This window comes from Amblyraja radiata, chromosome 30 (genome assembly GCF_010909765.2).
Source record: "Amblyraja radiata isolate CabotCenter1 chromosome 30, sAmbRad1.1.pri, whole genome shotgun sequence".
Classification (NCBI taxonomy): Eukaryota; Metazoa; Chordata; class Chondrichthyes; order Rajiformes; family Rajidae; genus Amblyraja; species Amblyraja radiata.
The window spans coordinates 30734753-30847212 of NC_045985.1; the positions used below are offsets into that span (position 1 = coordinate 30734753).

At 48.4% G+C, this 112460-nt stretch overlaps 1 protein-coding gene and 1 non-coding gene across 3 annotated transcripts; one reads left to right on the top strand and one right to left on the bottom strand.

The window, feature by feature from the left end:
• Positions 1–29655: 29655 nt before the first annotated feature.
• LOC116990260 lies at positions 29656–29847 on the bottom strand. The gene has a single exon (XR_004416505.1). It is a non-coding gene; the product is annotated as a U2 spliceosomal RNA (small nuclear RNA).
• Positions 29848–42315: 12468 nt separating this feature from the next.
• On the top strand, positions 42316–61195 carry LOC116990227 (zinc finger protein 239-like). 2 transcript variants are annotated; one of them, XM_033047774.1, is made up of 2 exons: positions 42316–42327; positions 59928–61195. In XM_033047774.1, exon 2 carries the CDS (start codon positions 60057–60059, stop codon positions 61029–61031), a length of 975 nt encoding a protein of 324 aa, XP_032903665.1. In that variant the 5' UTR covers positions 42316–42327; positions 59928–60056; the 3' UTR covers positions 61032–61195. The 2 variants fall into 2 exon arrangements, with proteins under 2 accessions (XP_032903665.1, XP_032903663.1); XM_033047772.1 differs by lacking the exon at positions 42316–42327 and adding an exon at positions 49272–49357.
• The last annotated feature ends 51265 nt before the right edge of the window (positions 61196–112460 follow it).

Genomic DNA, 112460 nt, shown 5'->3' on the forward strand with positions numbered 1-112460 from the left:
ATATGTGTGCATTGCATGTATATGGCTGGAAATGCATTAGTATATTATTATATTTGTATATTATTAATATTAGTATGTTGGTATAAATCGATTATTATATTAGTATATTATTATATTGGAATATTAGTATAAATCGATTTGTATAAGAGAATTATTGGTAGTGAATTTACTGGAAAACTGCTCAGTGATACTGTAAAGGAATTAGGTCCATTGCAGAGAACATTGTGTAAGAGGATGGCACATTGTGTACCTGAGTAGCAACAGTTTAACCATGGCTAATACAATAGTTGGGAATGTGCCTCAGTTAGAATCTGGTTATACTTTTGAGGAATGGAGGATTGGTTCACTTCAAATGATGTCACTTCAGAAGAGAAGAAAAGAGCATTGTTCCTTACAGGTTTAGGAAGCAAGGGTTATCACACCCTACGTGTGTTGCTGCAGCCAGTAAAGCCCGCTAGTAAAACGTACGAGGAATGTAAGGAGCCGTTAATTGTTCATTTCTCACCAAAACCAACAGAAATAGTGCAAAGATATCGGTTTTATACATGCACACAAGCAAATGAAACAATCCCTCAGTGCCTAGCAAGGCTTCGGCAGTTCAATGATGGGTGTAATTTTAAGGAATTGGAGAATATGCTAAGGGATAGATTGGTGGTAGGATGGGTTCACCAAAATTAACCTTTGAGAACTCAGTCATATGACGACAGCGATTGAGGCTGCTAAACAAGATGTAGAACAGATCAAGAAGATCGGAAGGCCTCAAGATGATGCTATCACCGTCCATCAGCTTCAAAGGAAGGAGCCTGGACTAAAGAAGACAAGGAGTCCACCAAAGGCATCCAGAGTCAAGGTTCAATTCTCCAAGAAGTGCTGGAAATGCTGCGGCAGCCATGAGCCAGCGACGTGTAAATTTAGAGATGGGAGGTGCTTCATGTGCTTGGGAATGGGTCACACCAAAAGCCAGTGTGATGCTGTTAGAGCTTACCAGCAGAGGAGGAGACAATTCCAGAAAAAGGCAAAACACTTGGAGGCACCGCTGAGCAACTTGGAAGATGAATCGATCAACAAGTTGACAAACTCTGACCCGGATACAGCCACTGTGATAGTGAACTGCAGGGAGGTACAACTAGAAGTTGACACTGGAGGTCCATGGACTATCGTACCAGAAGAAGTCTTCAGAAAACTCAGTCAGGACCCCAGACTAGATCCCTGCAGCCTCAAGCTGAAATCCTACACAGGTGAGAAGATAGACATTTACGGACAAGCAGCGGTACAGGTACAGCTCGAACCTCACAGGAAGCCAGAAACGCTTACCCTAGTGGGAGTAAAGAAAGGTGCAAGCCTAATGGGGAGAGACTGGTGAGGAAGTACCCTGGATTGCTGTCAAATATGGCCAGCCAGTACATGATGGATTCAAGCCTAAGCCCACCCAGTAGTAAACACAGTTTGCAAGTTGCCATGAGCTCAATACTTTACAAGCATGCCAAGCTGTTTGATAATGGCACCCATGGAGTACTGAAGGGATACGAAGCCAAAGTGTATCCACAAGATGAAAACAGTGGGGCAAAGTTTTACAAGGCAGCCCATGTTTCATATGCTGCTAGAAAGCAGATTGATGCCGCATTGGATGACTTGTTGCAGGATGGCATTAGCAAGCGGGTGAAGACAACAGATTTCGCATGGCCGATCATAGCTGTTATGAAACTGGATGGGAGCATGAGAGTCTGTGGCAATTACAAGCTCAAAGCAAATAAGTTGCTGAAAGTGGAACAGTATCCACTTCCAACGTTGGAGGATTTCCTGCAGGAACTAGAATGAGGAGCAAAGTTCTCTAAACTAGACCTCTCCCATGCCTATCATCAGATAGAATTAGACACTGAAGCTCAGAAGTTGACCACAATCAATACACACAAAGGTCTCTTTGAGTATACCAGGTTACACTTTGGGATATCTAGCGCACCAGCCATGTTCCAGAGACCAATGGAGAGCCTGCTAGCTGATATTCCCACATGCAAACCGTATCTAGATTGAAAATGAATCCTTTATTTGTCATTCAGACCTTTCGATCTGAACGAAATGTTGTTGCCTGCAGCCATACATGTAATAATAACAACACACAATAAACACAAATTACCATCCACCACAGTGAGTTCACCAAGCACCTCCTCACTGTGATGGAGGCAAAAGTCTTAGAGTTACTGTCTCTTCCCTCCTCTTCTCCCTCTGCGCTGACGCGATACCCCACCGGGCGATGGTAAGTCAGTCCCGCGGTTCAAGCACCGCGGCCCAGGGGTGGTCGAAGCTGCCGCCCTCCAGTCCAGCGGACGCAGCTGTTGCCACGGGAGCTCCGGAAAACAGGCACCAGCCTGTGCCCTGCGAGCTCCTGACGATGTCGTCCACTGGCCCGCGGCCGAACCCCGGATTCAGGTTGCCGCCGCCAGAACGCCGCCTCAACCAACGGAGCACCGTCTCCGCCCCGCACCGGGCCGCCCACACGAGAGCGTCTCAGCCCCGCACCGGGCTGCCCCCACGGGAGCACCTTCCAGCCGGGAGCCGGTCCGCCCACACGGGAGCACCTTCCAGCCGGGAGCCGGTCCGCCCACACCGGAGCACCTTCCAGCCGGGACCCAGGCCGCCCTCACGGGAGCGCCTTCCAGCCGGTAGCCGCGCCGCCCGCACGGGGGTGTCTCAGCCCCACGCCGTCCGCCCTCACCGGAGCGCCGAGTCGTGCCGCTGCCCGAAGACGGCCAGCCTCGCTGGCTCTACCTCCGGATCGTCGAGGTTGGTCGCAGGTTGGAGGCCGCCAGCTCCGCCATTAGGCCTCAGCTCAGGCGGGGGAAGAGAAGGGGGATACGACAAAAAAAGTTGCATTCCCCCGAAGGGAGAGACAGAAAGCCCTGTTTCTCCCCCCCCCCCACACACACACACATAACACCACCTAATAACCAAAATTTTAACTGAACTAGACAAAAGAAACAACACAAAAAAGTAAAAACAGACAGACTGCAGGCGAGCCGCAGCCGTTTCACAGCGCCGCCACTGATATCATCATCAGCGGAAGGACTGACGAAGAGCACCTCAGGACCCTGGAAGTGATCCTGTCAAGACTTGAGACCAGTGGGTTACGTCTGAAGAAAGAGAAGTGTGCACTGATGCAAGAGTCAGTCGACTATTTCAGACATTGACTGAACAAGAATGGTCTTCGTCCTCTTCAAGACAAAGTTGATGCGGTGCGGGAAGCAGAGCCACCTGTGAACCAAAGCCAACTCCAGGCATACCTCAGCTTACTTGGGTATTACAGGAAGTTTATACCCAACCTGTCACAGGAGATTGCACCGTTGACTTTAATGTTGAAGGATGAGTACAGATCAGCAGATTCAAAGAGTGGGAGGAGAAGCAGCAAGCTTGATCCCATGTTCACATGGGGAAAGGAACAAGAGCAGGCATTCCAGAGATCCAAGTGTCTTCTTCAGAGTGATAGTGTGCTGATGCATTACGATCCAGCCAAAACAATCTTGCTCCAAACTGATGCAAGCCCCTATGGCTTAGGTGCTGTGATAAGCCATGTGGATTCAGATGGACAAGAACGTCCGATAGCTTTTGCTTCACTCACTCTCTAGCCCAGCGAAGTGAACAACGCACAATATGAAAAGGAGGGTTTATCCATCACTTCGGACTGAAGAAGTTCCCCATGCAGTTACATGGGAGGTCTTTCACCGTTGTGATTGATCACAAGCCTCTGATGGGACTCTTTGGCGACCACAAGCCTGCCAGCCCAGTGGCCTCTGCTCGCGTAGCAAGATGGCGTATAACCCTGTCTGCCTACAGTTACAAGATAGTCCATCGAGAAGGCAAGAAGGCAAGAAACACCAGAATGCAGATGCGTTGTCGCGCTTGCCGGTCCACGAAGAGGAGTCTTCATGGATTCACCCTGAGCTCACGGAGCTCGATGAAGCAACAGAGGCACACATCAACTTGCCCAACGATCTGGACACATGCCCTGTTGATGCACAGGAAGTGAAGAGAGCCACCACGAAGGACAGAGTTCTTTCCAAGGTGAAGAACCACATCATGGAAGGATGGCCAAGTGTAAGGAATCTTCCAGAAGAAGTAAAGCCCTTTGCCAGCAAGAAAGAAGAGCTGTCAGTGGAGGATGACATAATCATGTGGGGACCACGAGTGGTCATTCCAGATAATCTGGAGATGAGGACTAGAATCCTTGAAGAACTGCATAGCATGCACCCTGGGATCGTGAAAATGAAGGCATTGGCAAGATCATACGTCTGGTGGCCAGGAATCAACAAAGAGTTGGAACAACAGGTGAGAAATTGTCCAAGCTTTCAGCAGAGTCAACATAGTCCTGTTGCAGCCCAGATCCATCCATGGGAGTTTCCTGTGAGACCGTGGAGTAGGATTCACTGTGACTGTGCCAGCCTCGACGAGGAGAATTTGCTGATTGTGGTCAATGCTCACAGCAAATGGATTGAAGCCATTCGGGTGAGACACACAACAGCAGCAGCATTTCAGTGTTTACCCTGAGATGGTTGTTTGCATCTCATGGGTTACAGTGGTCACAGACAATGGTACACAGTTTGTGTGTGAGGAATTTGCCAGGTTCCTCAGCAGCAACAACATCTGCCACGTTCAAACATCACCTAAACACCCGTCCAACAACAGACTAGCTGAAAGAGGTGTACAGACGGTGAAAGCAGGTGTGAAGAAAGGAAAAGGATCAGACCTGGAACTAAAGCTCCAGCAGTTGTTGTTGACGTACAAAGTCACACCTCAAGAAATGACTGGAATGACACCCAGTGAACTGATGTTCAGATGAAAGATCCGCACTAAACTAGACAGTCTGCGACCCGATCTCAGCAAATCTGTCCGAAGGAAGCAAACTTCAATGAAACAGACAGCAGATCGAGGAAGCAAAGAATGAGTCTTTGAGGTGAATGATCATGTCATGGTCAAGAACTTCACATCAGGTCCTACTTGGCTTTACTGAATGATAGCAGAAGTCATCCGTGAAGTCATGTACAACGTAAAGTTGAGGGAGGGAAGAGTTGTGCGTCGTCATGTTGACAGACAGGGCACGTATGTGAGGATGCTCTTCATTTACTATAGCTCTGCATTCAATACGGTCATCCCCACCAAGCTCACCACCAAACTCCACCAGCTAGGCCTCAGCTCGCCGATATGCGATTGGATCCTAAACTTTCTGACGGAGCGACTGCAGGCAGTGAGACTGGGCCCGCACCTGTCCTCCACTATCACCCTAAGCACCGGCACACCACAGGGCTGTATACTAAGCCCCATGCTCTACTCCCTCTTCACTCACGACTGTGTCCCTGCATTCGACACCAACACCATCGTGAAGTTTGCAGACGACACAACAGTGATTGGGCTGATCACCAAAGGTGATGAAACAAACTACAGAGCGGAGGTGCAGAACCTGGCGGACTGGTGCGCTCATAACAACTTGTCACTAAACACCTCCAAGACCAAGGAGCTGATTATTGACTTCAGGAGGACCCATAATGGAGAATACGCCCCAATCTCTATTTACGGGGAAAGTGTGGAGAGAGTGTCCAGCTTTACGTTTCTGGGCACTCACATTTCAGAGGACCTCACATGGTCCACCAACACCGCTGCGCTGGTCAAGAAGGCACAGCAACCACTGTTCTTCCTGAGGATATTAAAAAAGACTGGTCTGCCCCAACAGCTGCTGACAACGTTCTACCGCTGCACCACAGAGAGCATATTAATGTAAGGCATCACTGTGTGGTATCTCAGCTGCACGGAGGCGGAGAGGAGAGCTCTTCAGCGCTTCGTCCAAAGAGCGCAGAGGATTATTGGGACACAGCTACCAGCCTTGGAGGGCATCTACCACACACGGTGCCTCAGGAAAGCCGTCAGCATCCATAAAGACTCATCACACCCCTGTAACGGTCTGTTCGAACTACTTCCCTCCGGCAGACGTTACAAGGCCTTCTACGCCCGAACCTCCAGACTCAGAAACAGCTTTATTCCAAGATCTATAGCGGCTCTGAACCGGCCCTGCTGAGTGCCCCCACCCCCCCCTTGACTGTCTCCCTCGGATGGTCACGTCACACAGCTTATTTATTTATTTTACTTTTCTTGTACACCGGTTGGAGCTGCATACTAAATCTCGTTGCATTGATGTGCAATGACAATAAAAAATATTATCATTATTATTATTATTATTATCAAATTTGCTCATATTTGCCAAAAGGTGATGAGCACAACAACTGCCCACAAAGACAAGTGGTTCAACCAAGTGAGGAGCCAATGATAGTTCTGCCTACTCCAACTGAAGGTGTAGATTCTGAAAGAACTTCAGAGAGTGACGAACCTCTAGCCCATAGTGATAACACAACATCACAACCAGAGCCTGATATCTCAGGTCACATGCAAAGTCCAACACAGACAGAGAGACGCATGTCTAATAGAACTAAAAGAACACCTAAAATATATGAGGATTTTGTGCTTTATAAGTGAAAACACATAAAACAATGTGTCATTTATTTGGTTTGCTGCACCATGTTTATGGAAGATGGGTGGAATATTATGAAAAAGTCATAAATGCCAAGTTTACTTTATGCATGTTTATTACAGTTATGATGATCTAATTGTAAGATGACTTTCATTATACGACTTGGAGAACAGTGTATTATTCAATTATAATTGTGTAAAAGATCATACACCGTGAAGGTGAAATACCTGCCTCCAAGTTAAAGGGGGGGGAGTGTTGTGTATGAGAATATGATTCGCATGTTTGAATGACTTGCGCGATTGTACAGAGAGAGACTCAAGATGGCGATCACAATACAACACGCATGTAAAGTACCTATGTGTTCCGAGTCTTATTTAAGGCGGTTTCCAGCGCAAATACATAACATCCCCTTTCCACTCCTCCCCTCTTCTCCTCCCCTCTTCTTCTCCCCTCTCTAATCCCCTCCACTCCCCCTCCCCCCTCAAATCCAGATAATTGCAATATTGACTAGGGGAGAGATTGTCTCCTCTCCTCTCTCCTCCTCTCCCCTCTCCTCTCCACACTCCCCCTCTCCTCTACTCTCTTCTCTCAAACCCTCCTCCCCTCCTCCCCTCCCCCTCCCTTCCTCACCTCTCCTCCCTTCCCCTCCAATCCTCTCTTGTCCTTCCCTATCCTCCCCTCTCCCCGCATATACTCTACTCATCTCCTCCTCCCCTCACCTCTCCTCTCCCCTACCTCCCCTCTCCTTCCCTATCCTCTCCTCGCACAACCTCCCCTCTCCTATCCCCTCTCCCCTCTTCTCCTCCAGTCCTCACTCCTCTCCTCCACCCCCCATCCTCACTACCCTTCAATCCCCTCCTGTTCCCTCCTCTGTTGTCCTTTTCCCTATTCCCCTTTCCCCACCAGTTGTCCTCTCCTCAACTCCCCTCCCCTCTCCACCCATCTCAGCTCCTCTACTTTCCTCTCCTCTCCTCTACTATCATCTCCTTCCCTCCCCTCCCCTCCTATCGTCTCCTCTTACCCCCTCCAAACTCTTCCCTCCTCTCCTCTCATCACCCATTTCATCCCCTCCTCCCCACTTCTCTCCTCCTCTTTCCTCCCCTCCCTCTCCCTCTCTCCCCTCCCCACCAATGCAGCACCAAAGATAATTGTAATATGGTGCAGGTGAGAGATTGTCTCCCCTCCTCTCTCCTCCCATCTCCTCTGACCTCTCCTCCCCTCCCCTGTAATCCCCTAATCTCCAACCCCCACCCTCTCTGTCTCTCCTGCAGGGGCGGAAAACCCGGAGGGGGGGGGGGGCAGGGGACACACGTACCCCCCATGTTTTGAGAGTTGGTGGACATCCCCCCCCAAGTTTTTGTGAGCCCGATTTTAAAATCTCCCTTCCGCACCCATTACCACTCCTTTCCTCTGCTCCCCTTCCCTTCCTCCTCTCCCCTCCTCCCCCCTCCTCCCCCTCTTCTCCCCTCCGCTCTCCTCTCCTCTGCGCTGTCTCCACTCCTCTCCTACCCTCCCCACTCCTCTCCCCTCCTCCCATCTTCTCTCTTCACCTCTCCTCCCCTCCGCCCTCCTCCCCTCTACGTTCTCCTCTCCTCTCATCCCCTCTCTTCTCATCCCCTCCTTTTTCCTCTTCTCCCCTCGTCTCCCTTCCCCTTTCCTCTCCACACATCCTCTCCTCCTCCCCTCCCTTCCTCTCACCCCCTCCTCTCCTCTCCTCTCCACTCCTCTCCTTTCCTCTCTCCCCCTTCCCTCCTCTCGCCCTTCTCTCCTCTATCCTCCCTTCTCTTCCCGCACATCCCCTCCGCTTTTCTCGCTCCTGCTCTCCTTTACTTTACTCTCTTCTCCTCTCCTCTCCTCTGCCCTCCCCTCATCCACTCCCCTCTCCACTATCCCCCCCCTCCTACCCACATCCTCTCCCCCTCCCCTCCCTTCCCTCTTCTACTCTCCTCTCATCCCCTCCCATCTCCCCTCTCCACCCTCCCCTCCCATCTCCCCTCTTCTCTCTCCTCTCCTCCATTTACCCCTCCTCTCCTCTCCTCCCCTCCCTCTCCTCTCTCCTGCCCTAGTCTCCTCTCCTCTACCCTCTCCTCTCCTCTCCTCCCCTGCCCCTCCCTTCCTCCCTCCCATCGTCTCTCCCCTCTTCTCTCCTCACCACTCCTCCACCCCTTTTGCTTCCCTCTCTAACACTCCCATTCTAGAAAAATGTCCTCAAAAACAAATTTTATTTTTCTATATCCCTCTTTCATAATGTATATAGTGAACCCAAATGTATAGAATTACAACACACACAAAAAAAGATAATTGTAATATGGTGCAAGTGTGAGATTGTCTCCTCTCCTCTCCTCTCCAACCCCCCCCCCCTCTCTCTCTCTCTCCCCCCTGCCCTAAAATCCAGCACCAAAGATAAACGTAAAATGGTGCAGGTGAGAGATTGTATACACTCCTCATCTTGTCTCCTCCCCTTCCACACCTCACCTCCCCTCTCCTCCCCACCTCTCCTCTCCGCTCTGATCTCCTCCCCTCTCCTCTCCTTCCCTCCTGTCTCCTCCATTCCCTCTCCCACTCTCTCCCCTACCCTTGAAACAGGGTGGACCATGTGAAGTTTGCAATCACCCACCCCGATATTAAACTTAAATTAATGGTTCCTTCATATGATTTTTGTAATTAAAATAACTAAGCTGAACATAATGCCAAGACCAACTCGTATCTGTCTGCACATAATCCATATCCCTCTATTCCCTGTATATTCATTTGCCTATCTAAACATGTCTCTTAAATGCCACTATTATATTTGCATCCTCCACTAATTCTGGCAGTGTGTTCCAGATACTCTCCGAACTCTGTTTTTAAAACCTGCACTGCACATCTCCTTTAAGCTTTGCCCCTCTGGCCCTTATATCTATGTTCTCTACTATTTGATATTTCCATCCAGGGAAGTGTTGATGGTCTCCCCAACACCCATCAGGCTATTGAACACAACGACTCCAACTAAACTCCAAACTATGAACATCTTGGGTTGTTCTCAGGACTTGTTTTTTTATTGTTTATTTTATTTGAAAAACAAATTATATTTTTCGATATCCCTCTTTCATAAGAAGTATATAATAAACCCAAATGTATAGAATTACTCCTATGCTGTGAATGCACCAGGTTAATTCCCAGGATGGCAGGATTGTCATATGCTGAGAGAATGGAGCAGCTGGGCTTGTACACTCTGCAGTTTAGAAGGATGAGAGGATATCTTATTGAAACATATCAGATTATTAAGGACACACTAGAGGCAGGAAACATATTCCCGATGTTGGTGGAGTCCAGAACCAGGGGCCACAGTTTAAGAATAAGGAGTGAGCCATTTAGAACAGACACGAGGAAACACTTTTTCTCACAGAGAGATGTGAGTGTGGAATTCTCCACCTCAGAGGGCGGTGGAGGCAGGTTCTCTGGATACTTTCAAGAGAGAGCAAGATAGGGCTCTTAAAGATAGCGGAGTCGGGATATGGGGAAAAGGCAGGAACGGAGTACTGATTGGGGATGATCACCCATGATCACATTGAATGGCGGTGCAGGCTCAAAGGGCCAAATGGCCTACTCCTGCACCTATTGTCTATTGTCTCCCTCCTCCCATCTCCTCTCCCCTCCACTCCTCCCCTCCTCCTCCACCTCTCCTATCCTCTCCTCCCTTCTCCTCTTCACTGTCCTCACCTCCCTTCTCCTCTTCACTGTCCTCACCTCCCTTCTCCTCTCCTACCCTCGCCTCCCCTCCTCTCGCCTCCCCTCCTCTCCACTCTCCTCACCTCCCTTCTCCTCACCCCTCTCCTCACCTCCCTTCTCCTCTCCTCCCCTTCCTCTCCCCTCCTCCCCACTCCACACCTCTCCTCTCCCATCTGCCTCCCTCACCTTCCCTTCCCTTCTCTCCTCTCGCCCCAACCCCCACTTCCCTCGCTCCTCCTCTCCTATACTTTCCTCTCCTGTCTCCCCTTCCTTCTACTCTCCTCTCATTCTACTCTCATCTCCACCTCTCTCCTCTCCTTCCCTCCCCTCTCCACCCCTCTCCTCTCCTCCTCTCCCCTCCTTCCCTCCCCTCTCCACCCCTCTCCTCTCCTCCCCTCCCCTCTCCACTCCTTCCCTCCCCTCTCCACCCTTCTCCTCTCATCCCCTCCCCTCTCCAATCCTTCCCTCCCCTCTCCGCCCCTCTCCTCTCCTACCCTCCCCTCTCAACTCCTTCCCTCCCCTCTCCACCTCTCTCCTCTCCTCCCCTCCCCTCTCCACTCCTTCCCTCCCCTCCCCATCCTTACTTCTCCTCTCCTTTAATTTATTCTCCTCTCCCGTCCCTTCTCTTCTCACCTCCCTTCTTCTCTACTTTCCCCCCTCTCAACTACACACCTCCTTTCCCCTCTCCTCCTCCTCCACTCCCTTCTCCTCCCCTCTCCTCACACCTCCTCTCCACCACTCTCCTCTTCTCCTCCCCTCAGCTGCTCTCCTCACCGGTCCTCTACCCTCCTTTACTCTACTTCCTTCCATCTCCTACCCTCCCCTCCTGTCTCCACCCCACCTTTCTCCTCTCCTCTCCTCTACTTCCCCTTCCTTCCATGCTCCGCTCTTCTCCCCCTCATCTCTCAACCCTTCTCTCCCCTCTCCTCCCCTCATCTACTCCCCTCATCTCCTCTCCTACCCTCTCAGCTCCTGTCCTCCCCTCTCCTGCCATCTCCTCTCTCCTCTCCCCTCCTCCCCTCTCATATTCACCCCTCCTCTCCTTTATTCTCCTCGCCAATACACTCCTCCCATCTCCACTGCTCTCATCTCCCCCTCCCTCTCCCTCTCTCTCCCCACCACTCAAAGCCTGCACCAAAGATAACTGAAATATGGTGTAGGTGAGAGATTGTCTCCTCTCCCTTTTCCTCTCCTCTTCTCTCCTCTATGCTTCCACTCCATCTCCTCTCCCCCTCACCTCTCCCCCGACGTCCCTCTCTTCTCTCCTCTCTTCAACGCCCCTCTCATCACGCCCCTCCCCTCCCCTCCCCTCCTCTCCAGGGCCGTCTTAACAGCATTCTAGTTCCACGGGCAAAGCAGTGCACCGGGGCCCCGACACTTCCAGTATCTTTATGCCAAATCAAATATGCCGTCATGCACTTGCCATGTTCTTCTCTGTTTTCATGTTCTACAATAACATTCTACAATACATAGATTAGCTTGTGGCCCCAATGCTAGTGGACCCGGACAACTGCCCAGCGTACCCATGCGTTAAGATGGCCCTGTTCCTCTCCTCTCTCTCTCCTCTCCTCTATTCCCCTCTTCACAATTCCCCTCTCCTCCCCTCCCTCTCCCTCTCTTCTCCCCTCTCCTCTCCTCTATTCTCCTTTCCACACCTCACCTCCACTCTCCTCCCTCTCCCTCTCTTCTCCCCTCCCCTCAAATCCAGCACCAAAGATAATTGCAATATAGTGGAGGTGAAAGATTGTTCTCCACTACCCGCTCCTATACTCTCCACTCATCTCCTCTCACGCCCTCCCCTCCGCTCGCCTCCCCTCATTCACTCATCTACTCCCCACATATCCTCTCTTTTCTTCCCCTCTCCTCTCCCGTCCTCTTTGCTCCCTCTCCCTCTCCCATCCTCTCTCCTCCACCTCTCCCCTCCCCTCTCCACTCCTCCCCTCTCATCACCTCTCCAGCTCTTTCCTCTTCACGCTTCTCCTCCCCTCATCTCTCCTCCCCTCTCTCCTCCACCCTCAAAATCAGCACCAAAGATAATTGCAAAACGGATAGGTGAGAGATTGTCTCCTCTTCACACCCCTCCCCTCTCCTCTTCACCCTTCCCCTCTTCTCTCCTCTCCTGCCTCCTCTCTGCTCCTCTCAATCTCCCGCTCCCCTTCATTTACACAGAGAGTGGTGAATTACTGGAATTCTCTGCCACTGAAGGCAGTTGAGGCCAGTTCATTGGCTATATTTAAGAGGGAGTTAGATGTTGCCCTTGTGGCTAAAGGGATCAGGGGGTATGGAGAGAAGGCAGGTACAGGATACTGAGTTGGAAGATTAGCCATGATCATATTGAATAGAAGTGCAGGCTCGAAGGGCCGAAGGGCCTACTCCTGCACCTATTTTCTATGTTTCTATGTTTCACCTCCCCTCCTCTCCGCTCTCCCTCTCTCCACTACACCCCTCCTCTCTCCTTCCCTCTCTCTCCCCTCACAACTAGCACCAAAGATAATTGCAAAATGGACTAGGTGAGAGATTGTTTCCTCTCCTCTATCCTCCTCTCTTGGTTCTTGGTTCTTGATTACTTGGTTATCCAAAATATTCCAACTGGAATTTAAACTGGAGGTGGTGAAGGGAGGGATTAAGCCAGAAAGGGTTATTGGGAAGAAAGTGCTACTTTAAATGTAGTTGCATCTGGTTGGGTAACTATAGTTTGGTGGTGATTATTCCATGCTTTAATTGTGCGTGGGAAGAACGAATTGCTGTACACATTTGTCTTTGTAGCTGGGATCACAAATTAGATCGAATGCCTTGAATCTATTCTCATCTCCTCCCCTCACATTTCCTCAACATACCCTCCTCTCTCCCCTCCTTTCCTCTCTCCTCATTTCCTCTCCTCTCCTCTCCTCTCCTCCCTGCTTGTCTTGTAAACCCTGGCCAAAATAGAGCCAAAATAGAGCAGAGGATTCATGCATTCAAAAGGCCTTTTAGCCATTTGTGTATAAGAAGCCACAGGCTGCTAGCTGGTGCCAGGAAGTCTAGGTCCCAGATCAGTAGCTCACATGAGGAAGGTCCAAGAATCTTTGTAATTGTTAGTATGTAGGAGAATCTTGCAGAGGAACTCCAATGTATTGTAAATGCATGAATTTGATTGGACTGCTGCAAAGGGATTGTAAATAATGTAAATAATGTTGCAAGACAGTTACCCTGCTGTTTGTTGCTTGGCCAGAGTGTTAAAACCTGGCAGAATTGTTTTGTGTTCCAGGGTAAATGTCCTCACTGCCCCACTTCTCTCTCCCCCCTTCCCCTCAAATCCAGCACCAAAGATAACTAATATAGTGGAGGCGAGAGACTGTTCTCTCCTCTCCTCTCCCCCCTCCCTTCCCCTCCCCTCGTCTTTCTCCTCATCCCCTCATCTATTCACCACATCTCCTCTCTTTTCTTCCCCTCTCCCCTTCTCCTTCCCTCGTCTGCTTCCTCTCCTCTGCTCATCACCTCTCCTCTCCTCCTCATCTCTCATCTTGCTCCCCCCCTCCACTCTTCTCTCCCCTCCACTCTTCCCTCCCCAACTCTCTCCTTTCCACTCTCTACCCCTCTCCACTCTCCTCCTTCCTGCTGCTCTCCACCCAGTCGCTCTTCTGCTCGCCTCTCTTCTAAGGAAGTGGGTCTAGACATCGTGGATGCATTGGTGATAATTTTCCAATGTTCTATAGATTCAGGATCAGTTCCAGTGGATTAATATAGAAACTAGGTGCAGGAGGAGACCATTCGGCCCTTCGAGCCAGCACCGCCATTCATTGTGATCATGGCTCAATAACCTGTGCCTGCCTTCTCCCCATATCCCTTGACTACACCACACCTAGAGTTCTATCTAACTCTCTCTTAACTTGGAGGGTAGCTAATATTATCCCACTTTTTAAGAAAGGTGGGACAGAGAAAACAGGGAATCATAGACCAGTTAGCCTGACATCAGTATTGGGGAAGATGCTGGAGCCAATTATAAAAGATTAAATATCGGCACGTTTGGATAGCAGTAACAGGATCGGTCCGAGTCAGCATGGATTTACGAAGGGGAAATCATGCTTGACTAATCTTCTGGAATTTTTTGAAGATGTAACGAGGAAAATCAACAACGGAGAGCCAGTGGATGTATTGTAACTGGACTTTCAGAAAGCATTTGATAAGGTCATACATAGGAGATTAGTGGGCAAAATTAGAGCACATGGTATTGGGGGTTTAGAGTGCTGACATGGATTGAGAAGTGGTTGGCAAACAGGAAACAAAGATTAGGGATTAATGGGTCCCTTTCAGAATGGCAGGCAGTGACTAGTGGGGTACCGCAAGGCTAGGTATTCAAAGTAACATTAGCAGATTTGCAGATGACTCAAAGCTGGGTGGCAGTGTGAACTGTGAGGAGGATGGTATGAGAATGCAGGGTGACTTGGACAAGTTGTGTGAGTGGGCATATGCATGGCAGATGCAGTTTAATGCGGATAAATGTGAGGTTATCCACTTTGGTAGCAAAAACAGGAAGGCAGATTACTATCTAAATGGCGTCAAGTTGGGAAAAGGGGAAATACAATGGGATCTGGGGGTCCTTGTACATCGGTGAATGAAAGTAAGCATGCAGGTATAACAGGCAGTGAAGAAAGCGAATGGCATGTTGGTCTTTATAACAAGAGGAGCTGAGTATAGGACTAAAGAGGTCCTGCAGTTGTACAGGGCCCTAGTGAGGCAACACCTGGAGTATTGTGCACAGTTTTGGTCCCCTAATTTGACGAAGGACATTCTTGCTATTGAGGGAGCCCAGCGTAGGTTCACCAGGTTAATTCCTGGGATGGCGGGACTGTCATATGCTGAGAGAATGGAGTGGCTGGGCGTGTACACTCTGGAGATTTGAAGGATGAGAGGGTATCTTATTGAAACATACAAGATTATTAAGGGTTTGGACACGCTAGAGGCAGGAAACATGTTCCCGATGTTGGGGGAGTCCAGAATCAGGGGCCACAGTTTAAGAATGAGGGGTCGGCCATTTAGAATGGAGACGAGGAAACACTTTCTCACAGAGAGTTGTGAGAGGGCGGTGGAGGCCTGCTCTCTGGATACTTTCAAGACAGAGCTAGATAGGGCTATTAAAGATAGTGGAATCAGGGGATATGGGGAGAAGTCAGGAACGGGGTACTGATTGGGGATGATCCGCCTTGATCATATTGAATGGCGGTGATTGCTCGAAGGGCCGAATGGCCTCCTCCTGCAGCTATTGTTTCTTGTCTATTGTCTCTCCACTCTTCCCCTTCCTTTCTCTCCCCCCCCCTCTCAAAACCAGCACTAAAGATAATTGTAATATGGACTAGGTGAGAGATTGTCCTCTCCTCTCCCTTCAACTCCCCTTTCTGTTCTCCACCCCTCTCCTCTCCTCTGCCTCCCCCTCCCCTCTCTCCTCTCGCCCTACCCCCGCTTTTCTCGCCCCTCCTCTCCTCTCTTCCCTCCCCTCCACCTCTCTTCCCTCCCCTCCACCTCTCTTCCCTCCTCTCCTCCCCTCTTCACCTATCTCCTCCCCTCCCCTCTCCACCTCTCCACCTCTCTGCTCTCCTCTGCTCCCCTCTCCTCCCCTCTCCTCTGCTCTCGTTCCTCCTCACATCTCCTCTCCTCTTCTCTCCTCCCCTCCTCTCCCCTCTATCTCCCACTCTTCTCCTCCCCACTCCCCTCCCTTCTCCTCTCCTCTCCTTCCCTCCACTACTCTCATCCCCCTCTCTTCTACCCTCCCTCTCCCTCCCCTCCTCTACTCTCCTCCCCGCTCCTTTTCTCCCCTCTCCTCGCCCCTCCTCCCTTTTCCTATCCCCTGCTCCCCCTCCTCTCCCCTCCCCTCAAACCCAGCACCAAATTGGTGGAGGAGAGATTGTCTCCTCTCCTCACCTCTCCCTTCCTCCCCTCTCTTCTTGCCACTCCCCTCCCCTCTTCTCCCTCACCTCCCCACTCCTCTCCCTTCCTGTTCTCCCCTCTCCTTTCCTCCCCTCTTAACTCCTCCCTTTTCCTCCCCACCGCTAACCTCCTCCCACATCTACTCCCCACATCTCCTCTCCTCTCCCCTCATCCCCTCCCCTTTCAACCGCCTCCTCTCTCCTTCCACCCTCTCCCTCTCTTCAAATAAAATTACAATATGGTGGACGTGAGAGAATGTCTCCTCTCCCGTACCGCTCTCTCCTCTCCTTTCCTCCCCCACGTCCCCTCTCCTATCCCCTCCTCCCTTCTCCACTACCCTCCAGTATTCCTCTCCTCTGCTCTCCTCAACCCTCCTCCCATCTCCCCCCTCCACCTCTCCTCTCATTCCCCCTCTCTTCTACCCTCCCTCTCGCACCACTCCTCTACGCCCCTCTCTCATCTCAGGCTGCAGGAGGATCGGGTCTGGGACCTTAATATTCAGGGTTATACATCCTATAGAAAGGACAGGCAGGTGGGCAGAGGAGGGGGGGGGGGGGTAGCTCTGCTGGTGAGGAATGGAATTCAGTCCCTTACGAGGGAAGGCATAGGGACTGACGAGGTAGAGTCACTGTGGATTGAGTTGAGGAATTGTAAAGGCAAGAAGTCACTAATTGGTGTTATCTACAGACCCCCAAATAGCAGTCCGGATATAGGGTGTAAGTTGCAGCAGGAGTTAAAACTGGCACTGGGCTGTGGGCCGAGGAGCTTTATTCTGCAGTTTCGTGACCCAAGTCACCAAACTACATGAACTTTTCACATATGGTGTAAAAAAAAAGTATATAAATCACCCCTGAAACTCGTCATGAACAAGACTTGCACATTTTAATTAAATTAGAGAAAAACCGGAAAGATTTCGGGAATTTTTTAGTCCAATCAAAACACGTTTAACATTGATTTGTCAGCCAGTTGGCCAATCACGCGCTTTGTTTCAGGCTAGCACACAAAATGGCTGAGGGGGCTTCACAGATGCCTGTTTTACCGGCAATCTGTGGAAAACTGCCGGCGCTAAAGCAGGCGTTTCTCCAAGTTTACAAACTCGATGCAAACTCTGGGAAGTGCAGTGTTTAATGCAAACAGAGGGAGTAAATGCAACTCTCCCCGAGGTTTAGCGTCGATGCAGAAGCCGGCAATCTGTGGAAAACTGCCCGCGCATAAAACTGTGTGCAAACGCCGGCAGAGGACTGATTGGCCGCCGCGCCCCCCCCCCCCGCCCCCCGCATAATAGCGTCATCTGTTGCCATGGGAGGAAGGGGGCTACTGATTGGTCGGCAATTTCTCCTCATTTTTCTCCTATTTCCCCTCATTTCTCCTCAACTCCCATCATTCACTCCTCATCTCCCCACATTTTCCCAGATTTTCCCAATTTCTCCTCAATTCCTCCTTAATTTCATAATTTTCCCCATTAATTTCTCCTAATTCCCCCTTTTTTTATTATCGCTTCCCATTTCTCCTCATCATTCCCATATTTGCTAATTTCTCCCTCTTTTCCCTCCATTTTCTCCACGTTATTCTCTCATTTTCCCCTAATTCTCAAAACTCACCACTTTTTTCAGTTTACCACAAATTTAAGTTTTTCCCCATTATCCCGTGATGTCTCCCTCATTTTTGTTCTTCGATTGTCCTTTTAGCTTCCCCCCATAGCTTCCCCTCAGTTTCACTTTTTCCCCATAATCTCTCCTCAATTCACCAAAGTTCCCTTCATTTTCCTCTCCTTGTCCCATTCCCCCCTCATTCCCCACCTCCATTCTCCACAATTCCAGCACTTTCCCCCCATTTCTCATAATATTATCCTCATTTTCCCACCCAGAGAGTTGTGTAAATCTGTGGCCATTTGGGACTAAGATGAGGAGAAACTTTTCCACCCAGCAAGTTGTGAATCTGTGGCCATTTGGGACTGAGATGAGGAGAAACTTTTCCTCCCAGAGAGTTGTGTAAATCTGTGGCCATTTGGGACTGAGATGAGGAGAAACCTTTCCACCCAGAGAGTTGTGAATCTGTGCGATTCTCTGCCTCAGAGGGCGGTGGAGGCCGGTTCCCTGGATACTTTCAAGAGAGAGCTAGATAGGGCTCTTAAAGATAGCGGAGTCAGGGCACATGGGGAGAAGGCAAGAACGGGGTGCTGATTGGGGATGATCAGCTATGATCACATTGAATGGCGGTGCTGGCTCGAAGGGGGGAATGGCCTACTCCTGCACCTGTTGTCTATGTTACGAAGGCAGGAACGGGAAAAAATTATCTCCCTCTCTCTCTTTTCCTCTATGTCTCTCTCTCTCTGTTACTCTATGACTCTCCTCTTTCTCTCTTCCCCCTCTATGTCTCCCTCTCTCTGTTACTCTATGTCTCTCTTCCTCTGATTGAGGGGGAAAAGAAGAAATCCGGGGGGGGGGGGGATGATGGGGAAATGAGGAGGAAATTGAGGGGAAATTGAACAGATAAAATGAAACAAAACACAGATAAAATTAAATATCTCTTTCTCTCCGTCTCCCCCTCTCTCCCTCCCTCCCTCTCCCCTCCCTCTCTCTCCTTTGCTGGATCGAGAACACAGAGAGAGAGAGACGGAGAGAGAGAACATCGATGGTGGCCACAAGTGCTGGGGAAACAGCGGATGCAGCAGCAACAGCAACAACAACAACAACATCTATGGAGCAAAGGAAATCGGTGACGTTTCGGGTCGAGACCCGTCTTCAGACAAAGATGCTCAACCATCTTGGCCGTGAGGTCATTTCCGGGTTGACGCCCCTCTCTCTGTCTGCGGGGCAACGGGCAGCGGGGCCGTGAGGTCATTTCCGGGCCGTGGGCGGGATGAGCCATGAGTGAGTGAGTGAGTGACGGGATCAGGGCGGGTGGGGGCGGGGCTGGGGGCGGGGCTGGGGGCGGGGCTGGGGGCCGGTGGGGGCGGGGCTGGGGCCGGTGGGGGCGGGGCTGGGGCCGGTGGGGGCGGGGCTGGGGGCCGGTGGGGGCGGGGCTGGGGGCCGGTGGGGGCGGGGCTGGGGGTCGGTTTTAAAGGATTTCCCCCTTATCCTTAAGCTGTGACCCCTTGTCCTGGACTTCCCCAACATCGGGAACAATCTTCCTGCATCTAGCCTGTCCAACCCCTTAAGAATTTTGTAAGTTTCTATAAGATCCCCTCTCAATCTCCTGACTTCTAGAGAGTATAAACCAATTCTATCCAGTCTTTCTCCATAAGACAGTCCTGACATCCCAGGAATCAGTCTGGTGAACCTTCTCTGCACTCCCCCTATGGCAATAATGTCCTTCCTCAGATTTGGAGACCAAAAAAGAAAGGAATAGAACAAAGAACATTATGGCCCCATGGCTAACAATGTCTGTGCCGAGCATGATGCCAAGATAAACTAATCTCCTCTGCCTGCACGTGATCCATGCCCCTCCATTCCCTGCATATCCAGGTGCCAATCGAAGGATATCGAAGAATGCCATAGAACTGGCAAAAAAAACTCATAAATAACTAATTGTCGAGTTCAGCATCTTAAATTGTTTTACTCACTCCCCTAACCAGCAGCGAGCGAATCAAAGTACTGCATTTCAGTTGTTTAGTCTTGGCCTTGATGCTTCCTGCAGCACCTAGTGATAATTACAGTTCTATAACAGCGGCAGGATTCTCAATTTCACTGCCTACTAAGTTGGGCAGCAGTTTTGAGTGACGCTAAATATCTTGGCTTTGGATTAATTCCAGTGGATCCTCGAATGAAATTCACCTGTTGCAGCTCTACTTCGACACACATTGTTTGTAAAATCTTCACCCTCTCCTCTGGTAATCTCCTCTTTACACTCTCAGTCCTGGTGCAGGGTCTCGACAAGAGACATAGATTATTCCCTTGTTTCCACAGTACTTGGAAGTACCCGCTGAGTTTCTCCAGTAATGTTGCAGTATAATAATGCTATTGTCAATGATACCAGAAATTATTTAGGCAATATGGTGTAATGTCAATGATAATGAAGGGATATTGCTCATTTAGTGGAGATTACAGACTTTGTCTGAAAGTTTTTGCTTGTTTTGGTCATTTTCTTGATCACTTTTGGTAGAAAGTTTCAACAACCAGCTTTTAATATTCATAAATTTGGAGACAAATGGATTAATTTAGCAATAATTTGTGAATCTTGTTCTCTCCATAATAAAGGTTGCATAGCACTAGTGTAAGGAAATTGCCTCTAAATTACCTACTTGTTATCTCGTTGATAGCTTTGTAAAAGTTGTTTTACTCTCACTAAATGGAAAAGTATATTATGTCTATACTGTTGATCAAAAACCTTCCCTCAATGTTTTTGTCTTTTCCTGAAGTAAAATTTCACATTTTTCTGCCAGTACTTAATCATTTTTACAACTCTTCTAGTGTATGCTCAGCTGGCTCTGTTCCTACCTTTCCAACAGATCCCACCATCTCTCTCCACAACCACACCTCTGCTACAGCCACAGTCACTCAAGGCGTTCCCCAAGGCTCCGTACTCGGCCCCCTCCTCCATCATCTACATCCTCCCCCTTGGTCAGATACTCCGCCACTTCAACCTGGACTTCCACTGTTACGCCGATGACACCCAGATCTACCTCGGCACCAAATCCCCCCCCCCCCTCTCCCATATCAACTCCTGTTTGTCAGCTATAAAAACCTGGATGCAACATAACTTCCTCAAACTCAACAGCGATAAGACAGAATTCCTCCTCATAGGCTCCAAAGCCACACTCAGCAAAATCAATAACCCCACTCTCACCATCGACAGCACCACTGTCTCCCCATCTCCCCAGGCCCGCAACCTTGGCGTGATCTTTGATTCCGCCCTTTCCCTTGAGCCTCACATCCGCCATGTCACTAAAACCTCCTTCTTTCATCTCCGCAACATTGTCAAACTCAGACCCTCTCTCACAACTCCCGCTGCTGAAAGACTCATCCATGCCTTCATCTCCTCCCGACTGGGCTATTGCAACTCACTTCTCCTTGACATCAGCTCCACCTACATCAACCGACTCCAACAGGTCCAGAACGCAGCCGCCCGACTCATAACCCACACCAAATCCTGGCATCACATCACTCCAGTCCTCAAACAACTTCACTGGCTTCCCATCTCCCACCGGATCACCTACAAAATCCTGATCCTCACCTACAAAGCCCTCCACCATCTGGCCCCCCCCATATCTCACTGACCTCCTCTCCCCCTACCAACCCTTACGGTCCCTCAGATCCACATCAGCCGGTCTCCTCTCCATCCACAAGACCAACCTCCGCAGTTTTGGGGACAGAGCCCTCCCCAGGGCAGCTCCCAGGCTCTGGAACTCCCTCCCCCAACTGATCCGCAATTCCGTGTCCCTCACCATCTTCCAGTCCCGCCTCAAGACCCATCTCTTCACCTCTGACTATCCTTAGCCCCACGTCCCCCTCCCTTTTCATCTGTGCATTAATTGCCTCATATTGTGTTTTGAATTGAATTCTGTCTTTACTTTGTGTACTAGTCATGTCTCTACTATTTATTTCATTCCCCTTACATGTTTTCCTCTACCTGTAAATTTTTGTAAGGTGTCCTTGAGACTCTTGAAAGGCGCCCATAAATAAAATTTATTATTATTATTATTATGCATATTTTTTTTAAACACAACACTGCGTTTTTGAAATGTTGATTTTCTCCCTCTATATATATGTTCGGTTTGTTTTTTGCTTGGATCTTTTAATCCACCATGATTTTTCGTATATTTGTAAGTCCAAATTCATTTTTTCCCATTAGATTCTTAGATAGCTAGCCTAGAAATTTGGCACATCAGAAAAACAAGTGTTGTAAAGTTGAAAATCGTATTAATGTGACATCATGTAATTTTGCACACATTCTTTGGTGCATTACTTTAGTGAGTGATTTGTTAACCTAACATCCAGCTCAGCAAAATAATGGCAAATACCAAATGGGATCTGTTTTGGAACTGTACAAAAGGGACGGATTGCATCTTAACAGGTGGGGGGGGGGACCAACATTCTGGCAGGCAGGTTTGCCACTGCTACACGGGTGGTTTTAAACTGAATAAGGGGGGTGGGGTGTCAAATGGGTTAGTCGAGGATGGAGTCAAAGGGAAAGAGAGTAAAGGGATAGAAACATAGAAAATAGGAGCAGGAGTAGGCCATTCGGCCCTTCGAGCCTGCACCACCATTCAATATGATCATGGCTGATCATCCAACTCAGTATTCTGTACCTGCTTTCTCTCCATACCCCTGATCCCTTTAGCTTGGTTAATGACCCCCAGAATTAACGGGAAAGGAAGCTCATAAAGGGATTGGAGACTATGGCCAAGTGTAATAGGGATCGATGTGAAAGGTGAGATGCGTAAGGAATTAAAAGTATTGTATATGAATGCGCGAAGTATAAGAAGTAAAGTAGATGAGCTTGAGGCTCAGTTAGAGGTTGGTAGATATGACATTGTGGGGATTACTGAGACCTGGCTGCAGGAGGATCGGACCTGGGAACTTAATATTCAGGGTTATACATGCTATAGAAAGGACAGGCAGGTGGCCAGAGGAGGGGGGGGGGAGGGGGGGTAGCTCTGCTGGTGAGGGAGATAATTCAGTCCCTTGTGAGGGAAGACATAGGGGCTGACGAGATTGAGTCACTGTGGATTGAGTTGAGGAATTGTAAAGGCAAGAAGACACTAATTGGTGTTATTTACAGACCCCCAAATAGTAGCCCGGATGTAGGGTGTAAGTTGCAGCCGAATTAAAACTGCCATGTAACAAAAATAATGCCACCGTGGTGATGGGGGATTTCAATATGCAGGTAGACTGGGAAAATCAGGTCGGTTCAGGACCCCAAGAAAGGGAGTTTGTAGAATGCCTCCGAGATGGATTCTTAGAGCAGCTGGTAATGGAGCCGACCAGAGGAAAGGCAATTCTGGATTTAGTGTTGTCCAATGAACCAGATATGATAAGAGAACTCGAGGTAAAGGAACAGGCTGGAGGTAGTGATCATAATATGATTAGTTTTAATCTGCAATTTGAGAAGGAGAACGTTAAATCGGAAGTGGCAGTGATGCAGTTGAAGAAAGGGGAATATGAAGGCATGAGAGGGGAGCTGGCCAAAGTAGACTGGAAAGGGATCCTTGCAGGAATGACGGTGGAACAGCAATGGCAGGAATTTCTGGGCATAATCTGGAAGACGCAGGATAATTTCATTCCAAAAAGGAAGAAAGATTCTAAGGGGAGTAGGAGGCAACCGTGGCTGACAAGAGAAGTTAGGGATAGAATAAAACTAAAAGAAAAGATGTATAACACAGCAAAGAGCAGCCGGAAGCCAGAGGATTGGGAAACTTTCATAGGACAACAGAAGGAAACAAAACGGGCAATACGGGCTGAAAAGATGAAGTACGAGGGGAAGCTGGCTAGGAATATGAAGAAGGACAATAAAAGCTTCTTTAGATATGTTAAGGGAAAAAGAGTAGCAAATTCAAATGTGGGTCCCTTGAAGGCAGACACGGGTGAAATTATTATGGGCAACAAGGAAATGGCAGAAGAGTTGAACAGGTGCTTCGGATCGGTCTTCACTAAGGAAGACACAAACAATCTCCCAGATGTACTGGAGGACAGAGGATCGAAGGGGGTAGAGGAACTGAAAGACATTTTCATTAGGCGAGAAATAGTATTGGGTAGGCTAATGGGACTGAAGGATGATAAATCCCCTAGGCCTGATGGTCTGCATCCTAGGGTCCTCGGGGAGGTGGCTCTAGAAATAGTGGACGCATTGGTGATCATTTCCAATATTCAATAGATTCAGGATCAGTTCCTGTGGATTGGAGGATAGATAATGGCGAGTGGAGTGCCGCAAGGCTCAGTGTTGGGGCCGCAACTGTTTACCATAAATATTAATGATTTGGAAGAGGGAATTAGGAGCAACTCTAGCAAATTTGCGGATGACACAAAGCTGGGTGGCAGTGTGAACTGTGAAGAGGATGTTAGGAGGTTGCATGGTGACCTGGACAAATTGAGTGAGTCGGCAGATGCGTGGCAGATGCAGTACAATATAGATAAATGTGAGGTTATTCACTTTGGTGGCAAAAACAAGGGGGCAGATTATTATCTCACTGGGATTATGTTAGGTAAGGGGGAGGTACAGCGAGACCTGGGTGTCCTTGTACACCAGTCACTGAAACTTGGTGTGCAGGTACAGCAGGCAATGAAGAAAGCTAATGGAATGTTGACCTTCATAACAAGAGGATTTCAGTATAGGAGTAAATAGGTTCTTCTGCAGTTGTATAGGGCTCTGGTGAGACCACATCTGGAGTATTGTGTGCAGTTTTGGTCTCCTAATTTGAGGAAGGACATCCTTGTGATTGAGGCAGTGCACCGTAGGTTCACGAGATTGATCCCTGGCATGGCGGGACTGTCATATGAGGAAAGATTGAAAAGACTAGGCTTGTATTCACTGGAGTTTAGAAGGATAAGGGGGGATCTTATAGAAACATATAAACTTATAAAAGGACTGGTCAAGTTAGATGCAGGAAAAATGTTCCCAATGTTGGGCGAGTCCAGAACCAGGGGCCACAATCTTAGATTAAAGGGGAGGTCATTTAAGACTGAGGTGAGAAAAAACGTTTTCACCCAGAGAGTTGTGAATTTATGGAATTCCCTGCCACAGAGGGCAGTGGAGGCCAGGTCACTGGATGGGTTTAAGAGATAGTTAGATAGAGCTCTAGGGGCTAGTGGAGAAGGCAGGCATGGGTTATTGATAGGGGACGATCAGCCATGATCACAATGAATGGCGGTGCTGGCTCGAAGGGCCGAATGGCCTCCTCCTGCACCTACTTTCTATGTTTCTGATTCATCTCCAGGGAGATTTTCAATGACGTTGGTCTAAATAACGACTGCCATTGATCACGGAGAAGAACCAGCTTTTATTAATCAAGCTGAAACTGAACATCGTTAAAGTACAAATCTATGTTCTTGTAGTCTGATTGTTGCATGCTGTAAGCATGTTAATTGAACTGTACAGCACAAGAACAGACCCTTTGGGCCACAGTGTCTGTGTTAAACATGATGCCAAAACCATCTCTTGCTTACCTGTGCCTACATTCCCTGCACATTCATGTGCCTATCAAAGAGCCACTGAAATGCCACTATCGCATCTGTCTCATCCCCAACCTTGGCAGCGCATTTTAGGCACACAACACCCTCTGTGTAAAAAATAAAATAAAAATAGATCTATAAAGATTGTCCTCCACATCACATTCAAACTTTGCAGCCCACACCTTAAAGCTATGCCCTCTAGTATTTGATGTTTCCATTCTGCAGCTTAAAAAGATTCTGACTGTATCTGATCTATGCCACTCATTTTATATACTTCTATCAGGTCTCGGTGAAACCTCTGACGTTCGATAGAAAACAATCTTAATTCTGACTAACCTCACCCTGTCGCTAATACCCCTTAACCCAGACAAACTTAACAATTCCAGACATTTGCAATCACAAATATCTCATAGTGCCTCTGGATCTTACACTCCTAATCATAGTTGTCAAGAAGTTAGTCCTCAAGACAACATAGGTTAGTAATTATTTCTGAAGAGGCGGAATTGAGAAAATCATTTTTTACACAGAGAGTGGTGAATCTGTGGAATTCTCTGCCACAGAAGGTAGTTAAGGCCAGTTCATTGGCTATATTTAAGAGGGGCTTAGATGTGGCCCTTGTGGCTAAAGGGATCAGGGGGTATGGAGAGAAGGCAGGGATGGGATACTGAGTTGGATGATCAGCCATGATCATATTGAATGGCGGTGCAGACTCGAAGGGCCAAATGGCCTACTCCTGCACCTATATTCTATGTTTCTATGTTTCTAATTAAAATTTCAAAGTTACTGAGTTTTGATTCTGCTTCATATGTGGAAAGAAGTATGACTTTACATGGAAGCATTGGAGAGGATACAAACATGATCAACAGGTGTGGTACCAAAATTGGGAATTACAACTCTATTTTGAACAATGAGTTAATTTGGCAGGGAACAACAGGAACTTAACAAGATACTTGGGTTCTCCATTTCACCCACTACCAACCCTTACAGACATCCATGGCTTATTCCAGACCGAACCATATGTCACTTTAACCACTTCTTTGCTGTGGCGAGCCAGGAAAGGGCTGAGGCCCTCATTCAGGTTCCCAGTGTAGTAGTGGAGAGGGCAGCGACTCATGCTAAGTTCCTTACACAGCAGTGTCATCACTGACATATCTAAACAATAAAGTAATGATGATCTATTTTAGCATAATTCCACTCCATTATTCCATTCCTGGACACATCCTGAGCAGTAAACGATGCTGCGTAGCATCAATCCTTTTACTTAGGTCCTTTCACTTTGTTTGATTCTGTGTGGCACTTTAATGAAGGCCTTCGAAACATCTCTGGGTCTGATGTATCTTTTGCAGGTTAAGAATTGTGTAGACGAGGCGGCCTTTTCACCAAACATTTTCGCTTGTTTCGCCAAGGCCTGCATCTGTTTTCTGTGCCCCCCCCCCCCCGTTCTCTCTTTTCTCCCCCCCCCCCAGATGCACTCTAATTTCTCCCACCATCCCCCTCTTCTTTAACCCTCTCCATCCTCTCTATATAGAAACATAGAAAATATGTGCATGATTAGGCAATTCAGCCCTTGCAGCCAGAACCACCATTCAATATTATCACGGCTGATCATCCAGAATCCTAACCTTGTTCCTGCTTTCTCCCCATAATCCCTTGATTCCATTAGCCTTAAGTGCTATATCTAACTCTCTCTTGATTTGCCCTACACTGCCACCTGTGGCAGAGAATTCCACAGATTCACAACTCTCTGGGTGAAAAGGTTTTTCCTCATCTCAGTCCTAAATGGCCTACCCCTTATTCTCCCCCAACATGGGGAACATTTTCCTGCATCTAGCCTGTCCAATCCCTTAAACATGTTATGTTTCTATAAGATCCCATCTTATGCTTCGAAATTCCAGTGAATATAAGCCCAGTCTAAATTCCATTGAATATAAGCCCATTATCTCGCTCCTTCTGTATTGTATTTCACCCCTTTTCTCTCATTATCTGACAGTCTTGTCTCTTTTTTATTTCCAGTGTTTATCCGCCCATCTGCCAATAAAACCTCCTCGCCTGTATCCACGTATAACTTGCTAGGCTTTGTCTCCTCCCACATCTTTTCCAGATTTCTCACCTTCCCTATTACAACCAAATAAAATAGTAAGATTAAACGAGAACTTACCAGTTTGAAGTTTGATCTGTATTTTATGAGGAGTTACGATGAGGGATTACGTGAAGAACCCGCTCAGTGCGCAGGCGCGGCAACTTCCAAGCAGCGGTGTGGAATCACAGATAGACACAGTTATTTGAAGTAAACATAGTAAAGATAAGGAGACATCAATTTGTTAGTTTGATCCATATAATGAGGGTGGGAGCTGAGGGCACGTAATCCCTCATCGTAACTCCTCATAAAATACAGATCAAACTTCAAACTGGTAAGTTCTCGTTTAATCTTACTATTTTACTTCGGAGTCACGTGAGTGACTACGTGAAGACTTCAAAGCTCTGTGATTTCAAACCGTGTAACAGTTCATACTTCACTCGCTGCCGAAGTCATTCGAGGGAGGAAGTATGTTATCGTAATCAACCATGAATCTGTTTGTAAAAACAATAATGGTGTTATTAACAACAACAAGACCAATTGCTCCCCCGGGCTTAAATTATATATTTTTTGCAGATTCTTTTTCTGCAAACGATACAGGTTCTGTCAGTGGTTTGTTATAAAAGTTTGGAACGTATACTCCCTAGACCACCCTGCAGTAGCCAGGATGTGGTCCATAGGCTCGTCCATCCTCTTAGTTACTGACGTGGAAGCTGTTTTGGTGGAATAAGATTTTATACACGTTAGTATTTACTCCAGCAACTCCCAGTACCTGCTTGAGCCACTAGAGATAGTTTAGCTCGTCACCCGACCATGAGGTTTCCTGTGGCTGACCCATAAGGCTTTTTCCTCTCCCTCGGTATTCCTTATTGTGTCGATCTCTAAGTGGGTCATGACACATAAAACGTGGTTCAGGTGGGTATGCCCGGAATTTCATGACTGGACCTGATGTTCCTGGTCTGTTCTGTTTGGCCAACCCTTGAATGGGCATGTGACACTATCTGGTGTTATAACCATGTTGTCCCATCGCAGTAGATGGGAGAGCTGGCTCTTTGTGTTGATGTAAGGCCACCAGCATGTCCATCTTCAGGGTAGGCTGTTCCAGGGTGAGTGACCTGGCTGGTGATCATCCCCTAAGGTATGTCAGGATTTCACTGACATCCCAATTTGGGTGTACCTATTTCTGGGGAATGGATTGATATACCTCTCCTGTATCTGATCACCAGTGAGCGGTACCCAAGTTGAGTAGGCTAACAGAACATGTCCTTCATTGTGGTGAAGACCTGCCAGGAGCTCCAGTACAGTTTTTTGTTATAGTTGAATGTGTAATTCCTGTTTTGGAAACAGTGTACCATTTCTTGATGCTCCTCAGGTATGTTCCCTAGGATATGCGACGGAATGCTGTCATCAGGTTGATAGTGCTCCTGATCCAAGCACAGCAATGGTCTTCCCAATTCTGCAATTCTTTTAATGACCATGTCGAGGATCACTGGGAACCATGCTTGTGGACTTGGTCCACTGTAATTTGCGTAGTACCCGACTGATGAAGCCGTAGTACCTATTGAAGAGGTAGAAGGAAAGGAAAACATAGAGATTAGGTTCCCCCCACCCCTCAATACGCGGGAATGTCTCCATTGCCGCTGCCTTGAGATTGGTTTCATGTGACGTAAGTTAGTACGTGGTGATTTAATTGGATATAAGGAATCGATATCTGGTGTCCATATTGCTTAGTGATTTCAGCAAATATTTTTGGTTTAAATGTATGTTTACAGTATTTAGCTCACCTGATAGGTGAGTTACTGATGGTCAAACATGTTTGACGACATACGGTTTCCAATTGTTAATAAATTGTCCCCTAATATCGATGTTCTCCGCCCATGTGGTTTGGTATATGCCACCACTGATGTTGTTATCTTATAAACGAACATGCAAATTTGGTGGATTACTGAGCACATGCTTCACTAGAATTAAGTAAGTTAATATATAACATGTTTAAGTCAATTCATATTGGCATTAAGTATTACAAGCTCAGTAACACATCAGGACACATAAGATGTTACTCAAAACAGGTGGAAGTGTACAACCATAATCCTTCCTGCCGATAAATTCCACGATAACACTACAGATTAATCCATTTGCCCCCATATTACAGGTATGGAGATAGTTTTGAACACTAGTATCTCAGCTCATAGGAAAGGTACAAAGTTCAGTAGCTGGTAATGCTGCTATATCCCAATTACTTTGCCACGTAGTTGATTGGTGGTTAATGCACCATGACTGATAGTCTTAATGAATACCAGATAACAACGTTGTGGATGGTCAACGTAAATATCTGGATATATATTTTGTGCACCGTTCCCAGAGGCACTGCAATACTGGGTCGATGCGTGGAGTGGACGGAGCAAGCCCCTATTCCATCTCCCTGTTCCAAAATTCAATTTAATATATGGTCCCTAGATAAGGGACGTATCAGATTATTAAACTGATAAGAACAGAACCTACACTTGATCTTAGCCAAAAGGCCGAGAAGCGATGCAGCTAAAGCTGTATCGAAGTATAGTTTGTCGTTAATATATAGACATGCCATGACGGAATGTTTCTAAGTGTCAGGGCTAGTTGATTCTGGATAACTTTGACTTAAATGCCGCAACGCTCATCATGGTTACTCCATCCAGGTAATTTCGGTATATCCGAAACTTATATGAGAAGGTACTGAATAGTGTGCATCTTCAAGGTCGATGTCTACCATAAAGTATCCTTGGATCCATGGTAGTAGTTACAAATCCCATGAATGGGTATACCTGGTGAAATACTCAAGTGGTTTATCAACGATGGTGCGACATTCACCATCGTGGGAGGGTAGACCACTTGGGGTGCTTGCTGAATTGGTGGCAAGATATTAATTCTATTCCCCTTGTATTTATTTTTTGGTATATAACTACCAAGAGTGATAGCTTCCTAACCAGGTGTGATTCATCCACCCCTTGTTAGTACAACCCTTAACCTTTATGTGATGGTAGGAACCATACTTATCTGTCTTCATTGTTGTTTTCTTCGGTTTCTGGTTCCTTGTTCTTGTAGGGACGATGTTTGTTGGGGGGTGGCACATTTTCCCCTGGGGCCTGCTCTGGGCCGTGGCCTAAAATGCTACAGGTTTGGCATGCAGGCCCCGAGCTTTCACCAGTACCATGAGGTAGACGCCCCTGGTGGAAACGTAGAGGTACTGCTGTCTGGTTTAGTGTGGTGCTCATTCCAGACTCTGCCCTCTTGTGCCGAATAGTTTGAACACTTCGTCCAGTTTTTTAGGACTGGTTTGGTAAGTGCCAGGTAGCAGGATCTGTGCTTATGATGTCGGCAGGCACCTGCCCCGAGAGCCGCTCCAGCGGCTCAGGCGGCTCTCTCTCCCCCCGTGCGGGTGGAGAGACGTCCCGTCCCAAATCGGGAACACCTGCCGGATGCCTCTTCGGGTGGCTATACATCCAGCCCGCTAGCGGGCTGGGCTCGGCACGGTGTCGGGGAATAGAGGAACACCGGGTCGCTCCTACCGCCTGTTGCTGCCCCCCTTCCCCCCGACGGGAAACGTTCCTCCTCGAACGGGGGACAGTTTTGTTCCAGAGCCTTTTTCTCTGCCTGTAAAACACAAGCAGAAAAAGGGGCTCCCCTGTAAAAGAAACCCGACCTCAGGATACTCACCTGACGGTCCGTTTCATCTGTTGCGGGAGTGCCTAACTCCCGCTGCCGCTGTTGCACTGCTGGCGTAATGCCGCGCCTGCGCACTGAGCGGGTTCTTCACGTAGTCACTCACGTGACTCCGAAGTAAAATCACCTATTCATTCCCTTCAGTGATGTAGCCTGACCTGCTGAGTTATACCAGCACTGTATCAGGGCTTTTTTTCTCTGTTGCCAACCGGGCAACCTAGGCGGCTTTTTCAGTTGCCAAATGACAGTTTAGGTGGTCATTTAATACGGCTTGCATGGCGTGTGCGGTAATGTGCTCGGACGAAGTGCGCAGTTACCAGTCAGAATTATGCTCATTGAAGCATTCACATATTATTTCTGCTTCAAATAAAGTCACAAACTAAACATATTCACCAATCAAGACATGATATATCCCACAATAACATGCAGCAAAATTATAATACATTATCTTAACTCTTTTTACACGTTGCAATGAATGCAATTTCTATTATTTCTTTCCACTTCCAAACAAATGTGGTTGGATGATTCAGCGTATGATCAACCCGTGTCAATAAATCCTGGACCATGTTAACATATATGCTTAACCATGCACACTACAGATTGATGCAAGCATGTTTTCTGTGAAGGACTGAAAATTATCATGACATGGCCATAGCATGGGTCGTTATTGGTACATAAACGCACTTGCTTCCCACATAATTTATCCACAACAAAATATACAGGTTGCAAGGCAATTTCTAAAGGCATTTTAAGATAATAGCTGTTAAAACCGACGATACCCACCTGACAGGTTAAACATTACACTAAATGACAAGAACTGTCTGTGGAATTCTCTGTCTCAGAGGGCGGTGGAGGATGGTTCTCTGGATACTTTCAAGAGAGAGCTAGATAGGGTTTTAAAGATAGTGTAGTCAGGGGATATGGGGAGAAGGCAGGAACGGGGTACTGATTGGGGATGATCAGCGATGATCACATTGAATGGCGGTGCTGGCTCGATGGGCCGAATGGCCTACTCCTGTGCCTATTGTCTATTGTTTATAAGAGATGGCCAAATGACATAACTGCAGCAAATGTTCTTTTGGCAATATGTTTAAAGGTGTCAAAAAGCCACATTACCGGGCATTCAGATTAGATGTATGTGTTGTGAACAGCAATGAAGATACCAAGTTTGTATGCACCAGATTAAATAAAAAATTATTGATAGACGCTGTTTCCATCATCCCCACTGGCAATTGGGCAACCGTTAATTTCGAGCCTTGCTGTATGTTTTATCTTTGGTGTGCTAGTTGTAAATGTGCGCTGCATCTGCTAAATTATTTATTTTTTATGTACCCTGCTACCATATCTTTAATTTAAGTCCATAGTCTAGCATTTCCCTAATGCTGATGCCAGCCTAACTGATCTTCAGTTTCTCATTTTCTATCTCCCTCTCTCCAGAAAAAGTGAGGCGTCATTTGCTCTCTTCCAATTTGTGTGAACCATTCTGCAACCTACGGAATTTTGGAAGATGATGAACGGTGCGCCTGCCTGAAAGGCTACGGATCAAGTTCTGGAATTTGGGCAGCTATTTTCCAGCCGGCACGGACTCCATCTTCTATGTCGTAAACTCTACGATTCCTTGAAACTGGCAAGACGTCTGATTGACACAACACAGTGGAAACCTGGAGCGATCTCCCCAAAAGGCTTTCTGGATGCTGTGGGTCAGTTGGTACTTTCACTGCCATGTTCGATAAAATTTTGGTGGGAGGGTTAATGAGGGATTCAGAGCAAATGTGCATAAATTAATCTGAGCACAGGCCTTCCCTGACTAACAAATGGATTCCATTTGTACAGATGTTGATTTTTGTACGTCAGAAAATAGACAAAAATCACTCTGTTTACCATTTTGTAATGAATGGCATTAAAAAACACATAATGCTGACAAGAAGGAACAATTGTTAAATGAGACAAAACTAGTTCTAACTTTCCTAGAAATGAACGTATGTGTGTACATCGGACTTTTGAATTTAATAGTGGAGCTTTTCTGCATGTATGGGTTTCTCGTAAGTGGGGCATTTGTTACTCTGGGATGGCCTGTGTACTGCTCTGTCATTGTCTAATTGATTATGCTTTTAGCTTTGAAGAGGGATGTTGTGCAGATCATCTAATTGAGGTATAGAAAAGTATTTATGGCATGGAATATAATGTTATATTCAGGAGGGAGGGACGGAATGCTGAGGCACAACAAATTTGCCATATGCTTGTTTAGTTTCTGTAATGAAGAATGAATTGTAATCTGGCAAGCAGTCATTAATGGATTGTCTCACGATTCCCAGGCATACTTTACACATGCCTGGCTATTTCACGTAATAGATCAAAAGTATTGCCTTTGATTCTTTTTCACTAAACGGTATCTCTTGGTTGGAAACGTTTATGCCTTTGGCAAGACCCGTATATACGTGACTGATCTATAAACACTTCTTTTAACCTTCTCTAAGCACGACAATCCCACTTTCTTTGGATTTTTCATGGATGTGAAGCCTTTCATCTTGATACCATTCTTGTTGTTTAATGCAATCGAACAGACTTGTGTAGAAGCGATTTGTAAAAACGTAGCATACCTTGCTTTTATACTTTGCTTCTCTGTTCCAAAGGTTCTGTGTTCGTTTTTTAAACTGACTACGCAACCAACTTGTTCTGCAATTGTTAAAAATTGCCTTTGTACATCTGCTGCGGTCTCTGTCCCAACATCCCCCATAAAATTGTACCATTTAGTTTACATGGAATTCTAGAGGTGAGAGCTGGGTTCCTGTTCCTTCTCCGTTGCTAATGTAGCACATCGTGCAGTGTAGCATTGAATCCACTGATGAGGTGATGTGGAATGCTTGGTTTTAGGTACTGGTCATTCCAACCAATGACAGGACTCAGTCACAAGTCATAGACAACTCTAGACTGTCATTAGAACATTGGACATTAAAAACTACTGTAGAATTGCATGTAAACATGGGTGACAAACTGCATTAATATTTCCCATCATTACAAGCATCTGATAATGCCACAAAATACTCCTGCCAGAAATATTCAAAACACTTTTGCTTTAATTAAACTAATAATCCCATTAAAAAATCGCCTTACTTGCAAAGCCTAGATGTTTTTGTGTCACCGTCAGAGTGGTAAATGTGACGTATCCTTCCTGAGTAATCGATTTTAAATGCATTTACGTTCAAAAGTCATTCGAGTTTATTTAACCATTCGCCCCATTGAGTCTACTCCGCCATTTAATCATGGCTCATCTATCTTTCCTTCCCGACCCCATTCTCATACTTTCTCCCATAACCTTTGACACCCTTCCTAATCAAGAACATGTCAATCTCTGCTTTAAGTATACCAAATGACATGGCCTCCACAGCGTCGGAGTTGATGAAGTCGGTGATGGTGCTAGAGATGGTGGCCTGGTGCTCGTCAGTGGGGTCATGGTCCAGGGGTAAGTAGGAGGAGGTGTCCGAGAGTTGGCACGTGGCCTCAGCTTTGTAGAGATCGACGCGCCAGACTACCACGGCCCCTCCCTTGTTGGCAGGTTTGATAACCCAGTCTGGGTTGTTGCGGAGTGAGTCGATGGCAGTACGTTCGGGGGGGGGGGGGGGGGGGGGGGGCGGGGTGAGATTGGACTGAGACGGGAGTGGAGAAGGTGAGGCGGTTGATGTCGCGACGGCAGTTTTGGATAAAAAGTTCTAAAGCCGGAGGGCCACGATGGGGGTCCACGAGGAAGGGGTTCGTTGGAGACGGGTAAAGGGATCATCAATAGGGGGCGAGGACTCCTTCCCGTGGAAGAATGCTGTGAGGCGGAGGCGATGGTAGAAGAGCTCCAAGTCGTAGTGGGCGCGGAACTCATTGTGGTGGGGACGGAGGGTGACAAAGTTAACGCCTCTGCTGAGGACCGACCGTTCGGTGTCGGAGAGGGGGGGGGGGTCGGGGGGGATGGTGAACACACGGCAGGGATGGGGGTTGGGGCCGGAGGAAGGCTGGTGAGTGGACTGGGGACGAGGCGATGTGTGGTGGGGGGGTAGGGGGTGGTCAGGGGGTGGGGGGTATGAGGGCTGTAGTGTGGGTAGGGAAGGCCAGGGGTCAAATAGTTTGAGGGGGATGGGGAAGACCCAGTGGAACAGCCATTGTGGTTAACAGGGTTGGGCAGACTGGCACTAGGACCCAGTGCAGTTAAACCCAGAGGAGTGGGGATCAGCAGCGTGGCGGCTTCAGGCCCAGTGCAGAGTCCAGTTTGCAGGTAAGGCGACGGGTGTGGGCTACTGGAGGGAGGTGGAGTGGCGAGGGTCGGCGGACCCGATGGTAGGAGTCCGTGGGAAGTGGAGTCCGGTTCGGCGGGCGATGTGTGGGAGGTCCCGGTGGGCAGCTGGGGCGGCGCGGTTCGGCCAAGCCGGTGAGGTGACGAGGTGAGTAGGGTGGGGTGCGGTGGCCATGTTCGGGGAGCCCCGGTCCGGCGGCCATGTTCAGTTGGTCCGGTCCTGCGGCCATGTTAGGTGGGCCCGGTGCGACGGCAATGCTGGATGGGCCCGGTGCGGTTGTGTTATTCGGCGGGCCCAGTGCAGCGAGAATGTCGGATTGGTCAGGTGCGGTTGTGATATTCGGCAGGCCCACTGCAGCGGGAATGTCGGAGTGGTCGGGTGCGGTTGTGATATTCGGCGGGTCTAGTGCAGCGGGAATGTCGGATTGGTCGGGTGCGGCTGCGATATTCGGTGGGCCCAGTGCAGCGGGAATGTCGGAAGGGCCCGGTGCGGCAATGAGGTTAGGCGGCCCCGGGGGGAGGCGAGGTTCGGCGGTCGCGTTATGGTCGTGATAGTCAGAGGAATTGGCGAGGGGGAGAAAGTCCGAGTTACCATTTAAGTCGGCGAGGCTGGGTGTCATCGGTGGGCAGGTGAAGATCGGTGGCAACAACGACGTGGAGGTTGGCGAAGGCGGTGTCCTGGTGAGTACTGGAGGCCAATATGGCGTCGCTGGACTCAGGCAGGCGGCGTGGGCCGGAGCCTGCGGGTGGTGGAGTCGCGGAGTGTCGGCGACGGGAGCGGCCTGGAGGCGGGCTAATTTCAGGTCCTTGGTGGAGTTAAGGTGGGCCAGGAATCGTTGATTGAAGAGGTGGATCTTCCGGCGGATGAAGTATAGTTGGGGTCCGTTGCAGGTCTGGGTGAGTGAGGCCCGAAGTTACGGGAGAGTCAATGCGAGGTCCTGCTGGTGCCGACGCATCGCGGCCAGGGTAGATCTCAGTGCCCGGTTAGAGAATTTATGTGTATGCCGGTAGATAGCCAGTCGGTACCGATAGTCTGGCTTGGGTCCGTACTGGGAGGTAGGGAACTATCATATCTGGTAAATTGCTTATGACAAATGTGATTGAATTGTTGTTGGAGAAATTAGTTAATTCATGTTACTGTCATAATTAACCCTCCCAACAGGAACAGAAACTCAACCACGTGATCATCATTTTAATACACCTTTGGTTTTGTATATTAACTCCTGAATGTTCCTGATCCCATACCCACCTTTCTCAGCTGTGGTATTTTCACAATTGTTTATTGGTTCTTACAAATCATTTCTCCATGCTATTTGCTTTTAAGAACAAAGTCTTCCCTGGGTGCCACGCTTTACCTACATACTTGTGCACTAGAGCGTACTCTGAAAGGCATCATTGCTGTAGGGATGAGTTTTTAAGTGGAGATGGCATCTTGGCTCCCGTCATCGTCTCACAAAAGACAGAGCACCTGCCTCGTAGTACATGTGATAATGTCCTGTTGACTTCTTGTCCTGCAAGTCAGTTATAAAAGCTAGTCCTTGCACAATGGAGGTGTGGGGAAAGAATATCTAGCTTGTTTCAGTGGAATGCAAAACAGGTGGGCTGCTTTGAATAATGATCTCAACTATGGGAATGCTGTTGGAGATGCATTAATTGATGCAAATGGATAGAATGCTATCAAGCTCCTGCCTTGCATCTGTTTGTAAACTTCGGGACATGAGTAGATGGGTTACTACAATCCCTGACCAGCTCTTGTAGCCACAGTCATTGTGTTTGATCTAGTTGAGTTCTGGCCATTGACCACCCCAGAATGTTGGTGTGAATTGGCAATGCTAATGCGATTGAACATCATCTGCCTGCGGTTCGACTCTCCATTTTTGGAGCTGATCTTTGATTCTTCTGTGTATGAATGTTACCTGCCACTGTTTAGTCTACGCTAAATGTCATCCAGATTCAGCTGAATGCTGGACATGAACTAATTCATTTTCTAAAGATTATAGAGTGATACAGTGTGGAAACAGGCCCTTCTGCCCAACTTGCTCACACCAGCCAACATGTCCCAGCATTAGTCCCACCTGCCTGTGTTTGGTCCATATCCCTCCAAACCAGTCCTATCCATGTACCTGTCTAACTGTTTCTTAAATGTTGGGAAAGTCCCAGTCTCAACTACCTCTTCTGGCAGCTCGTTCCATACACCCATCACCCTTTGTGTGTTGAAGTTACCCCTGTAGTGGCACCAAACGTGGTAAATAAGGCCAGACGTCAGGCAGGTTCAAACAGTCGTTTATTCAGGTTCTACATATTAGGTTGGTGCGCTAACTATATTATCATTGCTGCTGTAGCTGAGCGAGGCTGTTTTCCCGGGCTCAGCTACCTGTTGACCGCTAAGATCTCGAGGTGAGATAACCTTAAGTAGCAGGACACTCCCTCTAGCTCATGACGTCACGCACAAGCCCTCGTACCTACTGACGAGGGTTCGACCATAAGTGACCCGTGTATTGGCTAACGCCACAGGATCCCCCCCAGAACCGGAGGAAGGAATAGAATGGTCGACATTCCAGTGAATATAAGCCCATTATCTCCCTCCTTCTGCATTGTATTTCACTCATTTTCTCTCATTATCTGACAGCTTTGCCTGTTTTTATTTCCAGTGTTTATCAGCCCATCCGCCAATAAAACCTCCTTGCCTGTATTCACATCTAACTTGCTAGGCTTTGTCTCCTCCCACTTCTTTTTCAGATGGATAACAAAACATTAGGTTAGACCATTTTTAATTAAAAAGTTACAAATTAAGACCTGCATCTTATTTTAATCTGGATAATTAGTCAAGCTGGATGATGAGTAGATTGGCATTATTTTTGTAAATGTCCAATGTTCAATAGATTCAGGATCAGTTCCTGAATTATAACGTAAGAAGCAACATTGAGGATATTAATACACATATCATGATTTAACATGGCACTGAAAATTCCTGGTAATATTCTTGTACCATATGTTATGTGCAAGATTGCAAAAAGCCAAAAACTACTTGCACCTTTTTCTTTCATGCTGTTTTCATGTCACAATAACGTAGAATGAACAGCATTTGATTTTACACTAATGCTCCATTTCTAGAATTCAAGTCGCTCATCATGGCCTATGCAATGAAACTAGAGAGAGCTAACTCTCTAAGGGGGTAGAGGAACTGAAATAAATTTTCATTAGGTGAGAAATAGTATTGGGTAGGCTAATGGGACTGAAGGATGATAAATCCCCTGGACCTGATGGTCTGCATCCCAGTGTCCCCAGGGAGGTGGCTCTAGAAATAGTGGACACATTGGTGATCATTTTCCAATGTTCAATAGATTCAGGATCAGTTCCTGTGGATAGGAAGAAAGCTAATGTTTTCCCACCGACCAAGAAAGGAGCGAGAGAGAAAACGGGGAATTAAAGACCAGTTAGCCAGACTTCGATGGTGGGAAATATGCTGGAGTCAATTATTAAAGAGGTAATAATGGGGCATTTGGATAGCAGTAAAAGGATTAGTCCAAGTCATCATGGATTTATGAAAGGGAAATCATGCTTGACTAATTTTCTGAATTTTTTGAGGATGTGACAAGTAAAATGGATGAAGGGGTGCCAGTGGATGTAGTGTATCTAGACTTTCAGAAAGCCTTTGTTAAGGTCCCGCACGGGAGACTGGTGACCAAAATTAGAGCACATGGTATTGGGGGTAGGGTGTTGACGTGGATAGAAAATTGGCTGGCAGAGTAGGAATGAACGGGTCCTTTTCAGAGTGGCAGGCAGTGGCGAGTGGAGTGTCGCAAGGCTCGGTGTTGGGGCCGCAACTGTTTACCATATATATTAATGATTTGAAAGAGGGAATTAGGAGCAACACTAGAAAGTTTGGGGATGATACAAAGCTGGGTGGCAGTGTGAACTGTGAAGAGGATGTTAGGAGGTTGCAGGGTGACCTGGACAGGTTCAGTGAGTGGGCAGATGCGTGGCACATGCAGTATAATATAGATAAATGTGAGGTTATTCACTTTGGCGGCAAAAACAAGGGGGCAGATTATTATCTCAATGGGGTTAGGTTAGGTAAAGGGGAGGTGCAGCGAAACCTGGGTGTCCTTGTACACAGGTCATTGAAAGTTGGCTCACAGGTCAGCAGGCAGTGAAGAAAGCTAATGGAATGTTGGCCTTCATAACAAGAGGATTTCAGTATAGGAGTAAAGAGGGGCTTCTGCAGTTGTATAGGGCTCTGGTAAGACCATATCTGGAATATTGTGTACAGTTTTGGTCTCCTAATTTGAGGAAGGACATCCTTGTGATTGAGGCAGTGCAGCGTAGGTTCACGAGATTGATCCCTGGGCTGGCGTGACTGTCATATGAGGATAGATTGAAAAGACTAGACTTGTATTCACTGGAGTTTAGAAGGATGAGGGGGCACATATAAAATTATAAAAAAGACTGGACAAGCTAGATGCAGGAAAAATGTTCCCAATATCCAGAACCAGGGGCCACAGCCTTAGAATAAAGGGGAGGTTATTTAAGACTGAGGTGAGAAAAAACGTTTTCACCCAGAGAGTTGTGAATTTATGGAATTCCCTGTTTCTATAAGAACCCCCTCATCCTTCTAAACTCCAGTGAATACAAGCTAAACTCCAATGAATACAGGATGCATGGTTTCACTGTCTTCGCCTATTGAAATAATTAAACATAGCAGGTATGTGCAATATGAATTAGATAGCTGCTACCTAAAGATGCCAGTAAAATACAAATCAAGTCACATTCTTTCTGAATGGGGATTATGCATTACATATTAAAACAAGTAAAGCTTACAGTTTGAAGAAAGATGCATGCAGTGATTTGTTCTTACCCAGTGACATAGTTCTCCAGCATTTTTAGTAGAAGCTTCTTTAAGAGAATATTTCGGAGCAGACAGGTTTTCTAACGTTGGTTCCTTGTCGTTTTCTTCAATTTAAAACCTTTTCTTATGTCGGACAGAAGAAATTATTTTTCACACAAAGCGTCCTGTACAGTATTGCCATATCCCTGATCCTCGATTAGCAAGTGTACGGAAATAGTCTGCAGAGCCCGTATGCAAGAGGTGCCATATTTTAGTGCCATTTTAAAAGTCCACGCTCTCGATCTTATGACACATCCCGACACATCCTAGGCTGTTGTGGGCCTCCGGCCATCTCCTTCCTTGGACGGGGCCCGTTCCTTCTCTCCAGGAATGCTGTCTGCGTGTGCTGCTTTTACTGTGGATCATGCATGGTATTGAAGATGCACTGAGCTGGCATGTCATCATTTTTGGACATACCTGAAGCTGCCCTTCTGCACTCCTCATTGAACTAGTCTTGATCCGCTGGCTTGACTGAAAAGAAGAGAAGAATGAGGAATCTGCTAAGTCATGACATTGTAGAATGTGGTGGGTTGTATTTCTGCTGATGCCCCACAGTAATTGTTGGAGAGTTAAGAGTGTTTAATTGTCGTACGTACCGGTAACAGAACGATTAAACTCTTGCAGCTAGCAGCTTAACAGGCTTGACTCACACACACAGATAAAACATGAATTTAAAAATTGAAAACATTTATAACCATAATACTAGGAAGCCATAATAATGCAAAAGCGGGAGTCCTGCGCTCGGTCTTGCTGATATATAAGAGTCCACACCTGGATGGACTTGCAGAAAATGTGAATGTGCTCATGTATGAATGGCCCCTTCACTTTCAGAGAGCACATTACAGGTACACCTAGAACAGCAGATACAGTAAATGTGGTTGGAGGTGGTGCAAGTGAACCTCTGCCTCACCTGAAAAGGTTGTTGGGGTATTTGGACGGAGTAAGTAAGGTTCTTTATTTGTCATTATAACATGTAATACATGTACAACAAAATTAAAAATGCCAACCAGTCAGTGCACCATTCACACATTATCTCAAAGCTAACAATATGTAAAAGAGAAATATCTAAAATAAACAACTAAAGTAAATAAGCTGAAAAAAAAGCATAAACACACAACTATACATTCTTCTGTCGATTGCACACTGCCTTTGGTATGTAGCGCACCTGCGCTCATTTGGTGGCTATATTAAGTGTAGTTATTGCTGTGGGATAAAAACTGTTTTTGAGTCTGTTTGTCCTTGTCCTCATTGATCTGTACCGTCTGTCTGACGGCAACAGTTCAAACAGGGAGTGTCCAGGGTGGGAAATGTCCTTTATAATGTTCTGGGATTTCTTGAGACAGTGGGAACTGTGTAGGTCCTCCAAGGTGAGGAGAGGGCAGCCGACAATCCTCTGGGTGTTGTCAATAGCCCTCTGGAGCGCTTTCCTCTTAGCCGCTGTGCAGCTGGAGTACCACACGCATACACAGTATGTTAGGATGCTCTCTATGGAGCACCGATAAAAGGACAGCAGCAGTCTCTGGGTGATGTTATTCTTCCTGAGCACCTTCAGGAAGTGCAGTCTCTGCTAGACCTTTTTCAGCAGCGCAGAGGTGTTCACGTTCCATGTCAGGTCCTCCTCAATGTGGATTCCCAGGAAGCGGAAATCCGCCACCTTCTCCACACAGTCCCCTCTGATAATTAATGGTGTAATGTCCGTTTTCTTCTTCCTGTAGTCTATTATGAGCTCCTTTGTCTTTGAGGTGTTGAGGAGCAGGTTATTCTCTCCACACCACACTGTCAGCTGCTCCACCTCATCGCTGTAGGCGTACTCATCCCCCCCAGAGATGAGCCCCACCACCGTTGTGTCATCCGCGAATTTGGCAATGGTGTTACTGTGGTGCAGTCATATGTATAGATGGTGTAAAGCAGGGGGCTCAGCACGCAGCCCTGTGGAGAGCCGGTACTGAGGCTGAGGGCCGTGGATGTGTGATGGCCCACTCAGACTCTCTGGCTGCGACCCGACAGGAAGCTATTTATTCACATGCAGGTGGAGTGTGGAAGTCCCAGGTCCCCCAGTTTGTCCACCAGTTTGTGGGGAAGAATGGTGTTAAAAGCAGAGCTGTAGTCCACAAAGAGCATTCGCACGTAGCTCCCCGGCTGCTCCAGGTGGGACAGTGCAGCATGGAGGGCTGTGGCTACAGCGTCTTCTGTGGATCTGCTCGCTCTGTACGCAAACTGGTGGGGGTCAAAGCTTCGGGGCAGGAGTGATGTGATATGACCCCGGACCAGTTTTTCAAAACACTTCATCACCACTGGTGTGAGTGCGACTGGCCGGTAGTCGTTGAGGCTGGAAAGGTGGGTTTTTTTGGGCAAGGGGTCTATGGTGGAAGACTTCAGACAGTGTGGGACAGTGGATTGTGCCAGAGACTGGTTGAAAATCCTCGTAAAGACTCCAGCCAGCTGGTCTGCGCAGTCCTTCAGCACGCGTCCAGAGACGCTGTCGGGTCCAGTAGCCTTCCTCGGATTGATGGCCCGCAGCGTGCGCTTCACCTCATGCTCCTCTATTTTGAGGGTTAAGCTGCTGTGGACCATATGGTGTGATGTGGCTGTCTCTGGTGCCTCCACTTCAAAGTGAGCAAAGAAGAGGTTCAGCTCCTCTGCCAACGAGACGTCACCTTCAGCAGCTCCAAGGTTGGTCTTGTAGTTGGTGAGATACTGGATCCTCTGCCACACCTGCCTGCTGTTATTACTGTCCAGGTGGTCCTCTATCCTCCTCCTGTAGTCTAATATGGCCTCTCTGATGCCTCTCTTCAGGTTAGCTCGGTCCGTGCTGTATAAAGCCCTATCGCCAGACCTAAAAGCGGTGTTCCTGCCTTTTAACAGCCGCTGGACCTCCCAGGTCATCCAGGGCTTCTGGTTGGGCTAGACCCGGATGCGTTTGTCCACTGTGACAGTGTCCATGCAGTTTTTAATGTAACATAGTACACTGTCTGTGAACACCTCCAGGTCCTGGTGTTCAAACACATCCCAGTTGGTCCTGTCGAAGCAGTCCTGCAGCTGCTGAGAGGCACCATCAGGCCAAGTTGTGATGGTCTTTGTGATGGTAGGAGCAGTTTTCCTGAGGGGGGCATATGCAGGAATTAAAAGCAGGGACATATGGTCAGACTGGCCCAGGTGTGGTAATAGTCTAGCCCTGTAGCCCAGCTTGATGTTGGAGTAGACATTGTCCAGTGTGTTAGCTCCTCTTGTAGCACATTTAACATGCTGGTAGAATTTGGGGAGCATTGCCTTCAAGTCCGCGTGATTAAAGTCCCCTGCTATGATGTGAACAGCGTCAGGATATGTGCTCTGCTGGCTGCTAATGCTACCATACAAATGTCCGATAGCCGATTTAGCATTAGCATCCGGTGGTATGTATACAGCAGTTATCATGACGACAGTAAACTCTCTAGGGAGATAAATGGGCCTGCATTTAACAGTCACATACTCCAGGTCCGGGGAGCAGTGACTGTCTACAATCACTGTGTTAGTACACAAGTTGTTGTTCACGTACACACAGAGCCTCCTCCTCTGCTCTTACCGGAGTCTCTTGTCCTGTCATGACGCTGTGCGGTGTAACCTGCTAGCTCGATAGCAGAGTCCGGAATGAATGAATGAAGCCAGGTCTCCGTGATCAACAGAATGCTGCTGTCCTTCACGGCGCTGTTAGCTGCAGTCTGTAGCCTCAGTTCATCCATCTTGTTAGCGAGGGATCTGGCGTTGGTGAGAAACAGGCTGGGAAGCGGTGGTTTGAGTGGCTGCCTCCGTAGCCTGGCTAGCGCACCGGCCCTGCAGCCTCGCTTTTGCTTTCTCTCTCTGCGCCGCCTTCGCCTCCTCCCCGCGGGGATGGTGATCCACGGAGAGCCGGGGCTCCTCGCTATGTCCACCGGGACCTTGTGTGAACGGACAAACTCCGCTCGTGGCCAGCTCCAATCCTAAGGAGATCATGCTGGCCGTATACGTTGTTCGCCCGACAGAAAGTACACAGGACAAAAAACAACACGTACACAAAAAGCACGAAGCACCGACCGAAAGAACATTGAGCTGCCGCAACTGTGTGCGCCGCCATCTTGTCCAGTGTGTTAGTTCCTCTTGTAGAGGAGGGAAGTATAGGTTCACCTCCTGCTCAGGTGTTGCAGGGGAAAGTACATGGAGAAGAGGAGGTTTGGGAAGGGACGAGTTGACCAGGGAGTTACAGAGGGAACAGAGGTCTCTACGGAAAGTGGTGGAATTGGGAAGATGTGGCTAGTGGTGGGATCCCGTTGGACGTGGCGAAAATGTCGGAGGATTATCTGCTGTATTGGACGACCTGGGGGACTCTGTCCCTGTCACAACCTGGGGGAAGGGGAGCAAGAGCGGAGCTGCGGGTTACCGAGGAGAGGTGTCTCTAATCAATGGGGACATCTCGGATGTCCTGGTATGGAACACCCCATCTTGGGCTCAGATGCGGCGTGGGCGGAGGAATTGGGAGTAGGGGATAGAGTCTTTACAGGAAGCAGGGTGGTAAGACATGTAGTCTAGATAGCTGTGGGAGTCATTGTCAGTTTATAGTCTATCTCCTGTGATGGAGACGGTGAGATTAAGAAAAGGTAGGGAGATGTAGGACATGGTCCAAGTGTATCTTGAGTGCAGGATGGTAGCACCAATCCAGTCGTCAATGTAGGCTGTGGGCCGAGGAGCTTTATTCTGCAGTTTCGTGACCCAAGTCACCAAACTACATGACATTTTCACATATTGTGTTAAAAAAAAGAATATAAATCACCCCTGAAACTCGTCATGAACAAGACTTGCACATTTTAATTAAATTAGAGAAATACCGGAAAAATTTCGAGAATTTTTTAGTCCAATCAAAGCACGTTTAACATTGATTTGTCTGCCAGTTGGCCAATCACGCGCTTTGTTTCAGGCTAGCACACAAAATGGCTGAGTGGGCTTCACAGATGCCTGTTTTACCGGCAATCTGTGGAAAACTGCCGGCGCTAAAGCAGGCGTTTCTCCAAATTTACAAACTCGATGCAAACTCTGGGAAGTGCAGTGTTTAATGCAAACAGAGGGAGTAAATGCAACTCTCCCCGAGGTTTAGCGTCGATGCAGAGGCCGGCAATCTGTGGAAAACTGCCCGCGCATAAAACTGAGTGCAAACGCCGGCAGAGGACTGATTGGCCGCCGCGCCCCCGCCCCCCCCATAATAGCGTCATCTGTTGCCATGGGAGGAAGGGGGCTACTGATTGGACGGCAATTTCTCCTCATTTTGCTCCTATTTCCCCCCATTTCTCCTCAACTCCCATCATTCACTCCTCATCTCCCCACATTTTCCCAATTTCTCCTCAATTCCTCCCTAATTTCATCATTTTCCCCATTAATTTCTCCTAATTCCCCCTTTTTTATTATCGCTTCCCATTTCTCCTCATCATTCCCATATTTGCTAATTTCTCCCTCTTTTCCCTCCATTTTCTCCACGTTATTCTCTCATTTCCCCCTAATTCTCAAAACTCACCACTTTTTCAGTTTACCACAAATTTAAGTTTTTCCCCATTATCCCGTGATGTCTCCCTCATTTTTGTTCTTCGATTGTCCTTTTAGCTTCCCCCCATATCTTCCCCTCAGTTTCACTTTTTCCCCATAATCTCTCCTCAATTCACCAAAGTTCCCTTCATTTTCCTCTCCTTGTCCCATTCCCCCCTCATTCCCCACCTCCATTCTCCACAATTCCAGCACTTTCCCCCATTTCTCATAATATTCCCCTCATTTTCCCACCCAGAGAGTTGTGTAAATCTGTGGCCATTTGGGACTAAGATGAGGAGAAACTTTTCCACCCAGCAAGTTGTGAATCTGTGGCCATTCGGGACTGAGATAAGGAGAAACTTTTCCACCCAGAGTTGTGTAAATCTGTGGCCATTTGGGACTGAGATGAGGAGAAACCTTTCCACCCAGAGAGTTGTGAATCTGTGCGATTCTCTGCCTCAGAGGGCGGTGGAGGCCGGTTCCCTAGATACTTTCAAGAGAGAGCTAGATAGGGCTCTTAAAGATAGCGGAGTCAGGGCATATGGGGAGAAGGCAAGAACGGGGTACTGATTGGGGATGATCAGCTATGATCACATTGAATGGCGGTGCTGGCTCGAAGGAGGGAATGGCCTACTCCTGCACCTGTTGTCTATGTTACGAAGGCAGGAACGGGAAAAAATTATCTCCCTCTCTCTCTTTTCCTCTATGTCTCTCTCTCTCTGTTACTCTATGACTCTCCTCTTTCTCTCTTCCCCCTCTATGTCTCCCTCTCTCTGTTACTCTATGTCTCTCTTCCTCTGATTGAGGGGGAAAAGAAGAAATCCGGGGGGGGGGGGGGGGGGGATGTTGGGGAAATGAGGAGGAAATTGAGGGGAAATTGAACAGATAAAATGAAACAAAACACAGATAAAATTAAATATCTCTTTCTCTCCGTCTCCCCCTCTCTCCCTCCCTCCCTCTCCCCTCCCTCTCTCTCCTTTGCTGGATCGAGAACACAGAGAGAGAGAGACAGAGAGAGAGAACATCGATGGTGGCCACAAGTGCTGGGGAAACAGCGGATGCAGCAGCAACAGCAACAACAACAACAACATCTATGGAGCAAAGGAAATCGGTGACGTTTCGGGTCGAGACCCGTCTTCAGACAAAGATGCTCAACCATCTTGGCCGTGAGGTCATTTCCGGGTTGACGCCCCTCTCTCTGTCTGCGGGGCAACGGGCAGCGGGGCCGTGAGGTCATTTCCGGGTTGACGCCCCTCTCTTTGTCTGCGGGGCAACGGGCAGCGGGGCCGTGAGGTCATTTCCGGGTTGTCGCCGCTCTCTTTGTCTGCGGAGCAACGGGCCCCGAGGTCATTTCCGGGTTGACGCCCCTCTCTCTGTCTGTGCGGGGCAACGGGCAGCGGGGCCGTGAGGTCATTTCCGGGCCGTGGGCGGGATGAGCCATGAGTGAGTGAGTGAGTGACGGGTTTCCGGTGGATCAGGGCGGGTGGGGGCGGGGCTGGGGGCGGGTGGGGGCCGGTGGGGGCGGGGCTGGGGGCCGGTGGGGGCGGGGCTGGGGGCCGGTGGGGGCGGGGCTGGGGGCCGGTGGGGGCGGGGCTGGGGGCCGGTGGGGGCGGGGCTGGGGGCCGGTGGGGGCGGGGCTGGGGGCCGGTGGGGGCGGGGCTGGGGGCCGGTGGGGGCGGGGCTGGGGGCCGGTGGGGGCGGGGCTGGGGGCCGGTGGGGGCGGGGCTGGGGGCCGGTGGGGGCGGGGCTGGGGGGGTCCAGGCCGTGGCCTCGCACCCGGGACACAGTCACTGGGCCTGAGCTGGGGTTGGCGGGGCCTGAGCCGGGACCCGCCGCCGCAACACGACCACCAATCCCGGGTGGGGATGATGGGCGGCGCCGGGCGGCCGGGGCGGTGGAGGAGACATTGTCGCCGCTGTGGGGGAGCGGGGAGTCGGGACACAATCTCTCTCCATCCCTGTCTGTGTCTATCTGTCTGTCTGTCTATCTGTCTCTCTCTCTTTCTCTATCTATCTCTCTATCTCGCTCTCTCTCTCTCTCTATCCCTGTCTCTCTCTGTCTGTCTGTCTCTCTCTGTCTATTTCTCTATCTATCTCTCTATCTCGCTCTCTCTCTCTCTATCCCTGTCTCTCTCTGTCTGTCTATCTCTCTCTATCTATCCCTGTCTCTATGTCTCTATCTATCTCTCTATCTCTATCTCTATCTCTATCTATCCCTGTCTGTCTATCTCTCTATCTATCCCTGTCTGTCTGTCTCTCTCTCTCTATCTCTCTCTCTTTCTCTATCTATCTCTCTATCTCGCTCTCTATCCCTGTCTCTCTCTGTCTGTCTATCTCTCTCTATCTATCCCTGTCTCTATTTCTCTATCTATCTCTCTCTCTCTCTTTCTCTCTCTCTCTATCTCGCTCTCTCTGAACGTAGTATGATGTTGAGCAGCCTAAGCACTATGTCCTGTATCTCTGGAGTGCTGTACTTGAACATTTCATTTTTAATGCTGTCTGGACCACAGGCTTTCTTTGAGTGAAGATATTTTATTTTTATGGTCAATTCTTCCAAAGTAATTGGGAAATCAGGTTTTTGATAATCTTTAATTACTGCTTCGAATGTTTGGAGTTTTTCTTTGATATGAGAATAATTTAAGTTTATTTTATTTATTGGGATGTCTTGTATATAGATTTTTGAGATGTGCTCTCTCTCTGTCTGTCTCTCTCTCTCCCTCTCTGTCTGTCTCTCTCTCTCCCTCTCTGTCTGTCTGTCTGTCTGTCTGTCTGTCTGTCTCTCTGTCTCTCTCTGTCTGTCTGTCTGTCTGTCTGTCTGTCTGTCTGTCTGTCTGTCTGTCTCTCTCTCTCTCTCTCTCTGTCTGTCTCTCTGTCTGCCTCTCTCACTATTTGCGGGATGTACACAGCCACATTGGACGTTGAGACGGGGCCCGTCTGTGGGACAGGGGCTCCCGCTGGCTGTTTTGCTGTTCCAGCCAGTCCCTGAGGTCAGGTTTGAAACTCCTTCTCTAAGATCCTCCATTCTGATTTTTAATTTATCACCCAAATGTTTCTTCTTCCAGATTAAGGCTTTGGCGACGGCCCCCTGCACTCGATCAGTTGGTTCACCCTCCAGGTACAACTCATCCAGATTTTCCAGGCTGTTTTGGTAATGTCCAATCAAAATTTGTCGTGTTTGCTTTGCCCAGGTTTCAGCACTAGAGGCCAATTTTTGTAATGTTTCCTGGGTGGGATTTGCCGGTTTTACAAAGTGTGTTAATATCTTTGCCTGCTTCATGATACCAGAAGGGGGTAGGCTCCGCTCTTGCAGAACCCTCAGATGGTGCAGAGTCTGGGCCATTTTATAAATCACTAACAGCGACTGCAAAGGAATCTCTTGGCCTCGGTTGATTCCTGTGCTGAACGCCATTCACATTATTATTGTTGCTAAACAATCCCTCTACCCCCACTCCCCTCTACATGTTATTATTCATTTCTGGCTTAGTTAGTAGTAAACTATAATGCAATATAGGGTAAACACCAAGGTGCTCACCAAGTCTTTGTTTTTTTCCAGCTTGCTGAGACCCCTTGCCGAACTCTTCCCGACTGGGCAACGATTTTCCAGCTTCGCTATCGCTGTAGCTTCAGCAGGGAAAGAGATCTACTTCTAGCCGGTAAGGGGTTTTAAGGTATGTCCCTCCCTTTCTGTGTTTGCCCCTCCCATGTGCTGAGTCCTAGTGTTAAGTTTCAATTTGCTTCAAATAGATGACAACATAAATGTTAGTAATACAGTAACGTCTTTATTTTGCCAGGTGGGTGTGGGGGTCAACTCTCACAGTATGTAAAACACAGACTACAGAGTCTCTCTTTCTCCACATGTTCAAACAGATATATTTATACCCTAATAATCAGAGCCATAATGTAACACAGTACCCCAGAGTCCACCAAACCAACTGAATGGCCAGCAGCTCCCGTTTCCTTCATTGTACCCATGCATGTCACTGCCAACTGTGCGGATCTTTTAAATTTCTTGGGAGATATTGGTAGCAAGGTCAGTGATATTAGTGGATTCATCAGGGATTATAGGCGCAACACTCTCGTCTTATTATAGCACAGGTGCCTCCTTGTTAATCTTTGTAGATAAAAGCAAACCGGAACTGGCTGTCTTTATGCAGGGGTGTGGAGAAAAAGGCTCAACATAGGTCAGTTACTGTAAAGTTGTTGGTTTCCGCCGGAATAAATTACAGAATAATATTGGTGTCAGGTACTAAAGGAGCAATAGGGATCACTATTTTTTAATAGCTCTCAAGTCTTAGTTAAAGACCAAGACTAAAGAATAACACCATTCATTACGTCTTCCCACTTTCGGGATTGGCAGAATAGGAGTATTACAGGACTTTGCTTTTCACTAATACTCCGTGTTGTAATAAAGATACTATGACCATAGCTATTCCTTCTTCAGCCAGTCAATATTGTTTTAAACATGGCAAGGCTGCACCCTTTTTTAAAATCACTTTATGTTCAAGGGCTGAATGCACTCATCCCACATGGTTCTTATGCTTTGCCCATAGTTCAGAGGGTACTTGGACCAGAGCCATTGGTAACCTTGGTGGATCCTCCGTAGGCGGCTGTTGCTTTTCAAAAATAATGTCCCATTCCTTTCTCACCCTTGTGATCTGTGTCATTGGCAACTTGAAAACATGAACTTGAAAAAAACACTAACCCACTGACTCACATGGCTATCTGGACTACACGTCTTCCCACCCTGCCCCCTGTAAAGACTCCATCCCCTACTCCCAATTCCTCCGCCTACGCCGCATCTGTTCCCAGGATGAGACATTTCATACCAGGGCATCGGAAATGTCCTCGTTCTTCAGGGAACGGGGATTCCCCTCCGCCACCATAGATGAGGCTCACACCAGGGTCTCATCCATACCCCGTAACACTGCTCTCTCTCCCCATCCCCGCACACGCAACAAGGGCAGAGTCCCTCTGGTCCTCACCTTTCACCCCACCAGCCGGCAAATACAACACATAATCCTCCGCCATTTCCGCCACCTCCAACGTGACCCCACCACTCGCCACATCTTCCCATCTCCCCCCATGTCTGCCTTCCGCAAAGACCGCTCCCTCCGCAACTCCCTCGTCAATTCTTCCCTTCCCTCCCGCACCACCCCCTCCCCGGGCACTTTCCGTTGCAACCGCAAGAAATGCAACACCTGTCCCTTCACCTCCCCCCTCGACTCCATTCAAGGTCCCAAGCAGTCGTTCCAGGTGCGACAAAGGTTCACCTGTATCTCCTCCAACCTCATCTACTGCATCCGGTGCTCTAGATGTCAGCTGATTTACATCGGTGAGACCAAGCGTAGGTTGGGCGACCGTTTCACCGAACACCTCCGCTCAGTCCGCAATAACCTACCTGACCTCCCGGTGGCTCAGCACTTCAACTCCCCCTCCCATTCCCAATCCGACCTCTCTGTCCTGGGTCTCCTCCATTGCCAGAGTGAGCAACAGCGGAAATTGGAGGAGCAGCACCTCATATTCCGTCTGGGGTCCTTGCGTCCTTATGGCATCAACATTGAATTCCCCCAATTTGGCTAGCCTGTGCTGTCTCCTCCCCTTCCTTCACCCTCTAGCTGTCTCCTCCCACCCTCCCATCCGCCCGCCCTCGGGCTCCTCCTCCTCCTCCCTTTTTCCTTCTTTCTTTCCCCACCCCCCATCAGTCTGAAGAAGGGTTTCGGCCCGAAACGTCGCCTATTTCCTTCGCTCCATAGATGCTGCTGCACCCGCTGAGTTTCCCCAGCAATTTTGTGTACCTTTGAAAACATGAATAGTCTGTTTATCCTTCACCATTTTATCATGTTTCCTATTTCTTTCGCTGTTGCTGGAGGTCTAGTAGCTCCAGTTAATTGTGACTCAGAGGTGTCCCCCATCTCAAATCGATCCATTTGGTTTTTAGAGAGGTGGACCATTATTCCTAATGCCGGGACCTCAAAGAACAAATAAGGGGTCACTGTTAATGGTTCAAGTTTATTCAACCAGGGGGAGACTTGTTCCTGGTATCCGGGATCAGGGAGGCACGTATATTATTCCGTGCAATGTGTTTGCGTAGGTTCATTGCAGGTTTAAACAAGATACTGTAAATACTGGCCATTTTAAAAATGTTTTGTATGGCTTCCTTTAACCTCCAGTCTTGCAGGTGAACGTCCAAGTTCATACTTCCTTTTTCCAGTTTCCAATCCTTTTGCAATAGGTTAGGTGTATCCAACGAGGATTATTTTCCACCTTCACTGCTGTAGGTGTAGTCAGTAGTACTTGCAAGGGCTCCTTCCACCGTTCTCCCAATTTCTTCCCATCCCAATTTCTTATCAGTTTGTGATCTCCTGGTTGTAAGGATTCACTGTTATGTTTAGTTGATAGTGTTTCTGTGGTTCATTGGTTTCTGTAAGACGGACAAGGTTCAATTGATTGCTGTGCATATGTAATTAATTCATCACTAAGGTCCTGTCCAATCTCAGTCAAGGCTTTATTTAAACTCTTTAACTAGTTACAAGGCAGACCCTTTAAAAAATAGGTCATTATGAAGAAAAAAAACAATTTCAAATTAACATATATTTTTCTGAGATAAAGGCGTTTCCAATTCTCATCCAACACCTCAATCTGAATCCCACATGGCCAGTGTGCAATTCAGATCTCTCCTGAATTCAATTAAAAAGGTAAGAAATAGGAAGAAATCTAACTTCAAATACCAAGGTCACAAATCCTAATGCCAGGTCACGCAGCAAAGAAAATGAACAGTCTCTTTGCTGAGCCATATCCGCTGTTTAATAAACGTTGAGAAGATAGAGAATAAACAGTTAATTTCCACATAGATCGCCAATGCTTTTCCAAAGAGCAAAGGAAAGGAAAATAACTGTGTGCGGCTCCACCCCCACACAACTGCAACTTCGGAGAGACACTACCTTTTAAACAGAGTGGTGAATCTGTGGAATTCTCTGCCACAGAAGGTAGTTGAGGCCAGTTCATTGGCTATGTTTAAGAGGGAGTTAGATGTGGCCCTTGTGGCTAAAGGGATCAGGGGGTATGGAGAGAAGGCAGCGACGGGATACTGAGTTGGATGATCAGCCATGATCATATTGAATGGTGGTGCAGGCTCGAAGGGCTGAATGGCCTACTCCTGCACCTATTTTCTATGTTTCTATGTTAAACCACATGAGACTCTACAAAGATTTATCACGTAAATGAGCAAGCTCATTCAATGACATCCTATTTGGTCTGAATTATAGGATTAAATCAACATTCACCCATTCAACATTCACCCAGTTCCACAAACAAGTAACAGTCATTAAACTCACTCACTCTACACCCTCTTTTCTGTGACATTCACTCACAAATTTCCACACCTCACGCAATATGCTGAATCTCAGATGTTCACACGCTTTAAAGCAATAAAATTCTCACAAGAGTAAAATACAGTCCCTCTCCCCCTCTCTCCTTTCCCTCCTTATCAGCATGTGTAAGGAAGTGTATATAGTGTAAAAGAACGGGCCAGAGGCCCATCAAAGGGTCAATGGCGCAGTCCCCTTGTTTCAAATGATCTTTTTCCATGGCAAAACGTTACATTAATAAACTTTACATTCCCTTGTCTGACAGAGCCATTATGCCTACTAGAATCTTTGGTTCTGTAGGGACCAATGTGCAGAATTCGTAATCTGCTGTGCGGGCAGTAATGTCAGTGAGGGCATTCCCCCGGGAGACTTTGGTGTGGCCACTTGTATGGGCATTGCACTTAATAATGGCCAGTTGGACTGGGAGGACTAAGGCGTGCAGTAGCTGGTGCAGTAGCCAGCGCTGTTTTTAAGTTGCGAAACTCTTCTTGTTGGAGTGAGTGAGAGAGAATTGCTGCGGTGTCTTGGCAGAGACACCAGCAACAGTAGTTTAATGTATCCTTCGTTCCACAGATGCTGCCTCACCCGCTGAGTTTCTCCAGGGGTAAATAATATTATAAATATCTCCTTATTTACTGAGGTAAATCTCCACATAAACTACACGTCTGGGGATAAAACTGGGGTACATAAAATTATAAACATCTCACAGAGTCTGTCCCCCCCCCCCCACCCGCAAATAATCGATACATCTCCACATAAACTACAGGTCTGTGATAAAAAACTGGGGTAAATAATGTTATAAATCTCTGTCTGAGTGGATATATGAGGTAAATATATATTACTGAAAGTCTGATCTTGGCCACTTCCTGTTCTGTATATTGATTTTAGAAAAAACGCTGCCACTTACGGCTGTGATTTTTGGCCATCTAATTCAGTCCCCCTCCGCTGCGCAGGACAAGAGGATTTTTCCCATCGATGAAAAATAAAGGAGTTATTAGTGTTTAAAAAATGTTGAGATTCTCTCTCCTGAAGGCCACGTCCCTTCCGGAGAGACTATAAAACCCAGAAGTGTTGAGAGCCTCAGTCAGTCTCCGCAAGATGGGGGGAAGCGAGGGTCATGTCTCTCAGTCTGATCTGTGAATAACACTGAACACATGTTTACTAAACTGTGAGTGGTTTTACTGACCTGTCAGTGCCCTTAATGTGGTTTCAAAATATAGTTTGGAGATGCTAAAGCTGTGTTGCCTTTGGTTTGGATATGCTAAAGCTGCGTTGCCTAATTAAAGTTGCCTTGCCTAATTAAAGTTGTCTTGCCTTCTATATAATTAAAATTCTAATCTTGACCATTTCCTGTTTGCACTTTATATTGATTTTAGAGAAAACGCTACCACGTACGGTTGTGAATTTTGGCCATCTTACTCAGAGTCCCCCACCGCTCATCAGGTGCCCAGGATTTTTCCCATCCATGAAAAATAAAATGGTTATTAGTGTTTAAAAAATATTGAGATTCTCTCTCCTGTCAATCGCGCCACGAAGGCCACGCCCCTTCTGATGGGAGGGTGGAGGGACTATAAAACCCAGAAGTGTGGGTGTGGCTCAGTCTCTGCAAGATATAGGAGGGAGAGGTCACGACTCGCTGTCTTTAGTGGCCTTGCATCCTGCTTGAAATGGTATGAAACTGCACTTGGATTTAGTGGCCTTGCACCCTGCTTGAAGGGGAATTTCAAGGAACAGCCATGAGTAAACTGCCAGCCCACTGGCCGTGAGTGAGTGAGCTGCCAGCACAACAGGCTTGAGTGACTGTGCTGCCAGCCCAAGAATCCATTTGGCCCACAATGTCCATACTAGCCCTCTGGAAACTAGTCCCAATAGCCCACAACACCCATACCAGCGCTCCAGAAAGCCCCCCCCCCACTGGCCACCAATATTGGAATTGGTGGAGAGGTGGAATATTGCGTTGGGTGACCAGCCCTCCCATGTGATGCTGGGACCCAACGGGTCCCACTTAGTCTAGTAATCAATAAACTCCTCCTCTCCCCTCTTTCCATCTCCATCTCTCCCCCAATCTTCCCCCTTGCTGTACATAATCAATAAACCCCCGTCTAAGGGGGGTAATCAATAAACTCTCTGTCCACCCTCCCTCTCTCCACCTCTCTCTCTCCCCCTTGACTTCTCCTTTCTTAAGTACCAAGGGATGTTGACCATCAGACCCTGGGGATTTATCAGCCTTCAGTCCCATCAGTCTACCCAACACCATTTCTTGCCTAATGTGAATTTCCTTCTGTTCCTCCGTCACCCTAGATCCTCTGGCTATTAGTACATCTGGGAGATTGTGAAGACAAATCCAAAGTACTTGTTCAACTCGCCTGCCATTTCCTTGGTCCCCATAATAAATTCACTTTTTTCAGCCTTCAAGGGTCCAAATTTGGGCAACTAATTTTTTCCTCTTCACATAACAAAAGAAGCTTTTACTATCTTCCTTTATATTCTTGGCCAGCTTGCCTTTGTACCTCATATTTTCTCCCCGTATTGCCGTTTTAGTTATCTTCTGTTGCTCTTTAAAAGTTACCCAATCGTCTGGCTTTCCGCTCATCTTTGCTATGTTGTACTTTTATTTTTAAGCTGTCCCTGACTGCCCTTGTCAGCCACGGTCGCCCCTTACTCCCCTTGGAATCTTTCTTCCTCTTTTTGATGAACCAATCCTGCACCTCCTGTATTATTCCCAGAAATACCTGCCATTGTTGTTCCTTTGCCTGTTAAGGTGCAAGTCATCCTTTTTGCCCAATTCGCCCTTCCCCCAAAGCAGATCCCAGTGGTCTAATAATCTAAATCCCTGCTCCCTGCACCAGCTCCTCAGCCACACATTGAGATCCTCTATCTTCCCTCACCAGCACAAGGAACTGGAAGTAAATTGGAGATAACTACCCTGGAGGTCCTGATTTTCAGCCGCCTTCTGAGTTCTCTGAAGTCATGCTGTAGAATGTCTTTCCTGTTCTTCCCATATAACCATATAACCATATAACCCACTGATCCGTCTCATTTCCTAACAGGAGGTCCAGCACCGCCCCTTCTCTAGTAGGTACTTCTATGTATTGCTGCAAAAAACTATCCTGCACACATTTTACAAACTCCAACCCATCCAGCCCATTTACAGAATGTGTTTCCCAGTCTATGTGTGGAAAATTGAAATCTCCCACAATCACTACCTTGTGCTTACTACTAATATCTGCAATCTCCTTACATATTTGCTCTTCCAATTCTCTCTCCCCATTTGGCGGTCTATAATACACCCCTATAAGTGTTGCTACCCCTTTCCCATTTCTCAGTTCCACCCAAATAGCCTCCCTAGACGAGCCCTCTAATCTATCCTGCCAAAGCACTGCTGTAATATCTTCCCTGATTAGCAATGCAACACCTCCACCTCTTGCCCCTCCAATTCTATCACACCTGAAGCAACGAAATCCTGGAATATTTAGTTTCCAATCATAGCCCTCCTGCAACCATGTTTCACTGATCGCCACAACATCATACTTCCAGGTGCCAATCCAGGCTCTAAGTTCATCCACCTTTCTTACAATGCTCCTAGCATTAAAATATACACATTTAAGAAACTCACCCTCTCTTATTCTCTGTTTATTGTCTTTTTCTTCTCTCTCCCCAACATTTTGGGTCAGAGTGCTACCATTCTCTGCCTCCTGCCTCACACACTGACTGCTAGCTTTCCCAATTTGAGTCCCTCCCCCCAACCATACTAGTTTAAAGTCTCCCCAGTAGCCTTTGCAAATCTCCCCGCCAGGATATTGGTCCCCCTCGAGTTCAAGTGCAACCCGTCCTTTCTGTACAGGTCGCACCTTCCCCAAAAGAGGTCCCAATGATCCAGAAACTTGAATCCATACCCACTGCACCAGTCCCTCATCCACTCATTTATCCTCCACCTCGCTCCATTCCTACTCTCACTGTCGCGTGGCACAGGCAGTAATCCTGAGATTGTCACCTTTGCAGTCCTTCTCCTTAACTCTCTACCTAACTCCCTAAATTCTTCTTTCAGGACCTCTTCTCTTTTTTTACCTATGTCATTGGTACCTATATGTACCACAACCTCAGGCTCCTCTCCCTCCCATTTCAGGATTTCTTGGACCCGTTCAGACACATCCTTGACCCTGGCACCAGGGAGGCAAACTACCATCCGGGTCTCCTGTCTGCGTCCACCGAATCGCCTATCCGACCCCCTGACTATAGAGTCCCCTATTACAATTGCCCTCCTCTTCTTTTCCTTACCCTTCTGAGCAACAGGACCGGTCTTTGTGCCAGAGGCCCGGCCGCTGTCGCTGCCCCCAGGTAGGCTGTCTCCCCCACCCTTACTCAAACATGAGTACTTATTTTCAAGGTGTACAGCCACCGGGGTACTCACCAGTCCCTGCCTCTGCCCGTTGCCCTTCCTAACTGTGACCCAGTTTTCTGTCTCCCGTGGTCTTGGAGTGACCACATCCCTGTAACTCCTTTCTATGACCTCCTCGCTCTCCCTGAGCAGACAGAGGTCATCGAGTTGCTGTTCCAGGTTCCTAACACGGTCCCTTAGGAGCCCCATCTCGACGCACCTGGCGCAGATGTGGACGTCTGGAGGGCACTCAGACTCCATGACCTCCCACATCTGACATCCAGAACAGTAAACTGCCCTGGCCCTCATTCTCCCCCTTATCCCAATACAATAAAGCCTTACCCGGGATACAATCAGCTGCTTCCTCTAGTCCGTTCGACCAATCAGAGGCTTCCACCAGCCCCCTTAATTTGAAGTGTGATCTGCGAATGGAACGTTACAGATTTTGGTCGCTCCTCCCTCTGTAACGGCTCCCGGGCCTCTGTTGAAACAAGCCCCGCGATGGGTTTTTAACTCACCACACGAAGGTCACTCCTCCCTCTGTAACGGCCCCCGACGTCATATGTGCCGACATGCATTACCACTTCCGGCTGCTCACCTTCACCCTTGAGGATGCTCTGCAATCGGTCCGTGACGTCCTGGATCCTGGCACCAGGGGGGCAACACACCATCCTTGACTCCCACCTGTTGCCGCAGAAACCCCTGTCTGTCCCCGACTACCACGGCTCTGCCTGACATCTGTCTCTTCGGTTATGCCTCAGCGTCGCCTTTTGACTCGAAGATCTGTCCCTTGTCTCTTCAGGTATCTTCGGTGTAACGAACTTACTGTAGGTCCTGTCCAGGATTTTCCCGGATGATCCTGAGGTCATCCAGCGGCTTCTCCAATGCCCCAACACGGTCCTTCAGGAGTTGAACCTGGACACACTTTGCTAGAGGCAGGAAACATGTTTCCGATGTTGGGGGAGTTCAGAACCAGGGGCCATAGTTTAAGAATAAGGGGCAAGCCATTTAGAACGGAGACGCGGAAACACCTTTTTACGCAATGCGGTTGCTAGTCTGTGGAATTATCTGCCTCAGGAGGAGGCCGGTTCTCTGGATACTTTCAAGAGAGAGCTAGATAGAGCTCCTAAAGATAGCGGAATCAGGGGATATGGGGAGAAGGCAGGAACGGGATACGGTTTGTGGATGATCAGCCATGATCATATTGAATGGGGGTGCTGGCTCGAAGCGCTGAATGGCCGACTCCTGCATCCATTGTCTATGTTTCTATGGAAAAGCTTTTCACTCCACACCACCGTCTATATCTCTCCTGCGACTCTCAGTCTGAGGAAGGGTCGCGACCTCGTAACGTTACACATTCCTTCTCTCCAGAGATGCTGCCCATCCCGCTGAGTTACTGCAGCATTTTTATCTCAGGTTTGCAGCCTCTGCAGCTGCTACGATTGTTTCCCCTCCCCCCCCACGTGGTGTAGGAGCCGCGGGCCACGCCATGGCAACCGTTGCTAGGGCGGGGTGGGCAGCTCCAGTTGGCAGAGGGCGCTGTCCGTCCAATGGGCGGGGACGCGGCTCTGATTGGTTGGTCGCAAGGAGGGGGTGGGACCTGGTCCTTTGTGACGTGAGACGAAGAGGCGGGAACAGCCCCGCCGCCGCTCGGCCCCACATCCTTTCCCCACCCGTTCCTCCCTCTCTGAGGCCGATCCTGCGGCTGGAGCCCGAGACGTGCGGGCGGAGGGGGATGTCAGTGAGTGAGTCTGGGCGCCCTCTGGTCCTCTGGCTGCAGCGCCAACCTGGCGGCGGGAGGCCACGGAGAAACCGATCCACGTTCCCCACAAACGCTGGCGGGGCGGTGCCGGCTGTCCCACCGTGACCTCATGGTGCCGGTCGTGCGTATGTGGGGCAGGGGTACGTCACGGCGCAGGGCGGTGATACGTCACAGGGCAGGGCGGGTATACGTCACAGGGCGGGGCGGGTATACGTCACAGGGCGGGGCGGGGATGCCTCACGGGGCAGGGCGGTGAAACGTCACAGGGCAGGGCGGAGGTGCATCACGGGGCAGGGTCCTCACCCCACTCCCTCCCTTCTCCCCCTAACCCACCCCTCTTCCAGTCCCCTTTCCCCTCACTCTCCTCTCTTCCCTTCCCCTCACTTCCACTGTCCTCATTCCCCTTCCCCACTTGACTCCTCACCACTTCTCCACTCCTTTCCCCCTCACCCCCTCCACCCCATCCCCCTGCACCCCCTCCTCTCCATCCCCCTCCTCTCCATCCCCCTTCACCCCCTCCCTGGTGGCGGCCGGCTGCGATCCACCGTCTCTAGTCCTCTGACTGCAGCACTGCCTCCTTCATCCCTGCTCCCCTCCCCCTCTCATCGCACCTCCCTGCCCTCCCCTCACACCCCCACTTCCAGCACTAGTAATGTTCGCGCATTATTAATGTCCTGTTTGCCAGCTTGTTGACCCTCTGTGTTCCCCTCCTGCAGGGTTTAGGAGCCGTTGCTGTGGACAGAGAGACCAGGGATGTGAGCGGCCATTGAGGGCGACCAGGGTGCCGGTGAGCCGCCCCCCCATCTGCTTGGTGTGCGGGCTGTGCTTCGAGGGCCTGAGCTTCGATGGAGGACCACATGACGGGGCACAACAAGGAGAAGCGTTATGAGTGCAACGTATGTGGCAAGGCCTGGCAGTACCCGAGCGAGCTGGAAACCCACCGGCGGGTACACACGGGAGAACGTCCCTTCGACTGCTTGGAGTGCGGCAAGAACTTCATGACGGCAAAGGGCCTGAATAGACACCAGCGGGTGCACACGGGCGAGAGGCCCTATGAATGCTCCACCTGCGGCAAGAGCTTTACCCAGTTGGCGAATCTGCGGGAGCACCAGCGGGTGCACAGCAGTGAGCGGCCCTTCACCTGCCCTGACTGCGGCAAAGGCTTCAAGTCGTCCAACCACCTGAAGGTGCACAGGCGCGTGCACATCAGGGAGCGGCCCTACACCTGCAGCGACTGCGGCAAGAGCTTCACCCAGTACAGCGGCCTGCTGAGGCACCAGCGCACCCACACCGGCGAGCGTCCCTACACCTGCGTCCAGTGCGGCAAGGACTTCACCAGCTCCTCCAACCTGCTGATGCACCAGCGCTCCCACACCGGTGAGCGCCCCTTCACCTGTGCCCAGTGCGGCAAGGGCTTCACCCACTCCAGCAGGCTGCTGGAGCACCAGCGCACCCACACCGGCGAGCGCCCCTACACCTGTGCCCAATGCGGCAAGTGTTTCACCCGCTCCGACTACATGCTGAAGCACCAGCGCACCCACACCGGCGAGCGTCCCTACTCCTGCGTCCAGTGCGGCAAGGTCTTCATCTGCTCCACCAGTCTGCTGTCCCACCAGCGGGTGCACGCCGGCAGCCGCCCTGTCCCCAGCCCAGTGTGTGGAGAGCACTTTGCCATGGCCTCCCACGCCCTGTCTCACCAGCATGTGCACACCAGTGGCCCGCCCTACGACTGCCCGTACTGTGGTGAGTCGTTTGACAGCTCGCGGGGGTTGCGACAGCACCGGCGGGCCCACGTCGGCAAGCAGCTGCTCCCACTGTGACAAGAGAACATGGGGGCGGCGGGAGCACCAGTGGATACACACCGGAGAGGGACCCTTTGTGTGCGCTGAGTGTGCCAAGGGTTGCACCTATCCATGTTCTCCACAGATGCTGCCTGACCCGCTGAGTTACTCAAGCACTGTGCGAAACGTCACCTATCCATGTCCTCCACAGATGCTGCCTGACCCGCTGAGTTACTCCAGCACTGTGTGAAACATTACCTATCCATGTTCTCCACAGATGCTGCCTGACCCGCTGAGTTACTCCAGCTATTTGTGTTATAGACATAGAGAGATACAGTGTGGAAACAGGACCTTCGGCCCAACTTGCCCACACCAACCAACATGTCCCGGCTACAATAGTCCCACCTGCCTGCATTTGGTCCATATCCCTCCAAACTTGGCCTAACTATGTACCTGTCTATAACAGTTTCTTAAATGTTGGGATAGTCCCAGCCTTAACTCCCTCTCCCGTCAGCTCGTTCCGTACACCCACCACCCTCTGTTAAAAAGTTACCCCTCAGACTCCTATTAAATCATTTCCCCTTCACCTTGAACCCATGTCCTGTGGTCCTCGATTCCCCCACTCTGGGCAAGAGATTCTGTGCATCTAACTAAATTGTGTTCTCTGCAAGATTCCAGTATCTGCAGTTTCTTGTGTCTCCCTCACCTATATCCACCTATCACTTCTGAGGAATGGTCTCAACCAGAAACAGACCACGGGTGAACAAACGAGGAAGGTGATTGAACTTTATTACCTTCCATCACAGTGAGGAATGTGGATTCCGCTGTGGTGGGTGTTTCTGTTACATTTTTATTTTATGTGGCTGTGTGTCTTGTTGCTTTTTACTTAGTATGGATGTATGAGAACTCAAATATCACTGTACCTTAATTGGTGCATGTGGCAATAAATTTGAACTTGTTAAGCTTTTCCTCTATATCTGTATCTATCCAGCTCCATAATTATAAAACTCTGATCTTGGATCTGTGTGTGTGTGTTAATTTATTTGTTTGTGTGTTGTCACATCTTGAAAAAACAACGCACTAATGACCCCCTCTTCCCCGCTCTCTTTCTCCCCTCTCTCTGTCTCTGCCCCTCTTTTTCTCTCTCTCTGCCCCCTCCCTCTCCCTCTCTAGACGTGCCTGCGAGTTGGGGCTCTCTTCCCCTGGCATCTCTTCTCCCCATCTCTCCCCCAGCCTACCCACCCTCCCGCCTCCTCTCTCTTCCCCCTCCACTCTCCCCCCTCCCCTCTCTCATCTCCTCCTCTGTCTCCCCTCCTCTCTCTCCCCCTTTCCCCCTCACTTCTCCCCACCCCCTTTCCCCGCTCACTTCTCCCCTCCCCCTTTCCCCCCTCACTTCTCCCCTCCCCCTTTCCCCCTCACTTCTCCCCCTTTCCCCACTCACTTTTCCCCCTCACCTCCCCTCCCCTTTCCCCCTCACTTCTCCCCTTCCCCCTATCCCCCCTCACTTCTCCCCTCCCCCTTTCTCCCTCATTTCTCCTCTCCCCTTTTCCCCCTCACTTCTCCCCTCCCCCTTTCCCCCCTCACTTCTCCCCTCCCCACCTTATTTTTGAGATAAAATATACAAACTCTGCAAACTGAAGCAGAGAGTGAGACGTTGAAGGGGGTGAGGGGAATGCGTGGGGGTAGGGGGAGGGCTAGAGAGGGGGAGTGTGTGAGGGAATGTGTGGGGGTGGGGGGAGGGATAGAGGGGGAGTGAGTGAAGGAATATGTGGGGTAGGGGGAGTGGAGAGATGAGGGCTAGAATGGGGGGAAGGAGGAAATAAGGCTATAGAGGAGGGAGGGAGTGAAGGGATGGAGGGAGCAGGGATAGAGAGGAGCAGGGGATGAGGGAACGCAGTGGGAGTGGAGGGAGTGAACAAGTGTGGGGTGGAGGGAAGGAGGGACGAGGAGAGTGAAGGAGCAGGAGGAGGGAGGGAGGAGTGAGGGGATGGCAGCCTGGGCCGGAGCGAGCATCAACCAACGCCAGCGGGAGCGACGAGGCCGGAGACCGGGTCTGGGCCCAGATGGAGCCGAGCCCGAGCCGCACTGGACGGTGAGCGGGCGGGCGGGCGGGCGGGGAGAGGAGGAGGAGGCGGCCCCGTGGAAAGTGGAACGGGGAGAGAGAGAGAGAAATCCTTCCCCTCCGTATTATTCTTCACTCTCCATCATTCATCTTTCTCTCTCCCCCAAGTTCCAATCCTGTCACCGACTCCTCGCGCCTCCCACCCTTTACGCTGTTGTCAAGGGGATCGCATCCAATCACCGACCAGCTCCCCTTAAAATCTCTCTATCTCGCTCTCAATCTCTCTCTCTATTTCTCTCTCTATCTCCCTCTCTATATATATATCTCTGTCTCTTGATCTCTATCTCTTTCTATCTCAATTTCTCTCTCTGTCCCTCTTGATATCTCCCTATTTCTCTCTCTATCTCGCTCTCTCTCTTGATCTCTCTCTGGCTCTTTCTATCTCTATTTCTCTCTCTGTCTCTTGATATCCCTCCATTGCAGCGGGGACCTGCAGGATCCCAGATGTGACTTTATCATCAGCGGCCCCCACTCTTGCTGCGGGTTGATGGTGACAACTGTATCCATTTGGCAGAGAAGATTAAAAATGACTGGTGGATTCCAGAACGGGCATCGGAGATGTCCTCATTCTTCAGGGAACGGGGGTTCCGCTCTTCTACTACAGATGAGGCCCTCACCAGGGCCTCTTCTATATCCCGTGGTTCCGCTCTCACTCCCCATCCCCCCAATCGCAACAAGGGCAGAGACCCCTTGTCCGCATCTCCCACCCTACCAGCCATCACATACAACAGATAATCCTCCGTCATTTTCGCCACCTCCAACGGGATCCCATCGCTGGCCACATCTTCCCATCTCCTCCCCTTTCGGCTTTCGGCAGAGACTGCTCCCTCCGTAACTCCCTGGTCAATTCTTCCCTTCCCACCCAAACCACCCCCTCCCCGGGCACTTTCCCTTGCAACCGCAGGAAATGCTACACTTGTAGCTTTACCACCCCCCCCCCCTTGACTCCATTCAAGGACCCAAGCAGTCTTTCCAGGTGAGGCAGAGGTTCGCCTGCACCTCCTCCAACCTCATCTATTGCATCCGCTGCTCTAGATGTCAGCTGCTCTACATCGGTGAGAACAAGTGTAGGCTTGGCGATCGTTTCCCCCAACACATCCCCTCGGTTCGCAATAACCAACCTGATCTCCCAGTGGCTCAGCACTTCAACTCCCCCTCCCATTCTCAATCCAACCTTTCTGTCCTGGGCCTCCTCCATGGCCAGAGTGAGGCCTACCGAAAATTGGAGGAGCAGCACCTCATATTCCGCTTGGGCAGTTTACACCCCAGCGGTATGAACATTGATTTCTCCAATGTCAGGTTGTCCCTGCTTTCTCCTCCCCTTCCCAACTCTCCCTCAGCCTCTGAGTCTCCGCTTCTTCCTTTCTTCTTCCCGCTCCCCTCCCAACCCACCCTCACATCAGTCGGACGAAAGGTCTCGACCCGAAACGTCACCTATTTCCTTCACTCCATAGATGCTGCCTCACCCGCTGAGTTTCTCCAGCATTTTTGTCCACCTGGTGGAAAGCAAGGATGTAAGAGTGCAAAGGGAAGTTGATCACATATTAATTATGCCAAAAATGTAAAATGTGTAGATAACTATTGTGTCGCCAGTGTTTTGAAGATTTACTAGCGATGTGAATCATTGAAACACTTTGGGTTGTGTCAGTGTATTGTCCCACATCCTGAATATAATGGCATGTTTGTGAAACTCGCCACCACTGTACGGGATATTCTTTGTGACTGCGCTGTAATTATAGAGAGAAGTGTAGATTGCTTACTTCTTACTAACTACTTGTAATGCTTGTTGGTAGAAGCTTGGCCTACTATGCGGTTTATATTATCAGAAGTCTGCTTAAGTAATTAGCAAAGATACTAGAGTGGAGCAAATAGACCACTCCTGCAAATTCCAATGTACTGACGTGTAGTACGCAACGGAGCGCAACTTCCGCCATTTCAGTGAGCCCGACTTCAGTTATGCCTCTCGCAGTGTAATCAGCGTTGCGGGGGAACAGTTTGTGTTTACTATGTTTATAGTATGTTTATAGTATCTTTGCTTGGACACTATGTAATATTACGTTTATTGGTAATTAGTGTGAGTAGCTGCTAGTTACTGTAACACCATGCAGATGAATGCTGTGAGTGAGTGGACTTTAATAAACATGTGTTGTACCTTGACATGCATACGACTCGACTCATTACAAGTGGTACAGCACAAGAATTAACCATTTGGCGCACAATATTTGTGCATGAAAACATTTGTGTATCGGCTGAAGTTACCCACTCATCCATTCCTCTCCCTACCTTGTACTCTTGCTCACTGAAATATCTCTTGTGTGCTAGAACGAAGACGACATTCTCCACCGCCTCTTGAATCGCCTCTTCCAGCCTCTGGCGATAATGATTTGACAAATGCAGCAGCTGTGAATCATCACACCTTTCCAGGAGCTCCGTCATCGGAGACATTGGAGGGGCTGTGATGAATCAAAATAATGGAATTATCAAGTGTTGTCTGTTTTCCTCCAACCATAGCTGTCCCCACCCCACTCTGCTGTAAGGCAGACCACATGACGGAGACGAGGCGCTCCGATCAGCGGGTTGCTGTCAGGCCACGAGCCGGATCTACCCGCTCCCTGCACGGAGGGAGGGAGACCCGGCTGTGATCCTCGACTTGCCCTGACAATGGTCCCCAGGCTGTTGCTGTAACTTATTCCCTGCGGCATCCAAACAATGCGCTAACTCACAACAATTGTCCCTCTCCCACTGTTCAATCCCACGGGTGCATTCTCTTCTTGATTCTGGATGGACACAATGTCAACACCTGTTGACAGAATACACCGTTGCGACATAAAACGCGACTTATTCTCACACTTTAGCTTCAGCATTCAGAGTTCAGAGGCACAGTATGCAAACAGGCCCTTCGGCCCAGCGAGTCCATGCCACTCATCAATCGATCACCCGCTCACACTAGTTTTATGTTATCTGGCGTTTTGCATATTAGTAGCACATTTACAGAGGGCAATTGATGTTATGCCAGCATGCCATAGGGATGTGGGAGGAAACACACGCTATCATAAGAAAAACATGCAAACTCCACACAAACAGTGGCCGTGGTTAGAAACGAACCAGAGGCTCGGCGCTGTGAGCCAGCGGTTCTACCAGCTGCACTACTGTGCCCACACTTATTATTGTCACATGTACTGAGAAACAGTGACAATATTTTGTTTGCATGCTGTCCAAGTAGGAAGGGAGGGGGGAGAGAGGGGGGGAAGAGACAGAGAGGGAGGGGGGGAGGGAGACAGAGCGGGGGGGGGGAGGAGGATGTGGGGGAACCAAGAGTGGGGGATTGAGGGGGGGAGAAAGAGAGGGGGGAGAGAGAGGGAGGGGAAGAGACAGAGAGGGAGAGAGAGTGGGGGGAGGGAGACAGAGGGATGCGGAGAGAGGGGGGGGGGTCGGGGAGAAAGTCGGATGCGGGAGGTTAACGGGCGTCGAAAGCTGCAGTTTATCCGCCCGGGAGCGAGTGTAATACAATTGCGGGGCCCGGGAGCGAGTGTAATACAGTTGTGGGACCCGGGAGCGAGTGTAATACAGTGTATCCGCCCGGGAGCGAGTGTAATACAATAGTGGGGCCCAGGAGCGATTGTAATACAATTGTGGGGCCGGGAGCGAGTGTAATACAATTGTGGGGCTCGGGAACGAGTGTAATACAGTTGTGGGGCTCGGGAACGAGTGTAATACAGTTGTTGGGCCGGGAGCGAGTGTAATACAGTTGTGGGGCCCGTGAGCGAGTGTAATACAATTGTGGGGCCCGGGAGCGAGTGTAATACAGTTGTGGGGCCCGGGAACGAGTGTATTACAGTTGTGGGGCCGGGAGCGAGTGTAATACAGTTTATCCGCCCGGGAGCGAGTGTAATACAGTTGTGGGGCCCGGGAGAGAGTGTAATACAGTTGTGGGGCCCGGGAACTAGTGTATTACAGTTGTGGGGCCGGGAGCGAGTGTAATACAGTTTATCCGCCCGGGAGCGAGTGTAATACAGTTTATCCGCCCGGGAGCGAGTGTAATACTGTTGTGGGGTCCGGGAGCGAGGGTAATACAGTTGTGGGGCCCGGGAGCGAGTGTAATACAGTTGTGGGGCCCGGGAGCGAGTGTAATGCAGTTGTGGAGCCCGGGAGCGAGTGTAATACAGTTTATCCGCCCGGGAGCGAGTGCAATACAGTTTATCCGCCCGGGAGCGAGTGCAATACAGTTTATCCGCCCGGAAGCGAGTGTAATGCAATTGTGGTGCCCGGGTGCGAGTGTAATACAGTTTACAAAATTGTTGGGCCGGGAGCGAGTGTAATACAGTTGTGGGGCCCGGGAGCGAGTGTAATACAATTATGGGGCCCGGGAGCGAGTGTAATACAGTTTATCCGCCCGGGAGCGAATGTAATACAGTTGTGGGGCCCGGGAGCGAGTGTAATACAGTTGTGGGGCCCGGGAGCGAGTGTAATACAGTTGCGGGGCCCGGGAGCGCGTGTAATACAGTTGTGGGGCCTGGGAGCGAGTGTAATACAGTTGTGGGGCCCGGGAGCGAGTGTAATACAATTGTGGGGCCCGGGAGCGAGTGTAATACAGTTGTGGGGCCCGGGAGCGAGTGTAATACAGTTGTAGGGCCCGGGCGCGAGTGTAATACAGTTGTGGGGCCCGGGAGCGAGTGTAATACAATTGTGGGGCCCGGGAGCGAGTGTAATACAGTTTATCCGCCCGGGAGCGAGTGTAATACAGTTGTGGGGCCCCGGAGCGAGTGTAATACAATTGTGGGGCCCGGGAGCGAGTGTAATACAGTTTATCCGCCCGGGAGCGAGTGTAATACAGTTGTGGGGCCCGGGAGCGAGTGTAATACAGTTGTGGTGCCCGGGAGCGAGTGTAATACAGTTGTGGGGCCCGGGAGCGAGTGTAATACAGTTTACAAAATTTTACAGTTTTCAGTGTACATTAATACAGTTACAAAATTTTGCGATTTAAAATTCAAGTCTGTAATTTATCCCATTCGATAAAGCATAAAACGAATTTTAATTTGACTCATAATTCACTTTCATATCTTCAGTATTAAAAAAAGTTAAGGCCATTTTCATATTCGGAAATCAGCATCTTGTTCACTATTACTTTTCCATTGACTGAACACAAAACCTGTGATCGAGGACAGTCAAAAGCCTACAACTTTATTAAAAATTAAGAGAACTGAAAGAAAGTTTCAGTTATTATAGATTGAAGCATTCTGAAACAAATATGAAACAATCTTACTAAGATGACTTGAAATTAAAGCATATAATCAGTTAGTTACCTAATTGTAGCTAATTACAAAATTCAACTACTAGAACTAAACATCTATCCATTTCTTAAGAATAGATTAACATTTTTAAATAGCCTAAGTGTCCAAATAACATTCACACAAGAATTCACAATAAAACATGTTTTTTAAATCTCATTCTCATGGATTTATAGGACAAATGGAAGGAATTTAATGTTTAATACCTGTAAATTAATGGCCATTTAAATCAACTTGCTAGTGGGTTTTACTGGAACAGGACCAATTGGAACGCTGAGGTTGCGGTGATTTATACCCCCATATCGGCATGCCGGTTGGTTTGGGGACTAAATCGCCGTTTCGCTACTTAAAATGTGCACTAAAGGCATTTTTAGGAGCACTTTTATGCATAAAAATAAACTACTTTATTTTACATGTCACCTACATTAAATCCGTCCGAACGATTCTTCAGCAAACGCTTGGACTCCGACAAAATATAATCCAGGATAAGGTAAGAGAAAATCGTGTTTTAACTCCGCCCCCCCCCCCCCCCCCCTCAAACATGCCAAAATCGCGCACACGGCCGGTGGTAGAACTGCAGCGCTGCTGAAGGTAAGTTTTGTAACATACCTAGTTTATCCGCCCGGGAGCGAGTGTATTACAGTTTATCCGCCCGGGAGCGTGTGTAATACAGTTGTGGGGCCCGGGAGCGAGTGTAATACAGTTGTGGGGCCCGGGAGCGGATGTAATACCGTTGTGGGGCCCGGCAGCGAGTGTAATACAGTTGTGGGGCCCGGGAGTGAGTGTAATACAGGTGAGCCGCCCGGAGCGAGTGTAAAGGATGGTCTCAAAGCCCTCCGGTTCTTCCTCGACCAGAAAAGCAACCTATACCCGGCCACTGACACTCTCCTCTGCTTGGCGGAGCTGGTCCTTACCCTCAATAACTTCACGTTTGACTCCTCCCATTTCCTCCAAATACAAGGCGTAGCTATGGGCACACGCATGGGCCCCAGCTATGCCTGCCTCTTTGTCGGTTACGTCGAGCAATCCTTGTTCAATACGTACCGGGGCCCCATCCCCGATCTCTACCGTTACATCGACGACTGCTTTGGGGCCACCTCCTGCACCCACACACAACTGACTGACTTCATCCGCTTCACCACCAATTTCCATCATGCACTCAAATACACCTGGACCATTTCCGACACTTCCCTACCATTCCTTGACCTCACCGTCTCCATCGCAGAGGACAGATTTCTGACCGACATACACTACAAACCCACTGACTCACATGGCTATCTGGACTACACGTCGTCCCACCCTGCCTCCTGTAAGGACTCCATCCCCTACTCCCAATTCCTCCGTCTACGCCGCATCTGCTCCCAGGATGAGACATTCCACACCAGGGCATCGGAAATGTCCTCATTCTTCAGGGAACGGGGATTCCCCTCCTCCACCATAGATGAGGCTCGCACCAGGGTCTCATCCATACCCCACAACACTGCTCTCTCTCCACATCCCCGTATTCGCAACAAGGGCAGAGTCCCCCTAGTCCTCACCTTTCACCCCACCAGCCGGCAAATACAACAAATCATCCTCCGCCATTTTCGCCACCTCCAACGCGACCCCACCACTCGCCACATTTTTCCATCTCCTCCCATGTCTGCCTTCCGCAAAGAGCGTTCCCTCCGCAACTCCCTTGTCAATTCTTCCCTTCCCTCCCGTACCACCCCCTCCCCGGGCACTTTCCGTTGCAACCGCAAGAAATGCAACACCTGTCCCTTTACCCCCCCCCCTCGACTCAAGGACCCAAGCAGTCGTTCCAGGTGCGACAAAGGTTCACCTGTATCTCCTCAAACCTCATCTACTGCATCCGCTGCTCTAGATGTCAGCTGATTTACATCGGTGAGACTAAGCGGAGGTTGGGCGATCGTTTCGCCGAACACCTCCGCCCAGTCCGCAAGAACCTACCTGAACTCCCGGTGGCTCAGCACTTCAACTCCCCCTCCCATTCCCAATCTGACCTCTCTGTCCTGGGTCCCTTCCATTGCCAGAGTGCGCAACACCGGAAATTGGAGGAACAGCACCTCATATTCCGCCTGGGTACCTGCGTCCCGCGGGCATGAACATTGAATTCTCCCAATTTTGCTAGCCCTTGCTGTCACTTCCCCTTCCTTAACCCTCGAGCTGTCTCCTCCTATCCACCCGCCCTCGGGCTCCTCCTCCTCCCTTTTTCCTTCCTTCTCCACCCCAACCCCCATCAGTCTGAAGAAGGGTTTCGGCCCGAAACGTCACCTATTTCCTTCGCTCCATAGATGCTGCTGCACCCGCTGAGTTTCTCCAGCATTTTTGTGTACCTTCAAACCAGTACTTTGTCCACCCACCAGATGGGCCTGCAGTGCAGCGGATCACAACACGGTGGGAGTGTTGACCACAAAGTGGACGGGCCTGCAGTGCTGCGAATCACCACACGGTGGGAGTGTTGACCACAAATTGTAGTGACCTGTAATATGATTTTTTTTTTGCTTCAGAAGGAACTGCAGATGCTGGAAAATCGAAGGCAGACAAAAGTGCTGGTGGAACTTAGCGGGTGCAGCAGGATCTAAGGAGCGAAGGAAATAGGCAACGTTTCGGGCCGAAACCCTTCTTCAGACTAATATATGAATTTACTGCACATTGGGAGGGCTGTCTCCAAATTATATATCATTGTGCTCTTTACTGTAAAATGGATCTTTATTGGTCTGTGACCTGTTTCCTTTCCCTGTAATGCACCCATTGTACAGATGCCAAAGTTTGTAATCGCCTTAAAACCAGGGAAGCTTTGGGATAAAAATCAAGGAACTGCAGTTCCTGGTTTACAAAAAAAAATCATGAATGTTTCGAGTAACTCAGCGGGTCAGGCAGCATCTGTGGAGAACATGGATAGGTGACGTTTCACAGAGAGCTGGAGTAATTCAGCGGGTCAGGCAGCATCTGTGGAGAACATGGATAGGTGACGTTTCACAGAGTGCTGGAGTAACTCAGCGGATCAGCAAGAGTACATGTTTGGTGGGCAACTCTGTGAGGGAGTTCACTGTTTGTGTGCAGGGGTTGATGTCCATGGTAAGAGTTACAGCATTTGGCAACTCAGTCCGGGAGTTCGCTGTTTGTGTGAAGTGTTGGCTTTGATATAGCTGGCATGTTGCTGTGCCAGTTTGATAATGAAAATAGTCAATTAATCTTCTACCCAGTAGGATTCACTACTGCACACATTTTATTTTCACTGTGCCTTAATTGGTACATGTGATGATAAAATGACCTGGAAACATTGAGCCTAGAGTTATTTTTCCAGGCCCTGTCCATCCAGTGCTTGATATTTTGAGGTGAATGTAGAATCTTCTCACCTGCTGCTGTTTCTCCCTCTAGTTACTTTGCTTGTTTCTGGTTGATGTGCCAAGGTCTTTGGAGATCATCTAATGTCCCCAGTTTTCTATGGTTTGTGATAGATGGGCTTTGTCAACTTGCTGTTCCAAGTACTGCTTGTGATAGAGGGTATCCTGACTGCACTTGTGAGTAACTGCTTAATTTCTTTACTTCAGTAGCTCAACAATTTTCTTTTAGCCATGATTGCAATTTGGACAGGTTAATTTAGATGTAAAAGTTCATAATTTTTCCTGCAATAACCGTTTAGATCTATGTAATTTTCTTACAGGGTTGCAGGCAAACAAGTTGTTAATGATATTCTGCAGCACCTCATCCATATTCTAGCAGACACCTTTCACAGGTTATGTGTTTGAAGTTCGAACCTTGTCTCCAAAAGCTGCTACATTAAATATGCGGGAATGCAGGTAATTATCATTATATTTGTTTTAAAATTCCCAATTGTTATTCTTCTGTGTTTCTTCCTTTCTCATCCTTGCAGGGCGACAATTAACACATTATTCAATGGGTATTAAGTGCATGTTTGTTTACTTTCTGTAGCATTGAATCCATTCTCTTGGAAGACATGCATGCAGCTTCCAGAGGTATCTGGGGCTGCTGGGAGCAATTTGTTGAGCACATTTTTAGGAACCTAACAGAGGTACTTACAACACACAGTATTTTGTTCACGTATGCACGTACATATTCACAGGGCCTATTAGAGAGTAGTGCAGGGGTACATCGTACCCGGCCCGAGGTCCAAAAGGGGACCCGGGAGCCGAAGGAGGGGGGCCGGGAATTTCCTGAAATCTCAGAAAATGTTTGCAGATATACTGTGAAGACTAGCATTCACATTTTGTGTGAGCCGACATAGTTTTATATATCGTAATTCGTAGAAATTGTTATCCATAATAAAGCGGGGAATTTTAACTGGCGGGTGGGTGGTCAGGGTGAGCTGATTTAAAGAGGGGGAAGGGGAAGAATCATGACCACTGATGGATCTTCCCTGAAGGAGGGGTGGGGGGGGGGGGGGGGGGGGTCTGGGACCCAGCAGAGACAGACCTCGTGCTGTCTGCATGGTGGAGGTTGTGGGTCTGGTGCTGAGCGGAGAACTGTGGTGAGTTGACGGCTCTGGCCACTGGTGGCCACTGGAGAGGCTTGGGAGGGTCGGCGGGCGGAATCGCTGGTGGAGGCCCGTGTGGGGGGGGGGGGGGGGGGGCTGGAGTAGAGATACGGCCAGCAGCGTCGGTTGCCTGGGAGACACAGTGAAGGTCGGCGACAGTGGCTGCGGAGGCCTGGCCCGGGGAGAGGGCAGCCGCTGCTGTTTCAGTGGACCGGGCCTGGGTGTGGGTGGGTCAGTGGGTGTTGGCGGGTCAGTGGTGTGGGTGGGTCAGTGGTGTGGGTGTGGGTGGATCAATGGTGTGGGTGGATCAGTGGTGTGGGTGTGGGTGGATCAGTGGGTGTAGGTGGGTAAGTGGGTGTGGGTGGGTCAGTGGTGAGGGTGGGTCAGTGGAGTGGGTTGGTCAGTGGTGGGTGTGGCTGGGTCAGTGGGTGTGGGTAGGTCAGTGGTGTGGGTGGGTCAGTGGGTGTGGGTGGGTCAGTGGGTGTGGGTGGGTCAGTGGGTGTGGGTGGGTCAGTGGGTGTGGGTGGGTCAGTGGTGTGTGTGGGTCAGTGGTGTGGGTGGGTCAGTGGGTGTGGGTGGGTCAGTGGTTGTGGGTGGGTCAGTGGGTGTGGGTGTGTCAGTGGTGTGGGTGGGTCAGTGGTGTGGGTGGGTCAGTGGTGTGGGTGGGTCAGTGGTGTGGGTGGGTCAGTGGGTGTGGGTGGGTCAGTGGGTGTGGGTGGGTCAGTGGTGTGGGTGGGTCAGTGGTGTGGGTGGGTCAGTGGTGTGGGTGGGTCAGTGGGTGTGGGTGGGTCAGTGGTGTGGGTGGGTCAGTGGGTGTGGGTGGGTCAGTGGGTGTGGGTGGGTCAGTGGTGTGGGTTGGTCAGTGGGTGTGGGTGGGTCAGTGGTGTGGGTTGGTCAGTGGGTGTGGGTGGGTCAGTGGGTGTGGGTGGGTCAGTGGGTGTGGGTGGGTCAGTGGTGTGGGTGGGTCACTGGTGTGGGTTGGTCAGTGGGTGTGTTTGTGGGTGGGTGTGTGGTTGGGTCAGTGGTGTGGGTGGGTCGGTGGGTGTGGGTGGGTCAGTGGGCGTGTGGGTCAGTGGGTGTGTTTGTGCGTGGGTGTGTGGGTGGGCCTGTGGGTGTGGGTGGGGCAGTGGGTAGGTGTGTGAGGAGGTGGGTGTGGGTGTGCGTGAGGGTGGGTGTGTGTGAGGAGGTGAGTGTGTGTGGGTGGGTGTCGGTGGGCGAGTGGGTAGGTGTGTGTGAGGGGGTGGGTGTGTGTGAGTGGGTGTGGGTGTGTGTGAGTGGGTGTGGGTGTGTGTGAGGGTGTGTGTGTGTGTGAGGGGGTGCGTGTGGGTGGGTGCGTGCAAGTGGGTGGGTGCGTGCATGTGCGAGTGAGTGTGTGTGTGTGCACATGTGAGTGAGTGGATGTCTGTGAGGGGGTGCGTGTGGATGCGTGAAGGTTGGTGCGTGCGTGTGTGAGTGGGTGCGTGTGTGTGCACACGTAAGTGAGTGTGTGTGTGTGTGTGGGTGTGGGTGGGTGTATGTGAGTGGGTGAGTGAGCGTGTGTCTGAGTGTGTCTGTTAGTGGGAGTGTGAATTTTGTAAATGCAGTGACAACCATTAGATCTGTTGAACTTGTTAACAGAGTACATACTTGGTGACCTGTTTCCAAATGTTTGTGTTAGCTTAAGAATACTGTTAACAATTCCAGCAACAGTCGCTTCTGCAGAGAGGTCACTGTACGTGCGATTCTTGGAAGACATGGTTCACAACACATACAGTTCGTGTGTGTAGACGCAGGGTGGGTGTGGGAGGCTGTGGATGTGTGGAGACGCAGGGCATTTGGCAAACTCAAGCTGATTAAGAATTATATAAGGTCTACAATGTCTCAGGAACGTCTTGTGGATTTGGCCAGGCTAAGTATTGAATCAAACATTGACAGAACAATACATTTTCATGCTGTGATTTGAAAAATGTCACACAAATATGCCAGGAATGCTCTTTATTTAAAGTAAATACTAAGCCTATCTACCTTCTTTTACTTTTTACTAATAATGATATCTTCTGATCTGCATTGTAATATAAAAAGGATGTTTCGATGTGAAATATTTCTCCTTATCTGTATTGTGGCACAAACAAAGACGTTTGAAACAAATGTGCTTTGATACTTTTATCTATATTACTAAATCTCTGTTCTTGACCGCTTTTGGCGATCTGTGCTGCGATTTCCGAGATAACGCCGCCGCCTACGGACGTCGTTTTTGGCCACCTTGCTCAGAGCCCCCGTCCGCCGCATGTGTGCCGAGGATTTTTCCCGTCGATGAAAATGACAGAGATATTAATGTTTTTACACAATTCACCATTCTCTCTGCTGCACTTGCTGGAGGGAGGGGGAGGGACTATAACACCATGAAGTGGTGTGCCTCAATCAGTCTCTGCAAGTGGTGTGCCTCAATCAGTCTCTGCAAGTGGTGTGCCTCAATCAGTCTCTGCAACATGGAGGGCACTCTGAGCCCTGAATGACACTGAACAAATTTCTTCACACCTGTGAGTAAGTACCCTTAATCTGGTTTAAAAATGAAAATATGGTTAGTTTGAAATAAAAAAGCACTGCCTGCAAATGGTTGTTTGGGGGGGTTTACGTTCCTCTCTCTCCCCACCTCCCTCTCTCCCTATCCCTCTCTCTTTCTCTCTCTCTCCCCCCTGTCTCTCTCCCTTTCTCTCTCTCTCTCTCTCTCCCCCTCCTCTCTCCCCATCCCCCTCTCCTCTACCCCCGTCTCCTCTCCCACTCTCCTTCCCCCCCCCTCTCCTCTCCTCTCCCCCTCTCCTCTCCTATCCCCCTCTCCTCTCCTCTCCTCTCACCCCCTCTCCCCCTCTCCTCTCCCCTCCCTCCTCTCCTCTCCTCCCCCCCTCTCTCCTCCCCACTCTCCCCCCCTCTACTATCCTCTCCCCCTCTCCTCTCCCCCCCCTCTCCTCTCCTCTCCTCTCACCCCTCTCCCCCCTCTCCTCTCCTCTCCCCCTCTCCTCTCCTCTCCCCCTCTCCTCCACCTCTCCTCTCCCCCCCTACTCTCTCCCCCTCTCCTCTCGCTCCCTCCTCTCTCCTCCCCTCTCCCCCTCTCCTCTCACCCCCTCTCCTCTCCTCTCCCCCCCTCTCCTCACCTCTCCCCGCTCCCCCCCCCACTCCCCCCCTCTCCTCTCTCCCTCTCCCCCCCCATCTCTCCCCTATTTTTCTCCCCCTACGTCCCCTCCCCACCATCCCTCCTCTAAACCCCCCTCCCCTCCACACACCCCTACCCCCTTCCTTCCACCCTCCATGCTCCCCACCTCTCCCCCTTCCCTCACCTCATCCCCCTCTCAGCACACACTCTCTCTCCCCCTCTCTCCCCCTCTCTCCCCCCATTCTCTCCCCCTTTCTCCCCCCCTTTCTCTCCCCCCTCCCCCCTCTCGCCTCCCCCTATCTCCCCATCCCCCCTCTCCTCTCCCCCTCTCTCCCTCCCCTCTTTTTCTCGCCCTCCTCCCCTCCACCCCCTCCCCCACCGTCCCTCCCCTAAACCCCCCTCCCCTCCACACACCCATACCCCCTTCCCTCCACCCTCCCTCCCCCTCCCTGCTCCCCACCTCTCCCCCACCACTCACCTCACCCCCCTCTCAGCGCACCTTCTCTCTCCCCCTCGCTCTCCCCCTCTCCACCCCTCTCTCCCCCTCTTCCCCTCTATCGCCCCTCCCCCTGTCTCCTCCCCCTCTATCCTGCTCCCCCTCTCTCCTCCCGCCCTCCCCCCTCTCTGCCCCCTCTCTCTCTCTCCCCTCCTCCCCTCCCTCCCTCACATAAACCCCCTCCCCTCCACACCCCTACCCTCCTCCCTCCACCCCTCCCTCCCTCTTCCTCTCTCCCCCTCTCTATCTACCCCCCTCCCCCTCTCTCCTCTCCCCTCTCTCCTCTTCCTCTCTCCTCCCCCTCTCTCCTCCCCCCTCTCTCCTCCCCTCTCTCCTCCCTCTCTCTCCTCCCCCCTCTCTCCTCCCCCCTCTCTCTCCCCCTCTCTCTCTCTCCTCTCCTCCCCTCCATCCCCTCCCCCACCCTCCCTCCCCTAAACCCCCTCCCCTCCACACTCCTAACCCTTTTTGCCTTACAGCTCATGGCATAAAACCGTAATGGATTTCTACGGATGACTAATGGAGAACGGTAGGGGGCCTGAAATAAACTTTGTACCCACTGATAACATTCCTCTGAGGCCCAGCGTATACAGACACGAACTCTTTGTGTTGTGAACCATGTCTTCCAAGATGCGCACGTAGAGTGAATCATTTCTCAAGTTCTGTTTCACAAGTATTGTTCAAATCCGTGGTCAAGCCGCAATGTGTTATCTGTGCCAAGGTTTGATGCCACGAGAGCATGAAGCCCAGCAAATTGAAGATCCATTTGGTGTCTTGTTACAGCAACCTGGCGGGAAGGGCGTGGACTATTTCAACCGAAAATAAGTCGCACTCATGGGTTCCCACATCCACAGTCAAAAAGGCACAACAGAGGTACAGCGGACACGACTCGTGGTTTTTGTTTGAAGTTCTCATATTTTCTAAGGTTAATTAAAATCTTCTATTAAAGACTTAGAAACATGGTCACATAGAAAATAGGTGCAGGAGGAGGCCATTCGGCCCTTCGAGACACCACCGCCATTTATTGTGATCATGGCTGATCGTCCCCTGTCAATAACCTATGCCTGCCTTCTCCCCATATCCCATGACTCCACTAGCCCCTAGAGCTCTATCTAACTCTCTCTTAAATCCATCCAGTGACTTGGCCTCTACTGCCCTCTGTGGCAGGGAATTCGATAAATTCACAACTCTCTGGGTGAAAAAGTTTGTTCTCACCTCAGTCTTAAATGACCTCCCCTTTATTCTAAGACTGTGTCCCCTGGTTTTGGACTCGCCCAACATTAGGAATATTTTTCCTGCATCTAGCTTGTCCAGTTATTTTATACGTTTTTATGTTTCTATAAGACCCCCTCCCCCCCCCCCTCTCATCATTCAATACTCCAGTGAATACAAGCCTAGTCTTTTCAATCTTTCCTCATATGACAGTCCCGCCATCCCAGGTATCAATCCCTCGAACCTCCGCTGCACTGCCTCAATCACAAGGATGTCCTTCCTCAAATTAGGAGATCAAAACTTCCAGAAAGACAGGACCCAGGGTCAGGATCAATCCTGGGTCACTGGCGCTGTGAGGCATCAACTCTCCCGCTGCACCGTGTTGCCCCATACTTGTCCAATGCATATGGATCAACTGGGAGACAAACACCAGAGACATTATAATATTAGACCTTGTTTCTGAAATAAAAAGCGTTTACGTGATAATCTTCTTGTAAAGTGGGCCTATGGGGAAGAGTGCTCATAATGTGATGGGGTTTTACTTTGTGTTTGAAATTGGCGTCGTTAAATTTACACCGAGGATGTCATGCTGTATCCAGCTCAACCACTCTTCTAGCATTCTTCCCTGGTTCCTGGTTTCCCGCCCCCCCCCCCCCCGTGCCTCATAATTAGTCTGTAGAAGGGTCTCAACCCTAAATGTTGCTTATTCATGTCCTATAGAGATACCCGCTGAGTTACTCCTGCTCTTTATGAATTATTTTGTGAGGAGTCTGAAGAAGGGTCCCACCTCAAAACGTCAACTATTTGTGTTCTCCAGAGATGCTGTCTGAACAGCTGGGTTACTCCACCACGTTTATGCAAACCAATATCTGCAGTTCATTGTTTTTATGTAATATGAATCATGCCTTGAATATACATTGTAATAGAATATGTGTCGCACGTAACCAGTGAGAAAAACATGAACGTATGTAAATGAGAAAGGTGGCTGAAGGCAAATGTGAGTCTCATAAACAGTGAGGCATGCAAATGTACACTGGGGCAAGACAGAAAAAGCTGGACTAGCTCAGCAGGTCAGATAGCATCTCTGGAGAAAAGGAATGTGGCATTTCGGCTCGAGTCCCTTCTTCAGATTGAGGGCCAGGGGAAGGGGGAATGAGATATATAGATGGCGATGTAATGAGATATAGAAAAATGAATGAAAGATATGCAGATAAGTAATGATGAAAAGCGGATCGGGCCATTGTCAGCTGTGCTGGGTGAAAACAAGTTACATATAATGAGACTCAACAAGACGACTTTGAAGCTGGTGCGACTTGGGAGGTGGAGTGATGGAGAACGAAGTGATGCAAGGTTTACTTGAGGTTAGATAAATTAATATTGATATAATGACAAGGCAGGGGAATTGCATAACTGATTTGTGTCGTCATCACAGTAGATCTGCTCAGAACCCAGACAGCAGGTAAATCTGCTCCAGCAAAATATTTCCCACGGCCTGTCCAATCCACCTCAGTTCCTTGTGAGAATTTGTCGGAACCTGACATTTCCAGCCTAAAATACATTCTCTATTACAGATTACATGTAAGCTAAGCGATCTAGAAGTTACATTGCAAATCAACAACACCTCAGCTGTGGCGAAGTTCGACACTGGAACTCGTAGTAATCTCAGTCCCAGGCTGAGTTTTCCAGGGTCCAGAACACGGAAACTGTGGTAAACACGAAAACGTCATTAATTCCATTTGGGGGAGGAGAGGTTCGCCCAGTTGGCAGGGTTGATGTTCAGAACCATCTGGCGCCACATGTGCACAAACTGAACTTTTTAAATTGTTTCAGGCAAGGTAACGGCTCTACTTGGTATTGATGCCAGCCAGGACACGGGGTTGATCAGCATTGCAGAAGAGGTGCACCAACTTTCCCCCACCAAAGAATCCACTGAACAAATTCTCGCTCAGTATAAAGAACGTCTTGGCAATAAGCATGGCAAGCTACCACTCAAATATGAACACACATATGTTATACGCCTCCCGGATCCATATTCCAGTCCGGGTCTTACCTTACGGTCACCATATGTTACTAACGTTTTTAGCCACTAGTCGTTAGTCAGGATGTAGTCACGGTGGTGACTACTTGTAGTGTTACTTAACTATTTGCTAATAAACTAGTTGGACCTTTAGTTGGTGTGTTCTTTATTAGCTCTACAATTACAGAAGATACAAACAAATCTGTCAGGAATATGAAAGGTGGATAGCTGAGGCCAATAGTATTAACACATTAAAACTACATGTAGACGGGTGCATGGTTAGGACAGATGTAGAGGGATATGGGTCAAATGCAGGCAGCTGGGACTAGTGAGAACAGGCATCTTGGTCGACATAGGCAAGTTGGGGCAAGCGGCCTGTTTCCGTGCTGAATGACTATCGCTTGACTATTCGGAGAATGCGGGAATGAAGTAAATATTTATTTATTATCAGCTGTTAACACTATTACGTTTATCAAGAAGGAGGCAGAGCACATGGTTGGACCAAAGCAGATAAATTCCAATGTCACAGCCCAGCGGTATGAATATTGAGTAGGAAGGAACTGCAGATGCTGGTTTAAACTGAAGATAGACACAAAAAGCTGGAGTAACTCACCGGGACAGACAGCATCCATGGAGAGAATGTATGGGTGACGTTTCGGGTCTGGAGTCTAACTTCAAGTAACCCTGGCATTCCCTCCCTCTCCATGTAGGAGGAACCCATAGGTGAGTGTCGACACACCTCCAGCACCGTCCCAGTCCCTGCTCCATCTCACCCTCCCTCCAGCCACTCCCATCTCCTCTCCTTGCATTCAGATTCTGTGAGGCAACGAGCAACACAAACAAGCCAGACAGGTACAGGCAACACGTAACGCAGACAAGCCGAATAAGGTACAGTTCCCAGCGTCGGAGACCGCTCTCCTCTGCGCCTCCTTCCTCAGGCCGAAGCGCCCCCACCTCCCAGCGGCTTCCTGGCCCATCGCCGTGCGCCCATTGCCGGTGGGCGACTCGCCGGAGGCCCGCAGGATCTCTCTGAGGGTCTGATGGACCAGCCTTTCCCGGCCTCCCGCCGGGCCCTGCTGTCGCCCGCCGACCCCTACCTCCTCCTGGCTGTCGGGGCCGCGGTCTACGGATCCGGCTGGCCCCTGACATGGGCAGCTCTACCCTTCGCCGCGCTGCTAGCCCTGCTCTACCTGGCCTGCCGCCAGGTCTGCGGCGAGTTCGTGAGGCAAAAGTTGGAGGCGGACATTGAGTGGGGAGGACGGGGGTGGGGTTCTGGGTTGTGGAGGAGGTAGGGGGCGGGGGCGTGCGGGAGATGATGGCAGCGCTGGATGAAGAGGCACAGCCGGGTCAGGTATGGGGAAGGTGTGTCGTGTAGGAAGGGGAAGTTTCGCAATGAGGTTTGATCAACATTTAAAGCTGCATCAGAAAAAGCAGCCAACATAATCAAAACCTTGTCAAACCACCGAGCCTTTCCTTCTTCTCATTGCACCCGTCCGGCAGAAGGAACAGAAGCTTGAAAGTTCGCACCACCAGACTCAGGAACAGATTCTCCTCTGTAATCACACTTCTGGACAGTCCTTCCATAAGCTTGGGGACCGTTCCTATTCATCAGGTATGGGGAAGGGGTGGATGGTGGTGGAGATGTAGGAGGTGGTCACGGTTTGGCGGGGGGGGGGGGGGGGGGGTGGGGGGGGGGGGGGGGGGGTGGGCGCGGTGTGGATCGGATGGGCTGTCCTTGTGGGGTGGGTTGGGATGGGGATCACCTCCACCTCCCCTCCGGTACCAGCATCGAGCGGGATCCTGTCTCAGGACTGCCCTCATGGAGAGGGGAACAACCGGTAGGTAAGTGTCGACACACTCACAGCATCGTCCCAGTCCCTGCTCCCTCTCACCCTTCCTCCTGCCCATCCCCTCTCCATGCATTCAAAGCAGGTCAGGCAACAAAGGCACATGTACAAACAATCCAAACTCGTTCGACAGGTAGAGCAACGAGAAAGGCACAGAGTTCTCGGCGTCATAGCGCTGTAGTTGAAGTAAAGCGCACTGTCCATAATGAAAGGTGGACAAAAATGCTGCAGAAACTCAGCGGGTGAGGCAGCATCTATGGAGAGATGGAATAGACGAAGTAGTCTGAAGGAATAGGTGAATAGTCTGAAGAACCGTCTCGACCAGAAACGTCGCCTATTCCATCGCTCAAAAGATGCTGCCTCACCCGCTGAGTCTCTCCAGCATTTTTATCTACCTTCGATTTTTCCAGTATCTGCAGTCCTTTCTAAAACAATTGTCCACAATGAGGTGGGTCGGAGAATCGGGACTGTAACCCAGTTTATGGAACGGCTGTTCAGAAACCTGGTAACAGCGGGGACGAAGCTGTCCCCTGAATCAGGTGCAAGGGAATGTTGTTCCTGCAGTTTGGGTGCGGCCTCACTCATGCGGAGAAGGAAGCTCTGGACAGAAAGAGTGGAGTAGGAATTGCAAGGGGTGTTAAAAGGTTTATCAACTGGGAGATCCAGCATGTCTTGGCAGACCCAGTGCAAGTATTCGGCGAAGCGGTTTCCTAGTCTATCTTGGCCGATGTTTTGAAAGTCGCATTGGGACCAGCGAACGTGTAGATGGCAATTAAAATACATTTACACAGGTTCATGGATAGGAATGTATTGGAGCAATATGGGCAAAGTGTGGGACCTGCGTTAATGGGACATCTGGTGTGGATGGGAACGATGGGTTGAATGACCTGTTCCTCTGCTCGCTGACTCGATGAGATTAGCGGAGATGAATGTGAATCTATGTCTCAATTGACCTTTCCCTCTCTGCAGATCGGGATTCCTCTGTATCTCCTTTTCAGGCTGGAGCTCTGAAACCACGAGTGAGTGACATTTCGGGTCAAGAGGTAGATACAAAGCTGGAGAAAGTCAGCGGGTGTTGCAGCATCTATGGAGCAAAGGAATGGGTGACGTTTCGGGTCGAGACCCATCTTCAGACTGAATGGGTGACGTTTCGGGTCTGGACCTTTCTTCGGGTCAAGATTATCCGCTGACATGTCTGAAGAAGGGTCTCGACCCGCAACGTTTGTTTCCAGAAATGCAACATGTCCCGCTGGTTGCTGTGTAGGGTTCATGACCCTGAACCGGGATGCTGCCAGCTGCTCCGCCTCTCGGTTCACCGGCGATGCCGGGGTCTAGGCCGCAGACTGACCCACCGGGTGCTGGAGTTCGGCCGGACAGCGGGACGGCAGAAAGTGCGTCCTGGACACCACCACTGTCCAGTTTCCCACCATCCGGCTCTATTGCGGCCAGGATTTCCGTGTGGCCAGGGACAAGGTGTCATTGCGCGGACAGGCCCTGCTCTCTCTCCTGGGGCACCAACATCTCCGATTGCGAGATGAGGCTGGGACCTGTGGACGCCGGGTATTCACATTGAAGTGTTCCCGGGACACGGGGAGTGCTGACATATCAATAAAAGAAACTTTCCAACGTGTTATAGTCTCTGAGCTGATTTGTGTGGGGAGCGATGGCGATGCAGGTGAGGTGGAGAGTGCGGGAAGTGGAGCGGAGTGGAATCGGTTAGCAAGCATGGTGGAGATTGAATCAATTGTGGTGAGGGACTTGGCTGCTTCTACAACCCTTTTGATATCCTGCTGTCCTCGGCAGAGCTGTTCCCAAACCAAAATGTGATGCATCGCTTCCGGATGTTTCCTCTGGCGCATCTGCAGAAGTTTAAACGAGTCATTAGTTACAGAAAAGGGGGGAAGATGGTGTTTGAGAGACTGAATGTGAGTTGCTGTTCTTGCAGTTTGCGTGCGGCCTCACTCAGGCGGAGAATGAGGCTCGGGACAGAGGATGGAGTAGGACTTGGAAGGGGAGTTAAAAGGTTTAGTGACTTGGAGATCCAGCAGGTCTTGGCAGACCGAGTATACGGCGAAGCAGTTTCTTAGTCTGTCTTGGCAGATTATTCAAAGCCACATTGGGAAAACCAAATGCTGTAGATGACAAATAAAATACATTTGGACAGGTTCGTGGATAGGAAAGGTTTGGAGCAATATGGGTAAAATGTGGGCAAGTGAGACCTACGTCAATGGGACATCTGGTGTGCATGGGAAAGTAGGGCCGAGGGGGCTGTTTCTCTGCTCACTGGCTCTATGAGGTTGGACGAGATGCATGCGAATCTCTGCCTCAATTGATCTTTCTCTCTCTGCAGATCCGGACCGCTCTCCCCTGCATCTCCATCTTCAGGCCGGAACATCTCCACCTCCCAGCGGCTCCCTGGACCATGGCGGCCGCACACAAGGCCGGAGATGGACCCAGGTTCACAGTGCGTAGATACTGCCCGGTCCATAGAAACATAGACATATAGAGAATAGGTGCAGGAGTAGGCCATTCGGCCCTTCGAGACTGCACCTCCATTCGATATGATCATGGCTGATCATCCAACTAAGTGTCCCATACCTGACTTCTCTCCATACCCCCTGATCCCTTTACCCACAAGGGCCACATCTAACTCCCTCTTAAATATAGCCAATGAACTGGCCTCGACTACCTTCTGTGGCAGATAATTACACAGATTCACACACTCTCTGTGTATGAAATGATTTTCTCATCTCCGTCCTAAAAGACTACCCTCTTATCCTTAAACCGTGACCCCTTAGTTCTGGACTTCCCCAACATCGGGAATAATCTTCCTGAATCTAGCCTGTCCAACCACTTAAGAATTTTGTAAGTTTCTATAAGATCCCCCCTCAATTTGCTAAATTCTAGCGTGTACAAGCCGAGTCTATCCAGTCTTTCTTCATATGAAAGTCCTGACCTCCCAGGAATCAGTCTGGTGAAACTTTCCTCAGATTAAGAGAACAAAACTGTACGCAATACTCCAGGTGTGGTCTCACCAAGACCCTGCACAACTGCAGTAGAACCTCCCTGCTCTTACACTCACATCCTTTTGCTATGAATGCTAACATACCATTTGCTTTCTTCACTGCCTGCTGAACCTGCATTCCTACTTTCAATGACTGGTGTACCATGACACCCAGGTCTCGTTGCATCTCCCCTTTTCATAATCGCCCACCATTCAAATAATAGTCTACTTTCCTGTTTTTGCCACCAAAGTGGCTAACCTAACATTTATGCACATTATACTGCATCTGCCATGCATTTGCCCACTCACCTATCCTATCCAATCACCTTGCAGCCTCCTAGCATCCTCCTCACAGCTAACACTGCCCCCCAGTTTCGTGTCATCCGCAAACCTGGAGATGTTGCATTACATTCCCTCATCTAGATCATTAATATATATTGAAAATAGCTGGGGTCCCAGAACTGAGCCTTGCGGTACCCCACTAGACACTGTCTGTCATTCTGAAAAGGACCCGTTTACTCCTACTCTTTGCTTCCTGTCTGCCAGCCAGTTATCTATCCACATCAATACTAAACCCCCAATACCGTGTGCTTTAAGTTTGTATACTAATCACTTATGTGGGATCTTGTTGAAAGCCTTCTGAAAGTCCAGATATAACACATCCATTGGTTCTCCCTTATCCACTCTACTAGTTACATCCTCTAAAAATTCTATAAGATTTGTCAGACATGATTTACCTTTCATAAATCCATGCTGTCTTTGTCCAATGAATTCACCACTTTCCAAATGTGCTGCTACCCCATCTTTAATAACTGACTCCTGAATTTTCCCCACCACCGATGTTAGACTAACTGGTCTGTAATTCCCCGTTTTCTCTCTCCCTAACTTTTTAAAAAGTAGGGTTACATTAGCTACCCTCCAGTCCTCAGGAACTACTCCAGAATCTAAAGAGTTTTGAAAAATTATCACTAACGGATCCACTATTTCTGCGGCTACTTCCTTGAGTACTCTGGGATGCAGCCTATCTGGCCCTGGGGATTTATCGGCCTTTAACCCATTCAATTTACCTAACACCACTTCCCGGCAAACTGGATTTCACTCAGTTCGTCAATCCCTTGCTATTTCCGGCAGATTATTTATGTCTTCCTTAGTGAAGACAGAACCAAAGTAGTGAAGACAGAACCAAAGTAGTGAAGACAGAACCAAAGTCCATCACGGGTACTGACCTTCCCACTATCGGCAGGATCTGTAAACGATGCTGTCTCCAAAGGGCACCACTGTCAGGTTCAGAATCATTAACCCTGCACTGAACCAACCTCAACTAGAAACTTCTATTGAATGATTTTGGTAGCATTAAGAACATTGGGTGTCTTTTTGCATGGATTGTGGTTATTAATTTATTAATTGTGTTAGATTATAGATTATTTAGGTGCTTTGTGTTGTCAGATGTGCTCTGCTTTCATAAGTAAGAATTTAACTATTCCAGTCTCAGTGTAAGTGACAATTAAAGACGCTTGATTCCTTGACTATTATTTTGAAATTCTTCATTGCTGCAACCAAACAGGCCCGTGAACCCAATAACTCACAGACAACTCCTCATTGTCCCAAGGAATTGTCCCCTCCGCTTTCAAAACTGCTGCTGTCGCACCAATCTTAAAGAAACCTGGTCTTGATCCCTCCTCTCTCATTGACTACCGCCCAATCTCAAACCTCCCCTTTCTTTCAAAAACCCTGGAGCGTATCGTTGCGTCGCAACTTAATTCCCACCTCCTTGCTTATAAACTACTTGAACCCCTCCAATCTGGCTTTCGCCCCCTCCATAGCACAGAATCTGCTCTCCTCAAAGTCCTCAACGACCTCCTCACCTCTGCTGACACTGGTTCCCTCAACATCCTCATCCTCCTCGACCTGAGCGCAGCCTTCGATACAGTGAACCACAACATCCTGCTCACCAGACTCAAAGACCTCGGCATTGAAGGCTCTGCACTCAGCTGGCTCCGTTCCTACCTATCCAACAGATCCCACTTCATCTCTCTCCACAACCACACCTCTGCTACAGCCACAGTCACTCAAGGCGTTCCCCAAGGCTCCGTACTCGGCCCCCGCTTCTTCATCATCTACATCCTCCTCCTTGGTCAGATACTCCGCCACTTCAACATGGACTTCCACTGTTACGCTGATGACACCCAGATCTACCTCGGCACCAAATCCCCCCACAACCCCCCCCCCCCCTTCTCGCATATCAACTCATGTTTGTCAGCTATAAAAACCTGGATGCAACATAACTTCCTCAAAGTCAACAGCGATAAGACAGAATTCCTCCTCATAGGCTCCAAAGCCACACTCAGCAACATCAATAACCCCACTCTCACCATCGACGGCACCACTGTCTCCCCATCTCCTCAGGCCCGCAACCTTGGCGTGATCTTTGATTCCACCCTCTCCCTTGAGCCTCACATCCGCCATGTCATTAAAACCTCCTTCTTTCATCTCCGCAACATCGCCAAACTCAGATCCTCTCTCACACCTCCCGCTGCTGAAAGACTCATCCATGCCTTCATCTCCTCCCGTCTGGACGACTGCAACTCACTTCTCCTTGGCATCAGCTCCACCTACATCAACCGACTCCAACTGGTCCGGAACGCAGCCGCCCGACTCATCACCCACACCAAATCCTGGCATCACATCACTCCAGTCCTCAAACAACTTCACTGGCTTCCCATCTCCCACCGGATCATCTACAAAATCCTGATCCTCACTTACAAAGCCCTCCACCATCTGGCCCCCCATATCTCACTGACCTCCTCTCCCCCTACCAACCCTCACGGTCCCTCAGATCCACGTCAGCCGGTCTCCTCTCCATCCACAAGTCCAACCTCCGCAGTTTTGGGGACAGAGCCTTCTCCAGGGCAGCTCCCAGGCTCTGGAACTCCCTCCCCCAACTGATCCGCAATTCCGTGTCCCTCACCATCTTCCAGTCCCGCCTCAAGACGATCTCTTCACCTCTGCCTATCCTTCGCCCCACGTCCCCCCCCCTTATCATCTGTGCATTAATTTCCTCATATTGTGTTTTGAATTGTATTCTGTCTTTACTTTGTGTACTAGTCATGTCTCTACTATTTATTTCATTCCCCCTACTTGTTTTTCCTCTACCTGCTAAATTTTTGTAAGGTGTCCTTGAGACTCTTGAAAGGCGCCCATAAATAAAATGTATTATTATTATGATTATTAATATACAATAGTAAAAATACAAGAAGTTAATGACCATCATACCAGTTTCAGGGGTTATGGGGAGAAGGCGGGAGAATGCGGTTAGGAGGGCGAGATAGATCAGCCACGATTGAATGATGGAGTAGCTTGATGGGCCGAATGGCCTAATTCTACTCCGGTCACATGAAGTTATGAAACAGGCACTTGGACCATTGATGTGGAAAGGATGTCGTCAAGCTGCTAAGGATTCTGACAAGATTCACCAGGTTGTTGCCGGATCAAGAGGGCTTATGTCAAGATGGCGCCTGCCTGCGGCGACTTTTGCGGAGCTCCGGAAAATAAAAGGCTCAACTAGAACTTCCAACAACTTACCTGGATCAGAAAAACGGCAGAAATCGGTGCCGTTTCGGACAAGCTGCTTGAGCACCTCAAGGCTCTGGCAATTTCGCGACCTCCCGCAGCTGCGGGAACCCCGGACTTTAAACTTTCCCACGCTGGCTGTGGAACTCCCGACCCGACTGAGGAACCCAGGTACTGTACCTGGAGACCCCAGGATGACCCCCAGAGCCGACGGGCTGGATCTCCCAGCAACAACGGAGATGGATCTGCCGACTTTGAGGGAACCCCCGTTCGTCACGGGGCTGGAGATGCCGTCTGTGAGGGAATCCCCGTTCCAGCGCAGGTTCGCAGCAGGTACAGTAAACACAGTACCTGGAAACAAAGGGGAAGCCTCCATTGTGTCCGGAAACGTGGCCGACGGGCAGGACTCCAGGTCAGAATGAAGCGCAGGGGACTTCGGCCCCCTCTCCCTACTATCCTACTGGCTAATGTACAGTCCCTTGAAAATAAAGTGGAGGACTTAAGGGCAAGGCTGCTTTATCAATGGGAGCTGAGGGAATGCTCTGTGTTCTGTTTCACAAAGACATGGCTCACCTCCAGCTCCCCAGACTCAGCGGTCCAGCCTGAAGGGTTCTCCATCCAGCGTATGGACCGTACACTGGCATCTGGGAAAGGGAGAGGAGGGGGCGTCTGCCTCGTGGTCAACTCTGCGTGGTGTTCCGACGTGGCAGTCCTGTCCAACTCCTGCTCTGCACACCTCGAACATCTGGCGGTGAAGTGCTCTCCCTTCTACCTCCCAAGAGAATTCACCTCCGTTATCCTGACCGCGGTCTACATCCCACCCCAGGCAGACGTCCGTCTGGCACTGGAGGTGCTGCACGCCGTGGTCAACAAACACCAGACTTCTTACCCTGAGGCATTTACCACCATTGCTGGGGACTTCAATAAGGCGAACCTCAAGAAATCACTCCCCAACTTCCACCAACATGTCTCCTGCTGCACCAGAGGACCTAACACCCTCGACCACTGCTACACCACCATCAAGAATGCCTATTGTTCTATCCCTCGCCCTCACTTCGGTAAGTCCGACCATACCGCGGTGCTGCTTCTTCCGGCCTACAGGCAGCAATTGAGGAGAGGGGGGGGGGGAGGGGAAGAAGAACAACTCCAGGACTGTTTGGAGTCTGTAGACTGGGCAATGTTCAAGGACTCGGCAACGGAATTGAACGAATACGCCACAGTCGTTACAGACTTCATAAAGAAATGTGTGGAGGACTGCATCCCTACAAAAACCTTCCGAGTGTTTCCCAATCAGAAACCTTGGATGAACTTTGAGATCCGCACTCTTCTAAAGTCCAGACACAACGCATTCATGTCCGATGATACCGTGGCCTACATGAAGTCCAGATACGACCTTGGTAAGGCCATCAAAAAGGCCAAAAGGGACTTCTGCTCCAAACTGGAGGATGAGACATATGTTCGGCAGCTGTGGCGGGGCCTGAATGCAATCAACTCCTACACGGCGAAACCAGGAGGCAGCTCGAATGTCGGTGAAACATCACTCACTGACTAGCTCAATGCGTTTTACGCACGCTTTGATAGGGAGAATACTGATGTGCCTTCCCAATCCCCCATTCGCTGTGATGGCATTTCAGTCTCAGTCACAGAGGCCGACGTCAGGAAATCCTTCAGAGGGGTGAACCCCCGAAAAGCACCTGGTCCTGATGGTATACCCGGTCGTGTTCTAAAAACCTGTGCGGACCAACTGGCGGGAGTTTTTACGGACATTTTCAACCTCTCACTTCTGAGGTCTGAGGTCCCCACCTGCTTTAAAAGGGCATGAATTATACCATTACCCAAGAAGAGTAAGGTGACGTGCCTCAATGACTATCGACCCGTGGCACTAACGCCTCTGGTGATGAAGTGCTTTGAGAGGCTGATCATGGAACAAATCAACTCCTACCTCGACAAAAACCTGGACCCACTGCAGTTCGCTTAACGCCACAACAGATCAACGGTGGATGCGATCTCGCTGGCCCTCCACTCCGCACTGGACCACTTGGACAACAAAAACTCATATGTCAGGCTGTTATTCATCGATTACAGCTAGGCATTCAACACAATCATCCCCTCCAAACTGGTTACCAAACTCGCAGAACTGGGTCTCTGCGCATCCCTCTGCAACTGGATCCTCGACTTCCTCATCCACAGACCACAGTCTGTTCGTATTGGTGGAAATGTGTCAGACTCGATAACAATCAGCACGGGAGCACCTCAAGGCTGCGTGCTCAGCCCCCTGCTGTACTCATTCTATACCCATGACTGCGTAGCGAACCACAGTGCGAACTCCATCATCAAGTTCGCTGACGACACCACTATTGTGGGGCGTATCACTGATGGGGATGAGTCAGAGTACAGAAGAGAGATCGAGCAACTGTCCATATGGTGCCAGCGCAATAACGTGGCCCTCAACACCAGCAAAACCAAGGAACTGATTGTGGACTTTGGAAGGAGTAGGACGGGGACCCACAGCCCCATTTATATCAACGGGTCGATGGTTGAAAGGGTCAAGAACTTTAAATTCCTGGGCGAGCACATCTCTGAAGATCTTTCCTGGTCCGAGAACACTAACGCAATTATCAAAAAAGCTCATCAGCGCCTCTACTTCCTGAGAAGATTACGGAGAGTCGGTTTGTCAAGGACGACTCTCTCTAACTTCTACAGGTGCACAGTAGAGAGCATGCTGACCGGTTGCATCGTGGCTTGGTTCGGCAATTTGAGCACCTTGGAGAGGAAAAGACTACAAAAAGTAGTAAACACTGCCCAGTCCATCATCGGCTCTGACCTTCCTTCCATCGAGGGGATTTATCGCAGTCGCTGCCTCAAAAAGGCTGGCAGTATCATCAAAGACCCACACCATCCTGGCCACACACTCATCTCCCTGCTACCTTCAGGTAGAAGGTACAGGAGCCTGAAGACTGCAACATCCAGGTTCAGGAATAGCTACTTCCCCACAGCCATCAGGCTATTAAACCTGGCTCGGACAAAACTCTGATTATTAATAACCACTTTCTGCTATTTGCACTTTATCAGTTTATTTATTCATGTGTGCATATATTTATATCATGGTATATGGACACATTTATCTGTTTTGTAGTAAATGCCTACTATTCTCTGTGTGCTTAAGCAAAGCAAGAATTTCATTGTCCTGTACAGGGACACATGACAATAAACTCACTTGAACTTGAACTTGAACGAAATTATGGTATATGGAGAGGCTGGATAGGCTGGGATTATTTTCCATTGAATTAGTGAGGTTGAGGGGTGATCAGAAATAAGTTTATAAAACCAGGGTGGTCGTAAACAAGGGGGACGGTCACCGCCGGTTTCCCAGATGGTAGGGGATTTAAATCAAGAGGGGATTGTCAAATCTAGTGGATATTATTGCATTTTGCACCAGTACGGTGCGGTGCAGATCCATTGAAAACATTGCTTGCAGCAGCGTCGCAGGCACATAAACTCAGACAGCACACAAACCTACATTCAATGTACATTCAATTCAAAATGTCCCATTATTGAAGATAAACAAAAAATGCAAAAGGGGTCTTTTCCTCTCGTCTCTTATTTCATACATTTGAGGCCAATGTGAATGAAAATGAATTCCTACATATCTCTCCCCTGTCCACCCATCACGGGTACAGCCATCGCATCATTGAAAGCATCTGCATGAAGCACTGCCTCAAGAAGCCACCAGCTGTCTAATCACCACCATCCGGGCCGTGACCTCTTCTCACTGCTTCCTGCCATAAGTTTGGGGACCGTTCCTTTTCATCATTGGAGGAGTTGTGATGATTTAACAGGTGTGGGGAGGGGGTGGCAGGTTTGAGGAAGGGGTGGTGGTGGGGGAGTTGTGGGAGGAGGCGATGGTTTGGGGTGTGGGTGAGAGGGGCTGTCCTGGTGAGGTGGAGGGGTTGGGGGTGGGGCTCATCTCCATTCCTCCTTCCCCCTCCGGTACCAGCTTCTTGCGGGAGCCTGTCTCTGGACCGTCCTCAAGGAGAGGAGAGCAACCGGTAGCTAAGTGTTCACACACTCACAGCATCGTCCCGTCTCTGCTCCCTCTCACCCTTCCTCCTGCCCATCCCCTCTCCATGCACTCAAAGCAGGTTAGGCAACAAGGGCACATGTACAAACAATCCAAACTCGTTCGACAGGTAGAGCAACGAGAAAGGCACAGAGTTCTCGGCGTCTGCGTAAAGCGCACTGTACATTATGTAAGGTAGACACAAATCCTGGAGAAACTCAGCGGATGAGGCAGCATCTATGGAGTGGGCGGCGCGACTCACCCGCGACTCACAGTCTGTCTTTTTTTTATTTTTTGTCTAGTTAAATGTAGTGTTTGGTGTTTTTTAATACTAGTTTTAAAAGTTTATATGTGGGGAGCGGGGGGGGGGGGGCGGCAGGGGGAAACTAATTAAAATCTCATCCCTGTCTGGGAGACCCGACCTTTTCCCTGTCGGGTCTCCGTTTGTCGTTGGGGCCTAGCACCGTGGAGCGGCCTCCAACCTGAACGACCCGGGGGCTCAGGAGACTGCGGAGCCAGACATCGTGGGGCTGGCCGGCCTCGGCGCGTGGGGAGCGGTGGTGACTCGCTGCTGCTGCGACACGACTCCTGGGGCTCGGAGGCTCCAGCAACGCAGCCGCAGCTCCGGTGGACTGGGACATCGGGAGCTCGCGGGTCCGGGCGGGGGGGGGGGGGGAGAGACCGCTTCCCGGAGCTCCCGCAACGCGACTTCTCCAGCCAGTGTCGCGGTGTTGGAACGACCCGGACCGGGAACGTACATCACCTGGCGCGGCTTCATGGCCGTGGGACTCACCATCGCCCGTGGGGGTTCCAACCTTGTATTTTCAGACCGGCAGCGGGGCCGTAAATCGCCCCGCGCGGCCTAAAATGGCCGTGGGACTTATCATCACCCGCCTGGGGCTTGGACATCGGGAGAGAAATTGAGAGCAGGGGAGAGAAAAGACTTTGACTTCCATCACAGTGGGTTCACTGTGATGGATGTTTGTGTGAATTTAATTGTGTGTATGTCTGTAGGACATTGTCTTTGGTTGTATGGCTGTGTAAACGAAATTTCGTTTGAGTCTCACTGAGGCTCAAATGACAATAAATTTGTATTGTATTGAATAGACGAAGTAGTCTGAAGGAATAGGTGAATTGTCTGAGGAAGGGTCTCGACCAGAAACTTACAAACTTCTTAAGGGAAGGTACACAAAATTGCTGGGGAAACTCAGCGGGTGCAGCAGCATCTATGGAGCGAAGGAAATAGGCGACGTTTCGGCCCGAAACGTCGCCTATTTCCTTCGCTCCATAGATGCTGCTGCACCCGCTGAGTTTCCCCAGCAATTTTGTGTACCTTCGATATTCCAGCATCTGCAGTTCCCTTTTGAAAACTTCTTAAGGGGTTGGACAGGCTAGATGCAGGAAGATTGCTCCCGATGTTGGGGAAGTCCAGGACAAGGGGTCACAGCTTAAGGATAAGGGGGAAATCCTTTAAAACCGAGATGAGAAGAACTTTTTTCACACAGAGAGTGGTGAATCTCTGGAACTCTCTGCCACAGAGGGTAGTCGAGGCCAGTTCATTGGCTATATTTAAGAGGGAGTTAGATGTGGCCCTTGTGGCTAAGGGGATCAGAGGGTATGGAGAGAAGGCAGGTACGGGATTCTGAGTTGGATGATCAGCCATGATCATATTGAATGGCGGTGCAGGCTCGAAGGGCCGAATGGCCTACTCCTGCACCTAATTTCTATGTTTCTATGTTTCTATGAAACGTCGCCTATTCCCTCGTTCAAAAGATACTGCCTCACCCGCTGAGTTTCTCCAGCATTTTTATCTACCTTCGATTTTTCCAGCATCTGCAGTTTATTCTAAACCAATTGTCTATAATGAGGTGGGTCGGAGAATCGGGACTGTACTCCAGCTTATGGAACGGCTGTTCAGAAATCTGGTAACAGCGGGGACGAATCTCTTCCCTGATTCAAATAAAGGGAATGCTGTTCCTGCAGTTTGGGTGCAGCCTCACTCAGGCAGAGAAGGAGGCTCGGGACAGAAAGGTTGGTGTAGGAATGGGAAGGGGAGTTAAAACGTTTATCAACTGGGAAATCCAGCAGGTTTTGGCAGACCGATTGAAAGCGTTCGTCGAAGCGGTTTGAGTGAGTGACTGAGCTGCCAGCCCACCAGGCCTGAGTGAGTGAGCTGTCAGCCCACCAGGCCTGAGTGACTGAGCTGCCAACCCACCAGGCTTGAGTGACTGAACTGCCAGCCCTAGAATCCATTCGGCCCATGTCCATAGTAGCCCTCTGGAAATCAGTCCATTCGGCCCATAACACCCATACTAGGGCCCCTGACCACTCCCCCCACCACCACCATTGGCCAGCAATATTGGAATTGGTGGAGAGGTGGAACACAAACATACACACACACGCACGCACGCACGCGCGCGCACACACACACACACACACACACACACACACACACACACTCACACACACACACACACACACACACACACACACACACACACACACACACACACACACACACGCACGCACGCACACACACACACACACACACACACACACACACACACACACACACACACACACACACACACACACACACACGCACACACACACACACACACACACACACACACACACACACACACACACACACACACACACACACACACAAATATATACATATGCGTGAGTGTATATGTATATAGATATAACCATATAACAATTACAGCACGGAAACAGGCCATCTCGGCCCTACAAGTCCTTGCCGAACAACTTTTTTTCCCTTAGTCCCACCTGCCTGCACTCATACCATAACCCTCCATTCCCTTCTCATCCATATGCCTATCCATATGCTGTCGGGAAAAAGGTGTCTCAGTATAAGGAGCAGAACGGCCAGGTTCTGCAACAGCTTCTTCCCCTGAGCCATCAGACACTTGAATTCAGACTCTTGAATTCCATATAATGTGCCGCCACTATTATCTTCCTTTCTTTTAAAATCTTGTTATTGTTTTTTTTCCAAAAAAAACAGAGACAAAACATAAAAAAAACAGAGCAAAACGAATAATGTTTAACATAACAATGATATTGATACATAGGGCTCAGGATTACATTAATTACAGGTATTTTGATTGCCATCTACAGCATTCGTTGTTCCCAATGTGGCTTTCAAAACATCGGCCAAGATAGACAAGGAAACCGCTTCGACGAACGCTTTCAATCGGTCTGCCAAAACCTGCTGGATTTCCCAGTTGATAAACCTTTTACTCCTATATAGTGATAGAGATATAGATATGTTTGTGTGTTTTTAATATATACTCAACAGTAGCAACAAACATTATTACAGTCAGATCACTTTATGCAAAATTATTGCATTAAGGTCTGAAGGATCTCGACTCGAAATGTCACCCATCCCTTCTATCCAGAGATGTTGCCTGTCCCACTGAGTTGCTCCAGCATTTTGTGTCTACCTTCAATTGAAATCACCATCTGCAGTTTTTCCTACGCTTTGAATAATGTGCAGCATTTATTGTGTATCGTCTGTTTATGTGCCTCTCATGCGGCTGCAGGCAAGCGTTCCGCTGTTCTGGAACTACATCGTTCCTGGTCAAGTGACAATAATGTCAATTTGATGTAACAATGCCCTCTAGTTTCGGATTCCCTCACCCTGGGGAAAAAGCGATGACGACCCCCCTCATACAGGCCCTCAGATCTCTTTCACAGAAATAATCCTAGCCGATCCAACCTCTCCTGAGAAGCTCTCCAGTCCTGGCAAGTTCCTGCTGAATCATTTCTATATCTTTTGTAGCTTTATGACATATTTCCCACAGCAGTACTCCAAATACATAGCATTGTTAATATGGTAGACAGAAATTAGGGAGAAACTGAGTTTTTCCAGCATTTTTGTCTACCTTAGATTTTCCAGCATCTGCAGTTCCAACACAATTATTAGTAATATTGTTTTTTAAATTATTGTTATACCTTATCTGCGAGTTATTGTGTTGACGCTCCTGTTAGGTTGCTGCATGAACATTTTCAACGTTCTGTTACATAGAAACATAGAAATTAGCTGCAGGAGTAGGCCATTCGGCCCTTCGAGCCTGCACCGCCATTCAATATGATCATGGCTGATCATCCAACTCAGTATCCTGTACCTGCCTTCTCTCCACACCCCCTGATCGCTTTAGTCACAAGGGTCACATCTAACTCCCTCTTAAATATAGCCAAAGAACTGGCCTCAACTACCTTCTGTAGCAGAGAATTCCCGAGATTCACCACTCTCTGTGTGAAAAATGTTTTTCTCATCTCGGTCCTAAAAGATTTCCCCCTTATCCTTAAATTGTGACCCCTTGTTCTGGACTTCCCCAACATCGGGAATAATCTTCCTGCATCTAGCCTGTCCAACCCCTTAAATTTTTTGTAAGTTTCTATAAGATCCCCCCCTCAATCTTCTAAATTCTAACAAGTACAATGGAACAAGGAATATCATACTTACTGCAGCCTTCAGGCCCGCATACACAAAACACATAGTCTATAAACAATGAGATTTGAATACATTTAAAAGCAAATAAATGAGAAAAAGTCTCCCAACTTTCGTTGCGCAGACAGTTTATTGAATTTCCAAGTGGAGATTAGCGTTGTGTTCAAGAGCCAGAACCTGATATTGGCTGCCTTTTTGAGACATCACCTTCTATATGACCCTTCAATGGCGGGGGGGGTGGGGGGGTGGGGGGGGGGGGGGGGGGTGGGGGGTGGGGGGGGGGGGGGGCGGGCGGGGGGGGGGGGGTGCAGTACCTGTGTTATTCCAGGCAGTGTCAACCACTCTTTGTAATCTCCTTCATTCTTAGGCATCGAGTTGCTGAACTAGGCCATGATGCAACAAGGCAATATGCTCTATGCAGTAGAAACTATAGAGAGTATTCATACCATGCTGAATCTCCTCAATCTTCCCGTGCAGTAGAGGCATTAGGGACTCAAGGAACTGCAGATGCAGGAATCTGACGAAGAACACATCTGCTCTAATAACTCAGCGGGTTAGGTATCATCTCTTGTGGACATTGATACGTGCCGTTATGTGTTGGGACCCTTCATCCCAAGACGGTGAGGTGTTTATAGACGTTCTTTGTCATTACATCAAGGTGCTGGTCCCAGGACAGATCTTCAGACATACACACCAGAAGTTTAAAGTTATTGAGTCCCTCCACTGCCGACCCGTGATCTATTGTCAGTTTAGGGTCCCTGTGCAGCTTGATCTGTATATGGGACAATACCTAATCTTGATCTACTCCAGCTCTAATGCACTTTACTTCCCCTCCCCATCCCTCCCCCCTCTCCCCACCACTTCTCCTCCTCTCCCCTCCCTATGACTCCACTCATCCCTCCTTTCAATTATCCTCCCCACCCCTCCCCGCCTAGCGACTCCAATCCCCATCCCTCTCACTCCCCAACTCCCTCTACCCCCATATTCTCCTTCTCCTCTCCATTCATTCCTCCCCACTCCTCTTCTCCCCTCCCCATCCCTGCTCCAACCACATACCTCCCTGCATTCATCCCTCCACTCACCTCCCATTTTCTCCTCGCCCCTCACCAATGAGCTCAAAGACTATATCTAGTCAGGACGTGTCCTTTATTGACATGACTCTCCCTCCACTCTCCAACGAAATGAGCTCAGAGATTGTTTACATTCGGGACGTTTCGTTTATTGACGCCCCCTCTCCCTGCCACTGTGGCCCCATCGTAGGAATTAACGACACCCAAAAGCCCCAGCCTCAGCTCGCACATATAGAAGTTGGTGACCCAGGAGAGCAGGGCCAGTCCGGGTATGGGCTCGGCGTCCCTGGTCACCCGAAAGCCCTGGGCTAGATAGAGCTGGATGGCGGGCTGCTGGGCCGTGGAGGTATTCAGGACACACTCTCGGTAGCCGCTGTCCCGGGCGAACTCCAGCACCCGGCGGGTCAGTCTGCGGCCCAGGCCCAGGCCCGGGTCAGCAGGCCCATCGCCGATCGATCGAGAGGCGGAGGAGCTGGCAGCAGCCCGGCTGTGCCTCGGCTTCCTGCGCCGCCACCACCACCCGCAGCCCACCGCCTCCCCCCTCCTCCTCCACCGACCAGAACCCCGTCCCCGGCCTCCCCACGTACGCCCTCTCAATGTCCGCCATGTCCGCCTCCAGCTGCTGCTTCACGTACTCGGCGTATATCTGGCGGCAGGCCAGGTAGAGCAGGGCTAGCAGCGTGGCGCGGTCAGAGCGACCCAGGCCAGCTGCCAGCAGGCTCCGTAGACGGCGGCCCCGGCAGCCAGGAGGAGACAGGGCGCGGTGGGCGACAGCAGGGCCTGGCGGAAGGCCGGCCAAGGCATGTCCATCTGACCCTCCGAGAATATCCTGCAGGCCTCCGGCGAGTCGCCGGCCCGGAACGGGCGCACGGTGAAGCGGGGACCCCCTCCGGCCTTGTAGGCGTTTCCCATGGTCCAGGGAGCCGCTGGGGGATGGAGGACAGAGGTGTAGTCTACGTGATACGCAGGTATACGCCGTATACCCACTAAGAAAGCTCCAGCTTTTCCGTATGCCCACTTAGAAATGCGCAATGACACGTATCAACTTCGATAGTGACAGAAGTTCTGTTTATTTTATGAATGAAAGTATGACGGTTCTGTCACAGAACTGTCATACTTTCATTCATAAATTCAACCTGTGCGCTGTGTCTCTGTCAGAGTCGCACTTTTCCTTGTCGGAAGTGGGAAAGTCCCGAGTTCCGAGTACAATGGAACGCAGCATTATAATAGCCATACAGAGGCTTATGTCCATGGCCCGTGCCCGTGGTGACCTCCCGTGACCTAGACCTGACGCCACGTCACCTAGACCACAGCGATATCAACTCAGTCGGCGCCGAGGTGATGTCCAGCGGCTCAACAGTAAAAATGATGCGGAAGCAACAAACTACCCTTAGCCATTTAAAAAAACAACAAACAAGCCTGCTGCTGCCTCGGACGACACTCCTGCAGTCACTAGGACGTTAGATGAAGAAGAGGGAACTACAGCGGAGCCTGATGCCAGCAGTGTATCGGGTAAGTGAAAGTCGTATACGTGAACTTTAGCAGATATTAGACTACTAGCTACTAGCTTATAAGAGATTTCCCAAACTGAATGAATACCACACATATATTCACTAAACGGCCTTGCTAGCTCAATCTTGTCGTAGTAAAGTAGTAAATAACGTAGTGATTACACATTTTACTGTGAGACTGTGAGTGTGTGTGTGCTGAATATCTCCTTGTTCCTTCTAGATGATAACTCCTGGCCAGCCCTATGGACTGAGAGTCAGGCTAGGGAGTTTAAAAGCAGGCATTCTTGGTTAGAATGGAAGGACAGAAAGTTAGGTAAATATCAGCGAACTTGTAAAGCTGGTATAAACACATGAAGTCAACTATGCAAATGAGAATATAACTGGTTTATTTTCATCTTAAAGATACATTAATTTCACTTTTATACAATTAAATTATAATGATATTGTCACAGTGAAGCTTATTTACAGTTCATTCAATTATTTTGAATAGGTTCTTATCCAGTTCAGAAGGTGTTATTGCTAATATAGATTCAAAAAAGACTACTTGTATGATGTTAATTAGTCATGTTTTTGTTTACTTCCAGGTTGTGCTATTTGCAGCTCAACAAAATCTACTGGCGTCTTAACAGAGAAAATAATTTCCATATCTGAGGAGTGGGCGATGTTTAAGATCCAGTCATCAGGCTCAAGCAGACCAACAGCCCTGGCCTCCTTGAGAAAAAAGATCAGACGGCATGAGAAGTCCAGGGCACACGAAATAGCTCAGGAGCTCACTGAAAAGGGTGGACAGGATTTACTTGGGAATCTTGTGAGAGCTGTGTCAGGCACTGTGTTAGCTGAGACAAATGCTGTATTCAGAACAGCATGTTATCTTGCCAAGATGAACCGACCTTTCTCTGACCATGACGATCTCATTGAGCTTCAGGAAAAAAACGGTGTCAACATGGGCACAAGTCTGCACTCAAGGTTCAGTTCAACAAAAATTGTGGAACACATAGCAAAAAAGATGCAGACAAAAATAGTTGACAGCATTGTGTCATCTTCAAGCAAGCTGTCTGTTCTCATTGATGAGGCAACTTCTCTCAGCCATAAATGGTGGAGCTGGAAAGCCAGAGGGCAGAGTCTATAGAGGAAGCTCCATTAAACTGTTTGGACACTGCAGGCTTTAGTGAAGAGTGGCTTCAAAACAACTGGATCTTATTTGTTTCTGATTGAGCCAGTGTTATGTTAGGCAAGAACTCTGGTGTGGCAACCAGGCTGACTGCAAGGTACCCTAACCTCTTCACATGGCACTGTATTTACCACCGTCTAGAACTGGCTGTAAATGATGCTGTGGATGAGGTTCAGGCAGTCAACCACTTCAAAGTTTTCATGGACAATCTCCACAATCTCTACAGTCAGTCCAATAAAAAATCACGGGAACTTATGGAAGCAGCATAAGAAGTGGGCTCACAAGTCCTGAATCTTGGCAGAGTTTTAAACACCCGATGGGTTGCCAGCAGTTTCCGTTCTGTAAAGGCTGTGTGGAGGCCATACGAAGCACTTAACAGACACTTTGAGAATGCTGCAGGAGACCAAACAAGAAACGGCAAAGAGAGGCAAACCTACAGATGCCTGGCACGTCGTGTGCAAAGCAAGGACTTTCTTTGTGACCTTGGACTCATGTATAATGCACTATCTGAACTTTCAAACCTGTCCCAGCAATTACAGGCCCATTCAATCACACTTTTAAGAGCAGAACAGCTGCTGAAGCGCAACATCCGAGTGCTGGCATCATTTAAAGATTATCCAGGAGATAAATTGGAGGAAGCATTGAAAGCAATGGCTTTGGGACAGTCTGAAGCAGTGTCCCAGGAGTCAAATGCTAAGCTCATGCCGATCAATACAAAGCAGTTCCTACAAAGTCTGATCAACAACATGGAGAAGCGGCTCTCATTTAAGGATGAAATTCTTCATGATCTCAGCATTCTGGATTAAAGCACCTGACCATCAACACCTGGCATACGGCACGGTGAGTCACAGGTAAAACGACTGTGCAGGCGATTCAATCTATGTCAAGAACAAGCTGCCAATGGAATGAGAGATTTCATCGAGCACCCAGAGAGTGAACCTGAATGCCTCAAACCACTCATCCACTGCATGCAGACCATCCCTTGCAGCACTGCAGAGTGTGAAAGGGGCTTCAGTCTGATGAATATTGTGTACACAGACCAAAGATCTAGAATGTTGTTGTCTAGTGTCAGCAATTTGATGATGATCAGCATTCAAGTTGTAAGCCTTTTTGAGCCAAGAAAATATGTATCAACATGGTTACGAAGCCATCGCTCTGCCACGCAAGCAAGAAGGCAGAGCACACCTCAGATGCCTGAGTACAAGCAAATTTGGAAAGTTTTGTAAACTAGCAGGCTACTACATTTAAAGTGAAAAACAATTGTTGACAAAATCCCTTTTAGTGGAATACAAGCACGTGTCCATACCTGCTACAGTAGCAGGTATGGAAAAGTGTTTGTATTCCACTAAATATCCCTCATGTAACTGTGTATTCACCTTTGTTTGTTACTTTTTTACAATGAAGGGATTGTGATGTACTGTTTTTCTTCTCTGTTAAACACTGAACAGATGTTATTTGCATAGGACTTACTGTGATTGAAAACGTGTATTTTGTGATGCTGTGTGATTGCTGTATTAAGTATGAGTGTGAGACGTCTTAGAACAGTTGCTGATATGTTTTCTTTATTTTAATTTATTATTTAAGTATTTTTGTATGGGAAACATAATTCTAAAGAACATGTTTTTATTTTGTATGTTTGCATTTATTGTTTCTTATATAGGGTATTTTATTTTATTGAGTTGTAATTGTTTCTGACAAATGACTAACTCTGTTTTTTCTTGTCTCAAAACTCTAAACCGAGCATGCAGCAGCAGCAGCAATAAATGTCCTGTGCAAAAGACTCAAGTATCCCGTCGTCTCCTTAGCACATTAGTACTGAGGCCTGGCCGGTTACATATACGGCAGTACAGTGTTTATATACCCAACAGTTATTTATTTATTGATGCTTTATAGTTTATTTGATGCTAGTGCCTAATGGTGATTTTAATTTGACTGTTTATTGTCCTAGAAACTGATGACAATATCGAGTGTTGAATAATCACAATTACTTATGGTGGTTGTAGGCTACTGTATGCGACAGTGAGTGTGGCGGTGTTTATAGGACGGGTGTGGAAGAGGCTAGGAGGGAATCATCACAGTATACCCACTACAAAAAACTAGACTACACCACTGGTGGAGGAGGAGCTTGGACCAGAGGAAGGGGAGGGGTCTGGATCTGCAGAGAGAGAGAGAGAGAGATCAAGTGAGACAGAGTTCTCAGGGCTGCCAACTCTCACGTAATGCACGAAATGTTAACGCTCTAACGCTAATCACAGAATTTCTCACGCTAAAAAAAACACATATTTAAAATAAATAAATAAGTAAATTAAGTCAAGGACAATTCAATTCGCCCATGGCTTCCAGATCACCTCCACCCTCACAAACGAGAATAGTTCCGGTAAAGAACAGCAGTTTGGCTTAAGCTCATCGCACACATTTAAAAATGGCAAAGTAGCCAAAAATGCTGGAGAAACTTAGCAGGAGAGGCAGCATCTGTGGAGCGAAGATGTTTAGGGACGAGACTCTTCTTCCGACTGAAGCATTTCTCCAGCATGTTTATCTACCTTCGATTTTTCCAGCATCTGCAGTTCTTTCTTAAACATATAAAAGGGCAATGTGACTGCAGTACCACACGCACACACACACAGACACACACACACACACACACACACACACACACACACACACACACACACACACACCCACACACACACACACACACACACACACACACACACACACACACACACACACACACACACACACACACACACACACACACACACACACAGCAACACACGCACACACACGCACACACACACACGCGCACACACACACGCACACACACACACACACACACGCGCGCGCGCGCGCGCACACCCATATACACATATACACACACACACACGCACACGCACACGCACACGCACACACACACACACACACGCGCACACACACACACACACACACACACACACACACACACACAGTACGTAACGGAGCGTCACGGCCGCCATCTTTCAAGAACAAAAACAAAAATGTACATAAGTACAAACATTGATGATTTATTATTGTGGTAAATATAGATCTATTTAAAACAAATCTAATAACTTTCTAGTGTACTGACAACCCTGGTTTCCCAATGACCGTTGATGGGGGAACAGAAAATAACATTTTCACGACAGAATAATATCGACAGAAAACAATAATATTTTTTCACCTTTGTTTTTGGGGAAGATGAAGAAAAACAGGTAGGGTCGTCTACAATGGCGATTTAGAGCAATTTATAGCAAAACAGTGAGCTATCGATGTAGATGTCGACGCCATGACAGTATCGAGACAGCCTATTAAAATGGTGCCAACAATCACCCATGACGTACTACGCTTTTTTTTCTCCGAGTGGCGCATCCTGCTCCGCTTTATGATTTTTGCTATTACCTGTCAGCCTTTGTCCTGCCTCTTCTCTCTTCAACCTTTCATTCCCCACCTCCCCACTACAGTCCGAAGAAGGGTCCCAAGCCGAAACATCACCTATCCATGTTCTGCAGGGATTGTCTGAAGCACCGAGTTACTCTAGGACTTTGTGTCTTCTTTTGTACATTGTTCCATGTTTGTACAATCTACACCCTAGACTACTAAAGGAAGTAGCCCATAACATAATGTGCATTTGTGGTTATTTTCCACAGTTATTCAAACTCTTGGGAGTCTATTAGTTTTAATATAGTTTACAGATACAGCGTGGAACCAGGCCATTCGGCCCATCACGGTCGCGTCAACCAGCGATACTTGTACACTAACAATATCCGACACACATTAGGGACAATTTACAATTTTACCGAAGCCAATTAACCTACAAACCTGTATGTCTTTGTAGTATGGGGGGAACCAGGGCACCCGGAGAAAACCTACTATTTAACAAAGGAGGTAGAGATTAAGCAGGTTCTCAGATCAGCTTGCCTCGTGGCACCGCCACATTTGCTTTGCTTTTTCGGGCCGGCGGACCACCACCACATTTACTTTGCTTTTTCAAACCAACCAAGCCGACCTCCTCCCCCGACTGCCTGGTGGCAGCCACATTAGCACAGCAGGGACTACTGCAACTTACTTTCCTCGTCGGATTTGCCTGTGGCGACCGCAGCCGCAAGCCCGCGAACACAGCAGCCCGCGAACACAGCAGTACCCACCCGCGAACACAGCAGCCCCCTCCGGTCAACAACAACGGCGCGGTAAACTAAGACCGGACGACAGCACGTTACTTGCATAGAAACATAGAAAATAGGTGCAGGAGCAGGCCATCTGTCCCTTCGTGTGATCATGGCTGATCGTCCCCTATTAATAACCCGTGCCTGCGTTTTCCCCAAATCCCTTGACTCCACTAGTCCCTAGAACTCTGTCTAGCTCTCTCTCTTAAATCCATCCAGTGACTTGGCCTCCACTGCCCTCTGGGGCCGGGAATTCCATAAATTCTCAACTCTCTGGGTGAAAAGGTTTTTCTCAACTCAGTCTGAAATGACCTCCCCTTTATTCTAAGACTGTGGCCCCTGGTTCTGGACTCGCCCAACGTTGCGAACATTTTGCCTGCATCTAGCTTGGCCAGTCCTTTTATAATTTATATGTTTCTATAAGAACCCCCCGCATCATTCTAAACTCCAGTGAATACAAGCCTAGTCTTTTCAATCTCTCCTTATATGACAGTCCCGCCATCCACGGGATCAATCTCGTGAACCTACGCTGCACTGCCTCAATCATAAGGATATCGTTCCTCAAATTAGGAGACCAAAACTGTGCACAATACTCCAGACGTGGTCTCACCAGAGCTCTATACAACTGCAGAAGAACGTATTTACTCCTATACTGAATTTCTCTTGTTATGAAGGCCAACAGTCCATTAGCTTTATTCACTGCCTGCTGTACCTGTAAGGCAACTTTCAGTGACCGGTGTACAAGGACGCCCAGGTCTCGCTGAAGCTCCCTCTTACCTAACCTAATCCCATTGAGATAATAATCTGCGCCCTTGCGTTTGCCGCCATTGTGCTTTGTTTTTGCCGCTGGATTTCCACGCCCACCCGTAAACTTCGGCCGCGACAGGGCCCCGCTCGCTGACTGTCGCTGTCCACCGGGCCGCTCCGGCCTTTTCCGTTTACACAGCGGCGACCTGACAACTTTTAACAGCACCAAGGGAGGACGTTTATTATTATTCCGTCCCGTGCCTTCTTTGGTTTTATCATTTATCGCGACGTTTCCTCTTTTTTAAACTAGTTTAACTGAGTTTTTAATCTTTTAATCTTTTTAATCTTTTATCGTGCAAGGAAAACGTCGTGTTACCAACGAGACTAATATTACCATAACTTTATTTTTAAATTATTAAAGCAGCGTTTTATCCTGTCATCGTGCATCTCGTGCTACCAGCACAGACCCATTTTGTGTTTTCGCTGGAAACTTTCTGCTTTTAACGGTTTTTAACCTCGAAGATTTTCCAGACACCCGAGCCAGTTGCAATATATGCCCTCGAATAATGTAACCTCGCTCGCGCTGAACTGCTCCAATGTGTCAAACGACACTTTTGGTTTTCACTCCAAAAATGCAAATGCCCACTGGTTATGTCCATTGTGCGATGTCATCAACCTTGCTAGTTCATGTTTTGACTGGTCAAGCGACCTTACAAGTATACAACTTGAGCAATTAATTTGAAAGCTTTGCATCTCTGAGTGATGACGCTGATTGTGACGTATGGAGTCATGTGAATTTAAAATCATCCAGCCCTATATGTGCTGGCCACTTACCCCAAATCACACTTACAAACACTGATTATGGGTGGTCTTGTGTAACGACATCCAAAGTAGAGAAACACCCTCTGCTTAAATGTGCGAAGATAAAGGATGGCTGGATAGTTTTGGGGAAAGATGGTAAAAGTAATAGCCCTGATGATGACAATAGTGCGTCATCCCCCAACACCAGCACTCACCCCCGTCAACATGTTAATGGACAAACACATGCGTGTAATGGTGATGCTCAAAAGGAGATTCATGGTACCAACAAAGATATTGGTCGCAATGATGTCAGCAATGAACATGGATCAAAATCGCTGTTATAAATTGCCGCACTATAAAAGGAATATGTGCTGTGATCAATTCATTTATTGAAACTGAAAACCCTGATATCTTATCGGGTCTGAATCTTGGTGTACACCCATCAATCAAATATGCTGAGATTTTCCCTCCTCAACTCAATTTTTTTAGAAATGACAGAAACTCGCATGGAGGCGGTGTCTTCATCCGAGTTAACAATACCATTCCTTGTTTTGAAAGAACTGATTTAGACAGCGACTCTGAGCAAATCTGGTGTCAAGCTACACTCCAGGGTCAGTCGTTACAGATCGGAATATTTTACCGACCACCTGACATGAAAACGGAGCCTCTTTTAGATCTTGGATCAAATATTTCCAAAATTAACGCCTCGTCACGCTCTCCACTTATCATCCTGGGGGCGATTTCAAAGTCCCAGCTGTAGATTGGTCTGACGGCACACAAAGCGAACAAAAAGGAGAATTTCCTTCTCCTAGTTACACCTAACAATTTCTTATCCATTTACTTTCCTACACCTGGTATCAGTCTGATGAAGGGTCTCGACCCGAAACGCCCCCATTCCTTCTCTCCAGAGATACTACCTGCCCTGCTGAGTTAGACCGCTTTCTGTGTATTTTCGTAGAAAATAAGGTTTCTCCTATCATGATTGATTGTGGGCTGACGGTCAGAAAGTCGAGGGTCCAGTTGCAGATGTAAGCACTGACTCCATGTTCCAAAGTCTTCTGGATGAGCATGGATGGGCATTATACTAGCAGTACAATTGTAGTTTATGGATATGTCTGACGTCGGTGTCTCAAGTTCAGAATCCAATAGGGAACAAAAAATGTTTGCGCTTGGTAAAGCAGGTAAACATTTTTTTCGCAGCAATTTTTAGGCAACTGTGTCACATGTTATATATCGTCTAAAGTAGGTGTAGGGCTGAATGTTGAGCCACTGACATTCTATTAGCCGTGGACCGGTTGTGCCGGTGGGCGAAGTGCAGTATATCAAGGTTGTCTTCTACTGCGGAAATTTATGCTTCCATCACAATCTCTGTCAGGACTAGTCTTTTATGAATAAGACAGTTGTGCACCGAGTTTTAAAAGTCCTTATAATACCAGCCTCAATTACATCATCTGGCAGCTCGTTACATATGCCGAAGACCGCCTAAGAGAAAACAATGTGTCTCAGATTGCTGCTTAATCTTCCCCTCTCTCCTGAAACATATGACCTCTGGTTCTCCAATGTCCGCGCTAGCCACATGAACTTCCATGATCTGATGTAGAATACAATTGACTCTGCATGTATCCACCACTCTGCTCTTTCGGTTGCATTAAATATGCTGCAAGAAAATGCACCGTGCAAAATGTGTTGTGTTCCTTCCTGGACACTGGGCTTGATTGTAGATAGTGGTCAAAACACCGAGCGATATCTGAGCATTGAAGAGCATCTCATCCCACTGTGATGCTGCTGCGTCTGCAGGCACTAATGTTAAAAAGACGCGTATAAACTCAGTCGCACGTGTGAATGGTGGATCGACAGTGGTGGATTTAAGATACTTTGAGATAGGCACATGTAAATAGAGTGAATGAAGGGTTATGGATTATATGCAAGCCGATCAGAGTTGGTCATGAAATTATACTCTGCATATTTTACGTAGGCCGAAGGGCAAGTTCAAGTGCTGTATCGTTCTATGTTGTACTCTCCATTAAGCGTCTATATTATCTGTGCATTATGCCCAGATCGGTTACATGTGTGATTGAATCCACGGGTTATGCGAGCCATCGATCGCATTTATTAGCTTATTCACAATTGTACCATGCATTAAAATAATTGCTGCTTTAAAACTGTGACAAGAACGTCTGAAACCTGAAGGAGTTTGTCTGAAACCAGGTGCAGCTAGAGATTGTCTGAATTGGCTATTAAGTCCAAGCAGAGTCCTAACTTCATTTTGAACTGAAAAACTGAAGCTCACAGATGGAATGTTCAAGTTCGCAGGCTCTGCGCCAAGTTTTTCAGCCCTGATAATTATTAGACTGTTATTTTTTGAATTTAAAACAGTCGTGATGGTCTGCCTTTGTCTCAGTACAATATGATCTATTATTTACATATACAGCATATAACTAACTAACTAATTAACTATATATACGCAGTAAACTTAATTAACGCTTAAGGTTTAATGCACTATACTAACATGACTAACCATATAGTAGGAAGGATGGAGGCGGTTAGACAGATATTCTAAATACTAATTATGAATTAACTAACATTCAGGCTAATGAAAAATGTGATTAATGACGAGGTACTTTAACCCATAATAACTTATTTTATTTTAAATCTTCTAGCTTTTCTTCTATTTTATTTTAGATTTTTTAGCTATTAATCGACCTGACATGATAGTTTTGTTTATACGTGGAGGAAACCGACTAACGTTGGATGACACTTTACTTGGGGGGGGGGGGCAAAGCCCAGTGCATAATTCCATCGACGGAGGTCAATTTAAAATTTTAAAATAAGATATCGCTTTTTTGATAACTTACACACATTTTTTTTGTGTATTCAATATTATGAGTTGTATGCTTTAACAATCTATATGAACATTTCATTTTATGTTATTCTCTTTCCCTTAATTATGTTTAATAGTGCCAGGAGATGTAAAACTAGTGCAGAAATTATGAAGGACAACCCTGGACTCGGGATTTCGGGGTACTTGGCTGCATCACATGAATCATACATTTTGGTAATAATAACCAATGCAAGATAATAGTCGAATAAACACCGGATCTCACTTTCTGTAGTTGGAACATTTAGAAGTGCGAATGAGCCAATTAAGAGGGGTAAAATTCTGGCACAATTAAAATCATTGAACACGGATATTGCTTTCCTACAAGAAACGCATTTGAAACAACAAACTCAGATCGGATTAAGGGCAAATTGGATAGGTCAAACCTACTACTCCGCATTCACTTCTAAAGCAAGAGGCACGGCCATCATAATTCGGAAAGGTATACCTTTTAAATTAAAGAAATCCATATCTGATAAAGAGGGAAGATACGTTATAGTCACGGGAGAAATTTATAATACACCATTAACTGTGATAAATATTTATGCGCCTAATTTTGATAACCCACAATTTTTTAAGAACATAGTAATAATTGCAGAGCATAATTATCAAAATATAATAATAGGGGGAGATTTTAATTGTGTTACAGACCCATATTTAGATAAATCAATAAAGTTAGGGAAGAGTCTTGTTAAAATTAAGACCTGTGAATGTTTAAATGCTTATATAAAAAATAACACCATAACTGATGTTTGGAGAATAGCAAACCCAACTGGAAGGGAATATTCGTTTTACTCATCGGTTCATAAAACTTATTCGCGATTTGACTATTTGTTTTTGGATACAAAATTAATCCCGTATACGACTAAACCATCATACCATAATAGTATTATTTCCGATCATTCACCATTGACCTTTATATTTAAAATCGAGGGAATGCCGGGTATAAAACCTTTTTGGAGATTCAACGCACAAATATTAAACAACCCGCAGGGTTATGAGTATATAAAAGAACAAACAAACTTTTTTTTCGAGATAAATGATACGCCGGGTATTTCTGTATCGCTATTATGGGATACCTTTAAGGCATATATTCGCGGTGCTATAATCTCTTATCAAAGTTTTCAAAATAATGCAAATAAAAGAGTACTTCAGCGGATAGAACAGGAAATAAAATTACTAGAATTGGACAATGCAAATGACCCAACCATGGATAAACATAATAAGAGAACCTTATTGAAATATAAACTCAATAGAATATTATCGGCAAGAGTAATAAGACTATTCCAAATTACAAAACAGGCACACTTCGAATTTGGGGATAAGGCACATAAATTATTAGCGAGGCAAGTGAAGCAACAAGAAAAGGAAAATACTATCACTAAATTCAAATCTGATAAGGGTGAGCTTCTAACACTACCAAAGGATATTAATAAAAGCTTTGCATAATTGTATTATAATTTATACACAACTAAAATAAATACAGATGATAGTAAAATTACAATTGTTTTAGATAATAGCAACCTCCATAAATTGGATAGTTTAGAACAAGAGGAATTTGGAGCACGGATTACAAGTGAAGAAATAAAACAAATAATAAACTTATTGAAAAATGGGAAGACCCCAGGACCCCAGTAATGAATTTTATAAACGATTTCAGGAGTCAATTGTCCCAAGATTACTCAATTTATACACGCAGACTTATACCGAAAATAAGCTACCAGAAACTTTAGCAGAATCAACAGTAACGCTTATACAAAAAAAGATAAAGATTTAGATGAACCGGGTTCTTACAGAGCTATATCACTTCTAAATACGGATCAGAAAATCTTAGCAAAGATTCTAGCTAGAAGACTGAATAATTATATTAACAAATTGGTCAACCCGGATCAAACGGGATTATACCAAAAAGACAATCATTGAATAATTTGAGAAGGCCTTTCAATATAATATACTCTCACAAAGAGGACATTGAAGATATTTCAGTTGTTCTGCTGGATGCAGAGAATGCATTTGATCAGGTAGAATGGCAGTATTTATATAAGGTAGTCCAAAAATTTAATACGGGAGAGAATTTTATTAGATGGGTTAAACTACTTTATGATAAACCTACGGCAAGAATATTAATAAATAATATGTTATCTCCATAATTTTATTGATCACGGGGTAATAGGCAGGGTTGTGCCTTATCACCATTGCTATGTGCCCTTATGATAGAACCGCTGTCTGAAAGTATTAGAAATCATCCGAATATTCACGGATATAATACTAAGGACGTAAAGAATAAAATTTCATTATATGCTGATGATATTCTTTTATATATTACTAATACACAAACGAGTATACCCACCTTATTAACACTACTTCAGGAATTCGGTTCTTTTTCAGGATATAGAATAAATTGGAATAACAGCGAAATTATGTCTTTAAAACCACAGGATGCGAGACTTATTAAAATTCCCTTTCAAAATTGCAACAGAAATGTATTTGGGTGTTCAACTTACGAGAAGACACAAATCATTATTTAGCGCAAATTTGATGCCACATAAACTGAATGATATGATCACATTTTGGAAAACGCTCCCTCTCTCATTGATACGTAGAATTAACGCTATAAAATGACTTTCTTACTACAATTAATATATTTGTTTCAAGCGATCCCGATATATATTCCAAAATACTTTTTCAAAAAACTAGATTCTATTATCACTAATTTTATATGGGATTACAGAGCACACAGAATTCAACGAAAGCATTTGTGTAAACCTAAAGAAGTTGGGGGTTTATCATTATCTAACTTTACGTATTACTACTGGGCAGTGCATATTAAGAACACAATGTACTGGTTGGATAGTTCCAATCACCAGTCGGAGTGGATAAGAATGGAGAAAGAGGAGTGTTTCCCGTACGATATAAGAACGATCTTGTTCTAACCGATAAAATTGAATAGTCTATATTACTAAAAGTCTGATTTTGACCGCTTTTCGCCTACTGTGCTGCGATTTCCGAGAGAACGCCGCCACCTACGGCTGTCATTTTTGGCTACCTCGCTTAGAGCCCACGTCTGCCTTCCTGGACCAGAGTATCTTTTCCCATCGATGAAAAATCAGAGAGAAATGATTGTTTTTTTAAAAAAATCACAATTCTCTCTGCTGCCCCTGCTGGAGGGAGGGGGAGGGGCTATAAAACCAGGAAGTGGTGGGCCTCAATCAGTCTCTGCAAGGCACTCTGAGCTCTCACTGACACTGAACACTCTACACAGCTGTGAGTGCCCTTAATGTGGTTTGAAAATGAAAACATGTTTGTAGTAAAAACGCACTGCCTGCAAATGGTTGTTAGGGGGGGTTTGGGTTGAAGTAAAAAGTCTCTCTCTCTCTCTCTCTCTCTC

Coding starts and splice junctions, on each gene's coding strand:
- LOC116990227 (XM_033047774.1), top strand. CDS start 60,057: ATGGAGGACCACATGACGGGGCACAACAAGGAGAAGCGTTATGAGTGC.